At 45.3% G+C, this 144179-nt stretch overlaps 1 protein-coding gene across 1 annotated transcript; it reads right to left on the bottom strand.

Annotated features, from left to right (window-relative positions):
• Positions 1 to 66201: 66201 nt before the first annotated feature.
• LOC147725328 (uncharacterized) lies at positions 66202 to 110019 on the bottom strand. Its single transcript, XM_086964436.1, has 3 exons — positions 109877 to 110019; positions 96643 to 96710; positions 66202 to 67043 (listed from the first exon to the last, which is right to left on the bottom strand). Exons 1-3 carry the CDS (start codon positions 110017 to 110019, stop codon positions 66202 to 66204), a joined length of 1053 nt encoding a protein of 350 aa, XP_086820562.1.
• Between the last annotated feature and the right edge of the window lie 34160 nt (positions 110020 to 144179).

The following is a 144179-nucleotide window of genomic DNA, read 5'->3' as shown; positions in this document are numbered from 1 at the left end:
AGGAGAAATTAATAGAGCACTTTTGCATGGTACTGTGGCAGATGTAGTAAAGGTTTGTGATGATGTACAGTTTTGTTTCTTGGGTCCTGAGTAGGATTCTAGGGAAAATGTAGAGGTGTTAAGAGAAGTAGTTGCAGGTCAGGACACAGATATTACAGTTGATAGTTTTGAAGAAGAGATTGCAAAATTTACCACCGAGTGGTATGAAAAATCAGATGTTTGTATATGTTTTCGACGCACTCACTACAAGATTGTTGACTTGTATTTAAAAAGTAAAAAAGAAAATAATGATAAGTGGCAAAGTTAGCTATGTAGAGGAATGCTTTGACGTGTTCATACGGCAAGTTATATGCGAGTAATGTTACAATAAACTAGAGATAATAAAATGCCTGCTAATGTAGAAAAACTATGACGGACCATAAATAAAATAAATCAGCATTTATGATACTTTGCAGCATTGCAAAGTGCTATTATGGTCTGCTTCCCAGCACTCACTCCAACTCATGCAGTATGATGCCATCCTAAATCATGAAGTTGAGATTGGACCTCTGAAGTGACTCTTTGCCAAGGTGTTGTTGTGGCTGCTGTTGAAGCTGAGGGTCCTTCAGCCTTGCGTTACCTTCTTGCTGCTTTTAGACGATTGCCATTGTAGGCTTTTAGATCGTAAAGCATGGACTTAGTTCTGCAAGAATATGTTTTATTTGTACCTCTTGAAAATGTCTTTTCACATATTGTCCATTGGGTAAATTTGGAGACTGTTTTTGATTCTCCAGACAAAATCCTGAAGAAATCCCTGCAATGCTTCATTTCTTCTGGGGAAGCCCTCGTCTCCAGAGTCAGCAGAATCCACCTCTTGGACCTCGTGGTCCAACTGTTTATCCACCTGATCTCCCTACTCTAGTTGAGTTGCCAAAATATGAAAAAACCACACCAACAAATAGTAGTGAGCTGCTCACAATGAACTCTTCTTAAAGAATGTTCAAGATAGATAAATGAGCTTGGGCTTCCTATTCTTATAATTTATCATCCAATCAGATTATTTTATTTCCAGGTCACATGATCTTCGAAATGATTGGTGTCTTTGCCTAGTCCGGAAATTGATTAGAATGATATTTTAGTTGAAAATAAATCCTCAAACATAAGTGTTAATCAACCCCAAATTTGGATCGTACAATGAATATGAATATATGTGATATACATATCATCAAAATCATGCGTTCATTGCGGTTACCAATGTCATGGCAACTTCTGGCATCGCTGTGATCACGCAAAACACTAAGTAAAATGTTTTTGATTGAAAAATTGTGCAAAAAGTTAGGTTTAACGAAAATACCAATAAACAAGTTGTTTAAAATATTAATTAAAATATGTGAAAAGATGTGTTCTTGAGTTAAAAAAAAACACGAGCACTTCGCCTCTACCAATGATACCGCTGCCTACAGAGTCCGTGCGAACCTATATAAAACACCACATTGAAGAGGTTTATTCACAAAGCCAGCACACAAACTCAAATATAAACTCTAGATTACAAAATAACTAGTGTCTACTAATAAGTAAAATCTATATATATATGTAAGACCTCTTCAAAAAAATGCGCCTTTCAGCACATCACCGCGGGTATTGCAATGTCGTTGCAAATATAAAAATGTAAGGAAAAAAAACAACACTTATTAACCCACTGAAGAAAATTCATGGTTATAAAAATACCCGTTATAGAGGGTAAACAGCCATCAGTACGTAACTTGTAGTTCACATACCATTACAATGCAAGCATAACAATGCATACGCTATAACAACGATTAGCCTTTACTATGCATGTTATTACTTCGCATGCGATGTTACTTCGCATGTGCTGTAACAACGCATCCGTGTAATGCATGTATGGCAGCACCCAGAATAGGAGTGACAACCCCTCTGACACTAATGAAAACCCTAGAAAACAATATGAGAGAGAGGGCTAGAAACACTCTCGGTCCCCCTGGGTTCAATGTATCAAACAAAAAGAGAGTGTCATGCGCAAAAAGATATGTGTATGAACACTGAGGCAAAGACTGTAAAGAAGAATCCCTTCAAAGAACAAACTGGAAATCTTTTAGGGAATTATTTTGAAGCCCTCACTCACCAACCTGGTTGGTGACATGTTTCATCATCGGGCCCACCAGGAGAAGCCGAATGCCTCCCTGGTGTGCTACAACGCCAGATTACTGCGGAGTGCCTGTGGGTGTGCCTGTGCTGGATGGGTGTGGTGTGGGTGCATAACAGCCATGAGGGAGTACTGTGAGGTAATGACAACTACACTGTGACCAGCAGATCACCGCAATGGAAATCTGGGCCATGTAGCATTGTTGTCCTTCCCTGTAAGCGTAAGCGGAGTGGGCTGGTCTGGCGTGTGCTAGTCCTACGGTAGGCTGTGAAGAATGACTCTGGAGCTATGGGCGTGGCTCCATCCTGGGCTGCAAGAGAAATCAATTGATGCGGATGTCCCTGTTATAGTGCTGCCGTCACCCGGGTCGCAAGCGCCAATGTGTCACTCTGTGAGCCAAGTCCCACAACATGGCCAACATTGAAGGTACGGGGAATCACTGACCTTACATTCATCCATAGTTGCTCACATGAAAGATGGTGGACATGACACATCTGCGTGGATATGAATGTTTATTGCACATTCAGTGGAGTGTTGCAGCTGTAGCAATACAGGGTCATGCAAAGTTCAAGTTTCAGTTTTTGGCAATTGGAGGGCAGCCAATTAGAGCCAAGCTCGTGGTTGGGGTTAGGCTGAACCAACATATGTACTTATACAATCACTCTGCCAATCCCCAAGCACTTATAAATTCACTGAACATTCTCCTTGCAGATCCAGTCTCTCCGTACATACTTGTACAATGACCGAGACAGAGTTACATAACCAAAGTTTTCCCCACTGCCAGAGGTAACATGGTTGCATACGCTGTCCACAGCACAATGTAATGTGGTAGGGCCTAGGGGCAGCATCTTGCATACATAATGACGAACACACAGACACTGTCAGATAGATAGTGGAACTGGGTATGGGCATGTGCGCTCGACTCCTTTTTATTAACAGGGTCACATGTCCAGTGACGTCTGTGCTGGATGCGTGTGGGGTGAGTGTAAGCCAGCACTCGGGAATGGTTGGTGCTGGCAACAAGTTCAACAGTAATCATTGGATTAGACACAGAGATTCAATCATAAAGGGTGAATGATTTGTGCTGCACTAAGGTAGGGGCAGCAGATGTGAAATAATACACAAAACATTCTATCATAAAGGGTCCATGACTTGTGGTACACTGAGGTAGGGGAAGCAGATGTGAAATTATAGACAAAACGTTATATCATAAAGGGTCCATGAGTTGTGCTGCACTGAGATAGGGGCATCAAAAGCATTCAGAGTGTGGGCAGCCAGCGGTGATGAGTGGTGCGGGCGAGCCGCACGTGGAGCAATGTCTGTTGCCTACTGGACTGCGTCATCTGCATTCGCAACTCGATGTGAATTGTTAGCCCTGCTATCTGCAGTGTAGATTGAAGGCAGTAGTCAGCACAGACATCGAGGAATGCTTTTAGTCACTTCCTCTTGACAAAATTCGAGGAAATAGAGTACAATTCTCTCTGCAATAAATAAATCATGTCTCAATTTAAATTGTGTGCTCTGCTGACTGCAGTGTAGGTGTATGGAACAAAAGATGAAACATTTTTAGAATACACTGTCGAAATATGTAGGTTTCAGGGACGTTTTAGTCATTTGCCTACTGGACTCTGAAATTAATCAATGAAGGCTGAATTTGAATATAAGGATACTAAAAGGATATTATGTAGGGTTTAGGAACGTAATACTTAGTTGCCTACTGGACTCTGAATTTAATGAATCAAGAGTCAATTTAATTTTTAATGTGAGCCCTGATGATGGCAGTGTAGGCTTGAGGCAACGGTCAGCAAGGGTCCACAGCCACGTGGCGTTGAGTTGAGCTGCACAGTTAGTGTCACCTGAAGCAACCAGCGTGTGTGGAGCCTGCAATGATGCGTGGTCTGTACGGGCCGCACTGGTTGCAATGTCTTTTGCCTAATAAATTCTGCCTTAATAAGTCCATGTGGCATTGACATGTGGTGTACTGAGTTAGTGGCACCTGAAGAACTCAGTGCGTGCACAGTCTGCGATGATGTCTCTTGCCTACTGGGCTGCGTCATCTGCAATCGTTTCACAATCTGAATTGTGAGTCCTGCTGTCCGCAGTGTAGATCCAAGGCAGTAGTCTGTACAGACATAAGTCTGTGGTGCTGTGCTGCTGGGTTTGCAGGGGGCCTGTGTCGAGGAAGCCAGTGGTCATGGCGGAGTCCTCATGGCAGGGTAAGGGCTGCCGCCCTGGCAGATGCTTCGGCCTTCCCACAAGTGAACCATGCCCAGAGCTCAGCCTATTTATTCATATTCCTACTCTGGAGTGGCGTACATAGGACCAGCTCACTCTGCTTCCGCTTCTGGGGAGGGGATAAAAAAGCTACATGACTTAGATATTCCCCAGTATCTGATGTAACAAGGTTGCGCCTATTGTCCACAACACTACAAGTACCAGCAGTATATGTCCACATGGAGAGGTTTGTGCTCTGCATAGTGAGTTATGTCCAGCACATCACCGCTACACTTGGTATTGTGTGCATTATTATTGATGGGTGACTTGCGTCCTTAATACATATTTGGTTGCCACATCTCCCAACATTCAGCTATTGTGTGGCTGAGGGACCATGCCGTTTTTGGAAGGTCCGCTGCTCTGTTGTGCACTGCTTCGGTGGTAGTAGGGAGAGAGGTGGTCCTGGGTGGAGGTCCTGAGGGTGGTGGCAGTGGGTGTTGTGGCCTTCTTGGGTGCCAGAGCTGCATGATCAGTAACTCTATGACATGTATTGGTCTTTAGATGTGATTTTGGGCTGGGTTGCAGAGAGAAACCAATAAAAGGAAGAAAGTAACAGTTGCCTTTCACACTATAGGTAGTCGTCCTTCTTTACACCAGTAAAAGGCAGATGTTAAATTCCTACTGCCAACACAGCTTATCGCCTGTTTTTGGATCGCACCCTTGATTTGGCTGCTCGTTGAAACTAACGGAAAGTGTTATTTTCATGTTATTTTTGCAGAGGAACGCCTACTCCGCATATTATCAGCGTTAGTTGTTGCTCTCACTTCTGGCGATTTTTTTTGCGGAAACTATTGCTGAAAAACTGGCATTATCAGCTGTTTTCACTAGGTTGAGAATGGAATGATAATTTAAAATCAATGAAAAAACCATAGGTTTAATGAACATTATAAATAGAAATAACATTTAAAAATACCTTTGAAATTCAAAGAAAAAACCATAGGTTTCAGGGACGTTACAGTTAGTTGGACATTTCACTTGTACAAAACCATAGAAATTCTGCAGTTATAGTAAGTTGAGCTAACTATAACTTGTGCCCCCACAATGCACCGCTGTGATGTCATATATTACATCATTCATGACATGGTCAGAGACATCACTGATGACGTCACTGATGACATCTCAAATGACATCACTGATGGCATCACTGATGACATCATCCATGTGAAAATCGGATGCACCTCCTCACACCTTAATAAAACCTTTGATACACCCACTCTAAAATACAGAACACCAACTTTTGAAAAATTAGAGATACCAAGAGCAGTTACTACGTACGCACTGGCATATGACTACTATGAGTAGTCTCATATCCTGCCATCCATGACTTAATGTTCATTAACCAAGTGGATGTTGTTTCCCGCATCAAAAAGTATTAAATCCCGTTAGGTGGTAATACAGTACCAGTACTGATCCCTCGCTGCCAAACCTCCAAGCATGTGAGGCTGCCCTCTGCCCTCAAAGCACTCGTAGTTGCGAGTGCTCAGGATCTGCTACATTGCATCGGGGCAATCTTGCGGCTGGACTTGCAGCTTAAAATTAAAAAAACAGGTTGCCCACTTGGGATTGCCACACACATCGGGGTACAGGCACACCATCACGCAAACAGTTGTTTCGAGCTTTCTTGGTGGCATGAAGCTGGAAGATTTTATTCATATTCAATATGAATTCCCGCCCCAGTGGGCGTGTACAATGGCATGCTGGTTATAGAAGTCCCATATCCTGCCATCTATGAATTAATGTTCATTAACCAAGTGGATGCCGTTTCCCACCTCAAAAAGTAATAAATCCAATTATGTGGAAATGCAGTGCCAGTACTGATCCCACGCAATGAAATCACTGATGACATCACTGATGACTTCATCCAATGACTGAGTGTTTCTGTAAAGTTTAAATATGTTATATATTACCTACTGGCAGTTGCCAGTAGATAGTTATAATTAGGACCTTGTTCCTATTCAAAAAGCATTTGTTCTTTTCCCAATAACGTTAGCGCCGGTTGACAAATCTTTGCTAAATTTTCAAATTTAGTGGGGCGCTCCGGTCAGCTTCTATCTTGAAAGTTTCAGGGTGATTCCACAAGCGGGGGCGAGAAAAAAGGGGGGTCCCAAAACGTGTTTTAGCCATGTTAATTCCCATAGGAAACTGTTAGATTTGGGGGTCTCTAGTTGGCAAAAGGTAGGTACTTGTGATAAATAGGGACACTTGCCTCTAGTAAGGGTAAGGGGATTACACTCCTAAATAACCCCTGCTCACCCCCTTGGTAGCTTGGCACGAGCAGACAGGCTTATCTCAGAGGCAGTGTGTAAAGCATGTGTGACTACATACAGTAACCCAGTGACAACACTACAGATGGACACCACACAAGGTTTTTATATAAAAAATAAGTATACTTTATATAGAGTTACCACAAGACCATAAACAACAGAAATACACAATACTGTTACTTTACGATGGTAAATTTAGCTTAGTTAAGTTCAGTTCTTAAGATGCGACACTTTGCGTCAATGTACCTTACGATGCACTGCGCTTCCAGGACAAGCAATGATGCAGCGAGGGAAATATGGCAAAATTCAAGGACAAAGAAATAAAGACGTGAAGATCTTCCCGATGCGGCACGCTTCTCTGGGGATGCGAGAAGTTCTCGGTTCGATGCGTGGACTGCAGAGGTGACACCCTAGTTCAGAAGTGCGACGGAAACAGCTTAAGCTGTGACACTCTTCTCCCACGTTTGCGTGAAGCTTCCGTACAATGCAACAACTACAGCGGCAACATCCTTGTTCAGAAATTCAATGGCAGCAACTCCGACATTGGTGCCCTTCTCAGGGGATGTGAGGTGCTTTCCTCCATGTGGTGCAATGTGACAGTTTCCAGTCGTGACACCCTTGTTCAGAAGTGCTACGGGAGTCAGCAGCGAAGGCGACACGCTTCCTCTTCATTGCGAGAAGATTCTCTCGATGCGGTGCAGTGCGACAACTCCAGCTGCGTCACCCTTGTACAGAAGTGCGATGGCAGCAGCAGCGACGGCGACACGCTTCTTCTTCCTTGAGTCGCTCTTCCAGCTCCTTGCGGCATGCAGTCCCTCAGAAGGACCAAAACAGCAGCAGGCACTTCCAAAGAACTCTGCTGAAGTCTGTCGTCCCTGAGACTTCAGCAGGAGGCAAGCTCTTTTCCAAGCCTTTGGAGATCCTTCACAAGTTGAAAGCAAAGTAAACAAAGTTCCTTTCTCCTTTCTTTGACAGTAAGGCAACCACTGCAGGCCAATCCCCCAAGCAGCATTAGGAATAGTCTCTCCTCAGTTCCTTCAGGTTCCTCTCCTCAGCAGAGGATTCTTCTAGTATGTCCAAAGTGATCTAATTTCTTGGGATCAGGGTCCCAATATTTATACCCCAAAATCCTTTGTCCTCTGAGGGCAGAGAGGCCTTTGCTCAGTCCAAACCAGTTCTGGAGCACTCTGTTTACAAGACTCCTTTCTTTCACAGTGCAGGGCAGAAACATCAGACGCCCCACAGGAGGTGGAGCCAGCATTGTGGAGGGAAAGCACAGCCCTGGAGCACTTTGTTGACATGATTCCTTCTCTTCTTTCACAGTGTAGGGCAGAGAGATCAGACGCACCACAGGGGGTGGAGCCAGCACTGTGGGGGGCAGGCACAGTCCTATTCAGGTCCAAGGTGCAACTCCTCCCTCCCATCTAGATGCAAATCTCTATATTCACCACTGGGCTGACTCATAATGTCTGCTGGAATGCCCCAGCCCTGTCACTCAGACTCCAGACAAAGAATACACAACCTAGCAGAGACAGGCTTTGGCAATGACAATGACAATACTTTATTTGAGTGATTAATAAAAATCAATACAAAAAAGAGAACAATCAGCGTAGAAAATGTGTTTAAAATTGCGTAAAATAATGTGTGTATGGGAAGCATGTACTACATGGGACCTTCCACCAGTTAAAAGTCAAGTTGTACCATGGTCGGACTGTCCATTAGGGCTTGTCGCTCATGGTAAATACATTTGGCGAAGTTGGCCGTGTCCAGCAAGTATACTTGAAGAACTGCCTCTTTTACCGTCCGTGTTCCCAGTTGGAGAAGGATAGGCCTTAGATGGATTCTACGGACTGACAATAAGGCAGGGCAGCAAAATAGGGTGTGAGACAATGTTTCACGACACTCTGTGATCGCTGGACTTACTTTGACCGAAGGATACACATGTTTTAAGGGAAGCACATGCAATCTTGCTGCCGGAATCCTTTGTAGGGATTGCCTGCCCAGCCGCTATAGAAGGTGAGGTTTATGGCCATTTAAAATGTGAGGAGAGCTTTGCGTCTCATGGAAGCCTCTGACTGTCAAAGCTTCAATGTCCAGTTTTTGTGAGCAGGATCTTACTTGCTTTTTTATTTCTGTTTTAATGGTTGTGTACTTTATTATATTGGGGTCCCAATTATCTGTCGCTAGATTTAGAAGCTCTTTGGCTGAAGTTAGACCAGCTGACCACGGGTTACCTGGCTTTTTGAATATTTTATTTATAACAAACTTCATCGAGTTCTCTGATGCCATAGTGGTCAGATAGTAATATTTTGCCAGGCTTGCTAATTCCTCCAAAGATTGCCGGTTGAGATTGAATTCTAAGCAAATGATTGTGTTCCTTGTGCATAACGGAAGACAAAATAGCTTTTTGTAGGCTGCACAGATGATTTTTTCAAGGTCTTGCCACAATTTACCTGGGAACGCCTGTATGGCTCTCAAAACTCGTTGGATGGCCATAGTAGTTGGACTTTCCAAGGTGGCGTTGAGTTTGCAAATGGCGTAAGCAACCATTTTGGCTTTCTGCTGGAGCTTGTGTCGATGAACCTGTGGCCGGCCAGTTTCGCTGAGCCAAACTCCAAGGTAGTTTTATGATTGAGTGCTTGATAATAGTAGCGATCCCAATCTCCATTTTATTAACTTATTTTTTGGGTAGCGGCCAAAGATCAGTATCTTGGATTTTGTAGGATTTGCAACCAGCTTTTTTTCGGCGTTATACACTGCTAATGCAGTCAAGCCTTTTTGAAGGCCGACTTTGGTATGATCCAAGAGGACTAGGTCATCTGCATACTGAATCAATTGGATTCTGACTCCCCCGATCCTTGGAGTTGCCAGGTTTTCTCCCTGCAATGCATTGCCCAGTTCAGCTGTATATAAGTTAAAAAGAAGCGGGGCAAGGACACAGCCCTGTTTTAACCCGTGGTTTGTACTAATCTTTTTCGTGGCTGATTCACATGAAAGTTTAACTATACAGTGATCTGATGGCTTGTAAAAGTTTTGGGCAGATGTTCCAGCTAGCTAATTTCTAATTTATAATATTTCGATCTACGCCATCGAAGGCTGCTGTGTAATCAATGAAGCAGGCGAAGAGAGGCTGGTCGCCATGAACTATTGTATTAAATATAATAGGGCTATAATGTTATCTATGGTAGAGCCTCCCGGGCGGAACCCTGTTTGATAGAAGGGAAGCAAGTTCTCCTTGGTGACCCAATCTACAAATTCCATGAGAAGAGAACTTGCATATGCCTAGCCCTCCACATCCAATAAGGCAATCATTCAATAGTTCTTAGGATCTGCGGTTGGCCCTTTTTTGTAAATTGGATGTATTAGAGATCCCCTCCATGAGTCTGGGACATCCATCAGGAGCCTGCCCTCCGCGTACAGCTGACCCAGGTTCTCTACCCAAAAGTCGATGTCCTCACGGAAGAGAGAGCCCAGCAAACCATTTGGTCCAGGGGCCCCCTTGTGGCTTATTTTTTTTCAAAATTGCTCTTAAAACCTTTCTTGCAGCAGGTGTAACATTAACTAGAGGGGACGTGGGCTCAGTCGTTTCTTCATTTGGATGTTCTTCAAGGGATGTTTTTTTACTTGAATTTTTCTCTGAGTCATTGGTATAAAGGGTTTTTACGTGGGCTATCCAAGTACTTGCATCAAGGGGGTTCTCTCTATTGCAGGTTCCATGGGTAAGCTTGTTTATGTATTGCAAAAATTCTTGGGTCTTGCTGGGGGCAAGCAGCTCGAAGATCTTCAACCATTTTGGCTCTGTTGCTTCACGTTTCACTTGCCAGACAACTTTTGCGTGAGTCTTGGCCGCCTCCTTTAGATCTTTTTTCACATTCATCGATCTGGTTTCTCGATAGGCTCTGCATTTGGAGTTGAGTGCTTTCGAGGATTTCTTAATTGCTGACTGGAATCCCAGTTTGTAAGTAGGATTATCAAAGGCTCTTAGGTTTTTGCTCCCTCGAAGTTGGTAGGCTAAGTCATATGCGAGAGCGCCCCACTCTCCGATTCTGCCCTGATCATTATGGCCGGTCTGCAAACCTTTCCAGGTGGATTTCCATGCAGAAAACCTATGAGTCGGAAGCGGACCCCATTTAATTTTTCCAAGGAGTCTATGTTGCTCATCTTCATTTGTGGCTCCAATACAATGCAGAGTATGCCTGATTTTCGCTCTCATGGACAACGTTATTATGAGAGCGGCATGGTTGCTTTTAGTCCGAGGTTGTACATTGTAGCTTAACATGTGATTTTGTAAGCGTTCGCTTAGTAAAATGTAGTTGATTGTTGTCTGATTGTTGAACCTAGGGGGTATCAGTGCTGTTGGAATGGTTTTTGTAGTTATGCTGTGATTTTGCCAAGTTATGGACTCGCATAAGGGCATTAAATCTTTTGGTACTTCTGTTGTAATGTTTTTAATCGATTATTTGACCTATGTAGTGGATGTTAAAGTCGCCCAAGATAATTGAGTCCAAACCTGCGCAGCATACTAGAAGGGTTTCAATCTCATTTAATAGGCGGGTCAGTTTATCGTTTGAGTTTGACCCATGCCGATTGTAATAGACGTTGATGAGAAGAATTGGAATCGGGCCATCAATTGTTGTAAGGCCTTTCAAAATTCCAGCCAGAAACATGTCTGAAGTGTTCTGTATTGTTAAAAAATTAACTTTCAGTGAATGCTTAATATACATTGAAATGCCCCCTGATGGTCAACCAAAAATGTTAACCTTTTTAGCAGGTTTAAAATATTCGGCATAGTTCCCTATTGGTGTAAAGGAGGTGGCCCATTTTTCCTGTACACAGATTATGTTTGCGTCAACCATAAGTCCCACTACTCCTGGGCTTTGCAAAACTTTGTGTATCCCGGCGACATTCCAAGACACTATGTTGATGATTGAATTTTGGTCAGTGTGGCCAATGCTGGAATTTGTTGGTGCTAGATGGTTGCCCAACTCTTGACCGGTGCAGTTGTTGCAAGATACCAGCTCGTAATGCCTGGTATGGCCCAAGGTATTCTTTGTTGTTGTCAGTTGACTGTTAAGTGGATTACCCATGTTGCTATTAGGAAGTAGAATTTAAGGCCTGGGGAAGCCAAGACCAATCTTTGTTGCACCATCCCATGATTGAGCAAGAGTGGTTACCTCCTTCTGTGTGTTTGGAGATTTGAATTAAATTGCAGCTCAGCTGTATTGCTTGTGTGCCACCAATTGAGCTATTTAAGATGGATCTGGTGGCAGGTGGAGTTAGAAAATTGATGTTCATGTTTTTCCGTTCCTTCAAGTCTTCGTCTCCCTGTTGAGGGTTTTTATCTTTCAAAATCTCAGGGTATTTCGTCGGTAGAGGAGGCTTAATTTTTATTCCCCAATTATCCAGTTGTGTTTTGTATAAGCATGGGCAAATTTTGCGAATTCGCAATTTGCGAATTTGCGAATTCGTGACCCGCAAAATCCGCGAATTTGCAGATTCGCGGATTTTGCGGATTGTGTGGGTAAAGGCCAGGCGGGAAAACGGTGCACATCGCTAGTGTGAGGGGCAGGGCCAAACGGGCGAGCCTTATATGCGAGTTCACATGCCTCTTGTGTGCATAAAAGGACAGGCACGGATCAGAGAAGCTCGTGGTCACAGGAACTGCACAGGGATTGAGCTCGTGAAAATCAATAATCCAAAGGCCTCCATCAAGCATCGTAGCTAATTTTCGACGATAGATATGGGGAGAACGCACACCTGCCCAACCTCGACAAAACTCACATTTTTGTCCTGTAACTATTTTAGGATGGCGCCGGCAAGCTGCCAGCACCATCCTAAAATAGTTACTAAATTAGCTTCATCAGGAAGCACTAATAGATAAAATAAAGCAGGTGCTCGAGCACCTGCTTTATTTTATCTATTAGTGCTTCCTGTTGAAGCTAACTTAGTAACTATCTTAGGATGGCGCTGGCAGCTTGCCGGCGCCATCCTAAAATCGTTACAAGTTCAACAGGCTTGAACTTTTGCCCCCCAAATCCGCCGCTCGCGGATTCCGCGGATTTTCAGTAAATTCGAGGGAGTTCGTGGATCGCAGATTTACCGAAAATCTGCGAAATCCACGAGCGGAACGGATTTTGCGCTCATGTTTAGTTTTGTATCCCTTCAGTGCGTTCGCCATATAAAAATTGGAGAAGGTTATCTCTGTTGTTTCATTTTGTTCACTAGGCCCTGGACCAGAGAAAGCCACCCTCTCAATGTCTGTTGACTTTAAATTCTCCAGACCTGGAATGCTTCCGCAGAGTTTCAGGAGATTCCCTCTGTTGAGGATATCCCACCTCCCTTGCGAGATGTATTCAGGATATAGCAGTACTTTTGGGTTTTCGAGGTCTGGGTCTAACGGCTGAACCGGGTTCCATGAGATGAGGGAAGCCATAGGAGTTTCAGGAAGCGCTCTTAGCTTCCACGTGGCGGTGTTAACTGGGACCAGTCCCTCCTCGGTCCTGTTTGTTTTTGCGATGTGAATGTGTGAATCAAACCTAGAGGTAATGGTATGGTCCGGATGAAGTAGACCATCTTTGTTGCTTGCTTGAATTGGGATTTTCTCCCATTGAACATTGGATGTGGATTCAGTTTGGCGGTCCTTGAGGGCATTCATTTCTACGGGGTCAGATTTGTACATGTTGTCATGACCGTGCGCCTGGACCTGTGGGCCCTGTGCATAATTCAAGATACTACTTGGCGCAAGAGATTTTTCAGTCAGAGCTTTGATCAAGTTTTCGCTTGAGGCGCGTGGTAGACTCTTGGGAGAATTTACCATCGTGGATGTTCCACTATTTTGTATGTCTCTATTTTGGTCTGCCGAGGTCAGACCCCGACTCTTCAGATCCCCACTACTGGTAATTTCATTATCCTTGTTCGCTGGTGCAAACCAACACTCAATTTTCCCTTGTGCGTAGCTTTTATCTTTTTTTATTTTATTTAACTTTTTCAGTTTTTTCTTATTTTTCCTAGATAAGGATTGTTGCTCTGAGGGAGATGGAATTAAATCATCCTGTTTTCCAGGACTATTGTTAGTTGTTTGATGGGGTTGTGATAGTTAAGCATGGGCGGAAAATCCGTTCCGCTCGAGGATTTTGCGGATTTTCGGCAAATTCGCAATCGCGAACTCTCGCGAATTTACCGAAAATCCGCAAATTCGCACACAGCAGATTTTTTTGCTTGGTGATACAATATTGCAGCGTGCGGCGTTCACTTACCGTCATTCAGCTTTTGCCGAGTTGTTTTTCTCGATATTTTGCGAGTGCTGCGCCATTTTGGATCTTGCTGCGGGATCCGGCGGGAGTTTGGCGACGCATCGTGAGAGTTCGCAATTGCGAACATGTAGATGCGGCGCGCAGCAACAATCTCGCACTCGCGAAATTACAAAATTAGCAATTCTGCACAAGAAATCCACTGGCAAGCAGCATAAACCATCTGAAAATGATGATTTTTATCAGAATAACTCCTCAGGTTGACATTTGCCTGCACTTTTTTGGATTTGAGGCCTTTTTGACTTTCTTTGGATCACTTTTGGATTAGAAATCAACTTTTACAAGTAAGTTTGTTTGGGGCATTACAGTTGCTGTTCTGCAGAAAAACAAGTTTTGCAAAACTGAAAGCACTCAGCAGGTGCAAAAGTTCCCTCATAATTAGTAACCATTCACTGTAGTGCTTCCTGAGGGGCCCCTCCAGAGTTCAGTTGCCTATGTTTGTTTGGGGCATTACAGTTGCTGTTCCGCAGAAAAATGAGTTTTGCAAAACTGAAAGCACTTAGCAGGTGGAAAAGTTCAAACTCATCATTAGTAACCATTCCCTGTAGTGCTTCCTGAGGGGCCCCTCCAGAGTTCAGTTGCCTACTTGCAACTATTCTATGACCCTGCTCTGACCCTCACAGCAGGCTCATAGAATAGCTACAAGTAGGCCACAAAAGTCCTGGGGAAAAAAAATGCACTGCAACAGAAAGCAAATTACAGATAAGGAAGCAGGTGCCAGACAGGAAGTTTAAATTCAGTGACACCTTAATCAACCACAAATTAATTCATGTCAGTTGAAGCAGGGCAGGTGTGCTTGCTTTTCCCCCCCCATAATCTACAGTGATGAATCAGAGGGTGGCAGTGATGTACCAGAGGGTGGCATGGGTGAATCAGAGGGTGGCAGTGGTGAAACAGAGGGTGCTTTGAACCTGTTATGATGAACCAGACGTAGAAACAACAAAGTCGCGACCGTTGCGAGCCGACAAGTAAGTTCGCAATTGTGAACTGGTACAAAACCCTCTCGAACTGGCAGAAACCCTTGCGAACACAAACACAAAAAAAATCCGCAAATTCGGGAGAATCCGCGGATTTTGTGGATTGCGAGTTCGCAAATATGCAAATTCGCGAACGCCAGATTCGCAAAACTCGCCCATGCTTAGTGATAGTGAGCGTGGATTTAAGTTTGGAGCCGGAAAGTTGGGGTTCGATGGGCTTTTTGGTTTAATGATGTTATTACCAGGAGTTTCCTGGATTCTTTCTGGACTGTCCTGGTTGGCCTTTGAACATTGGTTTGGGTCCAAGGTGGGCTGTCTGTCCCCTAGCGTTGTTTTGTTTATTGGATCTCCACTTGGCCTTGAGGGCCTTGAGGGTGGGTGTGTGGTTTTTGTCTCGTTATGTATATTCTTTACGCTTAGGCTCTGCGTTGGATTTTGAAGGGAGGAATATGTGGAATTATTCTTACTTCTATTTGCCTCCTGCTTGAGATCCATGACCAATGTGGTCATTATTTCCGGGAGTTTTTCCAGAGACTGCAGTAACGGGGAGCACCCGCAATCATTCAGTTTCATCATTATCTCTGTGTCTGCCTGCGCTCTACGGATTAAGGAGTTTAAGTGTTCCAGTTTTGAGTCCACTCCGGAAATCAGGCTGGCTACGGACTGCAGAATATTTATTTGAATGTCAAGTTTGTCTGTGTGCATTAATGCGGCATTTCCTATTGATATCGAGGCCCCATTAATTAGTTGAAGGTAGTTTTCTATTCTTTGTCGGACCATGCTAGGTTCCCAGGGCGGCAGCTGTTCTTTTGAGTCTGCTAAACTTGTCTACAAGTCTGAAACAAGATTTTCGTGTCGTAGGGGGACCACATCATCATCGTCGTCCCCCGATTTGAACGACACGTGCGGAGCGTTCAGGGAGCACAACTGAGATTTCAGAGGTGTGCAAATGACCTTGAGGTTTACAGTGTTTTCTATTAGGGTATGGAATTCCCTATTTATTTCACTTCCCTCTGAAGCAATAATAGGTTGTAGTTCTAAAGAGTCGTTGGATAAATTTGTAGGCGCCAGTGTATTGGTTCCTAAGTCATTAGCTCTGGTCAGATTGTGATCGGTTAGATGGTATTTGGGTTGCATTTTATTCCCCTTCACAAACAAAACCTTTGGTGACAGAGGAACAGTCGATGAGGGCTTTTGGCTGAAGGTTTCATATTTAACAGTGCCTGATGGTTTGTTAGTAATGAAGTGATCAGTATTCGGCCTGAAAGTATCAGGAGATGTATCAATTGATTTTCCATGGGCAATAAAATTACCTTGTTTTTGGTGTTGTAAAAAATATTTCCTCATATCATAGGTGCCTTTAGGGCTACTGCAGGTACTGATGCTGTTGCTTTTGTTTTCGTGACAGTCTCTGTTGTCCATGTCGTCGTGATTGCACAGGATTCCTGTTATTCCTGTGCCCTCCTTTGTAGTTGTGTTTGTGATTTTGACCTCCGTCCTGGAACTGACCCAAAAGCTGGGGAGGCGTTTGTCTTTTCTTCTCCCGATTGTTTCCCCTCGTGTAGGGTCCTATCCTGTAGGGACATGTCGTGTCTTGAGTTGTCTTTGCCAACAGGGTATAACATCCTGGCTTTTTGGCGTCATGCGGACTTGTGAGGGCAATAGTTGGGCTGAGATTGTGTAAGCCCTGCGTTCCTTGTCCGCATGGTTGCTCTGCACAATAGATTCTAGTCTTTAATGCGGGGTCTTAAATTTTAAAAGTGAAAGTGCAAAGGACTGTGGAGGCTCTGCAGGGAGGCTAGCATGATTGGACGGCTCTCACAGCTCCTGCTTACCCTGCACGGCTCCTGGTCCTAAGGGGGATGCCTATGGAGTGGGGTGCTTAATGCTTGTGCCGCTGTGATATTGCAAGCGGTATTGCAAGCGGCTCCTACCGCTCCTACCGCTACGGAAGACTCACCATTCCTGCCTGGGTGTGCCAAACTCCTAGTGCCCAGCATTGGGAGTGACTCTGGCTGCTCATGCAGCTCCTGCTCCGGCTACTGCGGGTGTCTCACGGTGTCTTGCGGTGTCTCACATGACTCCTGCCGCAATGGAGACTCGCAGCTCCTCCTGCCGCTATGAGCAGGCTTTCTCCCCCGCTATTGAGTGGACCCGCAAAGAGAGACTCGCGGCTCCTGCCGCCGTGGCTGACTATTGCCCCGCTGTTTAACACTGGGGAGGCTTGCGGCTCCAGCTCCAGCCGCTGCGGGCAGACTCTCTTCCACGCGGCCCCTTACTTGCTGGGGGCGCCTTTTAGATGTTTTTCGCAGCTTTTTGGCTGCGGGGGGCCAGATGCTGCGCGCCACAGGGGGGGCCTTGCAGATGGCTACTCTGCTCCCCAAGGCACGGCAGAGCACACGGCACGAGGCAGGACAACCGGGAGCCGTCACCCCACCACACCACTCCGCTGCCTCTAGCGCCAACGCCCCCTCAGCCTCGAGCACATCGCAAAACGTGGACTGCAATTCCCTCAGGATCAGTCGGACTTCCCTCAGGATCAGTCTTTGGATAGTTACACAAGAAAATACCTACTTTCTGAAAGTGGTATTTTCAAACACAGAATGTTAAAACCAACTTCACTAAAAGATGTATTTTATCATTCTGAGTTCAGGCATACTAAACTTGAATTTCCACCATGTTCCCCGAGTTAGGATTATAAGATGTAAAAAACTGCCCATTCTTACCTATGAAGAACAGGTAGCCTTGCAATAGTGAAAAACGAAAATGGCTGTAATTCACTATTAGGACAGGCCACACACACCAGGGCATGTCCTACCTTATACTTATAATGCCACCTGCCCTTGTGCCTACCATTGGGGTGTCTGATATGAAGAAAAGGGAAGGTTTAGGGATGGGCAAGTGGATGCACTTGCCCAGTCAACATGGCAGTACCAGACTGCACACAGACTGCAATGGCAGACCTGAGACACACGTTTACAGGCTGCTTCTGTGGGTGGCACAACCAGTGCTGCAAGCCCGCTAGCAGCATTTGGTTTACAAGCCCTGGGCACACTCAGTACACTGTACAAGTCTGACAAGAAAACCAAATAAGCCAATCATGGAATCACTAATTCATACATTCATTTATAATTGGGAGAGCATATGCACTTTAGCACTGATCCGCAGTGGTAAAGTGCCCAGAGTCATAAAACAAACAAAAACAGGTCAGACAAAATACAGGAGGAAGGAAAAAAGTTTGGGTATGACCCTGCAAAAAGGGCCAAGTCCAACAGAAACTTTATACACAGTGACAGCCCGAACTGCTGAACAGAATTACACCAAAGTTGACAAAAAGGTAACTCTGGTCTCAGAAAGAACGCTTTTTGTTAAATGGTGTAAATCCGTTCATTAGTTCCAGAGAAATTTTTTAAAAAGTGGTCGAAAAATGCATTTCCCATAAGAAACTTCAGACACGGCTGCAGCTCGAACTGCTTAACGGAATTACACCAAATTTGGCACAAAGGTAGTTTCAGAAAGAACTCTTATTCTTAAATGGTGTAAATTCGTTGAGTAGTTGCTGAGAAAATCAAAAAATAAAAGTTTTGATACAGAGAGGCACAAGCTGCATTCTAATTGCCTGTCAACACTTCAAACCAGGAAGTGTTTGCAGTCTACTGAGGCACAAGAAGACAGAAAAACAAAGGTGCAAAGCAAGGTAAGGGGGCAGGGTAAAAACACCCCGACACCCTAGTCCTGCTCAGGGGGGCCCACAAGGACCCCCAGGGCCAAAAAAAGCATTTTTTTAAAAATAAATTGGCAACATTTGCACTGAGGCCCCCGTGTGGGTCAGGTCCCAGGGGCATTTGCAAAACATTTATGCGGGAGCCCGTGGGGGCCCCTGCAGCCTCAGGGACCGACACCCACGGGGTTTGATTACAGAATAGTGGGGGACACGTAGCTTCCCCGCAGCCCCCGAGACTGCCACCCCGGGGCTTCCTATTTATTGGGTAGTGGGCCTCCGAGGCCCCCCAAACCCCGGGGACTGACACCCAGTGGCTTCTATTATTTATAATCGTGAGGGGCACACAGCCACCCCACTGCCCCAGGGACCACCACCCCGGGGCCTTTTTTTTAAAATTTGCCTGTGTGGCGGGATTCGAGCCCCTCCACATGGCCTGTGGACCGCCAGCTCCCTGGGGCACTAATATTTAAATTTCGGGGTCCGTTAAGGACCCCTGAGCCCTGGGGATCACCACACCCCGGAGCTGTGGTTTTGATGAGAGGGGGCCATGCGGCCCCCTCTTGGAGCCAGTGGTGGCCCTAAAACTGCCACCCCCCAGGGTGGGCTCCTGCAGTGTCTGGGAGTGCCCAACCCAGGGACACTGTTGTTTGCTATGACAGGGCAAGAGCCTCGCGGTTCCGACCCTGTCATAGCAAACTTTGGTTTGGTTTTTGGAAGCGAGAGCAGGGAACTTGCTCTCTCTTCCAAAAACCAAACCAGATTGCTTTTCTATACAAGGAGCTACATCTTAGCAGCTTCATGTGTAGAAAAGCAATGCCTGTTCTTGCAAGAGGCGGGGAGCCAGCAGGCACCGTGGGGGCATTGGAGCTCCCTCCACGGTCCCCAGCAGAGAGGGCCAGCCCCAGGGGATGGGGTCCCCGGGACTAGAAGTGGCCCAGGAGGGGTTCATGCGGCCCCCCTCCCCTACAAACATTTTTTTTTAAAGCAGTCCGGCACCAGGAAATGGGGACATAATTGGCCTGAGGAGGGGGGCTGCTTCAAAATAAATAAAAAACAAATGGCAGGCCCCGGAGGATCGGGTCCCTGGGGCAGAAGTTGCCCAGGAGGGGGGCCACACAGCCCCTCTCCCCCAAAACAAAAAGCCCATCCCTGTCCCCTCCCTTCACCACTGTGCAAACGCGCCCCCTGGCGCGTTGTACATTGGGGAATTGATTCCCCTTGAATACTGAGCGTCCCTGGGGGCCAACTAGCCCACCAGGTACCGACAGTATACACCAGAGAGCTCCGTTTAAGAGAGGTGTTTAGAGGCCATGCCCTTTTTTACACCTCTCTGCAACGCCAACTAGCCCTCCAGGTGCTTCCCGTAAGTGCCACTGTGCTGCATTGCAGAGAGGTGGTCCAGGCCATGCCCCTTTTTAAACCTCCCTGCAAAACAGCTCTGTGGCACTTACTGGAGGTACCAGGTTGGCTACTTGGACCTCAGGGACCGTCAACATTCAAGTGGACTTAATCGCCCAACTTAAAATGGCCACAGGGAGTGCTTGCACAAATGTCACATTAGGCCCCCTCCCTTCACCACTTTGCAAATGCACCCCACAGCGTGTTTTAAGAGGTAGTTTTATTCCTACTGCCCTATTATGTACTAGGGCCTTACAGAGGAGGTCATGCTAATCACAGGTGTACCCCAATGCACAGTGTTCCCTAATGTATGTAGGTGCTTTCACTGTATTCTAAGTGTCTTTTAGCATAGCACTGGCTCTAGGCCTGGTAAGTCAGAGTCAGTTACCACCAGTACCCATCTGAAAAACTTGTGGGCACAGGATGATTTAGCAACAAGGCCTCTTTATACTTCTCTGTTGCTTCTTTCTGCACATGTCTTGCTTCTTCCTGCCCTTTTCTTCATCTTTCGAACTTCTGTTGCCTCTTTCTGCATTTCTTTGGCTTCTTTCTGTGTGTTTTTTCGTCGTTCTTCACATGTCCTACCTCTGTAGGCATAGTTAGAAACTAGCATTTGAAAAACCTTTGAAATTCACTGAAAAAGACATAGGTCTCAGGCACGTTATAGTTAGAAATTAGCATTTAAAAAACCTTTGAAATTCACTGAAAAAACCATAGGTTTCAGGCACTGTTATAGTTAGAAATTAGCCTTTAAAAAACCTTAGAAATTTACTGAAAAAACATAGATTTTAGAGAAATTTATAGTTAGTTGGACATTTCACTCATACAAAACCATAGAAATCCCCTGTTATAGTTAGTTCAGCTAACTATAACTCGTGCCCCCGCAATGCTGATGACGTCACATATTACATCACTCATGACATGGTCAGTGATATCACTGATGACATCACTGATGACATCACCCATGTGATAAATTGATGGATCTTCTCACACCCTAATATAACCTTTGATACACCCACTCTAAATTACAGACTGCCATTCTCAAAACAATAGACACACCAACACCAATAACTACATATCCACCCACTGATTCTTAGGTTTACACACACATCCACTGACTCACCCGTACAGTCACTCATACTTATGGTCACTCAGTACAGGACTATCATATGGACTCCAACTGGTTTGGAAAGTGAACTTTTTCGCAAGCCGATGGCAAGGAACTCGCGTCTCCTGTACGAGAGCCAGCACCCTAAATCTTTGAGTGACAACTTACCGTTTGGCCAGTTCCTCCGTCTCCGGCGGAACTGTTCCACTCTGGAGACTTTTGCACAACACGCAGCTAACTTATCAGATCAACTGGTAGATGGACACGATCCGAAGAAACTTATCAAGCGCTCTCTCAAGCGAGCTACAAACAATAACCGGGAGGCACTTCTTGAGCCCCGGATTGAAAAACCTCCTCTGGACCGCCTTACATTTGAAAGTACATTTAACAGCAGGTCCAATTGTGTCCAAAACACTACCAGAAGACATTGGCGTATCTTGAACTGTACCAACGATAAAATCGAATATCCACTATTCGCTTTTAAACGTTCAAGCAACTTACGTGACCAACTAGTACATACGCGCCCAAAAGAGTCATCTAGAAGAGAGATTGGGACATTATGGGACCTTCCAGCAGTGACTGGACATTACCCGTGTGGGGCCTGCTCGGTTTGTCCACAGACATGCAAGACAACCAGTATTGATATTGGTACCACCCGGCCATGGGAGTTAAAACACTTCACTAATTGCAACTGTACCAATCTTATCTACCAACTGACTTGCCCATGTAATGAAAGGTACATCCGAATGACTACTAGAAAGGTCCGCACCCGGATGCTGGAACACAAAAGCACCTTTCGATATAAAGAAAGTGTTTCCAAATTGAATAAACATTTCATACAGCAAAACCATGACGAATCAGACTTCACTTGGACGGTCCTTGAAAAACCTTTCATTCCCACCCATATAAGTGATATATCGAGTTTTCTGTTCATCAAGGAACAAAAATGGGCTTATAAATTACATACAGACATTCGAGGACTGAAAGATGAGATACCCTGGTTTAGCCTCCAGTAATTCCACTTTGGTAAGGAAACACTTTCGATGACTTCTGTCTGTTTTTACTTACCATGGACAGAGATATCTAGTTACCCTGGCTGCATATAGAGGTTGGGTTTTGTTAATAATATCTGGCCATTATATCAACACAGTTTGCATACATTCACTTTCAGCTGAGCGCTACCGCTGTTTGATTGGTCTCCAGAACTTTCTGGTATATGCTGTGTATAGAACTAGCATGCCCCCCCACCCCCCTCGCCCCACGGACGGCTTGGATTATAAATGACCAAACTGTGTTGCCATCTCTCCAGTCTGTCCCAACTGGGGAGCCTAATTTATCCTCATATGTCCAATTACTGTGGGACCACACTGTTACTGGTCCTGACTAGTGCCTTTCTCTTCATTATGCTCTACTCTCTACAGAGCGTGTTTCCTATAATTTATTATCGGCACATATCTCTGCTGCATTTTTATGACTATAACAACTTCACACGTGACGTCATTCTGTAGCTTTTTGTAGACGCAAAGAGAGAGCCATTATTTTGTTCTAGATGCGGGGTTCACTCGCTATATGCTAATAGCTTCGAAATACTGAGGAGATTTTAAGTATTGGTATAAACGAATATGCTGTGTCCCTTGGACATGCGCCCCCGCGATTAACCGAACTACAGACGTCCAGGATATGACGTCATTCTGTAGTTCCAGCAGCATCGCAAGAGGACGCGTTTTTTCGAGGGCCTGAGATACCGGCTCTGTTTATTTGTTTGTTTGCTTTCGTTTCATTTGAAATACTCTCCAGGTGCGTGGGCATATTATATGAAACATCAGGTAGGGCTTGCTCATTTTACAATACCTTTCTTTTTATCATCATAAAACGAAGGGTTTCTTCGATATGCAACCCACGCTGATTGGCTGACCATGAATGCTTCTGACCATTCTTAAAGGCTGTACCTGTCCTGTTCGTTGCCTCCCTCTTACTCAGTACTGGCCAGAGGCAGCGACGACAGGTAAGCAATTCATTTGTTTCCCACCACGTGTGGTTTTAAATAGACCCTGCTGCCAACATGCTTTACAGAAGATATATTTCACTAGGGGCTGTCTGAGTGTGCTCTCTGTTAGACTCCTAGTGAAAAGGGCTATGCAATTAAGATCTAGCAATGGTCTGTAGAAGATATTTACAAGCTGCTACACTGGAGGGGCTGTGTGCTGTGTCTTGGGGGACAGATCCATGTAGACAGGACTAAGATAGGAAGTTGGCTCTGGGAGTAAGCTGAGTGATAGCCTGGGCTGGGCATATACATGACAGAGCAGGACAGGCTTATTCTCTCTGCTGTATTTAAGGTCAGGTTGTCTTACTTCTACAGGGCGGGGTCTCACAGTTCCTGAGCCAGGTCCAGGAGAGGTGAGGTCTGATCCCCGGGCACACTGGGTGAGTAGATACTGTCCTTTACATTGTAATGCTTTGGACATGTTATCTTAGACAATTAGACAATTAGTTTTTAGAGCGGGGTCACTGTGTGATTTTTCTTTTGTAGATGTAACAAACACACCAGGTGTCACCGAGGAGATTTAACAGACGACGAAAATATATCCTTTGCTGTTATAGATTCATATTCACTTTTGCGTTGGCACATTGTTTGCACTATATGCAGTAGCACTATTAATAAGAACAGAGACCCTGAAGAAAGCCTTGGTCCCTTTTTCCCATTAGGCTGAAACATGTTGGCCCCCATGCAGATATTTGGTTAAACTGCTATGATATTGCGCTGTTCTTGGTTTTAGCAGGAAGAGGTCTTCTCTAATAAAAATTCCTACTTTTGGTCCTCTATCCTATTTTAATTCACCACTTTTATTATTTTTTTGCACTGCACCTGATTCCATCAGATCAATACCACATGGTCCAACAGTGATTGTGGGTCGGAATCCTTATCCACCATAGGGTACGATCTATGTCTCAATGATCCAGAGACACACAACCCTAAGGATGACCAAATGATAACATTGATCATTACAAGTCTTTGATGGGAATCCTACAAGAGTTTTGATCTACAATCACAGGTGGCCCCCTGCTTAAGATTTCTTGTCTTCTGTCAGAACTATTTAGTCTTGACGCTTTCTTGATGTACTATGTTAGACGTCTGGCTAGTTAATACGGAATTTCCAAGACATTTTCCTGTAGAGGCCCCTAGGTTTCCTTGTTGCTGATTTAGCTCTGAAGAGGGGTACAACCTAGGCTGGTCTATAAATATTCCTCAGGCCCTCCACTAACGAATTGTTATTTGTAACTCTGGATAGTTCCCAAGTTTAGGTGGAGGGCATCTCTTGTATCTTGCAATACTATTTTTAGCAAACCAAAAAAAGACATCATTGTAGTTGTAGCTATCTCAATTAAACATTAACAGCATTTGAAAAATTGTTAACATACCTCTAAATATGCAGTAAAAAAACAACAGATATTTACAATATACAACATATATAAAATATGTTATTAGGTGAAGAAAACACTTACAAGGACCATACCATCATGAGAAATGTAATAAAGATTGAAACCTGTATTCTTAAATACAACTAAATGCATTCAAAGAAACAAACAAACAAGGAACAAAATAAAAACATGAGTAAAAACACACATATTGACAAAACAACAATAGCGCTACAAATATAAAAAAGTAATCAAAACAATATGTAGGTTCATATGTTTTGAACAAGTGCAAACTACTTTGTCAACAGCTGAATTAACAGCAAATACCACATTCCGTGGCACATTCAAAAGCACATTCAAAAGTATAACTTACCAATCTCCATTCCACCAGGGATACCTGTGTAGCTTTCAGGATGTCGGATCTGCAAGACCTTCTCCTCCCAGGGAAGTAGTTGTAAGGGGGAGCTGGGACCACCGCTACAAATCCTCTAGGCCTCAATGTGACTCTTGGCGACCAGGAAACACTCTCCCCTGCTATTTGTTCAACCTCTTCCAGTTAGCTCCTGTATGCGCAGGTTGCTTGCCACAGCGTTCAAAATGCCACCTATTCTGATGCCTTTTGTAAGATATAGTTGTATTTTTTACTTGGGCTCCAAACAATTGTGTCTATACTCTAATAATTTTATCCACCATGACTGACAATTCTGCTTCAGTAAAACATGGATTTCTTCTTCCTGCCATTATTGAATATTAAGCGTGAATACATTTAATAACCCACAAGAAAATGAATAACAAAAGAAAAATGAGCAAGAAACAGAGAAAGCAAAAAAACCCTGGCTTCATTAAAAAAGGTTCTCATGAACAATGCTCTGCTGCAGTGGAATAGCAAAGAAGCATGGTCTGAAATGTAGTGTGTTTTATAGTGTGGTATGCAGGTGAAAACAGTTAGCCAAAAGAGCTCACATATGTGATGCTACAGCAGTCCCAGACTGTCGTGGTTATTAGAAAAAACTCTACTTAATAGTTATTGAGGCACAAAAAAATCAAAGGCATACATACAAAGGTCACTGCCAAACAATTCTTGGACTGAAAACAATGTTTATTCAGTCACAAAAATAATATTACTTCAATTGGGTATAATCAAATTATTACAATATATCATATCTTCACGGTTATCGTCAGAGGAGAGGAGGTAAGTGAAAAGTAGGTGTTAAGAGTGAAAGAAAAACAGGGTAAAGATGTACAGGAAATTCAGTTGCTTTTGGCATTATAAGGGGACTTATATTAGATAAGTAGCTGTAGCAAAAAAGAGGATTTCTTCCAGAAATCTACTGAATTAAAGGAACGCCTTGAAGAGAGAGGGTACCCTAGGAGTCTATTAAAGAAGGCCCGTAAACGTGCGTGGTTTTGCCACCGGGAATTTCTTTTAGAACCTAAACAAGAATGTAAATCCACTAGAGAGAGGATCGTCTGCGCCACTACATCTGCACTAAGAGTAGTGATGTCAAGAAGATTGTGAATCGACATTGCGAGCTGGTTCCCAACGAGATTGGCATTTCTGACCCACTCATGCATGCCTTCAAGAAAGGCAAGAATGTCAGAGACTATGTAGTCAAATCACTATTACCTAAAATAACTAGGGAGAATCAAATGACCTTATGGAATATCCCCATCATCCAGGGTCACCACAAATGTGGGACATGCAAGGCCTGCCCGCTGACTAAAGAACTGAAGACCTGCAAATGCAACTCGTACACACATACCATGAGGCAACACACTAACTGTAACTCGGCTGGGGTTATTTATGCCATCATATGCCAATGTGATTTCCTATATATAGGACAAATGATACAGAAAGTGAAACGTCGCATCCTGCAGTATTGCAGCAGAATAAGGTGTGCCACACAAGGCGCCCCCCTGGTGGACCATTTTACCACCTTCGGACACTCAGCCCAGAGTCTGAAATGGTAGGTAATAGAGAAAGTACAGGCTAATCCGCGTGGGGGTAATTTTGCGAACATAATGAATGTTCGCGAATGTAGGTGGATCCATTAGTTTGATACAGTCCACAGGAGCCTCAATGAGCACAGGGAAATCTCAAAATAGATAGGTACCCTTAATAACGGCTCGGGAGTCCGCTCGATATCTCACCGTCACCCTGGGCACTGCAAAGGGCTCCATGCAGACCGCAATACAAGACTTGGTTGTAGGGCTTTTTGGTGACTGCACTGGTCCCGACATACAGTGAGGCAGGTTTTTCATACACTGCTTATTTTGTTGGGGAATAACCTGAGACTGTTGTTCATGTTCTTCGTTACTTACCCCCCTTTTTAAGTTTGTTTCAACTTGTCATTTCCATAAATGTATTTTTATGTCTTTACATGTATTGTACCTTGTCCGGCTACATTTTCTTTTCGTTGTATGTTATTTATTACACACAATGTATTTACTGCTAAATATGTGATAACGGCTTTTTCAGATTACCAGAATGATTATCATATCCTTATCACCAGCATTGTATGCCATTGTGCACTTTCTTTGCAACCTATATGACATATTCATCTTTTACATTCGGCTCTGTTGTAATGTTATTGGATCTGTGTACAACGTCACATCCATTGTCTTTATATTTAGCTTCATAAACCAGACGTGTAATTTTGAAATGTATGAAATGTTGAAATGCAGCAGCGACGGTGACACGCTTCTTCTTCGTTGAGTCGCGCTTCCAGCTCCTTGCGGCATGCAGTCCCTCAGAAGGACCAAAACAGCAGCAGGCACTTCCAAAGAACTCTGCTGAAGTCTGTTGTCCCTGAGACTTCAGCAGGAGGCAAGCTCTTTTCCAAGCCTTTGGAGATCCTTCACAAGTTGAAAGCAAAGTAAACAAAGTTCCGTTCTCCTTTCTTTGACAGTAAGGCAACCACTGCAGGCCAATCCCCCAAGCAGCACTTCAGCTTAGGAATAGTCTCTCCTCAGTTTCTTCAGGTTCCCCTCCTCAGCAGAGGATTCTTCTAGTATGAACAAAAGTGATCTAATTTCTTGGGATCAGGGTCCCAATATTTATACCCCAAAATCCTTTGTCCTCTGAGGGCAGAGAGGCCTTTGCTCAGTCCAAACCAGTTCTGGAGCACTCTGTTTACAAGACTCCTTTCTTTCACAGTGCAGGGCAGAAACATCAGACGCCCCACAGGAGGTGGAGCCAGCATCGTGGAGGGAAAGCACAGCCCTGGAGCACTTTGTTGACATGATTCCTTCTCTTCTTTCACAGTGCAGGGCAGAGAGATCAGACGCACCACAGGGGGTAGAGCCAGCACTGTGGGGGGCAGGCACAGTCCTATTCAGGTCCAAGGTGCACCTCCTCCCTCCCATCTAGATGCAAATCTCTCTATTCACCACTGGGCTGACTCATAATGTCTGCTGGAATCCCCCAGCCCTGTCACTCAGACTCCAGACAAAGAATACACAACCTAGCAGAGACAGGCTTTGGCAATGACAATTAGAATACTTTATTTGAGTGATTAATAAAAATTAATACAAAAAAGAGAACAATCAGCGTAGAAAATGTGTTTAAAATTACGTAAAATAATGTGTGTATGGGAAGCAGGTACTACATGGGACCTTCCACCAGTTAAAAGTCAAGTTGTACCATGGTCGGACTGTCCATTAGGGCTTGTCGCTCATGGTAAATACATTTGGCGAAGTTGGCCGTGTCCAGCAAGTATACTTGAAGAACTGCCTCTTTTACCGTCCGTGTTCCCAGTTGGAGAAGGATAGGCCTTAGATGGATTCTACGGACTGACAATAAGGCAGGGCAGCAAAATAGGGTGTGAGACAATGTTTCACGACACTCTGTGATCGCTGGACTTACTTTGACCGAAGGATACAAATGTTTTAAGGGAAGCACATGCAATCTTGCTGCCAGAATCCTTTGTAGGGATTGCCTGCCCAGCCGCTATAGAAGGTGAGGTTTATGGCCATTTAAAATGTGAGGAGAGCTTTGCGTCTCATGGAAGCCTCTGACTGTCAAAGCTTAAATGTCCAGTTTTCGTGAGCAGGATCTTACTTGCTTTTTTATTTCTGTTTTAATGGTTGTGTACTTTATTATATTGGGGTCCCAATTCTCTGTCGCTAGATTTAGAAGCTCTTTGGCTGAAGTTAGACCAGCTGACCATGGGTTACCTGGCTTTTTGAATATTTTATTTATAACAAACTTCATCGAGTTCTCTGATGCCATAGTGGTCAGATAGTAATATTTTGCCAGGCTTGCTAATTCCTCCAAAGATTGCCGGTTGAGATTGAATTCTAAGCAAATTATTGTGTTCCTTGTGCATAACGGAAGACAAAATAGCTTTTTGTAGGCTGCACAGATGATTTTTTCAAGGTCTTGCCCCAATTTACCTGGGAACGCCTGTATGGCTCTCAAAACTCGTTGGATGGCCGTAGTAGTTGGACTTTCCAAGGTGGCGTTGACTTTGCAAATGGCGTAAGCAACCATTTTGGCTTTCTGCTGGAGCTTGTGTCGATGAACCTGTGGCCGGCCAGTTTCGCTGAGCCAAACTCCAAGGTAGTTTTATGATTGAGTGCTTGATAATAGTAGCGATCCCAATCTCCATTTTATTAACTTATTTTTTGGGTAGCGGCCAAAGATCAGTATCTTGGATTTTGTAGGATTTGCAACCAGCTTTTTTTTGGCGTTATACACTGCTAATGCTGTCAAGCCTTTTTGAAGGCCGACTTTGGTATGATCCAAGAGGACTAGGTCATCTGCATACTGAATCAATTGGATTCTGACTCCCCCGATCCTTGGAGTTGCCAGGTTTTCTCCCTGCAATGCATTGCCCAGTTCAGCTGTATATAAGTTAAAAAGAAGCGGGGCAAGGACACAGCCCTGTTTTAACCCGTGGTTTGTACTAATCTTTTTCGTGGCTGATTCACATGAAAGTTTAACTATACAGTGATCTGATGGCTTGTAGAAGCTTTGGGCAGATGTTCCAGCTAGCTAATTTCTAATTTATAATATTTCGATCTACGCCATCGAAGGCTGCTGTGTAATCAATGAAGCAGGCGAAGAGAGGCTGGTCGCCACAAACTATTGTATTAAATATGATAGGGCTATAATGTTATCTATGGTAGAGCCTCCCGGGCGGAACCCTGTTTGATAGAAGGGAAGCAAGTTCTCCTTGGTGACCCAATCTACAAATTCCATGAGAAGAGAACTTGCATATGCCTAGCCCTCCACATCCAATAAGGCAATCATTCAATAGTTCTTAGGATCTGCGCTTGGCCCTTTTTTGTAAATTGGATGTATTAGAGATCCCCTCCATGAGTCTGGGACATCCATCAGGAGCCTGCCCTCCGCGTACAGCTGACCCAGGTTCTCTACCCAAAAGTCGATGTCCTCACGGAAGAGAGAGCCCAGCAAACCATTTGGTCCAGGGGCCCCCTTGTGGCTTATTTTTTTTCAAAATTGCTCTTAAAACCTTTCTTGCAGCAGGTGTAACATTAACTAGAGGGGACGTGGGTTCAGTCGTTTCTTCATTTGGATGTTCTTCAAGGGATGTTTTTTTACTTGAATTTTTCTCTGAGTCATTGGTATAAAGGGTTTTTACGTGGGCTATCCAAGTACTTGCATCAAGGGGGTTCTCTCTATTGCAGGTTCCATGGGTAAGCTTGTTTATGTATTGCAAAAATTCTTGGGTCTTGCTGGGGGCAAGCAGCTCGAAGATCTTCAACCATTTTGGCTCTGTTGCTTCACGTTTCACTTGCCAGACAACTTTTGCGTGAGTCTTGGCCGCCTCCTTTAGATCTTTTTTCACATTCATCGATCTGGTTTCCCGATAGGCTCTGCATTTGGAGTTGAGTGCTTTCGAGGATTTCTTAATTGCTGACTGGAATCCCAGTTTGTAAGTAGGATTATCAAAGGCTCTTAGGTTTTTGCTCCCTCGAAGTTGGTAGGCTAAGTCATATGCGAGAGCGCCCCACTCTCCGATTCTGCCCTGATCATTATGGCCGGTCTGCAAACCTTTCCAGGTGGATTTCCATGCAGAAAACCTATGAGTCGGAAGCGGACCCCATTTAATTTTTCCAAGGAGTCTATGTTGCTCATCTTCATTTGTGGCTCCAATACAATGCAGAGTATGCCTGATTTTCGCTCTCATGGACAACGTTATTATGAGAGCGGCATGGTTGCTTTTAGTCCGAGGTTGTACATTGTAGCTTAACATGTGATTTTGTAAGCGTTCGCTTGGTAAAATGTAGTTGATTGTTGTCTGATTGTTGAACCTAGGGGGTATCAGTGCTGTTGGAATGGTTTTTGTAGTTATGCTGTGATTTTGCCAAGTTATGGACTCGCATAAGGGCATTAAATATTTTGGTACTTCTGTTGTAATGTTTTTAATCGATTATTTGACCTATGTAGTGGATGTTAAAGTCGCCCAAGATAATTGAGTCCAAACCTGCGCAGCATACTAGAAGGGTTTCAATCTCATTTAATAGGCGGGTCAGTTTATCGTTTGAGTTTGACCCATGCCGATTGTAATAGACGTTGATGAGAAGAATTGGAATCGGGCCATCAATCGTTGTAAGGCCTTTCAAAATTCCAGCCAGAAACATGTCTGAAGTGTTCTGTATTGTTAAAAAATTAACTTTCAGTGAATGCTTAATATACATTGAAATGCCCCCTGACGGTCAACCTAAAATGTTAACCTTTTTAGCAGGTTTAACATATTCGGCATAGTTCCCTATTGGTGTAGAGGAGGTGGCCTATTTTTCCTGTACACAGATTATGTTTGCGTCAACCATAAGTCCCACTGCTCCTGGGCTTTGCAAAACTTTGTGTATCCCGGCGACATTCCAAGACACTATGTTGATGATTGAATTTTGGTCAGTGTGGCCAATGCTGGAATTTGTTGGTGCTAGATGGTTGCCCAACTCTTGACCGGTGCAGTTGTTGCAAGATACCAGCTCGTAATGCCTGGTATGGCCCAAGGTATTCTTTGTTGTTGTCAGTTGACTGTTAAGTGGATTACCCATGTTGCTATTAGGAAGTAGAATTTAAGGCCTGGGGAAGCCAAGACCAATCTTTGTTGCACCATCCCATGATTGAGCAAGAGTGGTTACCTCCTTCTGTGTGTTTGGAGATTTGAATTAAATTGCTGCTCAGCTGTATTGCTTGTGTGCCACCGATTGAGCTATTTAAGATGAATCCGGTGGCAGGTGGAGTTAGAAAATTGATGTTCATGTTTTTCCGTTCCTTCAAGTCTTCGTCTCCCTGTTGAGGGTTTTTATCTTTCAAAATCTCAGGGTATTTCGTAGGTAGAGGAGGCTTAATTTTTATTCCCCAATTATCCAGTTGTGTTTTGTATAAGCATGGGCGAATTTTGCGAATTCGCAATTTGTGAATTCGCGAATTTGCGAATTCGCGACCCGCAAAATCCGCGAATTTGCGGATTCGCGGATTTTGCGGATTGTGTGGATAAAGGCCGGGCGGGAAAACGGTGCACATCGCTAGTGTGAGGGGCAGGGCCAAACGGGCGAGCCTTATATGCGAGTTCACATGCCTCTTGTGTGCATAAAAGGACAGGCACGGATCAGAGAAGCTCGTGGTCACAGGAACTGCACAGGGATTGAGCTCGTGAAAGTCAATAATCCAAAGGCCTCCATCAAGCATCGTAGCTAATTTTCGACGATAGATATGGGGAGAACGCACACCTGCCCAACCTCGACAAAACTCACATTTTTGTCTTGTAACTATTTTAGGATGGCGCCGGCAAGCTGCCAGCACCATCCTAAAATAGTTACTAAATTAGCTTCATCAGGAAGCACTAATAGATAAAATAAAGCAAGTGCTCGAGCACCTGCTTTATTTTATCAATTAGTGCTTCCTGTTGAAGCTAACTTAGTAACTATCTTAGGATGGCGCTGGCAGCTTGCCGGCGCCATCCTAAAATAGTTACAAGTTCAACAGGCTTGAACTTTTGCCCCCCAAATCCGCCGCTCGCGGATTTCGCGGATTTTCAGTAAATTCGCGGGAATTCGTGGATCGCAGATTTACCGAAAATCTGCGAAATCCGCGAGCGGAACGGATTTTGCGCTCATGTTTAGTTTTGTATCCCTTCAGTGCGTTCGCCTTATAAAAATTGGAGAAGGTTATCTCTGTTGTTTCATTTTGTTCACTAGGCCCTGGACCAGAGAAAGCCACCCTCTCAATGTCTGTTGATTTTAAATTCTCCAGACCTGGAATGCTTCCTCAGAGTTTCAGGAGATTCCCTCTGTTGAGGATATCCCACCTCCCTTGCGAGATGTATTCAGGATATAGCAGTACTTTTGGGTTTTTGAGGTCTGGGTCTAACGGCTGAACCGGGTTCCATGAGATGAGGGAAGCCATAGGAGTTTCAGGAAGCGCTCTTAGCTTCCACGTGGCGGTGTTAACTGGGACCAGTCCCTCCTCGGTCCTGTTTGTTTTTGCGATGTGAATGTGTGAATCAAACCTAGAGGTAATGGTATGGTCCGGATGAAGTAGACCATCTTTGTTGCTTGCTTGAATTGGGATTTTCTCCCATTGAACATTGGATGTGGATTCAGTTTGGCAGTCCTTGAGGGCATTCATTTCTACGGGGTCAGATTTGTACATGTTGTCATGGCCGTGCGCCTGGACTTGTGGGCCCTGTGCATAATTCAAGATACTACTTGGCGCGAGAGATTTTTCAGTCAGAGCTTTGATCAAGTTTTCGCTTGAGGCGCGTGGTAGACTCTTGGGAGAATTTACCATCGTGGATGTTCCACTATTTTGTATGTCTCTATTTGGTCTGCCGAGGTCAGACCCCGACTCTTCAGATCCCCACTACTGGTAATTTCATTATCCTTGTTCGCTGGTGCAAACCAACACTCAATTTTCCCTTGTGCGTAGCTTTTATCTTTTTTTATTTTATTTAACTTTTTTCTTATTTTTCCTAGATAAGGATTGTTGCTCTGAGGGAGATGGAATTAAATCGTCCTGTTTTCCAGGACTATTGTTAGTTGTTTGATGGGGTTGTGATAGTTAAGCATGGGCGGAAAATCCGTTCCGCTCGAGGATTTTGCGGATTTTCGGCAAATTTGCAATCGCGAACTCTCGCGAATTTACAGAAAATCCGCAAATTCGCACACAGCGGATTTTTTTGCTTGGTGATACAATATTGCAGCGTGCGGCGTTCACTTACCGTCATTCAGCGTTTGCCGAGTTGTTTTTCTCGATATTTTGCGAGTGCTGCGCCATTTTGGATCTTGCTGCGGGATCCCGCGGGAGTTTGGCGACGCATCGTGAGAGTTCGCAATTACGAACATGTAGATGCGGCGGGCAGCAACAATCTCGCACTCGCGAAATTACAAAATTTGCAATTCTGCACAAGAAATCCCTGGCAAGCAGCATAAACCATCTGAAAATGATGATTTTTATCAGAATAACTCCTCAGGTTGACATTTGCCTGCACTTTTTTGGATTTGAAGCCTTTTTGACTTTCTTTGGATCACTTTTGGATTAGAAATCAACTTTTACAAGTAAGTTTGTTTGGGGCATTACAGTTGCTGTTCTTCAGAAAAACAAGTTTTGCAAAACTGAAAGCACTCAGCAGGTGCAAAAGTTACCTCATAATTAGTAACCATTCACTGTAGTGCTTCCTGAGGGGCCCATCCAGAGTTCAGTTGCCTATGTTTGTTTGGAGCATTACAGTTGCTGTTCTGCAGAAAAATGAGTTTTGCAAAACTGAAAGCACTCAGCAGGTGCAAAAGTTCAAACTCATCATTAGTGACCATTTCCCGTAGTGCTTCCTGAGGGGCCCCTCCAGAGTTCAGTTGCCTGCTTGCAACTATTCTATGACCCTGCTCTGACCCTCACAGCAGGCTCATAGAATAGCTACAAGTAGGCCACAAAGGTCCTGAGAAAAAAAATTGCACTGCAACAGAAAGCAAATTACAGATAAGGAAGCAGGTGCCAGACAGGAAGTTTAAATTCAGTTTCACCTTAATCAACCCCAAATTAATTCATGTCAGTTGAAGCAGGGCAGGTGTGCTTGCTTTTCCCCCCCATAATCTACAGTGATGAATCAGAGGGTGGCAGTGATGTACCAGAGGGTGGCATGGGTGAATCAGAGGGTGGCAGTGGTGAAACAGAGGGTGCTTTGAACCTGTTATGATGAACCAGACGTAGAAACAACAAAGTCGCGACCGTTGCGAGCCGACAAGTAAGTTCGCAATTGCGAACTGGTACAAAACCCTCTCGAACTGGCAGAAACCCTTGCGAACACAAACACAAAAAAAATCCGCAAATTTGGGAGAATCCGCGGATTTTGCGGATTGCGAGTTCGCAAATATGCAAATTCGCGAACCCCAGATTCGCAAAACTCGCCCATGCTTATTGATAGTGAGCGTGGATTTAAGTTTGGAGCCGGAAAGTTGGGGTTCGATGGGCTTTTTGGTTTAATGATGTTATTACCAGGAGTTTCCTGGATTCTTTCTGGACTGTCCTGGTTGGCCTTTGAACATTGGTTTGGGTCCAAGGTGGGCTGTCTGTCCCCAAGCGTTGTTTTGTTTATTGGATCTCCACTTGGCCTTGAGGGCCTTGAGGGTGAGTGTGTGGTTTTTGTCCCGTTATGTATATTCTTTACGCTTAGGCTCTGCGTTGGATTTTGAAGGGAGGAATGTGTGGAATTATTCTTACTTCTATTTGCCTCCTGCTTGAGATCCATGACCAATGTGGTCATTATTTCCGGGAGTTTTTCCAGAGACTGCAGTAACGGGGAGCACCCGCAATCATTCAGTTTCATCATTATCTCTGTGTCTGCCTGCGCTCTACGGATTAAGGAGTTTAAGTGTTCCAGTTTTGAGTCCACTCCGGAAATCAGGCTGGCTACGGACTGCAGAATATTTATTTGAATGTCAAGTTTGTCTATGTGCATTAATGCGGCATTTCCTATTGATATCAAGGCCCCATTAATTAGTTGAAGGTAGTTTTCTATTCTTTGTCGGACCATGCTAGGTTCCCAGGGCGGCAGCTGTTCTTTTGAGTCTGCTAAACTTGTCTACAAGTCTGAAACAAGATTTACGTGTCGTAGGGGGACCACATCATCATCGTCGTCCCCCGATTTGAACGACATGTGCGGAGCGTTCAGGGAGCACAACTGAGATTTCAGAGGTGTGCAAATGACCTTGAGGTTTACAGTGTTTTCTATTAGGGTATGGAATTCCCTATTTATTTCACTTCCCTCTGAAGCAATAATAGGTTGTAGTTCTAAAGAGTCGTTGGATAAATTTGTTGGCGCCAGTGTATTGGTTCCTAAGTCATTAGCTCTGGTCAGATTGTGATCGGTTAGATGGTATTTGGGTTGCATTTTATTCCCCTTCACAAACAAAACCTTTGGTGACAGAGGAACAGTCGATGAGGGCTTTTGGCTGAAGGTTTCATATTTAACAGTGCCTGATGGTTTGTTAGTAATGAAGTGATCAGTATTCGGCCTGAAAGTATCAGGAGATGTATCAATTGATTTTCCATGGGCAATAAAATTACCTTGTTTTTGGTGTTATAAAAAATATTTCCTCATATCATAGGTGCCTTTAGGGCTACTGCAGGTACTGATGCTGTTGCTTTTGTTTTCGTGACAGTCTCTGTTGTCCATGTTGTCGTGATTGCACAGGATTCCTGTTAATTCTGTGCCCTCCTTTGTAGTTGTGTTTGTGATTTTGACCTCCGTCCTGGAACTGACCCAAAAGCTGGGGAGGCGTTTGTCTTTTCTTCTCCCGATTGTTTCCCCTCGTGTAGGGTCCTATCCTGTAGGGACATGTCGTGTCTTGAGTTGTCTTTGCCAACAGGGTATAACATCCTGGCTTTTTGGCGTCGTGCGGACTTGTGAGGGCAATAGTTGGGCTGAGATTGTGTAAGCCCTGCGTTCCTTGTCCGCATGGTTGCTCTGCACATTAGATGTCTAGTCTTTAATGCGGGGTCTTAAATTTTAAAAGTGAAAGTGCAAAGGACTGTGGAGGCTCTGCAGGGAGGCTAGCATGATTGGACGGCTCTCACAGCTCCTGCTTACCCTGCACGGCTCCTGGTCCTGCGGGGGATGCCTATGGAGTGGGGTGCTTAATGCTTGTGCCGCTGTGATATTGCAAGCGGTATTGCAAGCGGCTCCTACCGCTCCTACCACTACGGAAGACTCACCGTTCCTGCCTGGGTGTGCCAAACTCCTAGTGCCCAGAATTGGGAGTGACTCTGGCTGCTCATGCAGCACCTGCTCCGGCTACTGCGGGTGTCTCACGGTGTCTTGCGGTGTCTCACATGCCTCCTGCCGCAATGGAGACTCGCAGCTCCTCCTGCCGCTATGAGCAGGCTTTCTCCCCCGCTATTGAGTGGACCCGCAAAGAGAGACTCGCGGCTCCTGCCGCCGTGGCTGACTATTGCCCCGCTGTTTAACACTGGGGAGGCTTGCGGCTCCAGCTCCAGCCGCTGCGGGCAGACTCTCTTCCACGCGGCCCCTTACTTGCTGGGGGCGCCTTTTAGATGTTTTTCGCAGCTTTTTGGCTGCGGAGGGCCAGATGCTGCGCGCGACAGGGGGGGCCTTGCAGATGGCTACTCCGCTCCCCAAGGCACGGCAGAGCACACGGCAAGAGGCAATGACAGCGGCAGGACAACCGGGAGCCGTCACTCCACCACACCGCTCCGCTGCCTCTAGCGCCAACGCCCCCTCAGCCTCGAGCACATCGCAAAACGTGGACTGCAATTCCCTCAGGATCAGTCGGACTTCCCTCAGGATCAGTCTTTGGATAGTTACACAAGAAAATACCTACTTTCTGAAAGTGGTATTTTCAAACACAGAATGTTAAAACCAACTTCACTAAAAGATGTATTTTATCATTCTGAGTTCAGGCATACTAAACTTGAATTTCCACCATGTTCCCCGAGTTAGGATTATAAGATGTAAAAAACTGCCCATTCTTACCTATGAAGAACAGGTAGCCTTGCAATAGTGAAAAACGAAAATGGCTGTAATTCACTATTAGGACAGGCCTTACACACCAGGGCATGTCCTACCTTATACTTATAATACCACCTGCCCTTGTGCCTACCATTGGGGTGTCTGATATGAAGAAAAGGGAAGGTTTAGGGATGGGCAAGTGGATGCACTTGCCCAGTCAACATGGCAGTACCAGACTGCACACAGACTGTGCAATGGCAGACCTGAGACACACGTTTACAGGCTGCTTCTGTGGGTGGCACAACCAGTGCTGCAAGCCCGCTAGCAGCATTTGGTTTACAAGCCCCGGGCACACTCAGTACACTGTACAAGTCTGACAAGAAAACCAAATAAGCCAATCATGGAATCACTAATTTATACATTCATTTATAATAGGGAGAGCATATGCACTTTAGCACTGATCCGCAGTGGTAAAGTGCCCAGAGTCATAAAACAAACAAAAACAGGTCAGACAAAATACAGGAGGAAGGAAATTAGTTTGGGTATGACCCTGCAAAAAGGGCCAAGTCCAACAGAAACTTTATACACAGTGACAGCCCGAACTGCTGAACAGAATTACACCAAAGTTGACAAAAAGTAGCTCTGGTCTCAGAAAGAACGCTTTTTGTTAAATGGTGTAAATCCGTTCATTAGTTCCAGAGAAATTTTAAAAAAAGTGGTCGAAAAATGCATTTCCCATAGGAAACTTCAGACACGGCTGCAGCTCGAACTGCTTAACGGAATTACACCAAATTTGGCACAAAGGTAGTTTCAGAAAGAACTCTTTTTCTTAAATGGCTCCTACCGCTCCTACCACTACGGAAGACTCACCGTTCCTGCCTGGGTGTGCCAAACTCCTAGTGCCCAGCATTGGGAGTGACTCTGGCTGCTCATGCAGCACCTGCTCCGGCTACTGCGGGTGTCTCACGGTGTCTTGCGGTGTCTCACATGCCTCCTGCCGCAATGGAGACTCGCAGCTCCTCCTGCCGCTATGAGCAGGCTTTCTCCCCCGCTATTGAGTGGACCCGCAAAGAGAGACTCGCGGCTCCTGCCGCCGTGGCTGACTATTGCCCCGCTGTTTAACACTGGGGAGGCTTGCGGCTCCAGCTCCAGCCGCTGCGGGCAGACTCTCTTCCACGCGGCCCCTTACTTGCTGGGGGCGCCTTTTAGATGTTTTTCGCAGCTTTTTGGCTGCGGAGGGCCAGATGCTGCGCGCGACAGGGGGGGCCTTGCAGATGGCTACTCCGCTCCCCAAGGCACGGCAGAGCACACTGCAAGAGGCAATGACAGCGGCAGGACAACCGGGAGCCGTCACTCCACCACACCGCTCCGCTGCCTCTAGCACCAACGCCCCCTCAGCCTCGAGCACATCGCAAAACGTGGACTGCAATTCCCTCAGGATCAGTCGGACTTCCCTCAGGATCAGTCTTTGGATAGTTACACAAGCAAATACCTACTTTCTGAAAGTGTTATTTTCAAACACAGAATGTTAAAACCAACTTCACTAAAAGATGTATTTTATCATTCTGAGTTCAGGCATACTAAACTTGAATTTCCACCATGTTCCCCGAGTTAGGATTATAAGATGTAAAAAACTGCCCATTCTTACCTATGAAGAACAGGTAGCCTTGCAATAGTGAAAAACGAAAATGGCTGTAATTCACTATTAGGACAGGCCTTACACACCAGGGCATGTCCTACCTTATACTTATAATGCCACCTGCCCTTGTGCCTACCATTGGGGTGTCTGATATGAAGAAAAGGGAAGGTTTAGGGATGGGCAAGTGGATGCACTTGCCCAGTCAACATGGCAGTACCAGACTGCACACAGACTGTGCAATGGCAGACCTGAGACACACGTTTACAGGCTGCTTCTGTGGGTGGCACAACCAGTGCTGCAAGCCCGCTAGCAGCATTTGGTTTACAAGCCCCGGGCACACTCAGTACACTGTACAAGTCTGACAAGAAAACCAAATAAGCCAATCATGGAATCACTAATTTATACATTCATTTATAATAGGGAGAGCATATGCCCTTTAGCACTGATCCGCAGTGGTAAAGTGCCCAGAGTCATAAAACAAACAAAAACAGGTCAGACAAAATACAGGAGGAAGGAAAAAAGTTTGGGTATGACCCTGCAAAAAGGGCCAAGTCCAACAGAAACTTTATACACAGTGACAGCCCGAACTGCTGAACAGAATTACACCAAAGTTGACAAAAAGTAGCTCTGGTCTCAGAAAGAACGCTTTTTGTTAAATGGTGTAAATCCGTTCATTAGTTCCAGAGAAATTTTAAAAAAAGTGGTCGAAAAATGCATTTCCCATAGGAAACTTCAGACACGGCTGCAGCTCGAACTGCTTAACGGAATTACACCAAATTTGGCACAAAGGTAGTTTCAGAAAGAACTCTTTTTCTTAAATGGCTCCTACCGCTCCTACCACTACGGAAGACTCACCGTTCCTGCCTGGGTGTGCCAAACTCCTAGTGCCCAGCATTGGGAGTGACTCTGGCTGCTCATGCAGCACCTGCTCCGGCTACTGCGGGTGTCTCACGGTGTCTTGCGGTGTCTCACATGCCTCCTGCCGCAATGGAGACTCGCAGCTCCTCCTGCCGCTATGAGCAGGCTTTCTCCCCCGCTATTGAGTGGACCCGCAAAGAGAGACTCGCGGCTCCTGCCGCCGTGGCTGACTATTGCCCCGCTGTTTAACACTGGGGAGGCTTGCGGCTCCAGCTCCAGCCGCTGCGGGCAGACTCTCTTCCACGCGGCCCCTTACTTGCTGGGGGCGCCTTTTAGATGTTTTTCGCAGCTTTTTGGCTGCGGAGGGCCAGATGCTGCGCGCGACAGGGGGGGCCTTGCAGATGGCTACTCCGCTCCCCAAGGCACGGCAGAGCACACTGCAAGAGGCAATGACAGCGGCAGGACAACCGGGAGCCGTCACTCCACCACACCGCTCCGCTGCCTCTAGCACCAACGCCCCCTCAGCCTCGAGCACATCGCAAAACGTGGACTGCAATTCCCTCAGGATCAGTCGGACTTCCCTCAGGATCAGTCTTTGGATAGTTACACAAGCAAATACCTACTTTCTGAAAGTGTTATTTTCAAACACAGAATGTTAAAACCAACTTCACTAAAAGATGTATTTTATCATTCTGAGTTCAGGCATACTAAACTTGAATTTCCACCATGTTCCCCGAGTTAGGATTATAAGATGTAAAAAACTGCCCATTCTTACCTATGAAGAACAGGTAGCCTTGCAATAGTGAAAAACGAAAATGGCTGTAATTCACTATTAGGACAGGCCTTACACACCAGGGCATGTCCTACCTTATACTTATAATGCCACCTGCCCTTGTGCCTACCATTGGGGTGTCTGATATGAAGAAAAGGGAAGGTTTAGGGATGGGCAAGTGGATGCACTTGCCCAGTCAACATGGCAGTACCAGACTGCACACAGACTGTGCAATGGCAGACCTGAGACACACGTTTACAGGCTGCTTCTGTGGGTGGCACAACCAGTGCTGCAAGCCCGCTAGCAGCATTTGGTTTACAAGCCCCGGGCACACTCAGTACACTGTACAAGTCTGACAAGAAAACCAAATAAGCCAATCATGGAATCACTAATTTATACATTCATTTATAATAGGGAGAGCATATGCCCTTTAGCACTGATCCGCAGTGGTAAAGTGCCCAGAGTCATAAAACAAACAAAAACAGGTCAGACAAAATACAGGAGGAAGGAAAAAAGTTTGGGTATGACCCTGCAAAAAGGGCCAAGTCCAACAGAAACTTTATACACAGTGACAGCCCGAACTGCTGAACAGAATTACACCAAAGTTGACAAAAAGTAGCTCTGGTCTCAGAAAGAACGCTTTTTGTTAAATGGTGTAAATCCGTTCATTAGTTCCAGAGAAATTTTAAAAAAAGTGGTCGAAAAATGCATTTCCCATAGGAAACTTCAGACACGGCTGCAGCTCGAACTGCTTAACGGAATTACACCAAATTTGGCACAAAGGTAGTTTCAGAAAGAACTCTTTTTCTTAAATGGTGTAAATTCGTTGAGTAGTTGCTGAGAAAATCAAAAAATAAAAGTTTTGATACAGAGAGGCACAAGCTGCATTCTAATTGCCTGTCAACACTTCAAACCAGGAAGTGTTTGCAGTCTACTGAGGCACAAGAAGACAGAAAAACAAAGGTGCAAAGCAAGGAAAGGGGGCAGGGTAAAAACACCCGGACACCCTAGTCCTGCTCAGGGGGGGCCACAAGGACCCCCAGGGCCAAAAAAAGCATTTTTGTAAAAATAAATTGGCAACATTTGCACTGGGTGCGCGGTTCCGGACAAATCATTTTTTAACTAAAGCGCGAGCACCGGCACTTCATTCAATTGAGGCCCCCGTGTGGGTCAGGTCCCAGGGGCATTTGCAAAACATTTATGCGGGAGCCCGTGGGGGCCCCTGCAGCCTCAGGGACCGACACCCACGGGGTTTGATTACAGAATAGTGGGGGACACGTAGCTTCCCCGCAGCCCCCGAGACTGCCACCCGGGGCTTCCTATTTATTGGGTAGTGGGCCTCCGAGGCCCCCCAAACCCCGGGGACTGACACCCAGTGGCTTCTATTATTTATAATCGTGAGGGGCACACAGCCACCCCACTCCCCCAGGGACCACCACCCCGGGCCTTTTTTTTTTTATTTACCTGTGTGGCGGGATTCGAGCCCCTCCACATGGCCTGTGGACCACGAGCTCCCTGGGGCACTAATATTTAAATTTCGGGGTCCGTTAAGGACCCCTGAGCCCTGGGGATCACCACACCCCGGAGCTGTGGTTTTGATGAGAGGGGGCCATGCGGCCCCCTCTTGGAGCCAGTGGTGGCCCTAAAACTGCCACCCCCCAGGGCGGGCTCCTGCAGTGTCTGGGAGTGCCCAACCCAGGGACACTGTTGTTTGCTATGACAGGGCAAGAGCCTCGCGGTTCCCACCCTGTCATAGCAAACTTTGGTTTGGTTTTTGGAAGCGAGAGCAGGGAACTTGCTCTCTCTTCCAAAAACCAAACCAGATTGCTTTTCTATACAAGGAGCTACATCTTAGCAGCTTCATGTGTGGAAAAGCAATGCCTGTTCTTGCAAGAGGCGGGGAGCCAGCAGGCACCGTGGGGGCATTGGAGCTCCCCCCACGGTCCCCAACAGAGAGGGCCAGCCCCAGGGGATGGGGTCCCCGGGACTAGAAGTGGCCCAGGAGGGGTTCATGCGGCCCCCCTCCCCTCAAAATTTTTTTTTTAAAGCAGTCCGGCACCGGGGAATGGGGACATAATTGGCCTGAGGAGGGGGGCTGCTTCAAAATAAATAAAAAACAAATGGCAGGCCCCGGGAGATTGGGTCCCTGGGGCAGAAGTTGCCCAGGAGGGGGGCCACACAGCCCCTCTCCCCCGAAACAAAAAGCCCATCCCTGTCCCCTCCCTTCACCACTGTGCAAACGCGCCCCCTGGCGCGTTGTACATTGGGGAATTGATTCCCCTTGAATACTGAGCGTCCCTGGGGGCCAACTAGCGCACCAGGTACCGACAGTATACACCAGAGAGCTGCGTTGAAGAGAGGTGTTTAGAGGCCATGCCCTTTTTTACACCTCTCTGCAACGCCAACTAGCCCTCCAGGTGCTTCCAGTAAGTGCCACTGTGCTGCATTGCAGAGAGGTGGTCCAGGCCATGCCCCTTTTTAAACCTCCCTGCAAAACAGCTCTGTGGCACTTACTGGAGGTACCAGGTTGGCTACTTGGACCTCAGGGACTGTCAACATTCAAGTGGACTTAATCGCCCAACTTAAAATGGCCACAGGGAGTGCTTGCACAAATGTCACATTAGGCCCCCTCCCTTCACCACTTTGCAAATGCACCCCACAGCGTGTTTTAAGAGGTAGTTTTCATCCTCCTGCCCTATTATGTACTAGGGCCTTACAGAGGATGTCATGCTAATCACAGGTGTACCCCAATGCACAGTGTTCCCTAATGTATGTAGGTGCTTTCACTGTATTCTAAGTGTCATTTAGCATAGCACTGGCTCTAGGCCTGGTAAGTCAGAGTCAGTTACCACCAGTACCTGTCTGAAAAACTTGTGGGCACAGGATGATTTAGCAATAAGGCCTCTTTCTACTTCTCTGTTGGTTCTTTCTGCACATGTCTTGCTTCTTCCTGCCCTTTTCTTCATCTTTCGAACTTCTGTTGCCTCTTTCTGCATTTCTTTGGCTTCTTTCTGTGTGTTTTTTCTTCGTTCTTCACATGTCCTACCTCTGTAGGCATAGTTAGAAACTAGCAATTGAAAAACCTTTGAAATTCACTGAAAAAGACATAGGTCTCAGGCACGTTATAGTTAGAAATTAGCATTTAAAAAACCTTTGAAATTCACTGAAAAAACCATAGGTTTCAGGCACTGTTATAGTTAGAAATTAGCCTTTAAAAAACCTTAGAAATTTACTGAAAAAACATAGATTTTAGGGAAAGTTATAGTTAGTTGGACATTTCACTCATACAAAACCATAGAAATCCCCTGTTATAGCTAGTTCAGCTAACTATAACTCGCGCCCCCGCAATGCTGATGACGTCACACATTACATAACTCAGGACATGGTCAGTGATATCACTGATGACATCACTGATGACATCACCCATGTGATAAATTGATGGATCTTCTCACACCCTAATATAACCTTTGATACACCCACTCTAAATTACAGACTGCCATTCTCAAAACAATAGACACACCAACACCAATAACTACGTATCCACCCACTGATTCTTAGGTTTACACACACATCCACTGACTCACCCGTACAGTCACTCATACTTATGGTCACTCAGTACAGGACTATCATATGGACTCCAACTGGTTTGGAAAGTGAACTTTTTCGCAAGCCGATGGCAAGGAACTCGCGTCTCCTGTACAAGAGCCAGCACCCTAAATCTTTGCGTGACAACTTACCGTTTGGCCAGTTCCTCCGTCTCCGGCGGAACTGTTCCACTCTGGAGACTTTTGCACAACACGCAGCTAACTTGTCAGATCAACTGGTAGATGGACACTATCCGAAGAAACTTATCAAGCGCTCTCTCAAGCGAGCTACAAACAATAACCGGGAGGCACTTCTTGAGCCCCGGATTGAAAAACCTCCTCTGGACCGCCTTACATTTGAAAGTACATTTAACAGCAGGTCCAATTTTGTCCAAAACACTATCAGAAGACATTGGCGTATCTTGAACTGTACCAACGATAAAATCGAATATCCACTATTCGCTTTTAAACGTTCAAGCAACTTACGTGACCAACTAGTACATACGCGCCCAAAAGAGTCATCTAGAAGAGAGATTGGGACCTTCCAGCAGTGACTGGACATTACCCGTGTGGGGCCTGCTCGGTTTGTCCACAGACATGCAAGACAACCAGTATTGATATTGGTACCACCCGGCCATGGGAGTTAAAACACTTCACTAATTGCAACTGTACCAATCTTATCTACCAACTGACTTGCCCATGTAATGAAAGGTACATCGGAATGACTACTAGAAAGGTCTGCACCCGGATGCTGGAAAACAAAAGCACCTTTCGATGTAAAGAAAGTGTTTCCAAATTGACTAAACATTTCATACAGCAAAACCATGACGAATCAGACTTCACTTGGACGGTCCTTGAAAAACCTTTCATTCCCACCCATATAAGTGATATATCGAGTTTTCTGTTCATCAAGGAACAAAAATGGGCTTATAAATTACATACAGACATTCGAGGACTGAAAGATGAGATACCCTGGTTTAGCCTCCAGTAATTCCACTTTGGTAAGGAAACACTTTCGATGACTTCTGTCTGTTTTTACTTACCATGGACAGAGATATCTAGTTACCCTGGCTGCATATAGAGGTTGGGTTTTGTTAATAGTATCTGGCCATTATATCAACACAGTTTGCATACATTCACTTTCAGCTGAGCGCTACCGCTCTTTGATTGGTCTCCAGAACTTTCTGGTATATGCTGTGTATAGAACTAGCATGCCCCCCCCACCCCCCTCACCCCACGAACGGCTTGGATTATAAATGACCAAACTGTGTTGCCATCTCTCCAGTCTGTCCCAACTGGGGAGCCTAATTTATCCTCATATGTCCAATTACTGTGGGACCACACTGTTACTGGTCATGGCTAGTGCCTTTCTCTTCATTATGCTCTACTCTCTACAGAGCGTGTTTCCTATAATTTATTATCGGCACATATCTCTGCTGCATTTTTATGACTATAACAACTTCACACGTGACGTCATTCTGTAGCTTTTTGTAGACGCAAAGAGAGAGCCATTATTTTGTTCTAGATGCGGGGTTCACTCGCTATATGCTAATAGCTTTGAAATACTGAGGAGATTTTAAGTATTGGTATAAACGAATATGCTGTGTCCCTTGGACATGCGCCCCCGCGATTAACCGAACTACAGACGTCCAGGATATGATGTCATTCTGTAGTTCCAGCAGCATCGCAAGAGGACGCGTTTTTTCGAGGGCCTGAGATACCGGCTCTGTTTATTTGTTTGTTTGCTTTCGTTTCATTTGAAATACTCTCCAGGTGCGTGGGCATATTATATGAAACATCAGGTAGGGCTTGCTCATTTTACAATACCTTTTTATCATCATAAAACGAAGGGTTTCTTCGATATGCAACCCACGCTGATTGGCTGACCATGAATGCTTCTGACCATTCTTAAAGGCTGTACCTGTCCTGTTCGTTGCCTCCCTCTGACTCAGTACTGGCCAGAGGCAACGACGACAGGTAAGCAATTCATTTGTTTCCCACCACGTGTGGTTTTAAATAGACCCTGCTGCCAACATGCTTTACAGAAGGTATGTTTTACTAGGGGCTGTCTGAGTGTGCTCTCTGTTAGACTCCTAGTGAAAAGGGCTATGCAATTAAGATCTAGCAATGGTCTGTAGAAGATATTTACAAGCTGCTACACTGGAGGGGCTGTGTGCTGTGTCTTGGGGGACAGATCCATGTAGACAGGACTAAGATAGGAAGTTGGCTCTGGGAGTAAGCTGAGTGATAGCCTGGGCTAGGCATATACATGACAGAGCAGGACAGGCTTATTCTCTCTGCTGTATTTAAGGTCAGGTTGTCTTACTTCTACAGGGCGGGGTCTCACAGTTCCTGAGCCAGGTCCAGGAGAGGTGAGGTCTGATCCCCGGGCACACTGGGTGAGTAGATACTGTCCTTTACATTGTAATGCTTTGGACATGTTATCTTAGACAATTAGACAATTAGTTTTTAGAGCGGGGTCACCGTGTGATTTTTCTTTTGTAGATGTAACAAACACACCAGGTGTCACCGAGGAGATTTAACAGACGACGAAAATATATCCTTTGCTGTTATAGATTCATATTCACTTTTGCGTTGGCACATTGTTTGCACTATATGCAGTAGCACTATTAATAAGAACAGAGACCCTGAAGAAAGCCTTGGTCCCTTTTTCCCATTAGGCTGAAACATGTTGGCCCCCATGCAGATATTTGGTTAAACTGCTATGATATTGCGCTGTACTTGGTTTTAACAGGAAGAGGTCTTCTCTAATAAAAATTCCTACTTTTGGTCCTCTATCCTATTTTAATTCACCACTTTTATTATTTTTTTGCACTGCACCTGATTCCATCAGATCAATACCACATGGTCCAACAGTGATTGTGGGTCGGAATCCTTATCCACCATAGGGTACGATCTATGTCTCAATGATCCAGAGACACACTACCCTAAGGATGACCAAATGATAACATTGATCATTACAAGTCTTTGATGGGAATCCTACAAGAGTTTTGATCTACAATCACAGGTGGCCCCCTGCTTAAGATTTCTTGTCTTCTGTCAGAACTATTTAGTCTTGACGCTTTCTTGATGTACTATGTTAGACGTCTGGCTAGTTAATACGGAATTTCCAAGACATTTTCCTGTAGAGACCCCTAGGTTTCCTTGTTGTTGATTTAGCTCTGAAGAGGGGTACAACCTAGGCTGTTCTATAAATATTCCTCAGGCCCTCCACTAACGAATTGTTATTTGTAACTCTGGATAGTTCCCAAGTTTAGGTGGAGGGCATCTCTTGTATCTTGCAATACTATTTTTAGCAAACCAAAAAAAGACATCATTGTAGTTGTAGCTATCTCAATTAAACATTAACAGCATTTGAAAAATTGTTAACATACCTCTAAATATGCAGTAAAAAAACAACAGATATTTACAATATACAACATATATGAAATATGTTATTAGGTGAAGAAAACACTTACAAGGACCATACCATCATGAGAAATGTAATAAAGATTGAAACCTGTATTCTTAAATACAACTAAATGCATTCAAAGAAACAAACAAACAAGGAACAAAATAAAAACATGAGTAAAAACACACATATTGACAAAACAACAATAGCGCTACAAATATAAAAAAGTAATCAAAACAATATGTAGGTTCATAGGTTTTGAACAAGTGCAAATTACTTTGTCAACAGCTGAATTAACAGCAAATACCACATTCCGTGGCACATTCAAAAGCACATTCAAAAGTATAACTTACCAGTCTCCATTCCACCAGGGATACCTGTGTAGCTTTCAGGATGTCGGATCTGCAAGACCTTCTCCTCCCAGGGAAGTAGTTGTAAGGGGGAGCTGGTGAAGGACTGGGTTCTGCTAAGACCCAGCGGTGCCAGGGATAACACCTGAAACCTTCGTGAGTTACCTGTTCCGGCGTACAAATAACAGAGACACGGGACACTTCCTTCGGGGTCAAAGATTCGAGGTTTATTTACTGCAGGGAACACAGAAGTCACGAGAAGTACATAGCATGTAGGTTCTGAGAGACTGCTTCAAATTCCATCTGTGGATCGCTCCTTTTATATAGTTTTTTGTCGTAAGATAACATAGCGAACAAAAGTTTACAACTCGGTTCCCACAGTATATTTCATAGGGGGTCGCTTTCATGTATTCGGGGCCCGGAACATAATTACAGTAACATTTGGCGGTTCCCAGCTGTAAAAGTACATCTTCCCACCATTAGTGCATTCCGTTCAGCTGTAAACGAATCAAGGAAAAGACAGAAACAGGTGCAGAGGAAGACGAGGATAGCGAACAGATCGAAGAGAGTGAAAAAGGGGTGGTATCAGGAAACACAATTGCAGGGATCAAAGGAGACGTGCCTAATGAATGCACAACTGAGACAATAGACCAGGATGGCAAGATGAGCCTCGAGCGGGGCCCTCTGCCTTACAGTTTCATCCCCCTCATCATGAAGACACCCTTAAAGAAACACGTGTCTTCAGCAAGAGTTTGGGAATCCCAGGGTCACGAAGCGGACAGCGTCCGTTCGCTGGCTACTTGAGGGCAAGAAACAAAATGGATGCCATATCTAAAATGGAACCCGTGGGTTCAGATGAAGAAACCCACGGAACAAACAAACGGTTTAGGCTAGCACAGCGAAAACGTGTACACCCACTAAACTCATCATTTGCGGTTCATAGATATCAGACTCGACCATATTCGGGTGAGTCGAAAACACCACTTACAATTGTCACGGAACCTCACTGGGACCACCGCTACAAATCCTCTAGGCCTCAATGTGACTCTTGGCGACCAGGAAACACTCTCCCCTGCTATTTGTTCAACCTCTTCCAGTTAGCTCCTGTATGCGCAGGTTGCTTGCCACAGCGTTCAAAATGCCACCTATTCTAATGCCTTTTGTAAGATATAGTTGTATTTTTTACTTGGGCTCCAAACAATTGTGGCTATACTCTAATAATTTTATCCACCAGGACTGACAATTCTGCTTCAGTAAAACATGGATTTCTTCTTCCTGCCATTATTGAATATTAAGCGTGAATACATTTAATAACCCACAAGAAAATGAATAACAAAAGAAAAATGAGCAAGAAACAGAGAAAGCAAAAAAACCCTGGCTTCATTAAAAAAGGTTCTTATGAACAATGCTCTGCTGCAGTGGAATAGCAAAGAAGCATGGTCTGAAATGTAGTGTGTTTTATAGTGTGGTATGCAGGTGAAAACAGTTAGCCAAAAGAGCTCACATATGTGATGCTACAGCAGTCCCAGACTGTCGTGGTTATTAGAAAAAACTCTACTTAATAGTTATTGAGGCACAAAAAAATCAAAGGCATACATACAAAGGTCACTGCCAAACAATTCTTGGACTGAAAACAATGTTTATTCAGTCACAAAAATAATATTACTTCAATTGGGTACAATCAAATTATTACAATATATCATATCTTCACGGTTATCGTCAGAGGAGAGGAGGTAAGTGAAAAGTAGGTGTTAAGAGTGAAAGAAAAACAGGGAAAAGATGTACAGGAAATTCAGTTGCTTTTGGCATTACAAGGGGACTTATATTAGATAGAAGCAGTCTCCCTTAAGATATCATGGCCTACCCCTATAGTGACATTTTGAGTATAACACACTAGGTTAAGCTGTTTTAAATCACAGTTCTTATCTTCAACTGTGGGCTGGGAAGGGGCAATAATAGGGTGTGGGCCTGTCAAGGTGCGTCGACGTTTCGACCCTATTGCCTAAGGGTGGGTTTGTTCCTCAGCAGTGGGTCTTCTTCAGGACGGGTGTGGGGCGGGTGGGGGCTGGTGGTGTATGAAAATAACTCAGCTATCAATCTCAATAGCCTAGATCAAAAAACAAACAAACGTGCCTACATATATACATAATCACTAATTATGCTCACCCGGATGCTGAGTAGGTGAGTAACAGGGGCTGAAGCCTCAAGTAATTGTAAGTATAACGTCCTGTCGATCCATCAGGAGAAAAGGGGGAACGTGTCCCAACACTAAAAACCAAAAAACAAAAAATACAATAGACAATGTGGGGTGGTTTCTAAATGAGCAAAACCGTATGAAAACACCTAGAAAGGTGCAATGACACACCCGCTCAATCGGGATGCAGCGTGTGTGCGCTGAACGCCTGTCAGCTTGTTCTAAACTCAGGTAATGTGATCCTACGGGGAAGGAAACTGAGCATAGTAAGCAGATGAAGAAGCCAAAGTGGCATTGCAAAGAAAGGCACACATCTTAGTTAAAATATGCGGCCGATCGAAGTTTACCTTAAATTAGACCAAGGGTCCGCGGTAAGTGGGGTCGCTGGCAATGCGCCGTGAATCAGTCACGCTGCAGCAGAATGCTAGCATCAATGCGAGCTGTAGATAAAGGTCAGCGTGCACGTCGGTAAAAACGTGACGGTAAAGAAAAGTGTAAAAAGACTGACTAAACGTCACTTACCGTGAGGTGTAACGATGCTCGGTTTGAGCGTGAACAGACTCTACGATGTTATAGAAGAGGAAAGAAAGCCACAGATTATGGAGAATCAAATGCAGCATTACATTGAAAAGAAAACTTGTTGTAAACAGAATACTCAGTGGAATAATGCAAAACATTGCGCAACGGGAAATTAACATGAAATATGTCATATACATTTCAATATTACACGGCTGATTTGTGAAGCTAAACATTGCTGCTACGGGAAATTAGCATGCAATATGTAATATACATTTCAAAATTACACGGCTGGTTTATGAAGCTAAATATAAAGACAATGGATGTGACGTTGTACACAGATCCAATAACATTACAACAGAGCCGAATGTAAAAGATGAATATGTCATATAGGTTGCAAAGAAAGTGCACAATGGCATACAATGCTGGTGATAAGGATATGATAATCATTCTGGTAATCTGAAAAAGCCGTTATCACATATTTAGCAGTAAATACATTGTGTGTAATAAATAACATACAAAGAAAAGAAAATGTAGCCGGACAAGGTACAATACATGTAAAGACATAAAAATACATTTATGGAAATGACAAGTTGAAACAAACTTAAAAAGGGGGGTAAGTAACGAAGAACATGAACAACAGTCTCAGGTTATTCCCTAACAAAATAGGCAGTGTATGAAAAACCTGCCTCACTGTATGTCGTGACCAGTGCAGTCACCAAAAAGCCCTACAACCAAGTCTTGTATTGCGGTCTGCATGGAGCCCTTTGCAGTGCCCAGGGTGACGGTGAGGTATCGAGCGGACTCCCTAGCCGTTATTAAGGGTACCTATCTATTTTGAGATTTCCTTGTGCTCATTGAGGCTCCTGTGGACTGTATCAAACAAATGGATCCACCTACATTCGCGAACATTCATTATGTTCGCAAAATTACCCCCACGCGGATTAGCCTGTACTTTCTCTATCACCTACCATTTCAGACTCTGGGCTAAGTGTCCGAAGGTGGTAAAATGGTCCACCAGGGGGGCGCCTTGTGTGGCACACCTTATTCTGCTGCAATGCTGCAGGATGCGACATTTCACTTTCTGTATCATTTGTCCTATATATAGGAAATCACATTGGCATATGATGGCATAAATAACCCCAGCCGAGTTACAGTTAGTGTGTTGTCTCATGGTATGTGTGTACGAGTTGCATTTGCAGGTCTTCAGTTCTTTAGTAAGCGGGCAGGCCTTGCATGTCCCACAATTGTGGTGACCCTGGATGATGGGGATATTCCATAAGGTCATTTGATTCTCCCTAGTTATTTTAGGTAATAGTGATTTGACTACATAGTCTCTGACATTCTTGCCTTTCTTGAAGGCATGCATGGGTGGGTCAGAAATGCCAATCTCGTTGACCACCAGGTGCCAATGTCGATTCACAATCTTCTTGATACCACTACTCTTAGTGCAGACTGTAGTGGCGCAGACGATCCTCTCTCTAGTGGATTTACATTCTTGTTTAGGTTCTAAAAAAAAACTCCCAGTAGCAAAACCACGCACGTTTACGGGCCTTCTTTAATAGACTCCTAGGATACCCTCTCTCTTCAAGGCATTCCATTAATTCAGTAGATTTCTGGAAGAAATCCTCTTTTTTGCTACAGCTACTTATCTAACATAAGTCCCCTTATAATTCCAAAAGCAACTGAATTTCCTGTATATCTTTACCCTGTTTTTCTTTCACTCTTAACACCTACTTTTCACTTACCTCCTCTCCTCTGACGATAAACGTGAAGATATGATATATTGTAATAATTTGATTATACCCAATTGAAGTCATATTCTTTTTGTGACTGAATAAACGTTGTTTTCAGTCTAAGAATTGTTTGGCAGTGACCTTTGCATGTATGCCTTTGATCCTTTTGTGCCTCAATAACTATTAAGTAGAGTTTTTTTCTAATAACCACAACAGTCTGGGACCGCTGTAGGTTTGTACCAAATGATACCCAGGTCCTTTGGGTAACCCCATTTTTGATAATGGCACATATGTGATGCTAGCTCGACAAATTAGGATGGCTCAAACAAGCAGACGCACCGCAGCGGAGACACCGCCCAGCCTGAGCAGGCGGAAACTCGACAGCGGAGCAAGATAGCCGATACCTGGCCCTGACCGCCATGAATCCAGCCCTCCATATGCATCCGGTGATGTTCCTCCTAAAACACTATTGTCAAATGGGCCGCCGCGGATGCCGCCGCAGGTACGCCAATACACATATGCAACACACAACACACAGGCCGACACAGGGTCCAATCACTACACAGACACCCTGCTGGGGGAAACAACACATCACAAGGGCACCCACACATCACCCACCTCACAACAAGGCACCCCTCAGCATCCGGGACACACAACGACCGCCAACCAGCAGCAACGTTCTGGTCCAGGTCACGTAACCGCTGCGGTCAACACATGCGCATTATGCAGTAGGCAGGCAAATCCAAGGCATGGGCAGGGCACAAACACCACAGGGACACACATCCCCCAACCACACAGCAACACACCCAATCAACCCACAGGCCAGGTGCCCATCCCGTGCAAACCCATGCACACCAACAAGCACTGGAACAACAAGCACAAGACATACTCCCTGCACACCACAACACACAACCAGGGAGACAGCCACTGCAGGAGTGGCAGACAAGGAACACACAACACCAGTGCCACACACACTCGAGGCTCACAATACTTGTCAGCACACACAAACACACAAACAAAGACACACCCTGGGTGCAGCCACAAACACAACACACACACACAGGGATGGCCCCACCGATGCCTGCATAAAAACAACACACAAACAATACAGGAACACATACTGAACTCCAACAGAAACACACATACCCTTTCAGCCAAACTGGGGAAAATCAATGGCAGAACACACACAACAGGAGTACACAACAACATCACTCAGGAACAAAACACACACACCATAACACAAATCACACAAGAAGTGCATCTGGACCAACACACACAGCCACATCAAACCCATCACAGATGCACATGAAACCTCAATCAACAAACACCACAAGACATCAGGGGATTCACATCAGGCAATGCCAAGGCCACATACGCACAGCACCGCATGCACGACAAGCATTGTCTGCAGAACAGGCATGATTGACACAACTGCACCACACACCACAAATCTGCACTGCATAAATACAACACCACACCCAGGAACTGAAGCAATACCACACCCTACATCCACACATCCAACACAACAACTACACATGCACCACTCTGGGATAACAAAGCACAGCCACCTCCACAAGAGCACTGGCCAGCACACACAGCTGAAGTGCACATGACCACTATAGAATGACCAATAGCACAAGGACATTACACATAAACCATTGGGGCAATGTCCAGAGTGGAATAACACTTATGGCCCAGGAACTGCACCACAAAGTACAAGCCCACACATGAAGTGATGGCTAGGCACACACACATGGAAAGCAAGGGGAAGGCTGAAATCTAAGTCAAACAGCCTGCATGTCAGTAGCAGACATGTAAGGGGCGTACCACACCCAAATAGAGGGACATAACACACACAATGGTCAGGCACAAGTGGCACACATAGGGGATGGCATAAAACCAAACACACCATGCCATACAGGAGTGCCAAAACCACCATGTGCCTGCAATGCATGACGAATAGAAACACAATGCCAGTGTGGAGCAGCAGGGCCACACAGTTCACACAAAAGCACCCAAGACACATTGAGGATCAATCAAACACAACACTGATGTGCAACTCACACACTTTGTACACTCCAAAATGACAAACACAACAAGGGTGAGTCCCACACAACACCATGGACAAACCAACACACAGCACAGTGCACTACAAACAGCTCACACAAGTGCATACAATCCTCTACCCAGGGCAACACTAAACAAACAACAGGCATACAACTCATGGGTGACACATGTGTGTCTCACACAACACAGGGGCACACACACATCCACTACAAACTCACCCTTCACACTGCACACCTCTGCTACACCCAACACCACACATCCCTTGTAGACCATGGCACCAGGACCAAGGCCCAACACAAGATGACCATACACATACAAGCTGGGCACACAGAAAGCAATCCACACACATACTTCATTACATATCCCAGCCAGCTTTGATACATTTGCACAGCCTGTGCTGGCAGTGTCCCACAACCAGACATGTGAACAGTGTAGACAACAACTGCAAATCACTAACAAGATGACTGCATGCCAGGTAAATTAGCCATCATAGATCACACAAGTTGCATGCTCAGAATGGACTTAAGACCCAGTCACCCCTGCCCAAAATTATGATGGCTGCAAAGAGCCTTGCAATATTGAAGTGATAGATGGAGCATGGCGCACCGTCTATCATATGCGAACAGAAACAGAACTGAAATCAGCAAGGACACCGACAAAACACACACCAGAAGTAAATGTATTTATTCACATATTGCACAGATGTAGCGGTACAACAATAGTAGACAACAGCAAGGCTCAAAATGATACAAAAATGCTATATACGATGCACAGGTAAAACATAAACAAGAAGGCCAGTGTCCAAGGCACAGGTGAGAGCACGACACAGCAGAGCAACAGGGCCAGTGTCCAAGGCACAGGTGAGAGCACGACACAGCAGAGCAACAGGGCCAGTGTCCAAGGCAGGGGAGAGGCCAACACAGCAGAGCAACAGGGCCAGTGTCCAAGGCACAGTTGAGAAGCCAACACAGCAGAGCAACAGGGCCAGTGTCCATTGCAGGGGAGAGGCCAACAAAGCAGAGCAACAGTGCCAGTGTCCATGGCAGGGGAGAGGCCAACACAGCAGAGCAACAGGGCCAGTGTCCAAGGCACAGGTGAGAGCACGACACAGCAGAGCAACAGGGCCAGTGTCCATGGCAGGAGAGAGGCCAACACAGCAGAGCAACAGGGCCAGTGTCCAAGGCACAGGTAAGAGCACGACACAGCAGAGCAACAGGGCCAGTGTCCATGGCAGGGGAGAGGCCAACACAGCAGAGCAACAGGGCCAGTGTCCATGGCAGGGGAGAGGCCAACACAGCAGAGCAACAGGGCCAGTGTCCAAGTCACAGGTGAGAGCACGACACATCAGAGCAACAGGGCCAGTTTCCATGCTAGTGAACAATGGTCAGGACTAGCACACCTGTATGAGGCACAGGTGCATGAGGGGAATGTCAACTCACTCCTGGAAGTCCTGCAGACTTGGACCTGGGTGTGTGTCGGTGACAGCAGGCCCACTTAACTGGGGTGACAGAGCCACAGGTGATGTTGGGCTAACAGTGGATTGGCAAGCTGGAGGGCTGTGTGGACCAGGTGGCATAGTGGCACGTGGAAGTGGAGTCATGCAGACTTCTGACACAGTGTGGGTGGGAGAGGTTGGAGAGGTGCCCTTCCACTTTTTGGGAATATGAATTGGCTTCCCTGTCTTGGGGTTGATGGGAAGTGTTGATGACCCAACTGGCACACACACCAATTGTCCCACATCAGGTGGAGACACTGGCACTACCTCTGGTGATGTGCTGGATCCTGCGGAAGCTTGGTCTGGCTACGCCTCGGGACCTTCTTCCCCTCTTTGCCTGGTATACCCTCTACAGTGCCCTGCTTTGCCTTTGTGCTAGGGGTGGTGTCGACAGTGGCATGCTTTGCCTTTGTGCCAGGGGTGGTGTCGACAGTAGCATGCTTTGCCTTTGTGCCAGGGATTGTGTCGACAGTTCCCTGCTTAGCCTTTGTGCCAGGTGTGGTGTCGACAGTTCCCTGCTTAGCCTTTGTGCCAGGGGTGGTGTAGACCATTCCCTGCTTAGCCTTTGTGCCAGGGGTGGTGTCTACAGTTCCCTGCTTTGCCTTTTTGCCAGGGGTGGTGTCTACAGTTCCCTGCTTTGCCTTTTTGCCAGGGGTGGTGTCTGCAGTGCCCTGCTTTGCCTTTTTGCCAGGGGTGATCTCTACAGTGCCCTGCTTTGCCTTTTTACCAGGGGTGGTGTCTACAGTACCCTCCTCCACCTGCTTCAATGGACTCGGAATTGGGGTAGATGTGGTGGGTGAATGTGTCCCTGTGCTCTTCCTAGGTGTACCCCTGATATGCAACACCTCCTCAATAGACACAGACACTGCATGTGTAGGTCTGTGTGAAGTTTCAGTGACAGGAGAGTCTTTTGCCGGTGATGCCTCTGCGGCATGTGAGCCTGATGCCTACCTCATTGATCGCCTGGCCTTGATCTTCCCTGACGGGCTCTTATCTGTGCATTGTGGGGTGGCCCTGCTCTTCAGTGGGGATGGTGTCTGTGGGCAGGAGTGCGTGGGTTGTGTCTGTTGTGTGCTCCTTGTGCTGTATCTGTTTTCTGACGCAGGCGAACCCTGGTCACTGTCACCTGATGTGGCCACTGACTGGGGGTGGACAAAGGCACCAGAGCTGCAAAGGGTGCATGTGCCTTTTGAAGGGCTGACGTCACTGTGGATGACAACGCCGGGACTGTTCGGTGTAGTCCACCCACGTCAGAGTGTATGCCCTCCATGTATGCGCACACCTGGCCTAATTTCTTATCATGGTCATTGAAGGCATTGAGCAGGGCGGTCTGGCCCACACAAAGCTGGTGCTGGAGCTCTACACACTCTGCAGTGAGGGCAGCAGGGGGGACAGGTACATGGGCAGCGGTGCCAGGTGTGAATGCGACCCGTCCCCTCTTAGTGACATGGATACGGGCAGCACCAGAAGAAGTGGATGGGAGGCTGGGCACTGGCCGCTGGGTGGTAGATGATGATGCAGACTCCCCATCCCCTGTGCCTTGCAGCATGGATGCATCCCCGCTGGCATCCGATGAAGTGCTACTCTGTGTCTCAGCCACGGATTCCTCCTGCATACTTCTATCTCCCTCAGATGCACTGGTGGGCTCTGTGTCACTGGCCTCCGCTGCAGCTGTAGTGCTACTCTCGGCACCACTGGGTTCGGGCTCATGTTCCTCCGTGGTCTCTTGCGAGTCTGCATGAGAGAGAGAAACAGGGTTGTGTAAGTGTCATCATCTGGTCACACGAATTCGAGACAATGCACTGCAGTAGATGCCCAAATCTACATGTTAACCCCCCCCCCTGCAATCACTGTGCAGCAACACACAACATAGACCACAACAGTGCCTGCAAGGCTGAATATCTGCCATGAGTGAGCCATGTTGATGCCACACAGCACTACACCCTGCCCGTAGATGAAGTGCACCACACACACAACTTGGCCTGCCCACACCTTGGGACATGATGAGGGTACAACACTTGTTACCACTAACAGACCTTCAGGGAACAGGAGGGGACAACACACACACCTATTGGGACATCACAGTCCCCAATGCCACGTAGGCCATAACAAGCACCATGTGGTAATCTGGGGCACATGATTTGCAGATGTTGGGGCACCAACAATCATGGTGCAGGCAAAGTCGGCATACATAAATTCACACTCAGCAAGTGGACACTGCTGGTCACCCCATAACAGATTCCCCACACCATCCCAACTAAGCATGGGTGAATTTTGCAAATTTGCGATCCGCGAATTTGCAGATTTGCGAATTCGCGATCCGCAAAATTTGCAAATTTGTGCGAATTTTTGTTTTTTGCGTGTTTGCTGGGTTTTTTGCGTGTTCGCTGGGTTTTTTGCATGTTCGCGGGGCTTTTTGCGTCTTCGCGAGCCGCTTGCATAGCTAAGTTACCCATGCAGTCGTTTATGGGAGAGGGAGAGAGAGATAGATAGATAGATAGATAGATAGATAGATAGATAGATAGATAGATAGAAAGAGAGAGAAATAGAGGGAAAGAGAGAGGGAGAGAGAGAACGAGAGAAAGAAAGAGAGGCAGGATCTCTGAAGGGCCAGATTCCTGAGTTGCCCCTACAGAACATACAGCTTTTTATTTTTAGCAAAATGCATATGAAAATTGTGCTGTAAAGTTCTCTTTTAGTTTAACCCCTCCTGACAACTCAAAATGGGTGTATTTGCTATCCTCTCCCTTCTTCCTGTTTTTTATATCTGTAAGTGCTTCCTGATGAGGTGTAATTCCTTGGACAGGTGCCTCATTGCCTACTGGTAACTATTCTCTGACCCTGCTTCAAGGGTCAGAGCAGGGTCTGAGAATAGTTGCAAGTAGGCAACGAGGCGCCTGGAAGCAATTAGCAGCAGGTGTCCAAGTTGAAGTTAATTTGTTTGTAACCCTTTTGTAAAAGGTTACAAAGAAATTAGGTTCAACTTTTGCACCTGCTGCTGTAACCCTTGCTTGGCTGAAAATTCGTCCCCGCTGATTCGCGGATTTTACCGCGATTTCGCGAGATTTGCGGATCTGGAAATCGTGGAAAATCCGCAAATTCGCCCGCGAAACGGATTTTACGCCCACCCTTAATCCCAACGCTGAATGACCATGTGGATCCCAACACATCTAGCAATGGGAAAGTACAGCAGGGAGGATCTGCTCAGTAAGGCCAGGGTGGCACAGTACCTGATACAAGCACACATCACAGCAGCCACTCACATGACACAGCACAGTACAGCAACACTTGCACATCGCATGGCTCAACGCTGCCACTGGCCCTGTACACATGCATCCACTCCAAGCCTAAGTCACGCTCCCCAGATACTCACCAGCCCTGCCTTGCTTGCCATGCTCCTTGAGACGTGCATCCAGGTCTGGATGAGTCACTGCCAAGATGCGTGCCATCACTGGAGTCATGCTGCGCTGTGCCAAGCGCCCTGTACGTGGTAGCATCCCCAATGTCATCTCAGCCACGGTTTTTGCAAGCTGACTGATGTCGTCCCACCTCTTGTGGTAGTGGGTGCGTCGGCCATTGGATACCCCCAGGGCTTGCACCTTAGCTGCAATGGCCCTCCACACGGCCTTACGCTGGTTTACCTTGAGCTGCTTGTATGAGAGAAAAGAAGTGTCAATCACCAGGTCCACAATGTCAGGTACCAACATCAATCAATACAGTACCAAGACCCAGACTCAGGACCTATTGTAACCTCCCTCCCTCCCAAACTGGGGGACCCCTTCCAAGGGAACATTAGCATGGCCCACACAGATGTGATTGCATGCACACATTGGGGCGTAGAGGGTCCAGGATAATCTCACAAATGCAAGATGCATTAACACGATATGCATCGACAGAATTGTGTAAGTCTGCAATTACACAGGGCACAGATGTGGCATATGTAATATTCAGTGCGAAGGAACTGGTGCAAGGAACATGTAAGTCTGGTGGTGTTTTACTAATGTGTGGGCAGCCACTGGTCCGACTCTCTGGGTCACACTGAGTCAGACAACAGGGGCACACAGAACTACTCACACAAGAAATTACTGTCCTGACACCTACATGGCAAACATTCTGTGGATCTGTATAGCTGACAATGTGACACTCCCCACTCACACATACAGGAGCAGGCATGGCACAGAGTGACATTGTGACACACATACTCCCTCGCACTGGAGACAGCTTGTCTGACAGTGTTTGACACAACCCCACACCCTCAGGCATATACTGCACGTCTGACACCCCCCTGCCCAACAGCTACCTTCATGGTGACTTACCATGACATTGGGACCACCAAACAGCCTTGGGTACTGTGCCAGCACCTTGCCCACAAGGACCTCTAGCTCTTCGCTGGTGAATGGACTGGCACGGATCTTCTCTGTCCTTGCCATCCCTGTAGACATGGAACACCTGTGGCGGAAGTGAGTGGTGAGGGGTCCTAGGCAGCAGGCTCAGGAGGCAGCAGCAGGAGAGGGTCCCAGGCAGCAGGCTCAGGAGGCAGCAGCAGGAGAGGGTCCTAGGCAGCAGGCTCAGGAGGCAGCAGCAGGAGAGGGTCCCAGGCAGCAGGCTCAGGAGGCAGCAGCAGGAGAGGGTCCCAGGCAGCAGGCTCTGTGAGCAGTGGATATGTGAGGCTCACTCCCACAAACTTATAGCCCCATGGGGTTGTATGTAAGCTGCAAAGCAGCACCAATTGGTTGTCCAGGTCTGCCTATTTCAAAATCATCCAATGACCAGCACACCTTCCGCGTTTTTCAAATGTGCATCATGCCCCCGCGATCATCGCTCCCATTGGCTGTGGGCAATGCTCCATGGTGGTGATGCACCGCGGGTGCCCGGGGTGCGCTACCGCGATGGTGCATCATTCAAAATCTTCCAATGAACGCCTACGTGCTGGCGGGGCATGCCCACCGTCATGTACACATGTACTATTGCCAATGGCTTCCGCACTTGTGAAGGGGGTGGTGCTGGTATCACTTTGCCGGGGACAGGCGGTAGGTACCGCGATTCATGCGGCAGAGCATGCCCACCGCCATGTACACATGTACTATTGCCAATGGCTTCCGCACTTGTGAAGGGGGTGGTGCTGGTGTCACTCCGCCGGGGACAGGCGGTAGGTACCGCGATTCATGCGGCGGAGCATGCCCACCGTCATATACACATGTACATATGCCAATGGCTTCCGCACTTGTGAAGGGGGTGTTGCTGGTGTCACTCCGCCGGGGACAGGCGGTAGGTACCACGATTTTCATCAAACCACTCGCTCATCAAACTCTACATCAAGAAGGCTACAACAAGCAAAACCAAATCTCACCCGCCCCCACAATTTTCGTACCGAAACTGGAAAGCGCTAGAAAAACTCAGCACCTCCACCGGAATCTTCGAGGTGGAAGACAGTTTCACTATTACCAACTCAGTGGAAGATAACTACAGGTCCTTTAGCTCAAGAATTACCTCCCTTGCGGACTCTGCTGCCCCTCTTAAACTCTGTAAACCGAAAGGTAGAGCCCCGGCTCCCTGGTACAACGATTCTTTGAAAACCCTTAAATCAGCCTGTAAACAAGCCGAGAGAAAGTGGAGACACGGATACTGTAACAACAATAAAATTCTCTGGAAGAAGGCACTCCGTGACTACAAGTCCGCTATTGCAGAGAGTAAAGCGAACTACTACTGCTCTATCATTACCAATGCGACCAACAGCCCAAAAAGCATATTCCAGATTCTGGACAATATCTTACACCCTGACTGTGTCAAAAATTCCATCCCCCCTTCTCAGTCCCTTTGTGACAACCTCGCTCAGTTTTTCACTGATAAAATCGAGACTATTATTAATAACCTGGCAACACCTCCATCTTCCACTCTTTCCACCCTCCCCGAAATCAACTCCACCAACCCTGAATCTCTGAGGCCAACCTGCTCTCCCACAAACAAATTGCTGGCTTTCCCTCTTATGTCTCAAGCAGAATTTGAAATAGTCGCACAGGGCATCACATCCGGATCCCCCCTTGACACTCTGCCACCGAAAATATGGAAAACCTGTGGGCACCAACTATTTCACACCCTTCGGTTGATTTGTAATCAATCCCTGAGCTGTGGCGTTGTTCCCCGCTCCTGGAAGCAAGCGCTTATTACCCCGCTGCTAAAGAAACCCACGCTAAATCCAGACTGTCTGTCCAACTTCCGCCCCATATCACTCCTGCCATTCCCAGTGAAGGTGCTCGAACGCTGGGTCAGTAAATGCCTCTCAACCCACCTCGAGCAGCACCACTTTTTGGACGAATTCCAATTTGGGTTTCGCCCAGCCCATGGCACTGAAACCGCGGTGCTCACGGCCATGGAGGAGCTCCGAATGCGCGCAGACAGGGGTCAAGCTGCGGCCCTCATTTTACTTGACTTGTCTGCCGCATTCGATACTGTCAATCATAGAGTCCTGCTCCAGCGGTTGAGAGCGGCAGGGATTGACGGCACGGCCCTGATCTGGTTTCACTCTTACCTCAGCGACAGAAAACAAGCTGTCTCCCTCCCCCCTTTCCAATCGGTCTTCTCCCCGGTCCCTCACGGTGTCCCCCAGGGCTCCTCTATCAGTCCGATTCTTTTTAACGTTTACTTAAAACCTCTGGTCACGTTAATTAAGTCACACAACATGACCACAGTAAACTATGCAGACGACACACAGCTCCTTCTCTCATGGGAAGGCGAAGACTCCATCTCCTTACAAGCCTTCCATGACTGCCTACGAGACACGGCATGCTGGTTGCACCGGAACTCACTTCAGTTCAACTCCTCGAAGACCGAGGTGATGTACTGCCCTGCGAGTCGCATACCCCGCCCTCTGCCCGCTGAGTTCTGGCCCCCGGAGAACTCCAACAACCCCCCACCAGTTACCACCGTTCGCAACCTGGGCGTCATGCTCAACCATCAATTGAGCATGGAAACACAGGTCTCAAGAACAGTCGCAACCTGCACCGGCCTTATGCGCTCACTGCGCAAAGTCTTGCCTCTGCTTCCATCCTCCGCCAGAGCACTAGTAGTCAGGTGTACTATTCTTAGTCGCCTTGACTACTGCAACGCCCTGCTGCTTGAATCTCCGGCGACACTACTGGACAGACTCCAACGAGTCCAGTCGGCAGCAGCCAAACTGGCCCTGGGATGGACCAGGAGATCCTCGGCCACTGCCGCACTGGCCGAGTTGCATTGGCTGCCTTTGAGGCAACGCATTGCCTTCAAGGCCCTTTGCCTGGTCTTCAAGGCACTACATGGAATAGGACCCAGACCTCTTCAACGTCTGTTCTCCTGGTATACCCCCACCAGAACACTTAGGTCCATAACTGCTTGCCTCGCGAGAGTGCCCAGATGTAAGAAGGCCAGGATGGGAGGTAGATCGTTCAGAGTAGCTGCAGCCAAGCTATGGAACAGTCTACCTGCCGACATTCGCCATATTTCTCATCTCCTCCCATTCAGGAAACGTATCAAAACTTGGCTCTTTCCCCTGTCCCTATAAAAATTAACCGGCCATTCCCAGCCCACCCCCGTCTATAAACCACATGAGTAGCTACCAGCGCCAGGATACCTGCCAGGTGACAGTCGCGCTTTATAAATATTTTAAATAATAAATAAATAATTCATGACCATGAATGGCTATGTCAATCCTGAACACTGTATCAGTACAAAGCAGCAACATGGTGAAGGGCACATCATTGTACACACAATGCCATACTTCCATGTCATCCACAGGTGGACGCACGTTCAGTGTGACACACTTTGGTCTGTGGTTCCTGCCATGTTACTTATGCATGTCATGGCTGATGATGCTTGACACTCTTGAGGTGGTGTTCATGATGTGGTACAAATCCATTTGTTGTGAGTCAGTGATGACCTTGACAAGGCTTTTGTCACGGCATTGTATCGTATCAGACTGGTGAATTCACAACAGGTCATGCACACAAGTGAACGTTTTCCTGATTCTGTGATCATTGTGTCGATGGATGTGTGCAGAGTTGAGATGAAGCATTGAGGTGTGACAGGTACAGCAGATGGGTGTGATACAGACTTGGTAATTTTCATAACATTTGCCAATGTTGCTGCACCTTGCCTGCACGTGTGAATTGTGATCTCCAGTATGTGTGCTTTCACATTCTCTGTTGTGTTTGTGGCATTTGTGTATTGACAGTGGAGAGGTGTGCCCTCTGTGTGTATCAAAAGTCCAGCTATGTAACCTGGTGTGCCATGCATCTCTCAGGCAGCCCATGTTTTTGCATTACATCATTAATGTTATGTGCTGTGGCCATCTCGTGATGGTTGTCACTGGCATTTTCTTTTTTACTTCTCAACTAGGAGGAGGCCAAATCTCCGACGTCACCTGACGGTGCTGGAGGACATAGAGAGTATAGCATTAATTAGGAAATTCCGCCTGGACAGATCAGCACTGAAGATCCTGTGTGATCTATTTGATCCCCACCTGCAGCCTCGCCGTCACTATCCTACGGCATTCACACCCACATACAAGGTGATGGCAGCACTCCACTTTTTTGCGACAGGTTCCTTCCAGGAGACCGAGGCTAGCGCTGGGGGGATGTCACAGCCCATGTTCAGCATGGTGCTGAGGGATGTTCTTGCTGCCATGATGCTGTATCGGAATTGCTACATTCATTTCCCTAGAGGAGGAGACATGTTGTTGCTGCCATCGATTGCACCCATGTAGGTCTGGTGGCACCACAGGCAACGGAGCACATATATAGGAACCGCAAACATTATCCTTCCATCAATGTGTAGGTGGTGTGCTTTGCGGACATGACCATTTCTCATGTATGTGCGAAGTATCCTGGCTCGGCGCATGATTCGTACATCATGAGGAACAGCATGGTGCCACGGATTATGGAGAATCTGCATCCCGAGCGTGCTTGGATTGTGGGTGAGTATGCCTACTGATATGGCGTGCTGTGTGTTACCTGCTGCACTCTGGATGTGCAACATTGCAATGGGTGTTTGTCATTCACAGGTGACTCAGCATATCCCAGTAGGCCATGGCTGTTGAGCCCCCTCAGGAATTCCAGGACCCCGGCTGACATCCACTACAATGATTCCCTTGGCATGACCCGACGGGTAATCAAACTGACTTTTGGCCTGCTGAAGTCTAGATCCTGCTGCCTTGACAGGACAGGAGGTGCACTGGTATACTCGCCTGGGAAGGTATGCAAGATAGTTTTGGCATGCTGTATGCTGCACAACCTGTCCATCCACAAGGGGATCCCCCTGCTCCTGGACGATGGTGAGGAACCAAGGCCACCACCTGCTCAAGGACCTGAGTCTAGTGATGAGGACAGTGGAGAGGATGAAGGAGTAGACCTGGGCCAGCAGCTCATCGAACGCTACTTCACTTGAAGGTGGGTGATGAGGTACAACGTGTACATTGTGTGGTGTGGTTGCTGTTGTTGTGAAGGGCTATGCGTGGATGTAACAGACAGGCACACGTTCAGTCACCTGTGTGAGGTAAAAGTGACATTGACGTTCCATATGTGAACGTATGCTGGACCCTATTTGTTCACACCTGCAGCACATTGTCTAGTATGCCTGTAGTGTCTTGTGTATGTTTTGTGTAGTGTTCTGCATGTGATGGCACAATGAGAACAGTGACTGTTGTTCTGTTGTGTCTCCCTAGGTTCTAGAGACGAATCCTGCACTACATACTGTACATCAGTTGGACACATCATGGACATTGTCTACATTTTAAATATTGCACTAAAAACAATACAGCACAAAATCTGGTGCATCAGGTATTTTTTTTGACAGTGGACATGCAATTTGTGCGGGAATATTTACATGACAGTGGGGAATGAGTAGTGAGTTGACAGTCCTGTTCGCTGAGATGCAAGAGTAGAGTCCACATGGATGTTGTGACCCAGTCCAACAGACAGGTGACAATGCCCAGGAAATGTGGGTAAAGACAGTCCAAACAGTCAATGCAGTAGAGAAGAGGGTTGTCATCACGGCTGGCTCCGTGACTGGCGTGTGGCAGGTGCTTTGCCTCCAGAGACTCCCAGGCTCTTCTTTGGACGCCCCCTAGGTCTTTTTGGCAGTGGGGGGCCTGCTGAATGACCAGCGGCGTCAGGGAACTCGTCCCTCTCAGTTGGCGCAGGGGAGGATGGTGCACTGTCATCCTGCGGCACAACAGGAGGGGATGGAGGTGGTGGTTGGGACACAGGACTGTCCCTCTGCAACGCCACTTGCTGGCCCATGAGGTCCACCATCTGTCCAAGGCGGTTGTCGTTGGACCTCATCAGCAGGATGAGCTCCCTTAACAGTTCATTCGACCGGCCACTTTGTCCCTGGACCTCTTGGTATGCCTCCACTACTATGGTGAAATGCTCCAGGGATGGTGTCCACTCCTCCTGAGGTCTGGTGGTGGCCTTGGCCCATCCACCTGCTCTTCTGCCATGGACCTCTCGCCTCGCCACTGTCGGTACACGCACTCTCTCCCTGCCCTTCACAGTATTTGCTGTGGGCTGGTCAGCCCCTGGGACAGGGAGAGTGCTGCAGGTGGTACTGGTGGTACTAGTGGTAGTGGCGGTGGCAGTGGTGACTGTGGTGGCTGCGGTGGAGGTAGAGGACGTGACAGCAGGGGTCTGCTGCGCTGTTGTTGCAGCAGACATGGTGGTGGAGAGGATGGGGGCCTCTGACCACTGGGTCTGTGGCACACCAGATGGGCCGGGCTGGAGCTCATCGTCCAGACTGTCCTGGGAGTCCACATCTGAGATTCCATGTGCCGGGGGTGGAGACTGGCTCTGCTGGTCGTTGGTGAGGTCCTCAGCAGTGAGTTCTTCATCACCTGTGGAGTAGATGGGGAATGGTCAGTAGTGGGCACTGTGCAAGTGTTGTGTCAGCTGCGTATTAACGACTGTCTGTACACTACACAAATATGAAGTAACCAGTAGTACAAATCATGGCAACACTGTGTATAATTTCATGGTGCACAGGATCATCATTTACTCATACATGTTGGATGTCAATCCATTGCATGCAATTGTTGCTGCATTTCGGGATGCAGGTCTCCGACACACACATCAGGAAGAGTTAAGATAGCTACCGACCGGTTATATGAGGGTGAACAGTGCAATGGCTGACACATGCTTCTGGGTGGGGAGGCCTGTATCCTTCTCTGCTGTGGGACAGGGGGCATGATGGTAGTGGTAGTGCAGGCCTCCCGCCAACAGACAGACATCACAAGAAAGATTGCTACCTACCTGTTAGGTGAAGGGAACAGTGCAATGGCTGACACATGCTTATGGGTGGGGAGGCCTGTATCCATCTCTGCTGTGGGACAGGGGCATGGTGGTAGTGGTAGTGCAGGCCTCCCTCCAACAGACAGACATCACAAGAAAGACTGCTACCTACCTGTTAGGTGAAGGGAACAGTGCAATGGCTGAAACATGCTTCTGGGTGGGGAGGCCTATATCCAGCTCTGCTTTGGGACAGGGGGCATGGTGGTAGTGGTAGTGCAGGCCTCCCTCCAACAGACAGACATCACAAGAAAGATTGCTACCTACCTGTTAGATGAAGGGAACAGTGCAATGGCTGACGCATGCGTCTGGGTGGGGATGCCTGTATCCAGCTCTGCTGTGGGACAGGGGGCATGGTGGTAGCGGTAGTGCAGGCCTCCCTCCAACAGACAGACATCACAAGAAAGATTGCTACCTACCTGTTAGGTGAAGGGAACAGTGCAATTTCTGACACATGCTCCTGGGTGGGAGAGGCCTCCATGCTGCTGGAGTGTGGGACAGGGGGCATGCTGGAAGTTGTGATTCTGGGCCTCCCACCCCCAAACTGTGCTCCAATACAAGATGGAAACCGACCTGCAAGTCTGTTTGTTGGACTGTGCAATGGCTAGCACATGCTCCTGGGTGGGGAAGGCCGCCATGCTGCTGTAGTGTGGGACAGGGGGCATGCTGGGAGTGGTGATTCATGGCCTCCTACCCCCAAACTGTACTCCAATACAAGATGGATACCGACCTGTAAGTCTGTTTGTTGGACTGTGCAATGGCTGACACATGCTCCTGGGTGGGGGAGGCCTCCATGCTGCTGGAGTGTGGGACAGGGGGCATGCTGGGAGTGGTGATTCAGGGCCTCCCACCCCCAAACAGTGCTCCAATTCAAGATGGATTCCGACCTGTAAGTCTGTTTGTTGAACAGTGCAATGGCTGACACATGCTCCTGGGTGGGGATGCCTGTATCTTGCTCAGCTGTTGGACTGGGGGCATGCTGGGAGTGGTGATTCAGGGGCTCCCACCCCCAAACAGTGCTCCAATACAAGATGGATACCGACCTGTAAGTCTGTTTGTTGGACTGTGCAATGGCTGACACATGTTCCTGTGTGGTGGAGGCCTCCATGCTGCTGGAGTGTGGGACAGGGGCATGCTGGGAGTAGTGATTCAGGGCCTCCCACCCCCAAACAGTGCTCCAATTCAAGATGGATTCCGACCTGTAAGTCTGTTTGTTGAACAGTGCAATGGCTGACACATGCTCCTGGGTGGGGGAGGCCTCCAAGCTGCTGGAGTTTGGGACAGGGGGCCTGGTGGTATTGGTAGTGCAGGCCTCCCTCCAACAGACAGACATCACAAGAAAGATTGCTACCTACCTGTCAGGTGAAGGGAACAGTGCAATGGCTAAAACATGCTTCTGGGTGGGGAGGCCTGTATCCAGCTCATCTGTGGAACAGGGGGCATGGTGGGAGTGGTAGTGCAGGCCTCCCTTCCCATTCAGGCCTCCTAAGCAAGATGGCTAGCTACCTGTTGTGTGAGGGTGGACAGTGTAATGGTGTTTAGGTATAGCAAGGAAGTAGTTCTCAGTGTGTTGTTTGGCATTTGTTTGTACTTACCAGCCTCCGCTCCCCCGGCTACTCCTGTGAGACTCTCAGGTAGCAGTATGGCAAGCACCTTCTCCTCCCATGGTGTGAATGTTTTTGGTGGGATGGAAGGGCCACTGCCAGTCACGTTCGCCAGCGTCCAGTTCTTACTCCTCCGCTCCTTGACAACCCTCTTGAGATCATGCCACCGCTTCACGATCTCCTTCTTGGATCTTGGAGTGGTCCCTACTGCATTCACCCTTTGGACTATCCGTTCCCACATTTGTGTCCTAGTGGCTAATGGTGTCTGTTGGACTAGGCTACCAAACAGTTGTGGCTCTACTCTTACAATCTCATTGACCATGACTGTCAACTCACTCTCGGTGAATTTGGGCATTTTTTGTGTTGTCATGGTGTGTGGTGGTTGAGGTGTTTGTGGGTGCAGGGGTGTGGGTGCAGGGGTATGGTGTTGAGGTGGGAGGTGTGCTCTGTGCTGTGGGATTATTTGTGCTGGTGTAAGGGTGGTGGTGATGGTGGTGGTGGATGTGTGTGTGTGCTGTGCTCTTTTGCCTCTCCTGTTAGATGTGGCGTATGGCCTTCTAAGTCTGGAGTATTGCAAAGGATTGTGGTTTGTGTAGGGGATGGCTTTATACTCAGCTGTGTGGGTGTGTCCAAGTGGATTTTGGGTGTCAGGTGTGTTGTGGGAGTTGTCCAGGGTTTTAATTTTATTTTTAGCTTTGTTTGTTTTATGTGTATGTGTGTTATGTATTTGGGGGTCATGGCTGATTTTATTTGTGCATTGTATGGCATCACTGTGGTGTTTTGGCATCATCCGCCATGTTTTTCATGTCCCGTCCGGTGCGGTGTTTATGCTGCAGCTCTTCTGCTATTTTTCCCATTCACTCCTGTGTGCGACCGCGGCGGTCGGTAACAGCGGTTCAGACTGCGACACCCTCGGGGTTATCTTAATTTCCCTTGCGGTGCATCCGCTGTCCTTGCGGCAGGTTGTAGCTTTTCCGCAGCTTTTCCAACCACCGAAGTCAATTTTTGGCCATCACCACCCGCGTCAGACGGCTTTGCTTGGCCAGCTACAGCTGCGGTCGGTCTTTTGTGGCAGTTGATCCTAATATGGCCGCCGGTGTTTCCGCCATGCAGGCTGGTGGTTGGTTTCCGCCTCCATGGCGGTCGGGGTGGTTTTCCGCCCGTCATCCTAATGACCCCCCAAAGTATCAGCCAGCCCACATCTAAATAGGGCAGGCGGGTATTTGTCAGCTTGGCAGATTACTTGTAAACACCACCAGAGAGGGACAATGGGAGTCCAGCCAAGATTTGAATCAGTCCTAAAGTGTAGTGACTGGATGGTTCACATGATAATAGGCATGGATTTTTTGTTAATATTTACATCACTGCATATCATGGGTTTCAGTGTAGAATACATGCTGGGCCAGGAGACCCACACACATTATAGGAAATTGGCATGATGCTAATACGAAGAGGAGTTTAGGTACTGCATTTGTTAGGATGCTCTCATAATTTAAGGGATGTATGCCTTAGCGTCTCAGAAGCCAATGTCATGGACTGCAAAGGCTGGTGGAATGCTGCAAAAACCATTTTGTGTTATTTATGAATAGTGTTCCCCGAGATGTTGTGCCCATAAAATTGTGGCAGGTCATAATACCTCACACATAACCCTGAAAACAATCATTGCCTCTATGTTTTTTGTTTTAAAAATATTTCCTTATTGCAATGTATTTTATAGCTGGGTTGGATAAAAGGGAGGAAAATGTGGAGAACCAAACCATTTTCCACTTTTATTTGCCCACAGTGCTGCAAACACGAACAGTACACCAATGCACGTGCATATAGGAGTAGGTCTGGGTGGCCAGCTCCACCTATAGTGAAGTAGGAATTCGTTTTATTTGCCTGTGTTCATGTTGATATGAATGTGGGCATTCTTGAGCTTTTAGTTTCAGGTCATTTTTTAACTCGCTCCATGACATTTCAGGTTTACTGTTCCTTTAATTACGTATATAGAGACTTTTGTTCGAGTTTCAGAAAAGACTTGTGTGGTATTAATACTTCTCATCAATATTAACTCATCATTTTTACTACAAGTAAATCTGGGAAGGGCTAAACATAGGCTTGTGCTTATAGTAGGTTATAGCTAGCACACTGGTATGGCTCTTTATGGTTGTCCCATTCCTGCTGTGGTGTGAGTAACACAGGAGTACAAGTTCAGGCTTCAGTAAAGAACAATCCACATGATCAACTATCAGATTTAAGAACGAATGCTCCAATATGAAAATACATCAGGGCAAAGAAGGAGTTGTCCAGAAGAAAAAATTAGATGGGAGTGCTGAGGGAACCATTGTAAACGTCTACTAATCGTATTGAGGGAGACAGAAGCAATAACTTCCTAAAAAAGATCTGACCATGAGGGATTATTTATTTATTTATTTATTAATGGCATTTGTAGAGCGCGTGCAATTACCCGTAGGCGTCTCGGCGCTGGTATGCAATGCTGTCTATCCCTGATCAGAAGATTGGTGGCTGGGTTTACTGGTTGAATAACCACGTCTTCAGTTTCTTTCTGAACTGGAGGAGTGTGGGACTTGTTTTAATGTGGTTCGGTAAGGAGTTCCAGATTTTAGGGGCTGCGATAGCAAAGCGGCGATCACCCCATGAGACTGTTCTGCTTCGTTGGACCACAAGTTGGTTAAGCGAGGAGACATGTTTTAATTTTTGGGAGAGTATTTGCCAAAAATGCAATCAACATGATTTGTTGATCCCATCAAAAATGGGATCAACAATGCTGTCATCGGAATGTGGAAAGGAGTTCAATTAGCTTAAAATACCCCATGGTGTGTAATGTAGGCAGAATGTGCATCTCCGGCAAGAGACATACATGACTTTGTCCTTAACAAACTGAGGAAGGAAATGGAAAGAGTTCTATTTCACATTTTTTTGCGAACGTGCACTATAGAGGACGGAATTATGCCACAATTATAGATGATTCCTGGATAATGCAAAAGCTATTTCGTTTGAATAGCTACATAGCAGGACTTGACTCTTTAGCACAGATTTAATTTTATCGACTGTTCTTTTTCCAGAGACGAATTTAATAGAGCTGGTTGGGAATGGTGTAAAAAGAGTAGAAATGGTGAGGTATTCCAGAGAGACAACCTTCTATCTCATGCCTCTTCACTTGAGTGTTTTTTTTTGTTTACTAGGATGCAAGATATGTATTCTGTTTTTTCTTTCCAATCTTCATTCATTTTGTTTTAAAAAATAAAATAAAACAATACACATAAAATAGATTGCATTTTTGGCAAATACTCTCCCAAAAATTAAAACATGTCCCTTCTAAGTCACAAACTATTTAAAAAACCACAAGCTAAAAAAACAGAAAAGTACAATCAGATTAAAATCTAATCCGAACCATTACAGCCAATGCCTTGCATAAAGTGACTAAGTGCATAGAAATAAAGTACAACACTCCATAAATAAAATACTGACTATAAAAAGTAAATCAGAAACAAGCAATGAAATATAACGACCTAATCAGCTTATATACGTATTACTTTGTGAACACAATACTTGGACCCTTTCATATTTCATTTCCCAACTAACCTATGCTGCTTGTCTACAACAGCGATACATCTATCGATGGGGTGACAGACCACATCAGTTTGCAGCAGCTGTAGATAGTCCACCGCTGTTTTACACTCTCTGATATTGAGGTTTCTCGATAAGGGTCTTAAAATGCAGGCCCTCATATATGTTACAAAAGGGGAAGAGGGGGTGGGTGGTTTATTGAATTACATGGAGTCATACTAAGTCCAAATCTTATCAACTAAATCCTCTGGTACTGTAGCACTTCAGGTAGATATGATTTCATACTAGCAGTTTTATTCAGTGAGGAATATGCTTCAACTGACTTTTTCCTTAATTCCAGTTCAGCTCTTTTCCCAGCTATTTAGCCCAATAATTCACACTGCACTGAGGTTTTGATTGACCAGTTAATGCTCAGTGGGCTTTCGTATTGATCTTTCTTTCGAGTCGCTAAAAGATCTTCTTTTACATGCATCAACCATTTTATATTTTAGAATCTTGCAAATTTTAAACAATTAGCTGTCACCATTTGGCTGAGTACAGCTTTGGTCCTGGGAAAGACAGAAAGCCATACACGATGTAACCTTACCCGATCTGACATACATTGAAGCCCCAGTTCCTCATGGTGCATTAGGGTCAGGACGCTTTTGAGAAGAGAATTTCTTTGCAAGAAATTGTTTTCGTAGACCTTGGGTTGCGAAGAACTGCTATATCCCATAAGCATGGACAATAGGAAACAACCAAAAAGGATCTAGCCTTGTGAATTAGGGACCCTAATTTGTTCAGAGAAGCGAAATACTGTTCAAATTGCGTTAACCTCACACTTAGCAAGTGTTTCCATGTGCTTGTGTTATCAAAAGGGACCCCTAAGTAACAGAAGGTAAGTAAGCAATGAAGTACAGTACCACAAATAATATCAAGAAGAAGAATCTTACTTGGGGGCCAACCACACACGACTTTGTTTTGTTAATTGATAAACCTGGGTCATACATAATTACAACAAACCCATTTAACAATCTCTGAAACCTAATGCTGCCTTCGACATCCTCTTGGAGTTGGGAGAGTAGATGTACAATCCTTGGATCAGCACCCTTTTCTAAAAACATACTCCACAGCCTACCTCTAATGACAAAGGCAAGAGCTACACTAAGGTTGAAAAAATGCTAAATAAAGGCACCTCTCGTTGGCAGAAACATATATTTACTGATTAGTAGATGAAGGTCCAAACATTGGTCTGTTGTCACCAGTCCCTTTCTGAAACCATACTGAACAGCCATCAAAATGCCCTTATCTGTGGCCTAGTTGTCCAGTTGGTCTAACAATGCTCTACCCAACACCTTGGCTGTAGAGTCTATTGAAGATATTGAGTGGTAACACTGGGCGACCACTTCTGTTCCTCATCTTGAAAAGGAAAATAATAATTGCCTTAGACCAAGATTTGTGAAGGGCCAACACGGATTGCCCCATGCAGCACATTTACCAAAACCGAGAGCTCAGAAATCCAAATTACTCTTAACTGTGTTGATTGGGGCCTCATCAGGTCATGGTGCTTTATTACTCGGACACTTTTCCACAGCAGTTATGGCATCATTGAGAGTAACTAATATCTAGTCATCACCCCAGGACTGACTTCCATGTTTGATGCACTACCATTAGAATTGGTCCAATTATGAGAGTCGTAAATATTAGTAAAATGGTTAACCCAAGTAGCTCTGGAATATTCACATCTCTATTAGTGGCAGGACTATTCACAACAAATGGTGCATTCATTGTGCGCCAAAATTGAGACACATCGGGGCATATTATCAAGGACAGGCGATACATTATCGACGCTTTTATCAGCAGGAAACTGCCGATAAAGCGGCGATAATGGCCTTGATAATATGCTCTATGAATTCCAATCGAAGCCCATGTTAGATGTGTTCACATTTAACATGGGCTTCGATTGGAATTCATAGAGCATATTATGAAGGCCATTATCGCCGCTTTATCGGCAGTTTCCTGCCGATAAAAGCGGCGATAATGTATCGCCTGTCCTTGATAATATGCCCCATCATTCCTGGTGAAAGCATTGAGTGATAGCTCCCAAGCCTCCCTTCCGATCTTTGCTTTCTTTACCTTAACTGCATCCTTATAGATTTCCTGCAAGTTCTAACTTGCATTCTGTCCCTTGGTGACCTTTTATATGCCCGTAATAAACTTTGATGTGCTTGTGAGCAATATTTGTCAAACAATCTTTTGCACTTTGGACCTTGCCGTAATTGTGATGCCACCATCAGCTGAGTTGCCCCCTTGCATATTTCGGTGTAAGCACCCACTATGTCCAATGGATTATGCTAGTGACTTGAACATAACTTGAATTACTCCTTCTTTGACTCCAAAAGTAGTATTTATATTTATTATATAGACTCGTGAGCAAGGAGCCAAAAGCTCTGAAATGATTTGAGTATTTTGTTGCAATTAATTAAATCACGCTTGGGAAAAGAGCAGAGCTGCGGCGTGTTTTGTTGTTACTTAACTGACCACTTATGATGGATATATATTTATATATTCAAAATGCCTCTCCTGTGGAGTCCTTGAGACCACTACCATTGTTCTAAACTGGGCATTTTGAAGGGGTTTTGGAAGGGGAGTTTGAAGTTCCTCTACCACTAGAACAGACAATAGGCTGGGATTTTGATCCAGCCAAGGTGTAAGCAGAGGGGTGCCCTAACAGGTTCCTTTGGCATTCACCTTCATCTTGAATTGAAACTTGAGTTGAAGCTTACACCATGCTCCTCTTTTGCTAATGCCTGTCCGCATCCACCTGGGAACCCCATGGCAGGCATGCTTCAGAGCTCAGCAGCAAGAGTGTATCTCTTGGACTCTTACAGTTCTTCTAGCTGATAATTGCAATCATGTTGGACATAACACCACCATTAAACCAAAACAATGGGGTACAAGTTTGTAGAAATATATTAGAAAATTAATTTACAATAAATGTAACATATTAGGCACCTGGGCATATATTCTACCACTTGCCTGTGGCCTTCCATCCAGATTCATTTGCCAGAGTTTGACAAAGTGACACTGTCATTGTCCAGTTTTTCCCACCCAGGTTTTCCCTCGTACCATTCTTTCCACCAAGAGAAGCCTCACCCAACTCAGGATCGACTTAATGTAGGCAGCGGTGCATCTGCATAGTGGGTATGTGCAGCTGGCATGCTAAAGGCAAGCCTGTCTGTGTCCTTTCCCACCTGGACCATGCCCAGTGCCACAATTCCCAGTCCGTCCACCCCCACAGATGCACCATTACAGAGTTCTACACCCTCAATACCGGATGCTGCAACAAACACTGCCACCAAGCCAAACCACGTTCCACGGCAGGACCTTTCACCTGCACCCACTACCACTTCACCTGCCACAGAATACACTCCAGCCCAAAGACCAGTGCCACCCTGAACACACTGCAGACACCACCTGAGCAAAAACACCAACTCACATGCACCCTTCTCAACACACTCTTACTATGCAAACACACCACTGAGATTGCGGAACTAATCTCCACCCTCACCCAGATGTTCTCTTCCACACAGCCACCGCAATTCCAGAGCGATACAAGGTTACCCACCAAGATTGCATGAACAACCCTGGTGGAGGGATCACCATTATACACAAGTAATCAATCAATGCCCCAAAGGAAATTATGAAATCATCCCAGCCATGGAACACCTCGACTGCCATCTCCAAACAGCAAGAAAAACCTCTTTCAGGGGCACCCTGCCATCCTCCAGGACTACAACCAGCCTTCTGCAATTATATTGCCCCCTCATTATAGACTCCACAACTGCATTTTACTCAAAATCCTCAACTTCCATCTCAAGTACACAATTAAATAAGCACGACCACCCTCCTTGACAGTACGAGCAATATTGGACTCCTTCAACTGGTCCATAGCCCCACATGCACTGCAGGCCACACACTAGATGCCATCTGCATCTCCAGCAACCACATCAAGTACAGCCACACCACGGAACGCATCTAAACTGGCCACTCCATTGTCTACTTTAAAATCACTAGTACACGGACCTCTGCCCCCAGCATGCCTAACATCCTCCACCGCAGCTGGAGCAAACACTAAAAGGACACATAAATCAATGCCCTCAACACCCCCCACCCTATCTCCTCCAGCCTAGACCAGAACGAAAGAAGCTTTAACAATTGGATCACCAACCATGCCAACAGCATTGCTCCCATTGACAACAACATCCACAGAAGCTTCATCAAGCAGACTAGCTTGATGAAGCTCTCAGAACCACTAACCGACACTGTAAACAACTGCCTTCAAGGCAGCCCTCAACCTCTACCACAGACAGTTAAGAGAATCGAAGAAAAAGGCCTTAGCTTCACTCAAAGAATCAAGCTCCAATAACATTGCAGAACTCTTCAACATTATCAACGAATTCTCCAAATCCTCAGCTGCAATAAAAATTACACAATCACAGGAACTCTGCGACAACTTTGCAAACTTCTTCCATGACAGGATTGCCAACATATTCAGAAACTTTGAACACCAGCCCAAACTTCTACAAGCAACACAACAAGTTCACTACCACCACAGATGTCCCACTAACCAAGTAAAGCCAGCTCGCTGCACATGACACTGCCTCCCTCATGAACTTGGCCGACTCAAGAGCCCCAACTGACCCATGCCCTCATTACATCTTCAACCTCGGCAAAGTCAGAATCAGCCAGATACTCAACACCTTGCTCAACACTTCAATTGCCACAGTGGCCTTACATGAGGACTGGAAACATGCAGAAGTCAATGTCCTACTGAAGAAACCATCAGTAGACCCCAGCGAACACAACAAATACCCAACAATCTCCCTGTTCCTGTTCCCCACCAAAGTATTAGAAAAAAATATAATCTTCTCACATATGGAATGGAGCCTTCTACTCGACTCCTCCATATCCGTATTCCGCAGCAATCATAGCACAGGGACAGTTCTCATTGCAGCTACTAAGGACATCCAAGCCCTACTCGACCAAGGTGAGACTGTAGTTCTGATCCTCATATATCTCTCGGCAACCTTCGATATGGTCTCTGATCACATACTAGTAAGGCTGCACAACATAGGCATTCAAGGAGCAGCTTTCAGATGTATCGCATATTTCCCCACTGGAAAAATGCAAAATGTCTGTTTTCCCCCCTTAACCTCCGCACCCAAGCAAATCATCTGTGGAGTACACCAATGATCCTTGCTGAGCCCCAATCACTTCAACACTTATCTGACACCTCTGGCCAGCATCTCCAAACTGCATGGACTCAACATAATATCTTACGTTGACAACACACAACTCATTCTCTCCCTCTCCGATGACACCACCAATACCAAGCCCAACTTCCACAACTGCATGACAGATATCACCAACTGGATGAAAGCCAACTGCCTGAAGCTCAACACGGAAAAGACAGTGGTACTGATTGTTGGAAATAAAAGATCCCCATGTGATGGAGTCTGAAGGCACTCAGAACTTGGACCTACTCCTACTCCCACTGATCATGCTAGGAACCGAAACCTCATTCTGGACAACAAGCTAACCATGATGACTCTGTCTCCTCCACCTGCTTCTTCATCCTCCTCATGCCTTGTAAGATATTCAAATAGCAACCCCAAAGCTCAAGACGCACTATCATCCTGGTCCTAATCTCCAGCCAACGGGATTATGGCAATGCTCTCTACACAGGGATCACAGATCACTTCCTCCAACAACTACTGATCATACTGAAACCCACAGTCAGACTTGTCCTGGATCTCCCTAGATGAAATCAAATCACCCCCTGCCTCAGGGAACTCCACTGGCTCCCTTTACAGAAAATATGCCAGATCAAGCTCCTGGCCCATGTATACAAGCCCTAACACAACTGCAGACCTGTCTACTTGAGCCACTGCATGACGTTCCTCCAACCCACCAGTCACACCCCTTTCAATTCCCTTTCTCTAACCCTCATCCCCCGCATCCGATGCAGCAGATGTGGAGGTCGCTTCTTTTCCTATCTGGCAGCAAAGACATTGAAACGAGCTACCCTTTCATCTCTGGACTGCCCTATCTCTGCTAATCAAATGGACACTGCCACTGCCTGGATACTCTCACAGGTGACAGAAAGCACTCTACAAATCAACTGATTGATTAATTGAACATAAAATGTTTATTTTATTGTTTTGCATTAAATACATTTTTTATGTTTGTCTTACCAAAGGGAGACTTCATAGTCATGATGGAGATCTCCCTATGGTGAAGGGATATTTAAACAGTTTATTAAAAGTGTAAGTTATCTTTGCAAATAGCCCGAATAGAGTTCTACTTATTTTCATCAGGAACCCTCTTGGTGGCTTGCATGGCACTGTTTAGGTGTAACCTAATGAGTTTTCTTAAATTGCATGTATACCTGTAGTGTTTTCACACAGCCTCCCAGCCAGAGCACAGCAGTGCTCCTGGCAGCCTTACATTTTTGAGATACAAAAACATGCAGTTCCAGGAGGGAGGGAAGGATGGGATGATCTGGGTAAGTGAAACTGAGACAACAGACATCCTGTGAGGATTTGGTTGCATGATTGGGGTACCTTTTTCTAATTTTACATACATTTTTCCCAACCACAAGTCGATTAGGTTTCATTTTCTTGCCCTGAAGAATTACCAAGACTGATTGCGACACCTTAGGCAAGAAACATGTTGACCTACAGACACACTATTTTAGGAGCTAGATAGGACCTTTACTTTCACATTTGGCTACCGATTGCCTTTAACAATAACAAGAGAACCCACCTGTTAAATCTACACCTAGAGCACCTCCACCCTACAACTCACATTAGCATCTCTTAATCAAAAGACCTCCGGAAAAGAGGCTCCTCAAGGGGGTATGTTGGGCAATGCAGTACCGGTTCAACGAGGAGCTGCGTGACGATGAAGCATGACACCCACAAGGGTGTGTGAGGGCCCTTGCTTTTGAGCAATCAGATCCCCAGATCTGTTGTCTCAGTTTCCCTGACCTAGATCCTCCCGTCCTTCCCTCCCCCCGGGAACTGATTACTTTTTATATTACACAGTATCCAATGCTGTACAATAAAGCGTTCCTAGTCCTCTTTACGTTTAGCCTTACATTTTTGTCAATATGGAGAAGACAAAGATCTTATGCTTTGGTAGAAAGAAAATAGGGTTATCTTGGGTTATGGGCACCAACAGTTGAAAAAGGTTGCAGAAAATAGGTATCTGGGGATGTAGTTTGAGAGAAGTATGCAGTGACATACTCATCTCAATGCACTAAAGCTTAGGGCATCCACAATGGTCAGGGAACTAAAAAGATTCAACTGTGCATACGGCAACATGTCCGATAGACCAGTCCTAGAAGCTTACTCAGCAATGATACCACCCCAATTTCTATATGGTGCAGAAGTGCTTTACTTGAATGGTAAAAAGGGATGGGACTCAGAGGAGGGAAACACCCAGAAATACGTATTTTCATTGCCCAAATCGTCAATGATCCAGGCAGTGAGATTAGAATTGGGGACAACCTCTTGGGGTGTAACCGCTTGTATAGCCCTATTACGTTTTTGGCAGCGCCTGGGCATGGGGGAAGAGCATAAAATCTCACAATGTTGCAGAAATGGGATTTCAAAGAGTGAGCTAATGTGGGCAAAAGGGACAAGACTCATCATTACCAAGGCTTGTTGCACATTGAAGATTTTGATGTGCCCCAAGACTCTCCAAATAAGATCGACAAGAGGGAACTGAGGGTCCTGGGTAAAGAAATTTCCTGAGCTCTGGACAGGGATTACCTCTTGAGAAAACATTATGTATGCTTCATGGCGCTAGCGTGGCAAAATCAACAACACTAACCCTATACTGATAAGCTACCTAGCTGCTGGGTGAGAAGAGAACTGCTAAGGTTAAGGATCGGGGTAAACCCATGTTATGTGAATAACGGGGTAAAAAGATGTATGATTGATAGCAAGGGAAAATGCACCTGCACTTTGGAAACAACATGTGATAACCTACATCTTCGACTGGATTGTTAGAAACTCTCAGAGATACAAAAAGAGTTTTTATGTCCATTTTTTTAAAAATACGATATTAAAAATCGGGCCCAAGCGGTAAACCTCTTAACTGAAATGAGTAATTTAGACATAGCGTGTGCCATGGGGAAGTTTTTCCAAAAAGTGAAAGGATTTCTAATTAGTGTTTTGAACTGATTTGCCTATTTTATAGTTCTGTGTGGCCTATGTGATATGAAATGTTAAAGGGAACGCTGAGTATATTTTCTGAAATTTGATGAGGTCAAATAATGAATTATGATTTTACAATGTTTTACTGATTTTTATTGATGCGGTGTTCAAACGTTTGTGGACCATTGGTCTAAATAAACTTTAATTGAAATTGATTAAAGTGGGTGGTGTAAATTTTCACTTCAGCCCTCATAAAAATGCTACACCACTAATGCAAATACTATGAACTTTCAGGAAAACAAATTGGCCAATTGGTTGCACCCAGTTTTCCAATACCATTTTAGGGACAGAGCACAACCACTCTGCTACTGAGAAGTGTCACACAAGAGTCTTAATGACAAACACAAATAAGAATTTGAAAAAAGACACACATTCAGGGAAGAACCTACAGGAAAGGAGCATTTCCTCCATGTTGCTACATCTCCTAAGTCAGGATTACAACTGTGGGGAAACAGAGCTCCTAGCACGCATTTTCCAGTATGATTTGAACCAGATCAAAACCTGATGCAAATCATGTCCACAACTTGTAAAAGGGTAACATGCGCTATAAGCATGTTAGCTGCATTTATGGCCAGAATTTCAGCATGGTCCAGTAATTGTGCACCTGGTAAAAATTGGCATGTACTAGTTACTCAGTTACCACCTGGGACCGCAGGCGATGTAGAATGAGGGGGCATATTATCAAGGGGGTTTATCTCCGCTTTTTTGGCTTTAAAAGCCAAGAAAGCGGAGACAAAATTATCTCCCTATTACCTAGCTGTCGCTAACACCAGTTAGCGACAGCTAGTAGGAGATAGCGACCATCTTGGGCCCCACTTTGCATGTCAGTGATATTTATCACTAATGACATGCAAAGTGGGCGTGCCAAGATGTTAGCGACTGAAAACAGTCGCTAACATCGCTATCTCCTATTACCAACTTTTGGAGATATTCGCGCTAAGCGTGAATATCTCCAAAAGCTAACACCTGCCCTGAGCAGTTCTTAGCCATGTTATCCAATGGGAGGTGGATAACATGGCTAAGAGCATTAGCTCGTTAATGCATGAATATCGCTGACTTTTCAGCGATATTCATGCTTTGCGGCGATTTTTATCGCATTTGCGTTAAACCTTGGTAATACCAAGGTTTATTTGCGGTAAAAATCGCCGCAGCTCAGCTGTAAATTTTTTGTTTCTAACCAAGCAATAGCGATAATTATCGCTATTACTTGGTAATATGCCCCGATGTTCTTAATGTTGACATGTGTTGTATCATAAATATACAGCGACTTTAAGATGTGGTTGATGTATGGGGAAGGAGACAGAGAGGAGGCATGAAGTGCTACATATTCTGGATTTCTTGTGTTATGTCTCATCTCTGTCTTCTCTCTGCTATTCCTAGAAATGCTGAGCTCGGTTTCTCTAGTCAATACCTACCGTGGCAAGTTCATACCTTTACTTCTCGTTTAATTTGTAGTGCCAAGTTAGATTCTCTTTTCATTTTAGGAGTCACGCTGGAGTTGTCAACTGTGTTTCCTCACTAGTTCTATGAAGTTTGTTCAGTTTCAACCGCAACTGTATTATAAATATTAATGTCTCACCGCTGCAGTCGTCAATTACATAGCACTGAATTTTTTTCTCGTTTTTACCTCGAGTTGAAAGGAAGATTTTGAAATGAAGGCAGGCAAGTGTTGGTTTCCTGTATTGTTTTCTTGCCTCTCTGCTATACAGATATGAGCAGCGCTAACTGTTTTTCCTGGCCGTAATATGCAACACTTCTAATGACATAAATGCGAGGACAGCAGACGCCAGACTGAGCCTGCACAGGAAAAGAAAATAGTGCAAAACGAAGACACCCGAATGCCACTTATATTCTCATTTCAAACATGTGAGGGGTTCATGTAAAAGACAGTAGAATATCAATAGATATGTGCATACATTTCTCACCGCGCGTTTGGAGGACTGTGTGCTTCCTAAATGAGGTAACAAACACATATCTCAGAAACGTCGCATAATAATGGTTCGGGTACTACTATGTTCTGTTTAATTTCATTATCGTTCTCGCTCCTTTCTCGAAACAGTCGTATGTGCCATACATTGATTAGAGTTTAAAACATCAACACCTGCAGTTATTTCCCCAGTGCAAAGCAAGCAAATCGAACGGAAATACCAGTTAATGTTTTATTCCGGTGTTAACCTGGGAGGCCTCTCTTCCCTGTTATTGTCTGTAATGTGGCCCTCTTAATAGTCTTAGCACAGACTCACTTATCTATCAAACGCGGATGATGTCTCTCTAAATAAAGCTCTTTGCCACCTGCTGTGTCTTTAAGTGCTTCTCGGATGGAGGACATGGTTATTGCTGACTTCTGCAAAGCATAACTGCGTTGTGCAAGTACATTAGCCAGCCATAAACAAATGCAATTTTATATTTTACAGAGAACTGGCATGCCTTGCAAAGCTAGGCGTTTTTCATTCCTATAGTTATTTCAACAGTTTTCGTTTCCATTCCAGCAGACTAAAAATGGCGGGAAGCCTTTAGTAATTTGCTGGTGACTTTGTAAATCCTCCAGAATCCGTGAAATTGAACGCGAAGAGACTATTATGCAGGAAGTTCCCAATATTTATCCTTTAGGCTTCTCCTCCTCACACTGTGTTGTTTAGGAATTCTCGCAGGTATTAGCTTCTTAATTTGTTCTGGTGTTGCTGGTGGTGAGTAACTGCACTCATTGTTGGGGCCCCAGAATTACTTCTTTTTTTTTTACAGAGTTTTATATAGCGCTTTACATAGCACCAGTTGCATTACATGAAGAAACATTAATTTTTGTTAGGGACAGGGAGATTAAGTGATTTGCCCAGAATCACAGGATGTTCAACATCATTGCCAAGACTCGAACCCAGTGCCCCAGATGCAAGGTCAACCTCCCTGGTCAGGCCAACTTCTCTCCCCTCTCCACTTATTATCACATTTTAGCACAGAGTAAAAGAAAAAAAATACAGAAAAGGAGGGAAGAAGGAGAAAGTTAAAGCTAGGTCAATAGTGGAAAAGGGAGAAAGCAGGGATGATAAAAGGAGGAAGAGTGAAAGAGAAAAGCAGCAAATGGGTGGTAGAAGAAGAAAGAGGCATGAGATTGAATATAGACTGAACAACCTTTGTATTCCACAAGGTCAGGGGTTGATTCACAAAGCTAATCTGAGACAAAAGTCTAACTTTTCAAGTTTTGGTATTCACAGAAGTCATTTATGAGCTGTATCTTTACGTCCATACTTGGGATGGAATCTCCGCACTCGGGACAGAATCTCTGAACCCGGGCCGGAATCTACGCAGTCAGGTCAGAGTCTCCGATGTCGGGCCGGAATCTCCATAGTGGGGGCGGAATCTCTGGCTCGGGCTGGATGGTCATTGTCATCAATGTTACCATTCCCCCCCGGCAGGGCTGGATGAAGTCTAATCACCTACACCTGCAGTCAATTGCCCCCACTTGCAAGACCTGCACTACAAACCATATGAAAACAGCACATAGACAAGGCCCAGGTTTGGCCACATGAAGGTCCTGCTTGCCTGCCCTGAGCCTTACTTCAAAAAATGCTACTCCGGGGAAGGAAGAAAAATTATACTGAGGAGGAGACAGCTTTGATCTTAGAGTTCATTGCGAGGCACCACAAATGGCTCCATGGTTTGCCTCCTTATGGCGCCAGTGGCACAAAGAAGGCAGCCCTACGACAGCATTTAAACACTGCAGTCACAGCATTGGTGGAGGATGGCAGCTCTGTAAATGACATAGGGCCATATGTACAGCCCTAAAATGCATGCACAAATGGGTTTGCGACCTGTCTGCACATGCAAAAAGGCCCAGGGCCATGTACAATTCCTAAATAGCGAATCACAATTTATTTAACCATTATTTATTTTGGAATTGCAAGTTGCAATTAGGAAGGGGCGTTTCCTTTCTAATTGCATCCGCATATCAATGTACAAATGTTTTGTGACCGCACTTACAGTCGCAAAACACTCGCAAATTACCAATCTATTCAAGATGGTGGTAATGCAGTCGCAATTTGGAAATGGTCCCCAGGGGACCCCTTCCACTTTGTTATTGTCTCCCAAAAATTTTTTAAGGGCATGCAGTGGTCCCAGGGACTACTACCTGCCCTTAAAAATTAAACTAAAACGTTGCATATTTATTTTTAAATGCATCCCGTTTTCCTCTAAGGAAAATGCGCTGCATTAAAAAAAAATGCTGCTCTATTTAAAAGCAGTCTCAGAATGGTGGTCTGCTGAGCCCAGCAGGCCACCATACCTGGGAGGGCCTGTCATTCCCAATGGGTTCGCAAATTGCGAGAGACTCATTAATACTAATGAACCTTGCAATGTGCGACCCCATTGGAAATCTCAAATAGTGTTAAACACACTGTTGTACCTGGCAAATTGCACCTTGCAAATTCCGACTCGCAAATCAGTCACAATTTCCTAGGCGTAAATTTACTGGTCAGGACAAAATCAATGCCATAGGTGTGACCCAGCGTACCATTGAGGACATTAAGAAGAGGTGGTACAACCTCAGGAAGACTGCTAAAGCAAGGATGGCAGATCGGCAGAGGCAGGCTTCCAAAACTGGCGGAGGAAAAAACAAGGCAGCAGCACCTACACCACTGGAACTGAAGGTGGAGTCCACCCTCCAGCCGGAGAGTGTGAGTGGTGTGGGAGACGCAGACAGCAATGCCAGAGCAGCACAAAAACAAGGTAAGACGCATGCCCAGCATGCTGTGCTACCCCCTCCCCAACCCCAATCCCCATAGTGGCATAGGGGGTCCCACTCCACTCTATGTTTTACTCTTTACCTGCTATGCATTGTGGGAGATGTAGATCTAGGGAACTGGTGTATAGGACAGTCAGGCTAGCAAACACAACAGCATGTGAAATTAATTGTCAATCTCAGGACAGTCACTGTGATCTGTAGGCATGATGTTTAATGCTATTCAAATACAGACAGAGCAGTGAGTATATATACATTTGTGTCATTACAGGCGAGACATCTCGCAGTGCTGCTGAGGGGAGCAGAGCCAAGACAGCCAGGCCAGAGGGGAGCCAACATGGGGAAGACAGCATGCCTGCAGGGACCTCTAGCACTGTGCAACCACCACCACCAACTTCACCATCTCAGCCATCACCACATCGCCAGGGCACGCCGCCATCCCCTTATACCCAGTCCCCACTGCGACGATCACCAACATCACCACCACCACCACCACAGTCAGGCAAGAGGCATGCCGTGGCTAACCTCCAGCAGATGGAGGCGTGGTCGGATGAGGGCACAGGGGGCCAACCGTCTCCAGTCCATGAGGGGGGCAACAGGGAGAGGGCTGGCAATTCATCTGTGGGCGCTCTCAGTTCATCCAGACGCCACAGGGCAAGGTCAGCCAATCCTGAAGCATCCGAACAGGGTGAAAGTGTGTTTTCAGGACTGGAAGGCAACATGCTGAAGGTCCAGCGCCTGCAATGGAGGGAGATGAAATCAATGCACAGGGAGGTGGCACATATAAACAAGCACATGCATAGGATGGAATAGGCCATCAGTGCATTTGGGGCAACATGTGTGAGGGAATGCAGAGAGTTGCAACCTCTGTGGACAACCTCTGCAGCCAGATGGAGCAGGACCGTCTCGGCAGGCGCAGGGAGAAGCAGAGGCTCCAGGCCTATACAAAGGCAGTTAACCGGCTGGCCACTGCAACTTCACTGATGTGTCGCAGGTCCATCGCCATGCAGGAGGAGATGGTGCATTGCAACAGGGATGTGGCCAGGGGCATGGTTTCAATGACCTCTGCATTGGAGCTACTACAGAATGCTAAGGCGGCCACAATGGAAGGGGGGGACAGTGAGGAGGCTACCAGCTGTGGTAGCATTACACCCTCTCCCACCGAGGGCAGGAGGCACAGCGAACGCCACAGCGCTGCGCAGGAGCAGTCTGACACAACAGACAGTGTTGGCAGGGAACGTGCACATGCTGCACGTGGATGCAGGAAATAGTAACTTAAGCTAATTTCATAACATGTGATGAGTGATGTAACCCATGTCCAAATGGACGCTACCTAAACTACTGGTAGTGTGCTAATAAAACACCTTTGAAGTACAACTGTTACTGCCTCTGTCTCGTTACTCACTCAAAAATAGTTTGACGTTATCTCTGCCCGTCTCTGTCTCCCATCATGTTCAACTGCAACACCAGCTGCACAGGGCTCTGGCTGGGGGTTGTCCTCGTCCTCAGAGCTAGTCAGTTCCACTGCTGTTCCTTTTTTGGTGGCCAGATAGTGAATCATTGCACATGTAGCAGTAACTTTGCAAAATTTGATGGGGCTGTACTGACGTGCACCTTCACTTTTGTGGAGGCAACGGAATCTGCTTTTGAACAGTGCAAAGGGGCGCTCTACCATGTTGCGTGTGCTCTTATGTGTCACATTGTATCTCCTCTCTCTTGGGATGGTTGGGTTGAGATATGGTGTGAGTAGGTAAGGCCGGAGGGCATATGCGCTGTCACCTGCAAACAAAAGAAAGTGCCATTACTTTGTGTGACCAATAGCCAGAGCCAAGGTGTACATCAGGATGTGTCACATTGATTTACATAGTAGGTATCCTTCTCCGAAATCACCTGCAGCCAGATGTGTATGGATTCCACTGTTCCCGAAAATGTACGAGTCATGTGTACTCCCTGGGAATTTTGCCACGATGTCAGTTATGATGTACTTGGCATCACATATCACCTGCACATTAACGGAGTGGGTGGATTTGCGGTTGCGGTAAATGTATTCTGTTGCTGCAGGTGGGCAGATTGGTATATGGGTACCATCGACGCAGCCAATGACGTGTGGGAACTGCGCCAGTTGGTAGAATTCCAGCTTGGTCCTCTGCAGCTCCGCCTGTGTACTGGGGAAGGTGATGTAACGTTCCATTCTGTACATCATGGCATCCAGGAAGGTGTTGAAAAAACGAGATAGACTGCTCTGTGACACACCACTTGCTATGGCTATCACACCCTGGTAACTTCCTGATGCCAGGAGGTGCAGGCAATAGAGTACCTGGACATGAGCAGGTTTTGCGTGCGCCCTTGGTGTCTGATGCTCAAGGTATGGTTTGAGGCCCCTTATTAGTCAAGGATGGTGTGTGGGTGCAGCCTGTACCTTTCATGGATTTCTGGTTCAGTCATTTGGAACAATGTGATGCGGAGTCCGTACACCCGCTCTTCCCATAACCAGATCCTCACTCCTGCTGCTCTCAAGCGTAGCCGCCTTGCTATGAGGTAGAGGCCCGCCATTGTGTTCACACTGTTGCATTTTAGGGCTGTTTGTATGCACTGCACCTGATTACCACCTGCTCAGGATCAGTGCTAAATACCGAATCGTTATTACCGGATTTGGTCGAATTCGGTAATACCGATTTTTGCTACATCGCCTTTTGGGTTTTTTACCGATTCGCTATTTACCGATTCAGTAATCATTGATTCGGTTTTCTCCGATCAGTAAATTACGATTCGGTAATTATTTACTGATTCGTTATTACCGATGCCATTCGGTAATACGTACATCTCACAGGGATAAATACTGGTCGGTAAAGCCGAAATTTACCGATTTTCGGCTTTACCTCCCGGTATTTGGCCACCTATATATGGCCCATAGTGTTTAAGAGTCTCATGTGTCTCTTTTCAAACATTGCACTACAAGTCCCAGAAGCCGTATTGATGGAAATGGCAAATTCCATTTCCACAATCCAAACAGGCCTAGCCCTGCTGGTGTACATACCTAATACTGGTAAATTTCGATAACCATCTAGCCCCTTCCACTTAGCCAGCCGCGTCAGGAAGGAGCAGTAGTTTGCGCAGCGGAGGTATTTGGCAGATAAAGAAATAGGGAAATTAAATAAAAAAAAATCAAACCACATAACTTGCACCTGCTGCAAGGTAAGAGTGTTTTTTAAATACCTTTTCCCTATTCCGTCATCTGTCGAATTACCCCCACCCCACCCCACCACCCCACTGCTCCTCCTTGCACTGGCCAAGGCTGCACTTAGAATTTTTCTTAGCATGTAGATGCAGTGAGGAAATTTGTGGCACGTTGCACATTTACATTTGGATTGCTGACCTTTCCCTGTTCTCCTCTATATTTACACATTCAGCCAGAGTGCAGTCATCCACTGTAGCAGAGATCCCTGCAACTGCTGGGAGGCAACAACATCATCCACAGCAATCCATATCACATCACAAACTAGTAAGTAAAAGTGGTCGGGAGAGGGTCCAAAACACTGCATTGTTAGTAGACAACAGATAGACACATTACATATATTCCATCAACAGTGCCAGAACTGTGAAATGAACTCTGAAATTGTGTGCACCACTCGTGTCAACTTGAATGTTAACTGGCAAACACACATATCTTTTAGGCCCAATTATGTCGTCCAGGATTCCAGTCCCCACAGTGAAATCTGCTACAATGTTGGCTGTGACATCTTGGCATGAACCACACAAACTGGGCAGGTGCGGGACCCTCGTAAGTACACCCAAGAATGATTTACCTGAATAATCATGCTCATAAAATGTGGATTTCATGTTTGCAGTATGTTGTATGTGTTCAAGATCACTGTTGTTCCTCATATGGCATTTTACAGCATACCATAATGTAGTATTGAAGTCCACGCTAGTAGGTAGGTAGGTAGTTCTCAAGTAGATTTATTGAGCAGTGAGGTTAAGACAGGTACAAGCTCAATAGGAGACCAGTACAACTTCATTAGGAGACCATAGGGAGACCTCATTAGAGACCCCACCAGGAGCATCCATCTAGGTGCTCAGCCCAGCCAACTGTCACTACCTAGGCAGAACACCAACATTCTGACAGCTGCTCCAATGAACATTCCATTGGTGGTGGAAAGGCATCACATTGAGAATAGCAGGATACTACATATATAACACCATGGAGACTAGTAAAAGGATAACACTAAATATATGGCAAGCGACTGCAGTATGTACATAATAGACTATTTTGTGTCATATGAAGTGGAGTAGTCACAACTGAACTGTAAGTCTATGACATGAAAACTCTCAAGCAAAATCACAAGACCCAATATGTATGGAAATTGATGTGGATGAGCGTTGCACTGAGGCCAGTTAGGTTGTGTTGTTTTGGAAGGGTGTATGGGCTACTAAGGTGGATGTAGAGGAGGTGAAATATATGTATTTGGTGGCTGAACTGCACAATTCAAATCCAGTGTAGGCAGCAACCATTCAATTTTCTACACTGTACCACAATATGTGACCCTAGTCAAGAGCTGAATTTAGCTTGCCTCCTCTTCTACCGTATTCTCATTTATAATGACAGGATAATATATGAGGTTAGGATGTGTGCTTTGCAAGACATCATCCATTGTTCTACCATGCTGTCGCACATGTGTAATGGGAAAAGAGATCACCCAAAGATGAAACATAACAAATATGTGATCTCCCAATCCTAAATAGATGTTGGGACTTCATGGGGAGGGAAGCATAAATGAGCCATAAAATGTGTCTAAATATCAGACATCTCCCATATTCACTCTCAAATGCAATGATATGATCTGATGTGCAAATGTGAAACTGGTCTGTATGATGACACTCCTGAAGGTTTGTCAATAGACCACATCATACTCATGATGCATGATGGGCCTAACAATGAAGGTGTAGCCAAAGGTAGGCATGAGGCGTTCACCATAATTACCTCTTCCTTTATATATCAGTTACCTTCTCATGCATGTTTGTCTGTTAATGTGATATCTTGTTGATGTCAGTGCTGTGTGGAGGTAACAGCTGGCAACTGCTACTGGTGACCAGGGGCCCACATGTAAAGTTCAGTAGGAAAACCTGCAGCACACTGGCCAGAAATAGCATATCAATGGTCTATGACAATGACATGCACATGTTAACCCATTGCTTTTATCCTGTGTACTTGAATATGGACATGTATATTTCATAACTGCTAAAGCAGGATTCCAATAGTGCTGCAGATAACATCATCCTGGGGTATACAAGACATCCTGGATTCAGCAGTGGCACCCTTTTGCATCTGTCCATCAGGTAAGTGTGCCATAACGTATTTCCCTATTATGGATTCTAAAATCACTACGAAGATCCAAATACCCTTCTGCATAGCATCTGTAGATGGTGTGTAAATAATTACGTACATACTTTTTTAGTTATGTGTGTGTCACGTGTGCCTGTTAGCCTATCAGTCATGCAGATTACTAAGTATGGTGTCACTTCCCTCTCAAGTTGCTGGATCGAAGACATTTTCAGCTACACCTATGAGGAGCCAGGTTCAGCAGATGACCTCAGGGGGATCTCAAAGCAACACAGAGGTGTTGCTGGAGCTGGAGCTGTTGCTCGTGCATTGTACATCTCTATTCAACACCTCAGTGCTATGGCGTGAGCTGTCAATTGTAGGTGTACCCATACCAGGTCACATGTGCATCATCTGTTAAAGCAAAGTACAGTGGAACTATTGTCTTGCACCTTATCACATACTAGGTCAATTACTTATCCTGTTGCAACCTCTGTCTTCCAGGTGATGAGGATGATGAGGGCAAGGGCCCTTCCGCCAGTGGTGGATGACAGGCAATTGAAGGGGAGAACCCACTACTCTTGCAAGCAGCCATTTCAACTGCCAGTACTGAGCAAGAGGAGTAGGAGGAGGAAGTACCAGAGGAGGCTTATTAATTGAAGGATAATAAGGACTATCCGGCCCTTCTTACAGAGGATGAGGTGTCAGATACCCTAACCAGAACATTCGGTACACTGGCCAAAATGTGTAAGGCCACCCCCCTGCTCAGCAAAGTGCCTCATTATCCAAAGTCAATGATTGCCTGTTCTAAGCATAGCACTAAGCAGCCACCACTCTCACATACCCCAACACTGATATCACTCCCTCACAGCCCTCACATCCAGGATAGATATGGTGGTTAACCTACACACTCCTCCCAATACAGTGCATCCCAGGCATTCGCTCCACCATCTGAGGAACTTACCACCCCTGGTGCAGTACAAGTATCCCTTGGGCACCAATCCTGTCCACAGACTACCACCTGCCACCCCTCCTGCTGGTGGACCTGACATTTTAAACATGGCAGTCCCATGCTAGTGGGCTAGCAGATGGCTGTGGTGGCCAGTGGGAGGAGGAGTTCTTCCAACAGCAGGCTGCTGTGAGGCAGGACATTCATGCCATAGGGGCTACTCTGTCAGACATGTCAGCGGCACTGCAGAACATGTGCCAAATCCCTCAAATGGTGGACAGACTGACCCAGGTGTTGGACAGGATGAATAGATATCAGCAAAACATGTCTAAGAAGATAAATGACATTGTAATCATTAATAGGGAAGAGACTGCAAGACACCATGCTTTGTAAATGAAGATGGTGGAGATCTTGCTGAAACTGATCCAAAGTCTCCCTTCAAGGTCAACGCATGGAGACGAGCCATCACATCTACCTGCAGCACATCACACCCACCCGCCTGTACCACAAGCTGCACAGGCTCTCAAGGGTTCGGAGCCACCCCCACCCTTGCGCCTGCCCCACGGCACATCCATCACCACCAACTGTCCAGACTCTCCCCCAACCTGCACATCCACCACCACCCCTTGTCCAGGCACACCCCCACCTGTACAGGCACCTTCAGCCCCAGTCTAGTCACTCTCCCCAACTGTAAAGACACCATAAACCCCTGCCCAGAAATCTCCCCTTGTACAGGTAGATACACCACATCAACCTGCACCTGGGCAACAACATAAACAAACTTATTCACAGCGATCATCCCCACAAAATTTGCGAAGTCACAATCACTAACCTTCTTGATCACAGGAAAAAATATAATCCAGAATATGTGTAAATAAAAGATAAATGTCCTCACGAGTCAAGACAAGCCAAGTTGAGTATTATGTACTGAAGGAAAATTGTTTACTCTTGTGATGGCCTAGAGATGTGAAGATGAATTTGTGTAAGTGACTATTAGACCTGGCATCTTTTGGCGTGTTTTTCCTGTCATTTTGCTTTCTAACCTCCCGGTTTTTACTCTGTTTTTGCTGGTTTAGTGTCAAGTTCAAGTGCTTCTGTTGTAAATTGTGTTATGGATTGATGTTTCCATAATTGGCATATTTGATTTACTAGTAAGTCCCTAGTAAAGTGCACTGAGAGTGCCAGGTCCTGTAAATCAAATGCTGCTGGTGGGCCTGCAGAGCCTGTTGTACCACCCCCAAAAGCAGTCCTTAAAAAGGTTCTCAGACCTGCCATTGCAGTGTCTGCACGAGGTATGTAACTGCCATGTCAACCTGGCAAGTGCATACACTTGCCTGGCCTTAATCTTCCCTTTTCTTATATAGAAGTTATCCCTAAGGTTGGCCCAAGGTACCTCTTTGGGGAGGATACTGTGTATGTTATAGGTAGGACATGTACTGGTGTTTGACATGTCCTGGTAGTAAATTACAGTGCATTTAATTTTTCACTATGGAAAGACTATCTGACCCATAGGATAGAATGGAAGTTTACTTATAACATCTTATAAGGATAACTTCCCATTGGGACGAGATGGGGAAATGGAGTTTAGTAAGCCTGGTCTTGGAATTTAAAAATGTACCTTTTATTAAAGATGATATTTATGTTTTGTGTTTGAAAATACCACTTTTAGAAAGTAGGTCTTTTCTTACTTTGCCATCCTGTGTGCCTCTACTGGGTTTATGGATTGACTGTCTGGCTTCGGAGGGACAGGGGCTGGGGATGTGCATTCTCTTCAGACAGTCACTCCGGGGGACTAGTGTTTGTCCTGCAGTTCCTGGAAGAGTCAGGGCTGGGCTGCATAGTGCAGTGCTGCATTTAGAGTAGTGGGAGGAGATTGGCTTGCCCCTGAATGGGCCTGTTCTACTTTAGATAATGCTGTCTACACCTCCTGCCTGGAAATTGGGTCAGTGAAGACCAAGTTGGTTTGGAAGAGGTACAGACACTCGCTGCCTAGGAGAACAAATCGAAACCGAGTATTAATATGGGGTCCAGGCCCCGGAATTTTAGAACTTGCTGGAATCAAGGAACCTGCCAGGAAGAAGAACTGGAAGAGCTGCCAGGATATGTACTGCCACTTTGCTGTGTTGTTGCTTTGTTCAGTTGGTCTGCAGTTGCTGCTTCTGCCCTGGGCAGTGAAAGGACTGAACAGAACTTTCTTTACTTGTGCCGAGTATCTCCAAGGGCTTGAAATAGAGCGTGCCTCCTATTCTGAAGTCTCAGGGACAGCAAGGACTTCACCTAACTCTGGGTACCGTATCTGGAACCGTTGCTTCAGTTGCCACACAAGGGCAATAGCAACCAACTCTGTTGCTGGCTCCATGTCCTGAAGGTACAGCAGAGTGCACCGCTACATCTCATACTGCAACCCTGGTCTCACCAACAATGATGAATGCCACCACCGCTACCTAGCCGCTTCTTGCACTGTGACCTGGGGGCACCACACTCTGCACCGCCTCACTTCACTACACCACCCTTGTTTCACCGATGCTGTTGCTGCCTGTTGACTTTGATACCTGTGACTGCATCGTGGCTGGGGCATCGCTCATAAGTCTCACGACACACCGCTTTGTCTCACACCGCAGTCTGTGCTGACCGATGCCAGCTCCTGCTAACCGGCTCTGTCGCTTGCACTGGGACCGGTCAGCACTACATTGAGCACTGACGCACTCCGGATCGCAGTCCTGGTTCCACCGATTCCGCTGGATGACCGTCATCCAGCTACTGCGTGCACCGTGACTTGAGGGCACCACACACCTCATGATTCACTTCACATCACAACCACAACGGTTCCCATGACCGCCCCCCCCAACATGTCAGCCGCAACAAAAATGAACTGTTTACGAGTCTGCCGACACCCCGACCAACGCAGTCAGATGGAGTTGTTGGATTCTGCTGTTTTCAGTTTCGCAGTAGCACTAGACAGAGCTACTGACTCCTAGGAACTGCATTTTTAAGGTTATTCTTGCAAAGTGCATATTTTTAAATACTGTATGTGGGATTCTTATCATTTTGGTCTTGTTTTCAATATATAAAGTATTGGATATTTTTTTAACTGGTATGGTGTCCTTTTGTGGTACTTTCACTGTATTACTGTTGGCTATGTGTACATACTTTACACACTGCCTCTGAGATAAGCCTGACTGCTCATGCCAAGCTACCAAGAGGGTGAGCAGAGGTTATTTCAGTAGTGTATCCCCCTTATCCTGACTAGAAGGAATGGTCCCTGCTTGGACAAAGGTGCAATCATTGCCAAATAGAGACCCCCATCAGTGCAACAAGGTATCATGTGCAGAGCAAATACCTACTCCTACGGTATATGCCCATACTTTGAACAGAACATTTACATTAAAGTTAACAAAATAGAGAATTTTTTTATCGAGGTATATGTTTATGTAAATGAAATGGATGAAATGAAATAAGAAAAAATCAGTCCATTTGGAAGGGAGAAAGGAAAGCAAATAATGTTTTTTGACCATAATGGACAAGGGGACTTAGCGGGAGTTGGAGAATATAAATAAAACACATCAGGAAGCATCTGGGAACCAGTCTATATACAAGGGGCAAAGTATATGTCCAAAAGATAGTCATAGTCAAACAAGTCAACCGTTCTTCTGATCATCCTCAATTTCCACAATGCTTGCATCCTCAGAATTCTAGCTGGTCAGTGCAGGACCAGGTACCAAACAGGGTTGGAACACGCATGGTGTATGGGGGAAACCATGTGGGGTAACGTACAGGGTGAAACATTGAGGATGGGTTTGGAGGGACACTGGGCTAGGCCAGACAACGTGGCTGCACCCAAGAAAGTAATACTGGCAGTGAGGTTAGCAATGGATCTTGCATGTTTCTTTCACAACATACGCACCTCATCAAAGGGCTGCAGCATGAAGCAAGAGGGCATGCCTGGCTCCTCCTCCCATGATTCCATCACTTCCTGGGATGCAGCCACTGAAATCACAATACAGTGAGGGGTTTGCGTTGAACATGAGGAGTGTGGTGTTTCGAGGTTAGAGCCTATGTTAGGGTCTTCCTGGCAGCTACTTGGAGGGGGACCAGTGACAGGGAATGCAGCTGGAGACCCCAATAGAATGGGGGCCTCTAGGGTCAGGGAGGGGCTGATAACAGGCCCAGGTTGTGGTGTGACCTGCCCCGGGGGACACCTTGCCAATGAAAGTAGTAGATTATCAGGGGGAGAGCCAATCAACTCCCCCATGGCCAGAGGTGTCCAGCTCTTCATCCCTCCTACTATGTCCACAGCCTCCACCTGGTCTGTAGCACTTGAGGCGTGTTCTTTTTCTCTCTGGGTGGGTGCATTTCCCCAGCCTTCTGATGTTGAAAGTACCTCCTCCTCCTCCTCCTCCTCTTCGGTTGTGGAGAGAGTTCATGGATGCCAGTGCCCCAACAATATCCTTCTCTGACCTATGTCCTCTTGACCAGCCGAACCCAGTGAAATGGAAGACAAATCAAAATGTAGTGGTTGTACATGCCAGAACAACACACATAACTACATGAAGCAAGTTCAGACTTTCTTCTCCTCTGATCACACTATCCGTATAGAAGTGACTTTAAGCCTAAAGTATGTGTACATTCACTGTGATGTCCAGATGTGACTCACACATTGACATCTTACTTGAAATTTGAAGGCATATACTTCTGTACTGACCAACCTTCATCTTCTGCATTCTTGCAATCTGTGTTTCCTGTTATTGCTACATAGGCATCTTCCAATGCCAGACTACAAAAGGAGATCGGAGAAAGTTTGACAGTACTATCGACAATCAAAGTCAAAGGAAATCCCTGGAAAGGCAATTCTTTTCTCAATATTACTACGTCTCACACATCCAGAAAATCTCAATAGTAAAAAACGTTTTATATATAACACCCACACTAAAATGTAACCTTTACACTCTTTTTATTTTGCATAGAAAATAAAGAGGAATCTTTCCTTAAATCACAGAATAAAAATTCCAGAAAGACATTCTGGAAGCATCCATCATTAAAAACATATACAATAAATGTCATTAGGCACGAAAAAGCAAGGAACTTTTGAATAAAAACAATTTATATATGTAGACAGTTAATTACAATACATTCAATAATCACAGTATGTTATAAAATCACAACATTCCCCCTTCTTTCAGTAGCTTCAAATGTTCTCGCTACACATTACATTGATCCAATAGCCTTCCAGTGTTTTCTAAAGGGAACTACAGTCTCCAAATTTTTTATTTGTATATCTGTTCTTCCCTGGGGCTTTATTTGGATTCTGCTTTTCAATGCGTCAACGCGTTTCGGTGTTGTACCACTGACATAGTAACACCTTCTTCAGGACAGGACAATTCAAAAGGGTCACCGTTTCCAATTTAGGTATCCTTTTCGTATTCTGGAATGAGGGGATTACTATCCCAACCCGGGAGTGAGCTCATCTCCTCTAGGGCTTTCTCTCAGATAATCGCTTTCTGATTAAAGGATTGACCTTTGGATTAAAAACGTGGGGTCCAGGTTGATATTCTTGTCTTACTTTTCTTTCAATCCTGTAGTTTTTTTATTATTCAAGGGTAAACCTTTGAGTAAGGCACATACATCAGAATGGACGTCTTGTTTTGCTAGTCTTTATTTCTTTCCTTTGGGTGGAAGCTGTAGACTTCTTTATATCCGCTACCAAAATCTTCGTATTTTAAAATTCTTTTATAACGAGGGATAATGTAATCAGACGCTAGGACCAATTTCGCGGTCCCACTTGTCTTGAACTGGATATGCTCTGGTTTATCGTGAGTTCGTACTTCTGCCTCGTTTCTTCTTTCTGTGTGTACATTCACTGTGATGTCCAGATGTGACTCACACATTGACATCTTACTTGAATTTTGAAGGCATATACTTCTGTAATGACCAACCTTCATCTTATGCATTCTTGCAATCTGTGTTTCCTGTTATTGCTACATAGGCATCTTCCAATGCCAGACTACAAAAGGAGATCAGAGAAAGTTTGGATGGCATTGAAATGATCCTGTGATATGTCATCTCAGCACTCTTACAGTTTCCAACACATTTCATCTGCTGAATAGCATTGTATGAGACAACACAAACGCAGATTTGGGTATACATATCCAAATAGGGGCTTGAATATTAGGTTTGTTAAGGGGTGAGTCTAACATTGTTATATTCCCTCCCAATAGCAGACAGTCTAGTGCCACTATTTGCTTTCAAGGACTGCTCAAGTAATGTTGTACCCTGGTGAACAGTTGTGGCTAGTTGTTACAGCTACCTCACTTGGAAAAATTACAAATGAGCCTCTGTTGGGAACTGGTGGGTATGTGGACCCCCTTAGAGAAGTTGCTATCACTTAAGAGTGAGGCAAGGATCTCAAAATCTGTCTGAATTCTAAGGCAGATAATGATCTGTCTTAATCAGAACGTATTTTGACATAAGGCAATGCAAGTTACAGCTTTCTTTCAAAACCCAAAGGCCTCTCATCCAAACACTGGACAGTGTTTGTACCATTCCTCACCCAACGCACACATCAGTTATACGGCCCTTGGTTCATTGGTAATGTTAATGCCAGTTCAGTTTTAATACAAATGCATGAGTGTGGCTCTATTCCCCTGGTGGCTTCCAAAATCTACAGCTCCCAGAATACACTCTGCTCAGTGCGTTCTATGTGTTGCAGTGAGCCTTTGGCCTTATGAAGACTGCTACATTTGCACAGATTAGGCAAATGGATGAATGGGACTTCTGATGGTACAGCTTTCTCATGCTTTCAAATGCATATTGCAGTTAATGCACTAACTATCTCTCTGGTGGACATGCTCCTCCTTCTAAGCATGGAGGGTCACCCAGGCTGCCCTCAGGACCCTCCTGAACAGTGGTGAGAGGCAGGGTTGGTGCACATGATACTGGGAGGACTGGGCTGAAATTTCCTGGGCATTAGTCCTGGCCCAAAGTTTTAGGTCCTCGCAGCGCTTAGGGCATGCCCTGCCCCGCCAGCCACAGATGCCCACTGCACTGCAGTGCTCCAGAATGGTGGACCAGAGTCTAGTGCATGCTGCACTGCTCAACTGGTGCTTCGGCCCCCGTATGACTGAGGGTAATTTTCTAGCACCCCCTCGGCAATTATGCCAATTCCCATTCGGTGAAAAGGGGTGCTTCCTCCTCCAGTCACTCAGCCATGTTGGTGTTAGTTGGATTGTATAGATCAGGAAGGAGGATGGCAGAGGATATGATCTGTGACAGATGATGACAGAGTCAAGTTCCTGCTCCAACACACAAACCATCTCCAAGATGACATCTGGAGGAAACAGTATCCGGTCCGAAATCTTGGCTGTACATCCCAAATAGGTTAATTCTTTGTCTGAAAATCCTCTCTAATCCCTTCCTCTTCCTCCTCAAATAATTTTGAGGCATGGAAAGGGGCAGAGCAACAAACACATTCAATGGCATGTTGAAAAGTTTTTATGTGTTAGCTTGGCTTTTATGTTTGCTGCATGACTGTAATTGGCTTTTGGGCTATAGTGTTTCAGCTGAGGCAGGGTGGATGGTAATATCTTACACAGGTGTTTTACATTAAAGACAATGACTATCAGGCCTGAGCCAGAGATTCCGCCCGACTGTAGATATTCCGGCCCCACTGTGGACACTACGCCCCAACTGCTGAGATATTGGCCCGGGTGTGGAGATTCTGGCTCGAATGTAGAGATTCCGCCCCAAGTGCAGATTTCAAGATGCAATTTGTAAATGACTGCTTTGAATGCCAAAAGTTGTAAATGACTTCTGTGAATACTAAAAGACATAAAGATAGATTTTGGCCCCCCAGTATTTGAAAACATTGGAATTTTACACCTGCAGAAAAACATATTTGGGCTCCTTCCTATATTTCATCCCTTCCTGAAACAAAAGGATGATAGATGGAATGCTTGAATTAATCTTAGCCACTAGCAATAGCTTCGGCCGCATTCCAATCCAAAATTTTTGCCCACCTGAGCCCAAAGTGAAGTGACATGGTGTGAAAAATAACGATGGATTGGGATACGGCCCGAGTAATTGCCACTGGCTGAGATTAATCCATCCATCAATTGTGTGTCTTTTGCTTTCTCTCCTTAAGTGCGCCAAGGATGCCCAGACTTGGGACCTGGGCTCACTGTGCTACTGGAATGCTTGTTTCCGGTCCAGGGAGGACCTTGCTTGGCAGTTCGGTCTGGACTCCTCCCATGAGGCACAGGGTCAAGACTGATTTGCATATGGCCAGGTCTAAACCAGGGTGGCATGATGAGCAAAAGAATGATGGATTTAACCCAGATCTCTTGAATGGGGCTGAATGTTTTGATTTGTTCTGCATTCCATCCATCCATTGTGTGTCTTTTGCTTTCTCGCCCTAAGTGCCCAGGTATGCTCAAACGTGGGGCCTGGGCACACAGTGCTACTGGAATCAAGCTATCCTAGCTGAAGAGGGGGAAACCCCAAAACTGGTCCTAGGATGCTTGTTTCCAGTCCACGGAGAACCTGGCTTGGCAGTTCAGGCTGGATTGTTCCCATGAGGCACAGGGTCAAATCTGATTTGCAGATGGCCAGGTCTAAACTGGGGTGGCATGGTGGGCAAAAGAATGATGTATTTAACCCAGATCTCTTGACTGGGGCTGAATGTTTTGATTTGTTCTGCATTCCGTCCATCAATTGTGTGTCTTTTACTTTCTTGCCCTAAGTGTGCCAGGTATGCCCAGACGTGGGTCCTGGGCTCACTGTGCTACTGGAATCAAGCTATCCTGGCTGAAGAGGGCTGAAACCCAGAAACCGGTCCTCGGATGTTCGCTTCTGGTCCAGGGAGGACCTGGCTTGGCAGTTCCGGCTGGACTGTTCCAATGGGGCAGAGGGTCAAGACTGATTTGTATATGGCCAGGTCTAAACTGGGGTGGCATGGTGAGCAAAAGAAGGATAGATTTAACCCAGATCACTTGACTGGGGCTGAATGTTTTGATTTGTTCTGCATTCCGTCCATCAATTGTGTGTCTTTTGAGATTAATTCAAGCACTCCATCCATCACTTTTTTTATATACTTTCGTGTGTCGCCTTAAGTGGGATTGGCATGCCCAGACATGGGTCCAGTGCAAGCTGTGTCTCTGTAACCAAGCTGTACCCGGCTGATGAGTCCATAACTAGGGTTAAATGAGTTCTGGGTTGCTTGTGTTCCAACAAGGAGGACTGTTTCCGATGAAGCAGAGTCAAGACTGATTTGCAGATAGCTTAGTCCAAACTGAGGCGACATGGTGTGCAGAATAATGATGCATTGGGATGCGGCCTAAGTAATTATTAGTGGCTGAGATTAATCTAAGACTTCCATCCATCACTTTTTTGCATACTTTAGTGTATTTCATCTGAAGCATGCCAGTCATTTAGCAGTTGCCAAGGCCTTGATTGTATTGCCTAAGTAGTTCCCAGAAACACCATGTTTGCCTTTGCAACTGATGAGACTCACAACTGTGAAATGAGCAAGGGGCATAGTTTTTATGACAGGGACCCTAAAGTAAGCATGGTAATGGGCAGCTGATAACCAATCAGTCAGTAAAAGACTGCTATAATTTGAGTGAAGTAGGCTTCTCACACCCTTGGCCCCCAGGATTATTCTGCTTAGTATACTTATTCCAGTGACTCACATTGAATTGGATAATGCTTGAGGCTCGGGTGATATGGACTTTCTGGCTCTAAATTTATTGGTTTGTTAATTGTGATAGGCCCAGAACAGGGAGTTACTGGGCCAGTGGAATTATGAGTTTAGCTGAAACACTGCTGCACAGTGATATTCGACCTGGTGATTAGTGTCTGGGTGGAATTCAGCGGAAAACATGCCGAAATTGACACTTAGGAAAGAGTGGAACACTCACATGTTTGAGGAACACTACATCACAATGCATTAACTGTCCACAGCCCGGTTTCCTCCCTATTGCTTGATGGCCTTGTCTTGCACAGCAGTCTAGTGCCATTTGGCTAGGTTTGTGCTATAGATACACCACACATATACATATAAACATACTTACATATACATGTAAGAAAGTGAATTATGAATTGGTGGAGGAAAGTTATTGCAGTTAATATGGTGGGAATTTTTTCAGGAAAGCTGTTTTCCGGGAGATGATGATGATGCTTTGAAGGATTACATCAACTAAACAGGAATACAAGACTTTACAACTCATAACATTACAATGTATACTTTTACAATGTGGACCTTACAAGGCATCTTCCACTACAAAGCATAATTTTACAATGCAAACCATTACAACGCAAGTTCATATAAGTGCATTAAAAGTACCACTATAAAGCATAATATCACCATGCATACCAATACAACACCTGCTATTACAATGCATATTACTGAACCTATGTAAAACGGGTTTTAATGCTCCGTAAAAAAACATGTAAAAATTAATCCAAATAATAAATGTAGATATATCGTAAACTTAAGCAATGCAAAACATTTTGGGGTGTAAATTAATAGGAGTTCACGTTAAGGGAACTTTAGTAAAACACTGTATGGTCAATGGCAAATCCAGTGTTCCTCCTCTATTTCCACTGTGACTGTGCAGCAAAGGTCTAGACACAATTGATGTGGTTCTAAAAGGAACATAATTCCCACATTTTAAACACTAAAGCACAAATATACATTCCGTCAGGTTCAGAATCATGTGGAAAATTCCACATCAAACCATATTTTCTTTAAAAAAAATCTATAACCCCTAAAAAAACGTATACATTCAGCCGACCACCATTTTGTGCTCAGTGTTACGCGGACTTCCTTAGAGACACCACACTGCTGAAGTAGGAGGAGACATTACATAAAATGGGTAAACCCAATGGAGTCACTGGGACCTGGGTAACTAGCAGTACAAAAAGGGAAGGGGTCCCAGTATACTATAGAATGCACAGTAAAGACGGTTCAGTAGAAAGACAAAGAATACATAGAATCAACTGGAATGTACATTGTTATTTAATCACAGCTCGTAAACACTTGCACACACAGCATATGTTAGCATGATAACAAATTGGAGTGCCCAAAAATGGGAGAGCGGGAGTGGAAGTGGGGGTGATCGGAGGTAGTGCAAGGTAAGGTAGTGTAATACAGTAAAGGTCAAATGTACTTATTCAGAACACTACTTAGATACTGGCTGCAACTTAAACGAGAGACAAATACACATAAATGAACAAAAAGTTATTCTGGCTGTAAATATGCTCCTTAAAAATAGCAATGCAATTTCAAGCTCGGGATAGAAGCTGGTAAAGGGATCTGTTGTCGAAGTTTTGACGCCACAATAGGGTGGGGATAAGTGGGCCCTTACAGGAGGGCCTTTCTCAGGACAGGGGATAGGTTAGGGCAGACTTTCTAAAACGGAAACATGAATAGGAACAAAATCAAAATGAGTCCACCTCCACTGGGTGTCTGATAGCAGACCCCCTTATTTTGAAAGGGCAGGATGTTGCCTTGTAAACCAAGTGCTGCCCGACCCCACTGAACTGGTTCTGACCGGAGTCAGTGATTTGCAACTTTAGAGAACAAATCTTTGTCCGAGTGAACAGAGGAAAGGACTTTGCAATTTTTATCAAGCTAACTGAAGAAACAACCAGAGCGCCTAAATCGAGAGCGCATCATGCAGAAGTCTCAGGGACATTAGACTTACCCCCGTCAGCCGTCGGAATTCCTGTGCGAGGAGTTCTGCTTGCAGGTGAGGCCTCCGTCAAGTAATCCGGAGCCTCTAGTTCTACTGTGAGGACCGCAGACTGGGCTCTTCTGAACTTTTGCTAAACCTGTGCGGGTCACTGCAGCTAAGAGAGAGCTTCCACCGCTGAGAGCCCACTTTGCCTCATCATGATTTGTCCCATGGGCTGCCGCAGCCAAGAGAGAGCTGTAGCTGCTGAGTGCCCACACCCTTTGCTACTGTGCATCATCGTGATTTGTGCCGTAGGCTGCCGCAGCCCAGGGAGAGCTGTAGCTGCTGAGTGCCCACACCCTATGCTACTTTGCATCCTCATAATTTGCCCCTCAGGCGGACGCAGCTAAGAGGGAGCTGTGTCCGATGTGAGTTCAAAAAGGATCTGCACAACGAGAGTCATCGCCACCATCAGCCCGGGCAGCCGCACTAACTGCCACTGAGCACCCGCCTTTCTCTGAGTGCCCGAATCCCTGTGAGTGCACGCTGCGGATCTCCGCCTCCAAGACTGTCACTGGGAGTCCACCTGTCACCATCTCCGCTTCTTCAAGAAGCTGCATGCACTATCCCCTTCCAACGACAGGTATCTGGTGCGCAACAAGTCGCGTAAACCCCGGCCCTGAACTCAGTCAGTGTCACGCTTTGGGTGAATACATTGTTGTCGTCTCTTTGAGTCCCCATGGGTTGACGTGAATTGTAGTTGTTGAAACGCTTTGAGAGTTTTGAGTTAAACTGTTCGATAAAGGTATTATTTTTCTATATCTACCTGAGCTGTGTCCTTTTGTGATATCATTACTACCTTATTGTGCATGGCCATAAACGCTTCACACACTGCCTCTGAGACAGGCCGAACTGCTCGTGCTATGTTACCACAGGGTTGGGCAGGGGTTGGCAAATTGGGGTGACTCACTTGCCCTGACTTAGGAAGAAGGGTCCCTATTTGGACAGTGGCGTCAGCCAGTACCAACTAGGGAGCCCCTTTTCTAACAATTACCCTAACACATAATCACTTTTATCTTCTTTTTTCACAAACAAAACAATATGGCAACTGGAGGCAATCGATTACTAAAGTACGGTGTGAAAGATGTAAAATTAATCAGCCCCTTTGGTGAAAGGATATATTAAAGTGAACCATAGTTTTACATTAATTTCTGTGTTTCAACTGCTTGCAAATAATATGTGCCCACTCATCATAATGAGGGACAGCTACATGATACATAATGGTTAAACTAAACTGTCTGAAATTCATCAAAAACCAAATGGATTGCAAATGTACGTGGACAAGTCCCTTCTGTTCTTTCTAAAAGTTTGTAATGGCTCACTAGCCTTCACTTGTTTACAGCAGCCAGTTCAGCGATTTGATTCTTAGAAATGGCTCTCTGAACTGGAACATGTCAAACTGCTCTGCTCCTGCTAGGGTAAAGTGTTTGTTCATGCTAAATATCATGTGTGGAAATTGTGGGTAGAAAGCAGAGAGCAAAAGCATCTGCTGACTAGATTAAACAGTGCTTGTTTTACAAAAACAAGATAACAGACTAAAGCTCTAGGTCAGGAGGCAGTAGCGTAAGGAGTTGGCTAAATATTAGCATGATCAAGTGAGTCATGTATAAAGCAATGTACACATGAGCATATTTGTGAAATGCTCACACCATGGTGCTGATGAAAATTGTATATAAGAACTTGTTTTTTTCTGTAATCAGATCTCTTTGCCATCCTACTTGCAAATTGTCTCAGCTGCAGTTTATTGGCAATAAAGATCCACTTTACCAGCCTTTGTGTGTGTCTTTCTTGCCTATCATTAAAGAATTGTGCTTTTACAACAGTGACTATGTCTATTGGAAGTAAGAAGAGATTGACTGAGCCCAGGCGCCATTGTAGGTGTGTGTGGTTTTACTCTTCCCATTGCACAGGCTGAGCAGTTACTCTTGGTGACACAGAGATTTAACCACTCTTCCTTTGCAATGGAGATTGAGGTTAGAGAAAAAATAAATTAATAAGTACTTGCATCCACCTCCAATGAATCATGTGACACAGTTTTGGGAGAGGTATCCCAAGACATTCTTGTGCATGTAGTAAGTAGTATGCCAACAATGTGAAACCTATGCAGAAATATTCAAAGAAAAGACCAGGCAAGTAACCGCCAACGTGTAACACCCTAAGCATACTCTGATATTAACATTCCTCCTGAAGTGACTATAACCTTTATTAAGAAAAACTTTCATTTGCATGACAACAAAAACCCTCAGAAAAGGATACTAATCTTAGGCATACGCCATAACCTTGTAAAATTAGAGATTAGTGATATTTGGATGATAAATGGAACCTTTAAACCCACACTTTATTCATTCACCCAAATATACACCATTCATGCCAACATTAATAACCAACCCTGGGCGTAAAACTGCGCTCCACTCGCAGAGTTTGGAGATTTTTGTCACCTCCGCGTTCCTCATAGAATTCAGAGTTACCAAAAACCCTGCGCTCCGGAACGGAGTATTTTTGTATTCGCGTGCCCAACATGTTTTCTTGCGAGAGCAACATGCTGGTTGCTTGCGATCACCAATGAAATTTCCCATCAGTTTAGCTAGTGCCACTAGATTTGGTAGCCAGCTGCACAGCCATTTGGGCGCACCATCTGACTTCCAGCAGAAGTTTTGTGAAGATTGCGATCCCGCACACGCAGAACTTGCAATCTGGAGAAGAATCTCTCTTTCGAGCAGGATGAAAACCTTCTCAAAATGATGATTTAGATCAAGAAAAACTCCTCAAATTGACATTTGGCTGTACTTTTTGTGCAAGAAGTCCTTTAAAAAAAAAAAAATTGAAGATGAAGGAAATGTCCCAGGGTCTCCAACATTCTGTTCCTGTCCAGCAGGCTCTTCCCATTGCTTTGTTCATCTTCTGCTCACTTTTTATTTGGATTTGGAGCTGGGAGGATCCCTCTTTGTGTCTGCTGAATCATATATCATTAGATTTGATGACTTTTGAATTTGAGATTTCACAAGTAAGTTTGAAAATTAGTATTGTTAGTTTGATTGGGGAGTTGAACCTACTTTTTTTGTACTTTTCATTATTCTTTAAAACGTATTGTGGTATTTGACCTTTAGTTTCACTAGGGGCCTAGTTGTTTGTTTGTAATCAATTGTTCTTTTATAAATGAAACATGTTGCACTGTTCACTACATTTTCTCCAACTTTTTAAATCAATGTGCAATATTTATTTACCCCGACTTAGTGGTCTAACATCCCTCGCGGGATGTCCAACTCGAGAACAGGATGGGGTCCCATATTCTCTCATTCTCAGGTAATAGGGGTAACTAGATCCTAGAGGGATTCTTGGCATAACACAAACATAGGTGCTAGGTACATCTAGTTAGGGAGGCATTGTAGGAGTACTCACTTCTTATCATGTATTTTATATACTTGTATATATTCTTGATTATTGCAAAATGGTAGAACTGAACTATCCTTTTACTTTCATAGTACTTATAATCATATATCTCTGCTACTGTCTAATGCTTGTTGCAGCTCACCCATTCTACACTAGAATACCAACTGTTCAATAAATTCTTATTGAAAACACCCAGCCTGTTTATTCTGTGAGACAAACTAAGTGAGCACAAGCGACTGAGCGAAAGGTTGTTTCCACAATTCTGAGGGATCAGGGCTGTCATGTTCTGAGGTTGCCAAGAACTATTCTCTCCCCGATAAGACAGATTCTAGTGGCACTGTGAGCTAGCTGATACAGGCCGGCTAACATACCTGGTGGGGGTGCATGGAATCAGTTTGCCACCAAACCCACAGTTTATGTTATCCAAATGTGCAGATTCTGTATAGGTTATATAGGGATACACTAAACTTTGACTAATATGAAACTCAGATTGGAGTTAAGCAAATGATTCAATACCAGTTGAGGAAAAATGCCCCTACTCTGTTCAGCTCGGCATTGAACCAGGTAAGCATGTATTGATCACAAACAAATTCGGGCAAGTTCTTATTAATCTGAAGGGCAGTATAAAAAATCAATCTACCTTTTCCCATCAATTACCAAACAGACACCCAAACGTTATAAGTGCCTAAAAGAGCCTTAAAATGCACTCTTTTATAGTAACTGAACTCAAGTTGTCTCCAAAGACATCCCTGATCCTCTACACTGATTAAAAGTTCAAAGAGAGAAGGAGTATGGTCCTCCACCTCCCCATTAGGCTGTTACTGTAGAAAGATGGTGCAATACTGCAAAGTAGTGGCCCAGCAATATATCTAGCAATGTCCACCCACCTCTCAGTTTCTGGAGCGAAAGACATTTACATAATCTTCTGGCTCGTGAATGAAAACTGTGAGTAAACATCCTCAATTTTCTTCAGCTATTTATTTGAGAATTTTTAAGGGACTAGCTATATAGAATTTTACGGAAAAGGGCAGGAGTGCTCTCTGAGTCTAAAGCAATTTTGACCTGAGTGGGGAAAAAGTGCTTTGCCAGACGTGAGACCGCCGCTGAGACCAGGCAGCTCAGGGCTGTCCGCTTAATGCCACCGTGTACATATAACCTGGTGTTCTCTTGCCAGTGGCATTTCCTCTCCTGGTTCTTTGCAGCAGCCCCAGCTTCCCCTCGCATTGCTAAGTCAATGTGGGCGAGCTTCGAGCTAGCAAGGCAGGAGGAGAGCAGTGAGGCATGTTACGTAAGTGCCATCTTGCTCCTACAGCAATAGTTGTTGGCTGGTTTTATGATAATTGTTATAAATGGGATTTCTGGTTGGCGAAGGCTTGTGCCAAAGCCAGGCAGAAACCACCACTCTAGTTAGGGCAAGGAAGTTACACCCCAAAGATATCCCTTGCTCACCCCCTTGGCAACGTGACACGAGCAGTAAGGCTGATCCCGGAGGCATTGTAAGTTAAGCATTTGTGCACGCATTCACCAGCAACAACATCCCAGGCCCCCCACAAAAGGAACTCCACACAAGGTTATATCAAAATAGCCTTTGTATTATCAAAACACATCAGAATCATAATCACAGGATGTACATTCTGCCAACTGGCACAGGCAATATTTACAAGGGATTATATACACCTGACAGGGCCACATGGACCACTGTCAGGATCATCACAAAGTGAACTTGGTAAAGGTGAACTAAAACACACAAGTAAAATAGGTCATAGAACATACAGTCAGTAAACACTGATAATCACTGCACTTGCAACAGTCTGTGCTATGAAATCCATCATACACAGTATCCCATCAGTCTAACTACATTAGACCTTCACCACCTAAGTTAAACCTTACACTAGGGGCGTAAATCACACAGGGAAGTATAATCTCCCTAACATAAACCTAAACAGGTAAAACAACCTCCTATGCAGAAATCATATCTAGAGGCATCAAACACAGGGTGCACAAATCATACTACACACAGTATATTTCCTAACACCCAGAGCATTAGCACATACATCACATATAGCACATAACTCACATCAAGGTCCAGGTTGCACCACTGGCCCAAAACCAAAACATAGCATCTGCCCACTACTTGCTGGGCAGCTGAGGAAAAGAACAGGGCCTAAACGCTGCAGCTGGCACTAAGTTCTGCGCAGCTGTGGAATGCCAAGGTAGGGGTGAAGGAGTGCGACTCACTCCTGAGTCCAGAGATAGGTCCTCAGGAAGAAAACCTAAACAGTGCAGCTGCCCACTACTTGCTGGGCAGCTGTGAAGCAAACTGCAACAGGGGCCCTCAATGGCCCTTAGAGCAAAACTGCGCCAACCGTTGAAGCCCTCTGGCTCTAGAAATACATGTTGCACATACGATGGAGCCCTCTAGACTCTGAAGTCAGCTATGTCCATTGGAGCACTCTGGCTCCTAAACTAATTATGCACAATCCAGAAAAAGAACTGGCCCCCAGACACTGTGGAGCGCACCGGCGCTGTAATTATGAGTAGGCAAGTGCTGGAGCCATCTAGGCTCGGAAAACAACATGTGGAACTTTGGAGCCATCTAGGCTCTAGGAAGTAAGGAGGTAATGTTGGAGCGGCCCGCAACCATCCGGGCTGCTCTGGGAAATGGCAACGCTATGGTGCCTGGTCAGGTAGGGGGACATGGGCCCTTTAAGTAGATGTGCCCCCAAGCTCGGTAGAGCGACCCGCTGCAAGGCGGGGCCGCTCAAGACTGACCAATGTACTGTGCCTCAAAGGCACCAAGAAACAGGCAGCCCCCACTCACCGGTCTGGACTGGCTGGTCTCCTCACATGCACCGGTCTCAGTGTCTTCAGTCCGGGCGTGCAGTGCGGCACCCGCGGGGTTCTCCCTTCACCTCGGGAGCCCCGCAGAACTGCCACAGTGCCTTTCTTCCCAGCTGGTGGCATTTCTCCTCACGGCGCGGGGCGGCATCTCGGGTCTCCCTCTTGACACGGGAAACCGGCAAAGAGGGCAAAGGCTTACCCCAGGCAGAGGAGAAGTGTAAGGGATGCACTCCAGGCCCCGCCCACAGTCAGGCGGGCGCGGGCCTGGCTTCCGGTTTTGCCGCGGGGCCGGCATCTCTTTTCCCGCAGTACCGAGCGGTAGGCACTCTCGTAATACAAATAGAGTTGGCGCGCGGGGTGGCACCCGCTAGGAGGCGCAAATAGGCAGGGTGGGCACCCGCATTAATTTGAACACACAATCCACGGGCAAATTGCAGGGTAGGCTCCTGCCTTTAGAACATCGAAATAAGTGGGGTGGGCACCCGCATTAATTTGAACACACAATCCACGGGCAAATTGCAGGGTAGGCTCCTGCCTTTAGAACATCGAAATAAGAGGGGTGGGTACCCGCGCTGGGCGAATTCGGGGGAATTCCTACACCGGGGATTCCCTCATGACGGGGAGCAGCTCCACGCTGCAAAGCTAAAATAAAGTGCTCCCAGAGGGGGACAAAGCGCAGGGAGAGCTAGGGGCATGGAAAACGAAAGCCAGCAAATCCCAAGGTGCTGGGGCAGCCCCCAGAGTCTTTTCAAGGTTCTGGAAATACTCCAGCAAGGCAGAAGGGTCCAAAAGAAGTCCTCCAGTATCCAGGGCATCCAGGAGCAGGGCAGGGCCCAGGGAGGCAAGCCTTCCCCTGGGGCCTAGCAGCAGCACGCCCCTTGTAAATTCAAGTCAGGAAACAAGAACAAGAACATTTAACATGAGGTCACAGCCTCTTTTTATACACAGAATCCCTTTGTCTCTCGGGTGCGGAAGGGGGAAAACCAGACGCAGCTAGTTCTGGAGCACTCTGTTGTGCTCAGCCCCTCTCCTAATTCACAGGACAAGATAGGGACATTAGACGCAACACAGGGGGCGGAGCCAGCATTGTGGAGGGAAGGCCTGTGCCTCATGGGAAGAGTCTAGCCCGAACTGCCAAGCCATGTCTTCCCTGGACCGGAAACAAGCTTCCGAGGACCGGTTTCTGGCATTCCAGCCGTCTTCAGCCCAGCTTGCTTGAATTCAGTGGCAAAGTGAGCAAGGGACTCATGTCTGAGCATACCCTGCCACACTTATGGTGGCCAAAAGCGGTACAAAAGTGGGTGGTGATGGACGGAGCATCTAAATCAATCAAACACTCACACGCAGTCAAAAGATCAGGGTTTAGTCCATCACCGTTCTTTAGCCCACTCTACCACCCCAGTTCAGACATGGCTATATGCAAATCAGTCTGACCCTGTGTCTCATGGGAACAGTCAGGCCTGAACTGCCAAGCCATGTCTTCCCTGGACCGGAAACAAGCTTCCAAGGACCGGTTTCTGGCATTCCAGCCGTCTTTAGCCCGGCTTGTTGAATCCAGTGGCAAAGTGAGCAAGGGACTCACGTGTGAGCATACCCTGCCACACTTATGGCAGCCAAAAGCGGTACAAAAGGGGGTGGTGATGGACAGAGCATCTGAATCAATCAAACACTCACACCCAGTCAAAAGATCTGGGTTTAATCCATCACCGTTCTTTAGCCCACTCTGCCACCCCAGTTCAGACATGGCTATATGCAAATCAGTCTCACCCTGTGCATCATGGGAAGAGTCTAGCCCGAACTGCCAAGCCATGTCTTCCCTGGACCGGAAACAAACTTTCGAGGACCGGTTTCTGGCATTCCAGCCGTCTTCAGCCCGGCTTGCTTGAATCCAGTGGCAAAGTGAGCAAGGGACTCACCTCTGAGCATACCCTGCCACTTTTATGGCGGCCAAAAGCGGTACAAAAGGGGATGGTGATGGACGGAGCATCTGAATCAATCAAACACTCACACCCAGTCAAAAGATCTGGGTTTAATCCATCACCGTTCTTTAGCCCACTCTGCCACCCCAGTTCAGACATGGCTATATGCAAATCAGCCTGACCCTGTGCCTCATGGGAACAGTCCATCCCTAACTGCCAAGCCATGCCTTCTAAGGGTGGGCGTAAAATCCGTTTCGCGGGCGAATTTGCGGATTTTCCGCGATTTCGCGATCCGCGAATCTCGCGGTAAAATCCGCGAATCAGCGGGGACGAATTTTCAGCCAAGCAAGGGTTACAGCAGCAGGTGCAAATGTTTAACCTAATTTCTTTGTAACCTTTTACAAAAGGGTAACAAACAAATTAACTTCAACTTGGACACCTGCTGCTAATTGCTTCCTGGCACCTCATTGCCTACTTGCAACTATTCTCTGACCCTGCTCTGACCCTTGAAGCAGGGTCAGAGAATAGTTACAAGTAGGCAACGAGGCACCTGTCCAAGGAATTAAACCTCATCAGGAAGCACAGATATAAAAAACAGGAAGAAGGGAGAGGATGGCAAATACACCCATTTTGAGTTGTCAGGAGGGGTTAAACTAAAAGAGACCTTTACAGCACAATTTTCATATGCATTTTGCTAAAAATAAAAAGCTGTATGTTCTGTAGGGGCAACTCGGGAATCTGGCCCTTCAGAGATCCGGCCTCTCTTTCTTTCTCTCATTCTCTCTCTCCCTCTCTCTTTCCCTCTCTTTCTCTATCTATCTATCTATCTATCTATCTATCTATCTATCTATCTATCTATCTATCTATCTATCTATCTATCTATCTATCTATCTATCTATCTATCTATCTATCTATCAATCTATCTATCTATCTATCTATCTATCTATCTATCTATCTATCTATCTACCTATCTATCTCTCTCCCTCTCCCATACACGACTGCATGGGTAACTTCGCTATTCAAGCGGCTCGCGAACACGCAAAAATCCCTGCGAACACGCAATAAACCCCGCAAACACGCCAAAAAAAACCTGCGAACACGCAAAAAAACAAAAATTCGCACAAATTCGTGAATTTTGCGGATCACGAATTCGCAAATCCTCAAATTCGCGGATCGTGATTTCGCAAAATTCGCCCATGCTTAATGTCTTCCCTGGACCGGAAACATGCTTCAGAGGACCGGTTTCTGGCATTCCAGCCGTCTTCAGCCCGGCCTGCTAGAATCCAGTGGCAAAGTGAGCAAGGGACTCACGTCTGAGCATACCCTTGGACACAGTGTCAAGGTGCGCAAAGACCAGAAATCACTATAATGATGTAATATCAAAAGGAAACAGTTCAGGGGTGAACCTGCCAGAAGGGCCAAGTCCAACAATAATATTGCCTAGAGTATTCATTTTACCAACTGCTTTTTATTGAGGTTATGGTAAGCCTCAGTTTTAAAGTCTCTTAAACCATCAAAGTAATGGGTGATAGCCTTTTGACAACCCAAGACCTCAGTGGGCATTGCACTCATAAGTGGATAGAAGTGAGACTCACTCTGAGCCTAGTGGTTTTCTCACTGTCATTTGTATTATTAGTTCCTGGCATTATTTTAACAGATAGTGGTGGAATACTTTGAAGTAGACTTAGTAAAGTAGCTAGTAGTATGTGGAGTTGGGAGGTGAAACATAGCTCCAGGGTCATAAAAAAACCCTGTCAACTTAAAAAATGATGTCAGGCAGCCAATACATAGCCTTAGAAGTGAAGTCAAAAAGTTCCTGATTTAGAGAACTGTGTTAATTCAGATTACAATGACTAATAGTGATAATATCATTTCTTCCATAATGTCATTTTTAATCTGTTGGTTCTCTGCCAGATGCAAGATGAATATACCCATTCTTCATCATTCAGTAATCATTCTATCATCTGAGAACCCTCTGGTGTTAATTCTATTTACAGATGAAATCAAGTTGCCAATGCTTTTCAGAGGTCTATACATTAAAACCTTTCCCTAAATCATGACCAACATGTTTTACCAAGGGCAACTATCAGAATGTTTGATTTTTCGTTTAATATGTTTTTTTACATTTTCAGAAAAACAGGGATCAATCTGACTATATGTAGAAACGTGGCGGCAGCACCAGTTAGAAAGTGACTTGCAAAGACATCTAGTTGTATCAAAATTTCTTTTATTGTTCGTTTTTCAGAAGTGCACAAGACAGCCAACGCGTTTCGCTCCCACCTCGGGAGCTTCGTCAGGGCAGAGTGAAAATAAAGGTCTGGATTGAATAGCCGCTCGTAGCTTCACTTTTTCACTGTGACTTTAGTTCTTCATCTGATTGCCTGCTTTCCGCCGAACCAAGGGCGCCAGACTGCATTTGAACCGCGTGTGAGGCTGTTTTCAACAGTGGCTGGGACTGCGAGACCCAGGCTGCAGCGCAGGATCACCAAAGCGCACCTGGAGTCTCTTCCCGCCCCTTGCTCCTCCTATAATTACACTCCCCTGACGCTTAGCGGGACGCGTGCGGGATGCCGGGCTAAGCCCGGGCAAAGGGTGGGCCGTCTGGGGCCGTCCGGGGACGATGAGGACGGGACGGGCCACCCCACTAACAACATCGCCCAAAATCATCGCGGAAACAACTCGTCAAAAAAATAGGTAATAATCTCTTACTTTGATATAAGTGGCACATCAATACTATCCCAGTAAGGGGGAGTTGGCTAGAGTATCGTGCTGACATTTACACCATACTGGAACAAGAGTCTTCGAGATTTTATTATCAAAGTTACCATAAAAACTGTAATAGGAAAGATAAATGGGTCTAAGAAAATTACGTTCGCGCACAATCTTTATGAAGCGCATGGGAACTGAGGAAGCAGTCAGGAAATCTACAGATAAAGCGATAAAACCTGGCCGCATTACGTTAACCCCGGCTATCAATGAATATTTTTCTACCCTACCATCAAAAAAGGTACCTGATAAAACAACATCTACCATTGAAAATAAACCACTTGGGAGTTCAGGGGATTTAACTAATTTATCTGAATCCCCCCATCTGCTTCATAACGTAAGTGACATGGCGCCCATCAACAAGTCTATTCACTCACTGAATGACCAACAACCAAAAGACTGCAACTCTATCCTCTTGAAATCATCGACTCCTATAAAAGGCTATGAGAGCTCATATAAAACAGAGGACCTAAATATACTTAATCACAAGTCAGAACAAAATAGTCCGAATTTAATACCATCCCCTATAAAGAGCAATGGGAGCCTACAAAAATCAGAAGATTCAAGTATATTCAAACAAAAAGTAGAAGAAAATAGCGCCGAAATAAAGCTATTAAATACTGAAACAAAAAAAACACCTACACAAGAACAAGATTCTTTTTTGGACCCTTTCCTAACCGAAAACAAACATCTCGATACATCCACAATACCTCTATCTAAGGCTCTTTTCTCACTACAGGCAATATTAGAATCGGTTCTCTCCTTTTTAGGAAACATCCTCGAAAACTCAGATCAAACTTTGGATGTCCAAATTGGCATTTTAAAATTTCTAGTAGAAGAGTAAAGAAAAAAGGAGTCCTCAAAAATAATAGAAAATCAATTAAAGGATACCACTAAACGAAAGGAAAACGATCTTAAACAAAGTAATTGTCACTCTTCTACTCAGACATCAGAAGAAGATTTCATAGAAACTTACAAAAGGAAAAAAACGGAATCTTTCAACGAATCTACGCTCTATTCTTTAAAAAGATTATTTAGAGAAAAATCGCAAAAAAACCAAAAGCAATTTCCGATTTTTAACAAACGTAGGAAAAAGGACATATATGACAAAGACTTAGTAAAGGAAGATGAAGACTCTTGTACAAAAACTAAGTCAGAAACTCTAATAGGAGAAATAACAACAGATAAAACCAAGGAAACTGAGCAAAAGGGAAAAAATAAAAGGAGGAAAAAACCTCTTAGAAGGATTCATGAAAAGAAAACCCGTAAACTTAAATTCCAAAAAATCAATATACCCCAAAAAGATTTGCAGGAGAAAAACGATGAGAAAAGTACGCCATATATGAGTAAAAAAGGAGAATCTCCCAAAGGAATATGTACAGATACAAAGCCAACATTGAACCCAAGGGCGGATGAATATCTCCCAACCAGGACAGTTATAAAGACAAGACATGAAAGTATCGATGTCAATAGAAGCAATAAGAAGGACAACGAATGCAGCGTTAATATACAGTCAAAAGCACTTCAATTTGAAGAACTTTTCCCCACCGATAATACACCACTTAATAGAGGCAGGATACTCAACCTCTTGCAAAACATAAAGTCTCTTCAATTATTGACTAGCAGTGAAATAGACCTAGTGACTTTCCCCAAAAGTGGTCATAATAAAATCGCAATGGTTTCCTTTTGGTCTCCCGTAATACCTGGGATTATACTTAAGGAAAAAGAAATAATACACAGATTTGGATATGATGTAATTGAGAAGGTTGAGCTCAAAGGAAATAAAAACTATAAAACCGCAAACAACAACATGCAACTAATCTCTAATCCACATCCAAACAATGGTCCTAGATCTTCCTTGATGTATGAAGACTCAGGGGCTACCTATTTTAGAGATCTGCGACAGGGAGAAGTGATCCTGAAAATTCGTGTGAATAAAGGGGAAAGGGAAGTGTGGCACTTGGAATCAAATGAGAACAAAGCTACTGACATTGATAACGAGAAGTCGTGGACCTGGTTATCGGGGATGCTGAACTGCAATAAAAGTTCTAGTCAATTGAAGTATCCTGTTTAACCAAGGTCTAAAGCTTATATCGTGGAATATCGCAGGGAGAACAACAAATAAAATGAAGGAAGTCCTTAATAACCAGCCTGATATTCTGACCTTACAAGAAACCTGGGCAATAGAACCCTTTTCACAAAAAGGGTACTATGTTTATAATATATCTGCAGAAGCTACTAATCGGGGCCACGCCAAAGGAGGATTGGCTATTTTAATGAGAGAGGATTACACATGGGAACAAGAGATAGTTGAGACTAATAGTGTCAATTTGCAATGTATTAAACTTTTTCTAAATATCTATAACAAGAGCCCACGAAGAGCAATGCTGCTTTTTAATATATACGCCCCCCCTGGAAGAAAGTACGACACCTTATTCGAAGATACCCTGGAAATCATCAAACAAACAATAGAAGCCCATATGTTTCCATTTTTTATGATCGTGGGTGACTTCAATGGGAAAATCTCTAATCCCGAAATAAAAAAGTGGGGAAGAATCTTTGAAGAGGAAAGCCTGGAATCTTTTACTCCCCAATTCCCCAGAGACATTCGCTCTAATAAAAGAGGGAAAATATTGTTATCAGCGCTATTTAATATAAATGGGGTAATTCTGAATGGGAACATTGAAGGAGACATCCCGGCATCATACACAAGACAGGGAAACGGGAGTCCATCGATAATAGATTATATCATCTGTGGCAAGGATCTATTTGAAACAATTTCTCATCTTCACTCCAACTTCTCATTAGACAGCGATCACGCCATGATGCAACTACGTACCAATTGGTCGGCTCAGTCTGCAGCAGAAGGACAGATGATCCTTTATAGAAATGAAACTCTGGTAAATAGCGACCAAAGACGTATCTTCTGGAATTCATCTTCTATGGACAAAATAACAATACTGGTTAAGCATAAACATTTTTTAAAGAAACAGTACTCTGAAGATCTTATAGAAAACTTTGAGAGTATGCTTACCGAACTTAAAGAGGCACTAATAAAAATGAATCTTCAAGGAAATACTGGTAATAAAATTAAGAAAAATTCAAATAAAATCCGGAATACTCAGTCAAGGAAAAAACTAAATAATTTGATACGAGCTCAATATCTACACTCTTCTCCTACCAAAAAGAAAGAAATAAACAAGCTGAAAAATCAATTGAGAAGAGAAAAAATAAGTAAGAAAAAAACCTTTCAAGATCGCAACTGGGTCGATTTACAAATTGCTGCAAAAGAACCAAACCAGAGAACTTATTGGTCACTAATAGCAAAAATAACAGGAACAAAAAAGAAATTACTAGCAGTACCGGTTCCTCCGAAAGAGTGGGAAATTTATCTGACAGATCTCTATAAATCAAACACGGTCAAACTAGAAGAAAACTGTACAGATAATGTAAAGGAAAAACTAAAAACATCAATTCCTAAAACAACAACAATAATGGTAGAAACTCACATTCGAAAGGCAAGAAGTACAGGTGCCTTTGGCCCTGACCAAATTCCTATCAAGGCCCTGCAGATGAATCCTAAGGAATGGAGTTTTTTGTTAACCCCACTATTCAACTACATCTTGACCACTGGAGCAGTACCAAAGTCATGGCAGGGGAGCATTATCATCCCTAGTTATAAAAAAGGTTGCAAAACGGTAGCAGGAAACTACCGTCAAATAGCATTGATGGATGCGACCGGAACAATTTTCGCTGCTGAAGTATTAATGCAATTAAAAAACTGGGCTTTTCCGCTGGGTCTGATACCGATGTTCCAGGCTGGTTTCAGACCTAAGCACTCTGTCACGGACAATATTGCAATAATCCAGGTTATTCTTGATAAATATGTGACACGAAGAAAACAGACGGTCTATATGGCATTTATAGATTATTCGACCGCATTCAATCGTGTTGATCGACCCACTTTATGGAATAAACTGAGGACTTTTGGGATCAACGAACATTTGCTAAAGGTAATAATAAGCCCCCATACTACAACGTGGTGTCAAGTCCAAATGGGGGGCGAAAAAGGTTTAACGAAAGTAATAAATACAGAGAATGGTCTTAAACAGGGTTGTCTACTAGCCCCTATGTTATTCTCGCTATACCTCAGTGACCTGCCAAAGCAGTTACAGCAAGGCTCAAGCCTGCCTCCAAAAATAAACAAAGTATTCATTCGTTGCTCTATGCGGACGATATAGTAATGTTTGATCTTACACCATTCGGTTTGCAAAATTCTCTTGATATTTTGTTTCAATACTCAAACAAAAATTTCTTAATTCCGAATGTAAAGAAAACAAAAGTTGTAGCCTTCTCTGGGAGGAAAAAAAGTGTAACCAACAACAAAAAAAATACAGAGTTCCCCGGACAAAGTCAACTAAATGACTGGCGTTAACCTCTCTCTCATTGGGTTCAGCAGAAAAAGTGAATGTTGTGAACCCTTTTCGGAATTTAGGGATACCTCACACAGGTCACCGGTTGGACTACTATTGTCATCCCACCCGGTGATCGTCCAGCGTCATCATCGGTATCCTGCCCCTGCGACAGACTGGCGGTGCAATGCCTGTCGGGCAACAACGGATGCTGCACTTTGGCGGGGATCTTTTATTCCTTAGCCAAAGGGTGTGTGGGTGTGAGGGGCCTAAAAAAGTGCATTAGTGAGCGTGAATGTAGTCTAAAAAAAGTCAGTAGAGTCCATAGGGTAAAATTTTAATGGCATGGCTCACTGCTTTATTAAAAGGAACGATAAGGGGTATTGAGGCGGGACAATCAAAGTAATCGAGCCTCATTCAACCCTTAGTGAACGTATGGTCAACATGTTTCTTGCCACTCAGGCAATTCGTCAGGACCAAAACAGTGCTCATATAATTGCTGAGGATCCCTCAGTGATCAGAGGAATCGAGTATACGACCTGGTGTGTGTTGTAGGACAATCCTTCGTCCAGTCCCTCCCCAGAACTAGGCAGGAAAAAGAAGAAGAAGAGTATGATCAATTAATATGTCTGTATACCCCAGCCATCTTGACATGCAAAAATTACATGCTGGTGCTGCATTTCGGGGTGTTGATGGGTATGTGAAGGCCCCATCATGAAGAGACATTCGAGTGAGAGAGACGGTTAGAAAATAATGTGAACGAGGACTTACCGCGTTCTATATGTGTAAACAGTGCTCATTGAGTGGGCATGCGACATGTGTGCCCTGGAAATGGCATGCACAGTGGTTTATACCTGTATCGTTTTCTGTAACATGCCCTGCGTTTGTATCTTTGTTATACAAACAACTGTGAGTGTGCACATTTACACACGTGAAATTAAAAATATTTCGAGACAACATTAGGGAGAGAAACATATTGTCGACAGGCTCATAAATAAATAAAGGGCAACCACAGATTGGCGCCAGTGTAGTGGAATGGAAAAGCCTTATCGTGAAACACCCAACACGATGGGAAAACGGTAACAGTGCGAGCTTTACCCGTAGTCCCAGGGTTGGAAAATCCCTCGCGCTGACCTGGTGGGGCCAGAACTGGGTGTGAGGCACCTAGAACAAGTAAACAGCACCGCCGAGTTAGCGGCGCGGCTTACCGTCTAATGTGGTCCCACATGGGTCCTTGCCACGGCGATCAGGAGGAAACGCTCGCGGAAGTCTCCGCGTGAATCAGTGCGCCTTACCTGTTCGTTGCTGGCAGAGGGCGTCTAGTCACCTACCCCTCCCACTTCGGTATTACCGCAGGACAGCCGGTGCAGCCGCGGAGTACCGCAGCCTCAGATAAGACCGGGAAGCGCGGGCACCATGGGGGCGTGTCCAAGGCGTGTTGCTAAGCAACGTGACGCCGAGGGTGAAAAGCGATGATTACCCCAGGATGTGTAAAGGGTAAACGGTGGGTGCCATCTTGGAACGGGGAGGTAGTGTACTTGATGGCAGCAGTTAATGCTAGGGAAGGAACAATGAGTTCGTGTACAGAACCCTCTAGTGCCGTCTCAAGAACGGGAGGATAGTGTATTGACTCGTATTGGAGGTAACTTGGATAAGGACAATAAGTCCAAGTACTCAGCTATCTGGCTAGCATTGTCCAGGGCACCGCATCATTGAGACCGATTTCGTCGGTGTGCAGACGGTGCACCCATCTCTGCTCCAATCTAAAGAGGGCTTGTTGGTTCATTCCAGGTTGGCATTCGAGGACAGTCCACCGTATGTTCTCAGTGGAGTGGTTGTGTTCTTTACAATGGTCATATAGCCTTGTATGTGTTTTTGCACAACGGATATTACTATTGTGCTCCATGATGCGCTGTTTCACAGGGCGCATCGTCATCCTAATATACAGCATCCTACAGGGGCACACCAGGACATATATACACCTCGAGCTGTTGCAGTTGGTGTGTTTATTTATAGTCCAAGTGAAGTCCCCTTGCAGTTCAATAGTTTTTCCTTGGATCGTTTGGGGGCATACTACACAAGAGCCACACCTGTAATGTCCAGTGACTGGGGGAAGATCCCATAAGGTATTGACCGGTCGAGTGCTTGATTTTTTCGGGCGGGTGTGGATCAGCGTGTCTTTCAAGTTCGCTGTTCTCTTGAACGCAAAACGTGGTCGCGACAGTTCCATCCCTGCAGAATTTAGGATCCCCCAATGTGAGGTAACAGCCTTTTTTATGAACGATGAGTGCCTGGTGTAAGATGTGACACAGGTAATAGTGTCATCTTGTTCTTTTGGGTTCTGTATTATTATTCAAGGCTCTTTTGAACGATTTCTTCAACAATCGTGTTGGGTATCCCCTGTCCTGGAGCTTGTGTTGCAGAATCTGAGCCTCTTGTTTGAAGTTTTGGACAGAGCTACAGTTTCTCCGTATGCGGAGGAATTGCCCGAAGGGCAAATTATCCCTCAGGGCTTTTGTATGGTGGCTTTGATAGAGGAGTAAACTGTTTCTGTCAGTATCCTTTTTGAAGAGGGAAGTGTTGATTGTTTCTGGTTCTAGACTGATGGTTAGATCAAGGAAAGGTATCGATGTTTCGGAGATAGTGCCCGTAAACTTCAAGAATGGGTCTTGTTGATTAATCCACTCGCAAAAGGCTTCGCAGCTGGGTCGGTCCCCTTTCCAGAAGATCAATATGTCGTCGATATAACGACGCCAGAGAGTGAGGTTCTCTCGGTATGGGTTGTGCTCTGGAGGGTAGATATGGTTCTTTTCGAACGAGGCCATGTAAATACATGCCAGGCTCGGCGCGAATGTAGAACCCATAGAGGTCCCACGGACCTGATGGTACAACTGAGATTCGTATCTGAAGAAATTTTCAGTCAGGGCAATATGGGCAAGTTCCATAATGAAGGCTATCGGTGTTGGGGACAGCCATTCTTCTTCTCGCATCAACGAGTCGACTGCTTCTAGGGTAGCTTGTTGTGGAATACTCGTATACAACGCCTCCACATCGAGGGTGAGAAGCAGGTCGATGTCTTCTCTCCCATCGATATCAGCGATCAGACGGAGGACTTCTCTGGTATCTTGTAAGTAAGATGGAATTTGTTTCACAAAAAGTTGGAAAAAGGCGTCGCAGAATTGGGATAGAGGCTCTAACAATGACCCAATGCCTGAGACAATAGGTCTCCCGGGGACTGGAGAGATACCCTTGTGTATTTTGGGAAGGGTATAAAAATATGGTGTAACAGGGTCTAGTGTCACCAAGAAGTCCGCTTCCTTCTTACTTATCCACTCATTCGTCTCAGCCTCAATGACAAGGCCCATGATGGTGGTGGAGAGTCGTTTGGTGGGGTCCTCCATGAGTGGTCTGTAATGTGTCGTGTTTGCCAGTTGTCTCCTGCATTCGCGATCGTAGTCCTCGTAGTTTTGTATGACCGTGGCGCCCCCTTTGTCTGCCTGCTTGATGATGATGGACTCATCCCTGCCCAGATCGTTGGATGCTAGTCGTTCTGCAGTGGATAGGTTATGGAAGGGTTTGGTGGGTGGTTTGTTCCGCACGCTCCTCAACACCGCCCGCTCAAAGGTTAAGACTTCTTGCGGTACCATCCCATCAGTGGGGGTGAAGGTGGAAGGCTTTTTTAGGCCTGTGTCTTGACTCGGAAGTTCAGGTTGGTTTTTGAAGAAGGCACGAAGGCGTATCTTCCTGAAGAATTGTTTGAGCTCAATCATCTCTTGGAAGGTATCAGGGGTTGGTGTGGGGACAAATCCAAGTCCCTTCTCCAAGACTTTTTTCTCTGTTGGTGAGAGAGTTCTGTTCGATAAATTAACAATCAAACTCGTCTCCCTCTGGATGTCGTGCTCCTGGTCTCCATCGCAGTCGGTATTGGTGTTTGGTCCTGCCACTGTACTCCTTTCTGCCCGCCTCGCTTTCGCCCTCTTCCTCTGCCCCAACCTCTGCCTTGAAAAGGTGGCGGATTAAGGGGGTAGAATTGCGGAGGGCCCTGTGGGTAGAAGGGGTATTGCCATGGAGGTGCCATAAGGGGTGGTCCGTGGAAGACTGGGCCTTGATGGTAGCCTTGTTGCCATGTACGAGGTGGTCGAAGATTCTTAGAGGGATAGCCACCACTGGAATCACTGCTTGTCGATCCGCGTCTGTTATCACTCCCTGAGTTCTCATCAGATGAATAGGTATTCTTTTTTCCTCTGAAGTCATCCTTCAGGTAGGGATATACTTTCTCTTTCGCAAATTTAGCAATATCCTTTTCGAGTTTGGTTGTCTTTTGTTTGAGTAAAAACTCATGGTGGTCAGCCATTTCTTGGTTAATTTCCGATAATTTGGTTGTGAATGCTGTCTTGTTATTCTTAGATATTGCGTTTTTCATGGTGGCTTCCAGGGCTGAGATTTTCTCTTGTGGTGCATCCGAAAGGCGTTTCGCTGTTTGGCTAATCAAAAAAAGTAGGTCCTTAGTGCACTTCCAAGATACTTGGCACCAATCTACTTTGAACCGTTTATCATCCAGAAAAAGTCTTGGAATTATGTTGACAATTAGACCTTGCGGTGCTATGTTACTCCTCAAGTATTCTGTCATCATGATCCCATGAATGGTGATTCTGATAAGTTCCTTCTTCATCTCCGTCAGTGTGGTCCATTCATCGGAGGATGCACCAGATGTCGAGATCGGCGGATTGGTAAGGATTGATGGCGTTGTTCTTAATGCCTCGGCTATAGTGTCCTCATTGAAGCTAAGACCCGGGATATCCTCCATGTTAGTGATGAGGTCAAGATACGGTGCTAGGGACGTATGCAGGCCAGAGTAAGGTGTGGTCAATATTAGTCTCTCACAGTAAATGTTGTCTAGGGGTGATCCAATAAGGTGAATAGTTATTCGCCAAATGGTAACCTAAAAAGCAATTCCCGTGCAAGAAGCACGCTAGAAATTGTATCAACAAGGGGGAAGCAAGGAGCTAGGACAATTTTTAACGGGGTCCAATGTATATGTCCCAGAAAGACTAACCAACAACAAAAAATACAGAGTTCCCCGGACAAAGTCAACTAAATGACTGGCGTTAACCTCTCTCTCATTGGGTTCAGCAGAAAAAGTGAATGTTGTGAACCCTTTTCGGAATTTAGGGATACCTCACACAGGTCACCGGTTGGACGACTATTGTCATCCCACCCGGTGATCGTCCAGCGTCATCATCGGTATCCTGCCCCTGCGACAGACTGGCGGTGCAATGCCTGTCGGGCAACAACGGATGCTGCACTTTGGCGGGGATCTTTTATTCCTTAGCCAAAGGGTGTGTGGGTGTGAGGGGCCTAAAAAAGTGCAATAGTGAGCGTGAGTGTAGTCTAAAAAAAGTCAGTAGAGTCCATAGGGTAAAAGTGTTAAATACAACTGGAGGCTTGGAGGTGAATAGATCGATGAAGAAAAAGAATATACATATCTTGGCAGGATTCTCTCAAAAAACCTAACAAATATAAAGCATATAGATAAATTAACTAAGACAACCAGCTCGCCACTTTCCTCGAAGCCAACAAATCCCTCGACTCCTCACAATCTGGCTTCCGAGCAAAACACAGCACTGAGACCGCCCTCATCGCAGCAACAGACGACATTCGAACTCTACTGGACAATGGAGACACAGTCGCCCTCATCCTCCTCGACCTCTCTGCAGCATTCGACACAGTCTGCCACAGCACCCTTTTACAACGCCTCAATAACATCGGAATACAAGGAAAAGCACTTGAATGGATCACCTCGTTCCTCACCGGAAGAACCCAGAGAGTCCGCCTCCCACCATTCAAGTCCGAGGCCACTGAAGTCATCTGTGGCGTACCACAAGGATCCTCACTCAGCCCCACCCTCTTCAACGTATACATGAGCCCCCTCGCAGCCATCGCCCGCCAACACAACCTCAACATCATCTCTTACGCGGATGACACTCAACTAATCCTTTCTCTCACCAATGACCCCAGCACCGCCAAAACTAACCTACACGAAGGAATGAAAGAAGTTGCCGAATTGATGAAACAAAGCCGTCTGAAACTGAACTCAGACAAAACAGAAGTCCTCATCTTAGGTACATCCCCCTCTGCATGGGACGACTCTTGGTGGCCGGAAGCCCTTGGAAAAGCACCCATCCCGACAGACCACGCACGGAACCTAGGCGTCATCCTGGATTCTTCACTCTCAATGAACAGACAAGTCAGCGCCGTATCCTCATCCTGCTTCAACATTCTTCGCATGCTCAAAAAAACATTTCGCTGGATCCCCACCAAAACAAGGAAAACAGTCACCCATGCTCTGATCACGAGCCGACTGGACTACGGAAACACCCTCTACGCAGGTACTACCGCTGAACTCCAGAAGAAACTTCAACGAACCAAAAACGCCTCAGCCAGGATCATATTAGACATCCCACGCAACGAACACATCTCTGGTCACCTTAAAGACCTCCACTGGCTACCCGTCAATAAGAGGATCACTTTCCGACTGCTAACCCACGCACACAAATCACTCTACGACATCGGACCAGAATGCCTCAACTCACGACTGTCCTTCTACACCCCCTCCCGCCAACTACGTTCTTCCAGCCAAGCCCTCGCCACTGTACCTCGCATCAACAAGACCACCATGGGAGGCAGATCCTTCTCATACCTGGCTGCTAAAACATGGAACTCACTCCCCGCTTACCTTCGCCTTACCCAGAACCACCTAGCATTGAGAAAGCAACTTAAAACGTGGATATTTGACAAGTAATCCTCCTCCCCTTTCTAAGCGCCTTGAGACCCTCTGGGTATGTAGTGCGCTATATAAATTCTCTGACTTGACTTGACTTGACTTGATTTACATGCCGGAGCACTTTCTAGACTCTATAGTGCCACGGGGAGCAGACATTTTTCCTCATTACTAAAAATATATAAAGTGAAAATCCCTGCAGTCCTCTCTTATGCTACGGAATATATCCCTATAAAACAATGGGGCTTCATGGATCGCCAAGAGGGAAAAATTCTGAAAAGAATGATGAAGGTCCCAGTTTCAACACCAGTACAGGTTCTAAGGTTAGAATTTGCAATACCAAGTGCTTATGCCACGGCTGTGGCAAACATTATTAGGTGGGCCTATAATCTCCTCCATGCAAAGGAGGGAACACTTAGATTTCTGCTCCAAAAGGAAACCTTTGATACAGAAGCAGCTAAGCAAACTTTTTCAGTGAATATGTCAGCTGCATTTAGAATGGCTGAAATTACTACAGATATTTTACTCACCTGGTCTGTATCGCAACTAAAACTTTTTCTTAAATGTTTTACACCTAGGTTGAGTTTTGAACTGGACTATGCGCATAGCAATAAACTAAAAACATTTAAATCATTTATTGAACTTATAGAGTTTAAACACATTCAGCCTTACATCTTGTTTTCCCTAACTCATAGTGTAAGGAGGGTGATCTTGATGTTACGAATAGGGATCTTACCTGTCCAGTCCTATAAATCTAAATGGTCAGCTGGGGAATCTCCCTATCTTTGTTCGTTATGTCAAGGAGGCGAGCAAACCGTGGAGCATCTATTATTTGTTTGCCCTAATTCTAAAGTAGTAGTAGCTCGTGCTTCATATATTGATCCTATATATCGAACCTGCAGGTTAACAAAGGAAAAAGAACTATTAACAGTGGGCAAATTACCTCAGAACGAATTTGTATGTTATAATTTCTACAAATTTTTTAAAACTATGCTGTTTTTATATTAACCTGTGATGTATTCATTTTCCTGTTCTTTTTCTTGTTTTTATTTTATATTTTATATTTTTTCTATTTCATATTTGTGGTCCTCTGTCGAGTACCAAAACAAATAAAATCTTTTTGACTTTGACTTTGACTTTGAATAGTCCAGAAACTGCAGAGCAGTGTGACGTTCAGTTGAACTTCAGATGAATCAGAATTATCAACAGAAGGGTTCGATTTGTAGTCAATGGGGCGTGTCACCGTTTATGGATTTATGTCGATTTATTACGAAAAATGATACCAATCAAAGTGATATATAAATGTTGGCAAGAGGTAGTTGATTTTGTTTGGTCGGTAACTCGTGTACCTACTTCAGTCACCAGGTGTAGAGATGTATATCAAGTAGTTATAGAAAGGAATTTTCCAGTGCGTAATCCGATGTTGATGCCCCAAACGGGAAAAGCAGACCTTAATAAGCTGCCAAGGAACCTCGTTCTGAAGGCTGTAGGTAGCCGGTGTTGTCCTACGAATCGGGACGCCCGATTCCTTTCTATAACTACTTGATATACATCTCTACACCTGCTGACTGAAGTACGTGCACGAGTTACCGACCAAACAAAATCAACTACCTCTTGCCACCATTTATATATCACTTTGATTGGTATCGTTTTTCGTATTATATCGACATAAATCCATATCCGATGACACGCCCCATTGACTACAAATCGAACCCTTCTGTTGATAATTCTGATTTATCTGAAGTTCAACCGAACGTCACACTGATCTGCAGTTTCTGAACTATTCAATCCAGAACTTTATTTTCACTCTGCCATGACGAAGCTCCCGGGGTGGGAGCGAAACGCGTTGGCTGTCTTGTGCACTTCTGAAAAAAGAACAATAAAAGAAATTTTGATACAACTAGATGTCTTTGCAAGTCACTTTCTAACTGGTGCTGCCTCCACGTTTCTAAAAGTTGTTATCTGGTAATCCAGGGGGACCGAAACACAGCAGGTCTTGGAAGTTGTACAGCACAGAGCTTTTAACACTGTTTGGGACTACTGAAGTTTGAGGTGCTTATTGCTTGGTCGGCTGTGGTGATTCTTTTGTTGTTCTCAATCTGACTATACTGCCTGAGCCTTCAATCCTCTCTTCCACCTTACTGAGCCAGTGATCACCTCTCCTAGGAGAGTTGCAGCTGCAACAGGCCTGAGGTCATGCAGTCATTGAGGATAGATAATTAAACTTTGGACACAACATTGTGGCCCATGCTGAGCAAAAGGGTGTCAAATTTGAAGCCAGTGATTAACTCTTTACCTGGAAGTCTTGGTAAGTGGAGATTCAAAAAAGAAATTCCCCTGTGGATGCAGCTATTTATATAATGAATTTATGTTTGCTTGTTTTACGAATGAGATTGAAAAAATTATAGGAGAGCCATAGTCAGGGGGTGAATACTCAGAGAGCACTGAAACAGTTTGGCACTGTACACAAAGCATACGTATTAAGGAATCTCTGAGGGAAAATTATTAATAGAGCTCTTTTGAATATTGCTATAGAGTCCACGAGTGTTTAGATTTCAGGTATCAATGTTAAAGCATATAAAAAGCTCCAGGCTGAAGAGCCACAGGAAGTTTTCAATGGAATCATTACAGTATTCTACAACATAAATGGAGGAACTGACACAGAGTGAGTCTGCAACTTACAATGGTGCAAGTTAGACAAAATAGATTAACCAGAAAGAGTTTTTTAAAGGCTATAAAAATGTTCGTATGGTAGGAGTGCCTCAGATAATCTGGAGGAAGTGAAAGGTTGTCCTTGGGGACAGGAACTTCATTGTCATGCCTTTGATGACTCTTTGATGCCATTACTTTTGTGGTAAGAGTGCAACAGCCACAATCACAATCAAAAGGGGGAGTGCTGTCACAGGGAGTGTCATAATGGTAATTTGGTAAGCTAACCAAGGGGATAGCTATTTTGGGTTTTGAAAATAGAACTTGTTATAGAAGAGAGAGAAATAAGAGAGGTAGGAATCTCGTCATAGTTTCCTTGTCTGGGCGGGAGTGTACTAAATGTAGACACTGAGGGGCATATTTACGAGGGCCTTGCATCATACCTGCACCACCAAGGTAGTACATGCACAGTACAATTCTCCAAGTCATATTTCAAAAGCTACACAAAGCCATTTTGCGTGGCTTTGAATAATTTCATAAATATGGAGCGATGAAATGAAACATAAGTTGCATCACTCTATTCAAGGCATTCCATGCACGTTGGGATTGTTTGACCCTTTCCCAGATTTTACAAACCTGGTAAACGCCTCAGAAAGATATCCCTCTTGAGGTGAGACGTAACAAGGAGAAACATGTTTATTTCTCCTCATTTTTCCTCTTTCTATGTGTGCTGCATTTTGTGGCACAGAAAGAAAGTGGAACAAGCCTGTATGGATTGCAGGTGTGGATGGTGCAAGTTTGCGCGTGTTGGCACTAGGCTGCAGAAATGCACCAGCGCAGGAGGAAAGACAGAATAGCACAGCATTGTATAAATACAGTGCATTTGAGCTCTCTCCCTGTGACGCAGGGTAGTGGAGCAAGGTAACGTTCTGCTCTGCCTTGCGTCAACATTATCACTAATATGCTCCTGATTGCTAAAAGAAGGTGTTTCAGACTTGTGCCTTTGGAAAGCCTCAGTGAATGGGATGCCAGTTTGTTGGTGCATGAATGGACGTAATGGTACATGTAGAGTTCAAACCTGGCTGAGGAGCAACAATGTGCTGCACACATAACCACAGGTACACACCTCAATGTTAGCAAATAGGCAATACTTACTACTCGGAGATGCAATGATTCCACTCAAGGTGCAACCATTAAGCTGGGCAAGCAGTCTGCTGATGTTCATGACCCTAAAATGGGTGTCGTGAAAGTGGAAAGAAGGTACCTGCATTATGTGGCTGAGGTACCGACACCTGATGATAAGGAGAACCATGGCTGCCACCTGATAGACAGAGGACACTTCCCAGGTTGTTTGAAGACATATAATGGAAAAAATAAGACTATAAGTCCCAAAATTCAAAGAAAAAACTTGAACTGAACCAGCACATCGCATATGTACCTGGGAAACTTTGCAGGAAGTGGAAGGGAATCAGTAAGTACTTGCATTTCGCTTAGTACTGGCCTCTGAAGAGACAGATGTGCTACTCAGCAGATGGGGAAGCGAACTAAGTTTTGACATAGTATGGTGGCTCATGTCCTTTTTTAGAGAATTCAGGTTTCACATTTATTAAAACACACTTCCATTACTTCAACGTTTGATGCATTACCATAAGAAAGGCATAGATTATGCATTGTTAAATGTAATGTGCAAAATATTAGAACAAATGATAATGTATGAATGGGTGAAATTGTAATGACAGGTCAGGACACTTAGGGCCCGATTCTCAAAGGCAATCTGAGACAAAAGTCTAACATTACGACTTTTGGTATTCACAGAGGTCATTTATATGTTGTATGTTTACATCCGCAGTGGGGCCAGTATCTCCGGCTTGAGCCGTACTCTCCGCACCCTGGCTGTACTCTTCGGCTAGGCCAGTACTCTCCCTACCATGATGCAAAGGACAAAAATTTCTGGGATATGATGGAGCGTCTGCCCAAAATGATTTTCATGACCTCCCTCACCATTTATCACACGTTTGTAATGTTTTTGTAAAATTTGTACTCTGGTCCATTTATTACACATCATATGGCTTGAGCCGGAGTGCACAGCCCGAACCTGAGAGTACGACCCGGGTGCTAGAGAGTACGGCTTAAGCCGTAGATTCCGGCATCACTGCGGACTTAAAGATATGACTCGTAAATGACCTCTGTGAATACCAAAAATTGTAAAGTCATGCTTTTGTCTCAGATTGCCTTTGTGAATCGGGCACTTAGCTTTCTGTTCATTCAAACTCTTCCTGCTGCACAACATCTCAAATGACTTGTCAACTTAGCGATGGGGTACAGAATGAAATATAGACAGAGACAGGACCAGCATCTTAGTTAAATTTTAGAGATGATTTTTGTTGTGAGCTCATTCTAAAGTTGGAACAAAGCCAATTGTGATGTTTGAAGGGGTTATGTTGAAATTTTTTCTTCGCATCTATGGAAGGTTGTGTGTCCCAAGTTCGACAATTCTATAATAACTCATGGATGCTGATTCTTTTCAGGAAGCAAAGGGCACTAATCCTGAGCAGTTCAGGCACAGTTTTCCCCTTTCATCAGGGCAAGTTTTGATTTGTCACTTCTTCCTAGGTTTCACACATGTTCATTGTAGGAGCATTTCAGTTATGTGCTTCAGGGTTTTATCCTGACTTGGACAGAGGTGGGAGCAAAAAACTGGATTTTTTTGTGGTACCCTTGATTCTTGGCCATATTCTTTTATTTGGAGATTGCATAGTTTTCTAAGGTAATTTGCAGCAGGAGCACTGAAGAAGAGAATGCTGCATGCATATGGTTATGTTAGGTGAATTATAGTTTCAGAAATAATATGCAGGATATCTAGATGTGGATAATGGGGTTTACTCCAACCAAGTTTATTTTTGTTTTATTTTGCTGGAGTTAAAATAGTCTGTGCCACTCAACTTAGAGTACTATTTCATACATTTCCATGGTTAGAAAGTAAATTATCAGAAAAAACACACAAGAGAGTAGAAACAGGTCTGTTAGTGGTGTGTGACTAAGTCAGTGACTAAGGGACAGTAGGCTGCATATGTGAACCAATGCTGTTGGAGGTCATTGGAAACAAAAGGCTAGTATCAATCCCATCAGACCACCCCTTCGGTGGAATATACGTCATGTGGGAATTGCTGATCAATCCATGTCGTAGCCGGCCATATAGTGCCGGTATGGAGCTGGATGTCAGAAGACTAGCCATGATGTTTGCCATGCAGTGGACTAGATAGTGTGCAGTGCTAGAGTGATGGTGATGATTTAAAATTGGCTACACAGGCTCTGAAAAGGCGTATGTACGGGAGTCCGTGTGTCAAGGAATAAAAACCGCGCCTGGTAGAATGACTACCCTCTGGCGCTTGTGCAGTACGGTCAACATGTTTCAGCCAAAGGGGAATTTCCCCGGCATTCTTCAGGACCTTAAATAAGAATTAGCTACTGCAGCTGTAACTACACATGTTACGCTAAGTGAAAAACAACGATAAGTTTACTAGTAGAAGGATACATATCTACCAGGAACATTAATGGTTAGACGTCCACTGGTGGGAAAGAAGCATGTCTTCTTCCTATCAATAAAACAAAAGAATGTTGGACAACAACACTGAATCACACATATACAGCTGCCTGCATACAGAGAAACTGAATAGACAAGACACACCTGCATGAATAATTGACATTCTGCATAAATTGAAAAGCATAATAGCATCATCACTTAGAGGCATTTCCTCAAAGTGATACTCACCCAGCTTTGTGTGGGTGAAGACCTCACCTCACCCGGCAACCGCTCGGGAGTATGAGGCCCCGCTCTGTGGTGTAGAAAAAAAGGACACAGTGAACTCACAGTTCTATAGTGCCCAAGCCAATTGCTCTACACACAAACCCAACGAACGTGTGATAGGTACCCAACTGTCCAGCTAAAGTCCACATACAGCGAAGCTACCCATGTGTTGCATTGAGGATCGCATAGTACACACACTATAGGGTACCTCTGGATAATCTTGTGATGGTATTTAAACCTATCGTTCGAATATGTACACTTAATAAAACCAGGCTAATGGCGCTAGTTCAAGGGGCTGATAGTGGTCCAAAACAGAGACTAACTTGGATACCCACAATTAGGAGCCCCTTCAATATCAATGAGTCTAGAGCATCAAAAACCCATTTAATATCACTGTCTTGTAGAGAAAAATCTAGCAGATTCCTAAAAATCTCCTTATTTCAACGGAACCTGAACTGGACTGATCTTTTCTCCAAGGTCTGGCTAAAACGAGGAGAGTCCATGAGGACACTCACCTGCCCGTCGGTACCTCTGTCTGTGAGCCAAGCCGAAGTGGAGGCACTCACAGGGCCGCCTTCAGCTCTTAAATAACCGCCAAACTGTGAATAACGAGGCGTACGGAGCCTCCTACAGAGTAAAACTGTCGGAACAAGCGCGAGACGAGATACTGCTCCAAAGCGCATGCGCATATAATGCAAAAAGCGCCGATGAAGGTTTAAAATTCCAAACCCAGTTCATCGTTCATAAGGGAAAATTCTATGGTCAGTCCCTCCTTAAATATAATGTTTCGTGCGTCATATGGAAATGTAATTTTATATTTAGTTAAGTATTGAGCTCAAGACAAATATCGGGGCAAAAGCGAAAAAGAGACACTGCTCTATCGCGCGTGCGCGCATGGTAACAAGACGTAGAAAGTGAATTGAGTGTCAAGAACGCTGCATCAGTCGTTCTGCAGGATACCATGCTGAATATACTCACGCATGTGCAACGCCACATAACTCTCATAAGGATGTCTATTGCATGGTACGCTGTGCGCCCCTATACAAGCGCACACCTGGCATAACTGGAAAAAAGGGGGAAACAGTCTTCCCTGTCGCGGCGGCCAGACGAGTGGTACTAAACCAGACTAGTCCATCTAAGTAAATATCTCAGATGTGTATCTTATAATAATGGAGCCACCAAAGAACAAGATGATCTTATTACAATCCCATCAAGTGTAAAGCACAAAATGTGTTATCATCAAGTGACTATTGAACGGGAGGTATAATAGTGACAGGGTGGACAGGAGGGCAACGCACACACTTAGGTTAGGTGAGCTATTAACGATGCAAACCAGCTGAGTTTGCATTTTTTATCTTAAATCGACCCGCAACTGAAAAGTTGCTCTAAATACTGGCAAAAAACACGATGTGTGGAGGGTCAGGGGGAATATTTACCGACCTGTCTACTCACTCCCCAATTATCAGAAAAAACACACAAGAGAGTAGAAACAGGTCTGTTAGTGGTGTGTGACTAAGTCAGTGACTAAGGGACAGTAGGCTGCATATGTGAACCAATGCTGTTGGAGGTCATTGGAAACAAAAGGCTAGTATCAATCCCATCAGACCACCCCTTCGGTGGAATATACGTCATGTGGGAATTGCTGATCAATCCATGTCGTAGCCGGCCATATAGTGCCGGTATGGAGCTGGATGTCAGAAGACTAGCCATGATGTTTGCCATGCAGTGGACTAGATAGTGTGCAGTGCTAGAGTGATGGTGATGATTTAAAATTGGCTACACAGGCTCTGAAAAGGCGTATGTACGGGAGTCCGTGTGTCAAGGAATAAAAACCGCGCCTGGTAGAATGACTACCCTCTGGCGCTTGTGCAGTACGGTCAACATGTTTCAGCCAAAGGGGAATTTCCCCGGCATTCTTCAGGACCTTAAATAAGAATTAGCTACTGCAGCTGTAACTACACATGTTACGCTAAGTGAAAAACAACGATAAGTTTACTAGTAGAAGGATACATATCTACCAGGAACATTAATGGTTAGACGTCCACTGGTGGGAAAGAAGCATGTCTTCTTCCTATCAATAAAACAAAAGAATGTTGGACAACAACACTGAATCACACATATACAGCTGCCTGCATACAGAGAAACTGAATAGACAAGACACACCTGCATGAATAATTGACATTCTGCATAAATTGAAAAGCATAATAGCATCATCACTTAGAGGCATTTCCTCAAAGTGATACTCACCCAGCTTTGTGTGGGTGAAGACCTCACCTCACCCGGCAACCGCTCGGGAGTATGAGGCCCCGCTCTGTGGTGTAGAAAAAAAGGACACAGTGAACTCACAGTTCTATAGTGCCCAAGCCAATTGCTCTACACACAAACCCAACGAACGTGTGATAGGTACCCAACTGTCCAGCTAAAGTCCACATACAGCGAAGCTACCCATGTGTTGCATTGAGGATCGCATAGTACACACACTATAGGGTACCTCTGGATAATCTTGTGATGGTATTTAAACCTATCGTTCGAATATGTACACTTAATAAAACCAGGCTAATGGCGCTAGTTCAAGGGGCTGATAGTGGTCCAAAACAGAGACTAACTTGGATACCCACAATTAGGAGCCCCTTCAATATCAAGGAGTCTAGAGCATCAAAAACCCATTTAATATCACTGTCTTATAGAGAAAAATCTAGCAGATTCCTAAAAATCTCCTTATTTCAACGGAACCTGAACTGGACTGATCTTTTCTCCAAGGTCTGGCTAAAACGAGGAGAGTCCATGAGGACACTCACCTGCCCGTCGGTACCTCTGTCTGTGAGCCAAGCCGAAGTGGAGGCACTCACAGGGCCGCCTTCAGCTCTTAAATAACCGCCAAACTGTGAATAACGAGGCGTACGGAGCCTCCTACAGAGTAAAACTGTCGGAACAAGCGCGAGACGAGATACTGCTCCAAAGCGCATGCGCATATAATGCAAAAAGCGCCGATGAAGGTTTAAAATTCCAAACCCAGTTCATCGTTCATAAGGGAAAATTCTATGGTCAGTCCCTCCTTAAATATAATGTTTCGTGCGTCATATGGAAATGTAATTTTATATTTAGTTAAGTATTGAGCTCAAGACAAATATCGGGGCAAAAGCGAAAAAGAGACACTGCTCTATCGCGCGTGCGCGCATGGTAACAAGACGTAGAAAGTGAATTGAGTGTCAAGAACGCTGCATCAGTCGTTCTGCAGGATACCATGCTGAATATACTCACGCATGTGCAAAGCCACATAACTCTCATAAGGATGTCTATTGCATGGTACGCTGTGCGCCCCTATACAAGCGCACACCTGGCATAACTGGAAAAAAGGGGGAAACAGTCTTCCCTGTCGCGGCGGCCAGACGAGTGGTACTAAACCAGACTAGTCCATCTAAGTAAATATCTCAGACGTGTATCTTATAATAATGGAGCCACCAAAGAACAAGATGATCTTATTACAATCCCATCAAGTGTAAAGCACAAAATGTGTTATCGTCAAGTGACTATTGAACGGGAGGTATAATAGTGACAGGGTGGACAGGAGGGCAACGCACACACTTAGGTTAGGTGAGCTATTAACGATGCAAACCAGCTGAGTTTGCATTTTTTATCTTAAATCGACCCGCAACTGAAAAGTTGCTCTAAATACTGGCAAAAAACACGATGTGTGGAGGGTCAGGGGGAATATTTACCGACCTGTCTACTCACTCCCCAATTATCAGAAAAAACACACAAGAGAGTAGAAACAGGTCTGTTAGTGGTGTGTGACTAAGTCAGTGACTAATGGACAGTAGGCTGCATATGTGAACCAATGCTGTTGGAGGTCATTGGAAACAAAAGGCTAGTATCAATCCCATCAGACCACCCCTTCGGTGGAATATACGTCATGTGGGAATTGCTGATCAATCCATGTCGTAGCCGGCCATATAGTGCCGGTATGGAGCTGGATGTCAGAAGACTAGCCATGATGTTTGCCATGCAGTGGACTAGATAGTGTGCAATGCTAGAGTGATGGTGATGAATAAAATTGGCTACACAGGCTCTGAAAAGGCGTATGTACGGGGGTCCGTGTGTCAAGGAATAAAAACCGCGCCTGGTAGAATGACTACCCTCTGGCGCTTGTGCAGTACGGTCAACATGTTTCAGCCAAAGGGGAATTTCCCCGGCATTCTTCAGGACCTTAAATAAGAATTAGCTACTGCAGCTGTAACTACACATGTTACGCTAGGTGAAAAACAACAATAAGTTTACTAGTAGAAGGATACATATCTACCAGGACCATTAATGGTTAGACGTCCACTGGTGGGAAAGAAGCATGTCTTCTTCCTATCAATAAAACAAAAGAATGTTGGACAACAACACTGAATCACACATATACAGCTGCCTGCATACAGAGAAACTGAATAGACAAGACACACCTGCATGAATAATTGACATTCTGCATAAATTGAAAAGCATAATAGCATCATCACTTAGAGGCATTTCCTCAAAGTGATACTCACCCAGCTTTGTGTGGGTGAAGACCTCACCTCACCCGGCAACCGCTCGGGAGTATGAGGCCCCGCTCTGTGGTTTAGAAAAAAAGGACACAGTGAACTCACAGTTCTATAGTGCCCAATCCAATTGCTCTACACACAAACCCAACGAACGTGTGATAGGTACCCAACTGTCCAGCTAAAGTCCACATACAGCGAAGCTACCCATGTGTTGCATTGAGGATCGCATAGTACACACACTATAGGGTACCTATGGATAATCTTGTGATGGTATTTAAACCTATCGTTCAAATATGTACACTTAATAAAACCAGGCTAATGGCGCTAGTTCAAGGGGCTGATAGTGGTCCAAAACAGAGACTAACTTGGACACCCACAATTAGGAGCCCCTTCAATATCAAGGAGTCTAGAGCATCAAAAACCCATTTAATATCACTGTCTTGTAGAGAAAAATCTAGCAGATTCCTAAAAATCTCCTTATTTCAACGGAACCTGAACTGGACTGATCTTTTCTCCAAGGTCTGGCTAAAACGAGGAGAGTCCATGAGGACACTCACCTGCCCGTCGGTACCTCTGTCTGTGAGCCAAGCGGAAGTGGAGGCACTCACAGGGCCGCCTTCAGCTCTTAAATAACCGCCAAACTGTGAATAACGAGGCGTACGGAGCCTCCTACAGAGTAAAACTGTCGGAACAAGCGCGAGGCGAGATACTGCTCCAACGCGCATGCGCATATAATTCAAAAAGCACCGATGAAGGTTTATAATTCCAAACCCAGTTCATCGTTCATAAGGGAAAATTCTATGGTCAGTCCCTCCTTAAATATAATGTTTCGTGCGTCATATGGAAATGTAATTTTATATTTAGTTAAGTATTGAGCTCAACACAAATATCGGGGCAAAAGCGAAAAAGAGACACTGCTCTATCGCGCGTGCGCGCATGGTAACAAGACGTAGAAAGTGAATTGAGTGTCAAGAACGCTGCATCAGTCGTTCTGCAGGTTTCGCGCATCGTCTGTCGGGGTGGGGGGTATTCCGAGGGCGGGGGGCCACCAGGTGTACATCCGAAGCTGAGGGAATGGAGCAGAGGATAAGGCCTTCTGTTTTCTCACAGTTGAGTTCCAGGCTATAGGTATACTCCAACTATTAATAGGAACTGTCTAAAATTTACACAGCTAAATATTTCACACTATACATATTTCTCAGTGGCTAGGCTAGCACAGATGTACCCCGGGACATTAGCATTATGCCTGAGGTAAAATGCAACCCGGGCTGAATTTTGGTCTGGGTGTGTCCCATCATACAACATTATCGAACTGCATTATTAGATGTTATACAAGAGCAAACAAGGGGGTCTGCCTGCTAGTTATGTTTAATACATCTCCTGAGCTAAAAAAATATGAATATTTAATTTAAAGCTATGGCATTGGCCCTAGTAAACGTACTTCTACCATGCACTGGAAGGCAGCCAGGGCACCTGAGATTACACATTAGATGCGAGGATTGCAGAAATAGACACCAAAGTGAAAAGGCAGGAATGCATGTATGTATGCAATATAGGGCATTCCTGTCCTTTCTTTCTATGCTGCCGCCATTTCAGCAGCCTATCGCCAATGTAGGCATCCTTGCACCATGTTGCATGGGTGTCTTTGTTGCATGCAGGGTTGTTTTTTGTGCAGGAAGGGGCACTTTTCTGGACAGAAACAATCCTAAGAGGTGCTTTCCACTTTAAGTATAATGCAGCACACATAGAAAGAATAAGAAACTAGGAGAAATAAAGGTATCTATTGTTGTTACTCCTCACCTGGAGAGGCATGAGCTTTTGGTGCTTCTCCAGGTTTACATGATTTTGTAAATCTTGAGCAGTGTCAAAATCCATAGGTTTTGCGTGAAAACTCCCACAGAAACACCAATGGATCACCTCCTGAGCACTGAATAGGGTGATACAAATTGTTACACAAGATTTATGAGGCCACTCAAAGCCATGCATGAAGGCTTGTGTGGTTTTCTAAATCTGATTCAAAGCCCTGCATCACGCATGTACCACTTTACATTTTGAAAAAGTGACGTAAGGCTCTCATATATAACGTCCTACATGCTTCTCAAAATGTTAATAAAAAAGGTATTTTAAAAAAATGAAAGTGCTTCATCTGAGTAGAACCTGTGATTTTGTAAGAGAGTCATGTTATTAGAACTTTTTATTGTTCATTTTCATTGCATTTTCTATATACTGGATAATAATAATAATAATAATAATAATAATAATATTCGTCCAATTAACCATTTAAAACAATCTCTGAGACACAATAGGTATTAACCACGAAATCCGAAGAGGGATTAAAAAAAAGCCTGTACTGATGTATGCTACGTAATGGGGGATATAATATAAATATGGATTATTAGGAAAATATATCAGCATAAGTGCAAGTGTTTATATACTGTATGTCTTGCAGACATCTACAACTACTTTTCAAGTTGCTGGCGTGATTACCTCATCTCAGTACTTCAATTCAACCCCGCACCTCCAACATAACCTCAGTGCCTTTTTGGGATCTGAAAAAAACAGAGGTCCAAAGAATATGAGGAAGGAGTTGTGATCTACATCACTTTCAAGAGACCCCGGAACAAGATTAATGATTGTGCCTTGGTGTCACTACAATTTTGAAATTTTTCTAAACAGTTCTATTAGACTTTATTGTACTATTTTTTATTAACCAACAATATTTTGAATTGAATTGAATTGAATTGTACTTAAGACCAACAAAGGTAGATTGTGAAAGTGACCTCTCAATTACCACCTCTTTACCCAGCGCTTATGATGATGATGGTCATGGGAAATGTCAGGAGCTGCGACCAAGGACGAAAGAAGATTATTTTTAAAGTCTGATTGGAAACTAACCAGGATTTATAAGGAACCCAGCAAAGAGGTAAGTCCCCTTTTGGATACTATTATAAGTTTCTAAATTTCTTACAACATAGTCGGAGCTGTATAAGCTGCATTAGTCCCAACCCTGATAATAAAGTTGCAACCAAGAAATGAACACAAGTGCCCACTATTTTCCAGTGTCAGATAAAGTAACCACAACGGAAGCCCAGTGGGAAGTGAAGGACAGATGGAAAAGGTGTAATTGGCCCGGAATTTGTGGAACATCCTTCTTAAAAACCACGAGCCAGTAGCATCTAGCACAAAAGTGTGGGGAAACTATTTAATAATGCCCCGGTTACTTACCGGTAATCTTCATTACTCCGAGTATAGTCTTCCTCGCTACATGACTTACATAGTGAGCTTCAGCTCCACGACAGAACCCTCCAAAGTAAAAAAAAGGCCTCCCATCCCCTCCCAACATGGCCGACCAGTCACCCGTGACCTCTATAAGAGGTGGGCCGGCCCAACCAACAGCCTGTTTTTTTTGTTAGCGCTGTACAGGTAGGTTGGACCTGCTCTAGCTGGTCCATGGGTTTTGGGTTGGAGTTCCTGCCTTAGCGGACCCTGGAACTTCAATCCCCCCCTTTCTTCCCCCGGTCCTGTGGGGCCGGTTAGGTGCTGCTTTGGCGTGCCATGGGTGTACAGGGGGGGTGCGGCCGGGGATGTGGGGTTTTTGTTTCAATCCCTTGTCTGTTCCCGGTCGTTATTTTGTGGCACCCGCCCTTTTCGGGCTCTGGTGTCCGGCGCTGGGGGTACCCCTGTTTGTTACTGGGGCTCCGGTTACTTGCAGGCCCCTGGCGTGGGGCGGCCGCCGTTCCCTTTTTTGACAACGTTGGGAGCGGGCCCGGCCTCCTTCGGGTTAGCATGTGCCGTATGCTGTGTGCTTCTTGCGGCGCTTCCCTGTCTGCCGGGTTTGTGCAGCTTAGGCGGGCGCGTTCTTACCTCGGCTTTCTGGGGCGGGCCTCTGGGGTGCTGCTTCATGCTCCCCTTGGTCTCTCGTGCCCCGGGTGTGGGTGCTCCTGCACTTGCCTTCTGCCGGTCATGGTGCTCGTTTCACGGCGCTGGACACTGCTGCCTGTAACAGGGTTTTCTTGCCTTCGACCCACGGCTCGATGCCGCGCTGGGATTGGCCCCGGGCACATCCCGCCCCTTATGGGCGGGGTTTCGCTACAGGCGCTGCTTGTAGTTTTGATTGCCTTCAGCTGGGTTCCCCTGCTGGGTATTTAATTTTCCGGCGTCCTGGGTGCCTCTAAGTTTCTCCATTTCTTCAACGTGGTGGTGTGTTGCTCTTGCTTGATGGATCAGGATTCTGTTTCGGCGGGGTCGGTGTCTGACTCCTTGTCTGCGATGCCCTTTTCTGCGCAGTCCCTGCAATTGATGATACAGTCTGCTGTGGCTGATGCCCTTGCGCAGCGTGATGCCCAGGGCCCTTCCTCACCAAAGCGTCCTCGCAGGGAACCCACTCCTGTGTCTGATGCGGAGGGGGAGGAGGAGGGTCTCCATGGCCGTTACATCCAGGATTGTAGTGTAGTTCCTAGTTTCCCACTAGGCCCTCCGCATTGGAATAACATAAACAGTAGTATCGACGTGGAACTGCGTATATTCCAGGCCTCCACTGACTATGCTAAACTTAATTGGGTGTGTTACCAACTAGCTCAGAGGTCACTGGAAACTTTCTTCTCTGCATGGGAAGTGATCTGCTTCCCTGGCACAGACAAGAAGGGATTCAGCTTTCCAACAACCGTGCAACATGACAACTTTGCTCCTCAGATCAAGAGTCAATCTCTAGGGTCGTGTGAAACAATAGACAGGTATTTCACTCAGTCAGTTTAGTGCAGTTTACTTTCACGAGATGTAGAGAATAGAGAGACGGGCGTTTGTCAATAAAGGGTTAACATTTATTGAACAGTCTTTCTTCTCGTACAAGAGAAATGTATTGCCACAATTGCAAGACTTGTTATTATAAAAAGTACGTACAGTAAGATAAGGATTGCGAAATAGAACTGTAAAAGCATTGATATGGTTTCTTAGCCATACAATGGTTTAAAAGTAATAAAACATATATACAGTCATATATACATTAGGCTAAAATACTCAACTGGTGCTTCTAACTAAGCCTACCCCAGTGTGCCTGACCTAAGCCTAACACGTGGAAGGGGAGTAAGTAAGTAGCTTTAAGTTAAGTTGGTTTTGCCAAGGTTTGCTTCAAGAATTCTCATCTAAGGGTTTAGTCAACACCATACCTCTGAATAGAATGATGGAAGTCTGGTATTTCCTTCAGGGGGCACTCAATATCCCAGTCACCCGCGAGGGCAGACCGGAAACGCTGGAGCTGGATTTCTCTGCAGGAGAAAGGCAGCGGCTCTTCTTCAGCGCGTCGGGAGGAGGAGGCGGGGGACAGCGTCCACGGCAGCTGGAATCTGCTGGGCTTCTCGGCAGAGGGATGGCTGTTCAGCTCCTAAGCGTACTGCACCATCGTTCGCGCTTTAGCAGCGATAATGGTATCAGTAGCTTCACCACCAAGGGACAACAGCAGCAGCGTACTGCCTGCAGCAGCAATGGGATGCACAACAGGGTGCACGGCAGCTTACAACAGCACGACAGCTCTCATTGCTTAAGGCAACGTTGGTAATATTTATACCTGACAGGTGCCGGGTTTGACGCAAGTTTTCTGGACATAAGACGTCAATTAAAGATGTCACTAGGAAGTGATAGTTATCAGTTGCTCATTAGAGTTCCATTACTAATCAAAACACAGCAAGCAGGGATTTCCAGGTTTGCTGAGTTTTTATTTTGTTGAAGAACTCGGAGTGTTAATCTAGGAATATCAGATAGTGACTTCTGCTCTGTTATTGCACTAATTGGTTGCAAAGGAAGTGGCAGAGAACTATGCTGGAATGGGGCTCTGTTCGTGTTAGGCCAGAGATGACTTTTCTGAAAATCGCACTTGAACGGTTATGCCAATATAGGGAATAAATGGATTTATAGCTGAATAGGGGCATAAGGTCGCAGTATCGATCAGGAACCTAGATAAACACGCAACGCCCACTCCACGTTTTCATGTCCATCAAATTACTAAAACTAGAGCAATTAGATGCATGTGTAACATTGCCCACCCCAAAAATACATAAATGCATTCGAAATAGGCGTATATTGTAATACGTGAAATTTAGGTACTGTACGTTTTTGAAGCATAGAAATCATTCAAAAATTATTGCATATGAAATAAATGAACGATTATGCAGAAAGAATTACACATGAAGTATCTCTGACAGAAGAAGGGCGAGATAAATCATCACATAAAAATGCATTGCAATAAATGTGCTAGAGGCTGATGTAATTTTGTTATGTCTCTAGATGTGATTTTAGAAATAGAAGTGTGAGGCTTCTGTTCTCTAAGAATAGTTTTTACGTTAAGCAAAGAATTGTTCGTGCCAAAAAAAGGTCAATATTAAAAAATGTTCAATTCAAAAGAATTATTGCTTGAACGGGGAAATAGAGTTCCAACGCTTTTAGCAGTTTTTGTTGATCAAAACTGAAGGCCGAATTCAGAGTTCATGGGAACGCTGTGTGTCGGAAAGCTTCTCCAAAGTTATTGTTTCTGTACGGGTGAGAACATCGTATCAGACAGGCTCTCAAAGAATTGGTCTACAAAATCAGGTGACAGTTCAACCAAATTAGATAGCGTTGTAACTTGGCAGGTGTGAGAATGATTGCTGTCATCATAGTCGGGAGCAGCAATGCTCACAGATGGTCGTACCTGGGTGATGTTGCTTTTGTCACTCGCTCCACTGTTACCACCTAGTCGTAGTACAGGTGTCTCAACGAATGCCGTCATCAGGATTGGTAGCCGCTGGGGACAACACAATGCGTGAGCCGTTATTGAACTGAGCAAAGTATCGATGTCCATTGGTACTGCTGATGGAAGTGAAAGACAGATGTCCAACACGCATTCATCGCCGCAAAGCATACATCTTAGTACCGGTAAGATACAGTTCTGCCATATAGGTCTGAATGAAAGGAACCAGGTCATGTTTAGATCTCTCAGCCTGGCCAATCCGAGGACGTTAGTTATCCTGTCCCGGTAGCGCAATGCTAGGATTGTTTCTTCCATTCCCATGGGAGCTATGTCTGAGTTTCGGCTTGCCATAACGAAGCAGGAGGGTCAAAAATAAAATCCCTGCTACAAGTCCCAAAAATAATGGTATGCCGCCAAAAACAGAGTGTACAAAATTAGGAACGATTCCCAAAATTGCCTGGGAAGGTGTTAGCAGTCCCGAAAAGACTGTCTTAAATATGCCTGGGATGCTTGTTGCACTAGACATGTTAAGGAGTCGGCTCAACATTTCTACGAAATGCACGGGGCAATTTGTTGATAAAAGGTCATGAACTTCAGTAGCTGTCCTTGCAACTAGAAGATCATACGTCTCTTTTGATGACGTTATAGGCACTGTTGTCTGTAAAAGTACAGATTTCATTTTGCTTAATGTATCAATTCGTATA

The sequence above is a fragment of the Lissotriton vulgaris genome, chromosome 3_2 (genome assembly GCF_964263255.1).
Source record: "Lissotriton vulgaris chromosome 3_2, aLisVul1.2, whole genome shotgun sequence".
Taxonomy (NCBI): domain Eukaryota; kingdom Metazoa; phylum Chordata; class Amphibia; order Caudata; family Salamandridae; genus Lissotriton; species Lissotriton vulgaris.
Note: the sequence above shows the minus strand (reverse complement) of the source record. Positions and strands in the feature narration are given on the sequence as shown.

Excerpts from the sequence above, each read along its gene's own strand:
- LOC147725328 (XM_086964436.1), bottom strand. The coding sequence starts at position 110,019 with ATGCCACCAGCTGGGAAGAAAGGCACTGTGGCAGTTCTGCGGGGCTCC. Across the intron at positions 96,711-109,876 it reads AGACCAGCCAGTCCAGACCG|TCTGGCATTGGAAGATGCCT; the intron begins GTGAGTGGGGGC and ends CTCCTTTTGTAG. Across the intron at positions 67,044-96,642 it reads CAAGAATGCAGAAGATGAAG|GTGATGAAGAACTCACTGCT; the intron begins GTTGGTCAGTAC and ends TCTACTCCACAG.